The sequence below is a fragment of the Salvelinus alpinus genome, chromosome 21, assembly GCF_045679555.1.
Source record: "Salvelinus alpinus chromosome 21, SLU_Salpinus.1, whole genome shotgun sequence".
NCBI classification, from domain to species: Eukaryota; Metazoa; Chordata; class Actinopteri; order Salmoniformes; family Salmonidae; genus Salvelinus; species Salvelinus alpinus.
The window spans coordinates 36,709,788-36,853,966 of NC_092106.1; the positions used below are offsets into that span (position 1 = coordinate 36,709,788).

The following is a 144,179-nucleotide window of genomic DNA, read 5'->3' on the forward strand; positions in this document are numbered from 1 at the left end:
TTTAGTGACCATGATTTTAGAGCAGCAAGGCTATAGTTTAATGAAGCACAATTCATTTATTCAATACACATGAGGTTATGGGTTATTGCCCATTAATGGCACAAGGTAATGTGCTGCTTTATGGCTGGCAATGGTATGGAACATTCACTGGTTCCGTCCAGTGAACTGATACACACCTAATGCTGCTAGATGCATATCACTGAATTATGAATGGCTACTTTCAATGCAATTCAGGTGAGTTGGATCAAAACTCCTTTGGGTCCCTGGAAGTCACAAGGTCAATATTAAACAGCTAAAGCCTACTAAAGAGACAAGATGCCTTTGTATAAAAATTATCTCTTTTCAAGAAACAAACGTTGCATTCAGAGCAATATACTTGCTATTTAACACTCCTGAGAAATTCATTGTACAAGTCAATTCAAATGGGTAGCGGGCAGTGCTTTAGTGTTGGTGTAAGTCTCTACTTCCCTCTCTCTCTCTCGCTCTCCTTGAATGATTTCAGAGTTCAATGCCTTTATTTTACGTGTGACTTCCTTCACCATGGATGAAGGTGCTTCGGAAAAGATCACAAAAAGGACAGCAGGCGTCTCGGCTCAGGCATACATTCATCACAGCGAAGTAATTACCCCTGTGGGTAGAATGTCGTGCCAGGCTCCTCGGAACAAAACGGGAGTGAATTTAATTACATTATCTAGCGGAGAGGGAAGGTTGTTCTGTTAGATCAGGTGATGAATGCATCGTGAGGTGTGACTGACATGCTTTCTCTCTGACCCTCAAACACTGCCTGATTGTAAAGCATGTGAAGGGAAGGCAAGGCAGGGCAAGGCATGCAGATTATGCACCAAACTCAATTACCTCCCCCTTTAGATGCAGAGGGCAGTGACATCAAAGTGATGCCTTGCCCGGAAAATAGCCCTCCAAGATACGAGAATGTTAATGCAAAGTCAATTTCACACTCTATTGGATTTCTGTGCACGTGTGTATGATTTCTTCCAAGGAGCGACAGCAGCAACACTATGAGGTCTTCTGGTCAGAGCAGTAACTCCTGGCCATGGAGCGACAGCAGCAACACTATGAGGTCTTCTGGTCAGAGCAGTAACTCCTGGCCATGGAGCGACAGCAGCAACACTATGAGGTCTTCCGGTCAGAGCAGTAACTCCTGGCCAGGGAGCGACAGCAGCAACACTAAGAGATCTTCCGGTCAGAGCAGTAACTCCTGGCCAGGGAGCGACAGCAGCAACACTAAGAGATCTTCCGGTCAGAGCAGTAACTCCTGGCCAGGGAGCGACAGCAGCAACACTAAGAGATCTTCTGTTCAGAGCAGTAACTCCTGGCCAGGGAGCGACAGCAGCAACACTAAGAGATATTCCGGTCAGAGCAGTAACTCCTGGCCAGGGAGCGACAGCAGCAACACTAAGAGATCTTCTGGTCAGAGCAGTAACTCCTGGCACTGTCATTTCCAGCCATAAGCTGTCATCATGGACTCCCCCAAGCCCATAAATAAGTGACCACACTAAGACACTTTAGTTACTAAAGAAAGCTCTAACTGGTACAGTACCACGCGTCACATCCCACTGGGCACACACTGGTTGAATCAAAGCTGTTTCCACATCATTTCAATGAACTAGGTCTGGGGAGGATGTCGGATTCTCTAGGACATTTTGAAAGGGGGAAAAAAATGTTTTGGGGGGAAGGTCGTCTTCAGACAGGCAACTTCCAAGAAGTCATGAGTTTGTGTAGGCGGGCTACGGCTGAAAAATTCAAACTCTTTCTGTAGCCTGTAGGCAGATATGCCAGAACCTCGAGTTTCAAAATTAAAGTTTGCAGGCAAAATCTTTGCAGTGGTTTTAGTGAAAGTAGAGGATGCAAACTAGCCACTTCTGAAATGCACTTGTAACCTCTGTGTTCTCCATCTTGCTAGCTAGCTACGACTTTGTGTCTGGCAGGGATGTTTTCACTAGGACAACAAGCGGATCCATCCCTGACGTCACCGATGACACGCTGCCCATTTCTGACACCTTCTCTCTATCCCAACTGACTCTGGAACTTCCACAGAACGTGTATGCACGAACATTGGTACATTGTGGAAAGCAACTCGTCTGTCTAGAGAGGCTATACATAAGATATAGGCTGCACTGTGTGTTTGGAGATCCAAATACTTTCCAGCTTTCCCCGCTTCCCCGGGGCATAAATAGAAAGCTGAAATAACAGGTTTTCCACATACAGCAGCTGGCCGGAGGCTAGAAGGAAGGCTAGACAGACAGAGTAGTGGTACTGAGATGCCTCCAGGTGGCTTCGCTATAGTGACAGAGGGATAGCAGGCTGTTTCAGCCTCCAAAAGACTCTCTGTGATCACACCAGGCCTGCGCTGCACCGCGCCATGCTCAGCCAGCTGGTGTCCTTTCAATCAGGGCAATTATGTTTTCATTACCTGGAACAGGTTCTCAAAACAATGGTGGAAATTGCATCGTCCTCGTGGCATTTTTGTCAAGGGTGGCAAGAGGGCATATGAGAGGGACATGTGAGAGAGGACGCCAGGATTGTGAGCTCGATACCCAGGGCCATCCATATGTAAAATGTATGCATGCATGACTAAGTCACTTTGGACAAAAGCATCTGCTAAATTAAGGGGTTGGTTCCATGGCTGGTTGAGTCTGGACGTTGGGACTGACAGTTGTGGTGCTACCTTGACCTTTTAGTGACCTTTGTATCGACACGGTCTGGGGCTTGTTAGACCTGATCAAGCGGTTATGATCATCAGCAGTAGATGGGTTCATATCTTCATCCCGTTGAGAATCTCCCTCTGACTTACATCTCCTCTAATCTATACTGTAAACTTTACTTTATGCAACACTGTATCCCCATGCTGGAGATAATTGACATTTTCATCATTACTTGAGAGCTCAGATATTGGCTTCCTGTCTGATCTGTCTATATCAATATGACAGGCCCGGTTTACATGTTCATAAGGAAACAACATTTGAATCTTCTCACGTTGCATTAACACACGGCACGTGCAGCCATGGAGAGTGTTTTGTTCCCTGCCTGTCGGCCTGGCTCTAGGTGTAATTTTCTGAGGAGAGAGAGAGAGAAAGAGAGACAGAGAGTGAGAGAGAGAGAATGAGAGGGGGCGGCACAGAGTGAGAGGGAAAGGAAAAGTGCTCCTCATAACGTTGTAGAAAAGAGGACATGATGCAGGATTAGCAGGGGATCAAAACTAGCTCGGTGAAATGGTGTGAAGGAGAGGAACAGGGCTCACACTCCTCTCACCTCTCCTTTAACCCCCCTCCTTCAATCAGAAGGCTTTGGCTTCTTTGTCCTGTAGAGTCTCCTCCTCTCAGTCACCAGCAGGGAAGGTCTGGCTTCTTCAATCTACCAAATTCTTTCTCCATATATTATTCATCCTCAAAATATATAATTTCAAACACTATTATATCCAGACAGACTACACCTCCGGGCTAGCTGTTGGATCCACTAAAAACAGAATAAAATAAAGGATTTAAGTTACAGCAGCAGCTGTCCATTCCGCTCACTCACCTGTGGTCATCCATACACAGAACCTTGGAAAATGTGTCCTGCGGTGAGCACTGATTGAATCTAGCTGCTTCCTGTAACTGCCATGGCATCCGTTCTACAGCCCTGCTATTACTCAAACAGTGGTTGGAGGGGCAACAAGCGCCGAAGGGCAGCTTATTTGTTCAACCAATGAGTTGTGTTTGAATTGCACACAAAAAAACATGAAGGAGCTTTGCAACCATCTCTGATGGGTACGAGGATCAAATGACTCCTGTGGAGAGTAATCATTATGTAACCTCGTTGAGAGAACGAAGCACTGTGAGGATGGCATAATTGTGGTTTCCAGCTGTTGAAATGATAGACCACATTCCAACAGCCGTCTGAATACCCCCACAGAATTCCATATCCTGTCTGAGGACTAAATATTGATTTCCAGCTCAGTGTGGGAGAGAAAAGAGGGGGGGGGGGGGGGTTTTGAATCTATCATTTCTGCTTATTCAGTCTATATTATTCTAAATTCTTCTTCTTTGACATTGTCTGTTCCTGTCATAAAAAACAATGTTCTAGTGAGTGCCAATATATAAAGCTCCTGGCAGTGGAACTACATTTTATTTACTGGCAGCTTCCCCTCAGTCTCTCTCTCCAGAGGTCCTGTGAATTGGAACTGGCCACTTAACTAAAGCATTCTGATTCCTATGACCTTGTCTCTCCCACTCTGGCACAGAGTGACATCTGCCATCAATGTCATTTAATCACCACAATAAAAGTCCATGAACAGGGGATTGTGCAGTTCAATGTCAGCAGTTAATTTGCTCCTTATCCTTACTGGAGCTGGGAGTTGGGCATTTGAAGTGTTGGCGTGATATGGGGGACTACCTTGAAGCTGAAGAGAGATTACCTTGAAGGTTCTCTGAGACACTGAGAGGGGGTAGCTAGCTGCTAGAGAAGTCTCCTGAGAGGTGGTAGCTAGCTGCTAATGAAGTCCCCTGGGAGGGGTGACCTAGAGAAAGCCTTTTTGGAGCTCTCCAGGGCTGTGTGAGAGAAGCATCAGGGGACACAAAAGAGAGAAAGTGGCGCCAAACCACACAACTAATATTGGACACTTCATGGAACACAAAGCCTTCACTTTCATCCTGGAATATCCAAAGCCTGAGGTCATCAGCTTCTCCATCCTGGGGGGGGAAAGCAATCATTTCCAGGCCCAGGGACATGTACTGGTCTGTGGCGACCTAAATGCCAGAAGGGCACAAGAACCTGACACCCTCAGCACACAGGGGCACAAACACATACCTGGAGGTGACAGCATTCCCTCCCGCATATGACCCACTGAAATTGGTCACAACTCCTGCAACTCTGTCGCATGCTGGGTATGTACATAGTCAATGGTAGGCGTCGAGGGGACTCCTATGGTAGGTACACTTATAGCTCATCTATTGGCAGTAGAACTGTAGACTACTTTATCACTGACTTCAACCCAGAGTCTCTCAGAGCATTCACAGTCAGCCCACTGACACCCCTATCAGATCACAGCTGTAACGGCTTTCTTCTGTGGACGAAGGAGAGGAACAAAGCGCAGCGTAGCCAATGTTCATCATGTTTAATGAAGACCATAAACTTGAACACTACAAAAATACATAAACAACAAAACGTGAAAACCGAAACAGTCCTATCTGGTGCATAGAACACAAAGACAGAAGACAACCACCCACAAAACCCAACACAAAACAGGCTACCTAAATATGGCTCCCAATCAGAGACAAACGACTAACACCTGCCTCTGATTGGGAACCATATCAGGCCAAACACAGAAACAGGAAAACTAGACACACAATATAGAATGCCCACTCAGCTCACGTCCTGACCAACACTAAAACAAAGAATACACAAAAGAACTATGGTCAGAACGTGACAACAGCAAAAGAAAAACAGATCACAGCAACAACAAAAACAATCAGTCTACTTGAACAGAGGCATCAAAGCTAAAGGAACTGAATAATATTAAGAAACGCTACAGATGGAAAGAAAGTAGTGTGGAAAGCTACCAAAAAACAATTAGGCAAAAACAAATTCAATCCCCTTTAGACAACTTCTTGGACAAAAATGTCCACTGTAATCTTGGCAGAAAACCTAAACAGTATACAGTATACAGTTGAAGTCGGAAGCTTACATACACTTAGGTTGGAGTCATTAAAACTCGGCTTTCAACCACTCCACAAATTTCTTGTTAACAAACTATAGTTTTGGCAAGTCGGTTAGGACATCTAGTTTGTGCATGACACAAGTAATTTTTCCAACAATTGTTTACAGACAGATTATTTCACTTATAATTCACTGTATCACATTTCCAGTGGGTCAGAAGTTTACATACACTAAGTTGACTGTGCCTTTAAACAGCTTGGAAAATTCCAGAAAATGTCGTCATTGCTTTAGAAGCTTCTGATATGCTAATTGACATCATTTGTGTACCTGTGGATGTATTTTATACCCTGATGAAGACAGCTTGGCTGTCGAAACGTTGATAATTACATTTTTGCATCTGAGCTCCTAGAGTGTGCGGCTCTCCTTTATTTTTAAGTTTTCTACTCCGCTAGCCAGCACCTCGCCTCAATAGGTGTGCGTTTCTTTTTCTTCTAGAGTATTTCAAGGCCTACCTTCAAACTCAGTGTCTCTTTGCTTGACATCATGGGAAAATCAGAAGAAATCAGCCAAGACCTCAGAAAAAAATGTGTAGACCTCCACAAGTCTGGTTCATTCTTGCGAGCAATTCCCAAACGCCTGAAGGTACTACGTTCATCTGGACAAACAATAGTACGCAAGTATAAACAACATGGGACCACGCAGCCGTCATACCGCTCAGGAAGGAGACACGTTCTGTCTCCTAGAGATGAATGTACTTTTGTGCGAAAGTGCAAATCAATCCCAGAACAACAGCAAAGGACCATGTGAAGATGCTAGAGGAACCAGGTACAAAAGTATCTATATCCACAGTAAAACGAGTCCTATTTTGACATACCCTGAAAGGCCGCTCAGCAAGGAAGAAGCCACTGCTCCAAAACCGCCATTAAAAAGCCAGACTACGGTTTGCAACTGCACATGGGGACAAAGGTTGTACTTTTTGGAGAAATGTCCTCTGGTCTGATGAAACAAAAATAGAACTGTTTGGCCATAATGACCATTGTTATATTTGGAGGAAAAAGGGGGATGCTTGCAAGCCGAAGAACACCATCCCAACCGTGAAGCATGGGGTTGGCAGCATCATGTTGTGGGGGTCTTTTGCTGCAGGAAGGACTGGTGCACTTCACAAAATAGATGGCATCATGAGGCAGGAAAATTATGTGAATTTTTTGAAGCAACATCTCAAGACATCAGTCAGGAAGTTAAAGCTTGGTCGCAAAAGGGTCTTCCAAATGGACAATGACCCAAGCATACTTCCAAAGTTGTGGCAAAATGGCTTAAGGACAACAAAGTCAAGGTATTGGAGTGGCCATCACAAAGCCCCGACCTCCATCCTATATAAAATTTGTGGGCAGAAATTAACGAGCGTGTGCGAGCAAAGAGGCCTACATACCTGACTCAGTTACACCAGCTCTGACAGGAGGAATGGGCCAAAATTCACCCAACTTATTGTGGGAAGCTTGTGTAAGGCTACCCAAAACGTTTGACCCAAATTAAACAATTTAAAGGCAATGCTACCAAATACTAATTGAGTGTATGTAAACTTCTGACCCACTGGGAATGTGATGACAGAAATAAAACACTCTACTATTATTCTGACATTACATTCTTAAAATAAAGTGGTGATCCTAACTGACCTAAGACAGGGAATTTTTACTAGGAATAAATGTCAGGAATTGTGTAAAACTGAGTTTAAATGTATTTGGCTGAGGTGTATGTAAACTGTATTCGACCGCTCAGCTTCCCTATCAAATCAAAAAATGTAAAACAGAAAACGAACAATGACAAATGGTTTGACGAAGAATGCAAAAACCTAAGAAAGAAATTGAGAAACCCATCCAGCCAAAAACATAAACACCCAGAAAACCTTTGCCTACTGTACGTCTTCACCATGGTGAATCACTAAAACATTTCAGAAACACACTATGCAAAAAGGAACAGCATGTTCCAAATCAGCTCAGTGCAATTGAAGAATCCAAAGACTAACCACTACTGGGAAAAATTGGAAAACATTAAACAAACTTTCAACAAAGAGTTATATTGAAAACTGAGATGTATGGGTACACCACTTCTATCTTTTTGGTCTTATAACAGCAAAAACATATGATCAAAAATACATCTTAGTCAACTATTAAAGACTTTGAGAACCTGGTGGATGCTTCAACTACATTGAATGAACTACAGGACAAAATACAAACCCCTCAACCCAAAAAGGCCTGTGGTGTTGATGGTATCCTAAATGAGAAAATATACAGACAACAAATTCCAATTGTATAAGGCACAAGGCAAGACCCAGATGCAGACACGGGAGGCAGATGGTTAGAGTCCAAGATGTTTATTAACAATCCAAAAGGGGTTGGCAAGAGAATGGTCGGGGACAGGCAAAATGTCAAAACCAGTTCAGAGTTCCAGAGGTACAGAATGGCAGGCAGGCTCGAGGTCAGGGTAGGCAGAATGGTCAGGCAGGTGGGAATGGAGTCCAGAAAAACAGGCAAAGGTCAAAACCAGGAGGACTAGTTAAAGAGAATAGAAAAGCAGGCGCACAGGAAAACCACGCTAGTTGACTTGAACATACAAGACAAACTGGCACAGAGAGGCAGGAAACACAGGGATAAATACACCAGGGAAAATAAGCGACACCTGGAGGGAGTGGAGGCAATCACAAGGATAGGTGAAACAGATCAGGGATGGACAAATTGGCTATACTTACTCTATAACATCTAATTTGGAACCAAGGACTGATCACCCCATTCCACAAAAGTGGAGACAAATTTTACCCCAATAACTACTGTGGGATATGCGTCAACAGCAACCTTGGGGAAATCCTTTGCATTATCATTAACAGCAGACTCGTACATTTCATCAATGAAGGCAATGTACTGAGCAAATGTCAAATGGGCTTTTACCAAATTCCCACCCTGCACACCCTAATTGACAAACAAACAATCTAAAACAAAGGCAATGTCTTCTCATGCTTTGTTGATTTCAAAAAAGCTTTTGACTCAATTTGGGAAGATGGTTTTATATACAAATTGATGAAAAGTGGTGTTGGGGGAAAAACATCCGGCATGATCAAATCCATGTACACAAACAACAAGTGTGTGGTTAAAATTGGCTAAAAATACACATATTTCTTTCCACAGGGCCGTGGGGTGAGACACGAATGCAGCTTAAGCACCACCCTCTTCAACATATATTTCAATGAATTGGCGAGGCCACTAGAACAGTCTGCAGCACCTGGACTCACCCTACTAGAATCTGAAGTCAAATGTCTACTGTTTGCAGATGATCTGATGCTTCTGTCCCCAACCAAGCAGTGCCTACAGCAGCACCTTGATATTTTGCACAGATTCTGTAAGACCTGGGCCCTAACAGTAAATCTCTTCTTTTTTTATATAATGTTGTTCCAAAAATACAAGTTCCAGCTAGACACCATTGCCCTAGAGCACACAAAAAATGATACATAACTCGGCCTAAATATTAGTGGCAGGTAACTTCCACAAAGCTGTGAACGAGCTGAGAGACAAGGCAAGAAGGGCCTTCTATGCCATCAAAAGGAACATAAAATTCGACATACCAATTAGGATCTGGCTAAAAATATTTGAATCAGTTATAGAGCCCATTGCCCTTTATGGTTGTGATGTCTGGGGTCCGCTCACCAACCAAGAATTCACAACATGTGACAAACACCAAATTGAGACTCTGTATGCAGAATTCTGCAAAGATATCCTCTGTGTACAACGTAGAACACCAAATAATGCATGTAGAGTAGAATTAGGCCGATACCCAGTAATGATCAAGATCCAGGAAAGAGCTTTTAAATTCTACAACCACCTAAAAGGAAGAAATTCCCAAACCTTCCATAACAAAGCCATCACCTACAGAGAGATGAACCTGGAGAAGAGTCCCCTAAGCAAGCTGGTCCTGGGGCTCTGTTCACAAACACAAACAGACCCCACAGAGCCCCAGGACAGCAACACAATTAGACCCAACCAATTCATGAGAAAACAAAAAGATAATTACTTGACACATTGGAAAGAATTAACAAAAAAACTGAGCAAACTAGAATGCTATTTGGCCCTAAACAGAGAGTACACAGTGACAGAATACCTGACCACTGTGACTGACCCAAACTTAAGGAAAGCTTTGACTATGTACAGACTCAGTGAGCATAGCCTTGCTATTGAGAAAGGTTGCCGTAGGCATACCTGGCTCTCAAGAGAAGACAGGCTATGTGCACACTGCCCACAAAATGAGGTGGAAACTGAACTGCACTTCCTAACCTCCTGCCAAATGTATGACCATATTAGAGACACATATTTCCCTCAGATTAAACAGAAACACAAAGAATTCAAAAAACAAACTCCCATATCTTTTGGGTGAAATACCAGTGTGCAATCACAGCAGCAAGATCCAGTGAAGAACCAACACCATTGTAAGTACAACCCATATTTATATTGATTTATTTTCCATTTTGTACTTTAACTATTTGCACATAACTTGATATTTGTAATGTCTTTATTATTTTGGAACTTTTGTTAGTGTAATGTTTACTGTACATTTTTATTGTTTATTTCACTTTTGTTAATTATCTTGTTCACTTGCTTTGGCAATGTTAACATATGTTTCCCATTACAATTGTCACGGCTGTTGAATGAAGTGGACCAAGGTGCAGCGTGGTGACCGTACATTTTCTTTTTATTAGAAATGACACCAACAAAACAATAAACAATACAAAACAAACCGTGAAACTTAAGGCTATGTGCCACAACAAAGTCAACCTCCCACAAACACAGGTGGGAAAAAGGGATACCTAAGTATGGTTCTCAATCAGAGACAACGATAGACAGCTGTCCCTGATTGAGAACCCTACCCGGCGTAGAATTACAAATAATAGAACTAAAGAACATAGAATACCCACCCCAAATCACCCCCTGACCAAACCAAATAGAGACATAAAAAGGATCTCTAAGGTCAGGGCGTAACGCCAATAAAGCCCTTAAATTGAAATTGAATTGCGAGAGAGAGAGGTAGAGAGCAATGGAGCACTGGAGCAAGGAATAGGCAGAAGAGAGACCATGCTGTAAAGGGGATTTTCCAAATGAGTCGCTGGCATTTTTCCGGAGCAAAGTGACCTAGGGAGCTCTGAGGTACAGGTCTCCCCCCTGCCAGAACCCCCCCCCCCCCCCCCCCTTCTAATTTCCTTAATTTTGTGGCCAGAGTCAAATACTTTCTGTGACACACATCAGAGTCAAATACTTTCTATAGAACAAACTTCACGTCAGGATAGACAACCGAAATTAATAATAAATGTATGTGTGTTATATTAAACATGTTGGCAAGCAATAAAGCAATAAAGCAATAAGCAATAAATGTTGGCAAGCAATAAACATTTCAGAACAACTATGGCTGAATTATTATATTTACACTTTCAAAAATACGAGTCGAATAAGACATGGGAGAGATTATGAATTTTGGCAAAGAAATGTATTTATAGACTAATACAAAACCAGGAGCGGATTTAGGTACGGGCGACATGGGCGGGCTGCACGGGGCGCCCCGGCGCTGAAGGGGGATTTGCCCAGGGCGCCATACAAGCTAGAATCGCCACATACACTTGAAACAAGTAGCCAAACCGAAAACTGCAAACAAAAATGCTTTCTGCTACTAAGATCGGTGAAATGTAGGTTAAACTGACAACAGAGTGAAGAGCAGAAATCTCAACTAGCAAGCAAGTCGCAACAATGAAGAACGCGAGGAGGGGGGATTCTGGCAGGGGGGAGATTTTCGGCACAACACCGGAACGCATGAGAAAACAAAATCACCTTTATAGTGCAACTGACGGAAGTTGCACACAAGGAGAACATTTTTAGTGGCCTAAGGTCCGGGAAAATGTGGCCTTTGATGAATCCATTTCATGCAATTCTACAAAATTTTACATGACTGGAGACTTTTATGCCGTGTTAAAAACATGGGAACTCGGAACTGGGGAATATCTGACTTCCGACTTCAGTACGTTCAAGACCACTGGGAACTGGGGGAACAAATCATCCAACTCGGAATTCCAAGTCGGGAACTCAGACCTCTTTCTAGAGCTCTGACTTTCCCACCTGAAAATTACTGACGTCATGATTCAACATCGTTCCCAGTTGTCATGAAAGCACCATAATAGCAAAGAAATGATCGAAATTACAGGCTACGTTGACACTGATAAACTGAGAATCTGAGATCAACAAAAAACGACCTTAAATCCATCAATAGCATATGCCGATGTGTGTGCAGACACATATAGTAGGCTACAATATGAGGAGGGAATTAAAGTCCTAAAAACACTTTCTAGCTTCACTGACTCACTCACACAATGATGCGCAGCTGACTCGCTGGTGATGGCGAATGTGCTCGTGCCAAAAACCTTTCTCTCACTTGTTTTACTTTGTAAAACAATATACCTGTTTGAAAATGTATCAAATATTTCGATAGCCTACAGCAGACAGATTAGAGTCTTCTCTTTTCAGATGGAGCCATTTGCTGAGCCATACTTGTGTTTTCCAGCAATTGTATTTGAAGTCTTGCCAAAGGCCAGTTATGTCTGCATGCTGTTTGTTCACTGACAGATTTGCCACACGTTCCCGACTGCAGGCTATGCCTTGTTTTTGGGCTACACTCCACACCTACAGGCAAAACATTTTTAAAGAAGCTGATCGATCCTCTGTGGTTAAATGGTATGCTTTCTCATGGTGTAGTAGGTTATTCTGAATTATTTAATTTCTTTCTGTACAGACAGCAGCAACTCTATAACTTTGGCAAATGTATTTAAATCTATCAGGGGTGCTGCAGCTCCTCCTCCATTCTATAAGGAAATACATGATGAAGTCCAACGCTGGAGAGATGAGAGTTGTAGGCTTTTTCATGTATATCAGACAGTGGCAGTTCTAGCTTGTATGGCTCCCTGGGCGAACACAGGCAGTTAGGAAAGCTAAGGCTAGCTTTTCAAGCAGAAAATAGCATCCTGTAGCACAAACTCAAAAAAGTTCTGGGACACTGTAAAGTCCATAGAGAATAAGAGCACCTCTTCCCAGCTGCCCACTGCACTGAGGCTAGGAAACACTGTCACCACTGATAAATCCACCAAAATTGAGAATGTCAATAAGCATTTTTCTACGGCTGGCCATGCTTTCCACCTGGCTACCCCTACCCCGATAAACAGCCCTCCACCCCCCACAGCAACTCGCCCAAGCCTCCCCCATTTCTCCTTTAATTTCCAGGAGTCTGGCTTGGACACCTTTGTTTTTGCCTCTCATGTTGGCCCCATTATCATAAGACTGTCCTCTGTAGTCCTCAAAAGGAATGTTTAGCTCCTCTAATCTGTTGACAGGGATGCCAAATGTTGGCCCGTGGACTTCACTGCCTCCAAAAACCCCATAAAATGTTCCTTTATGTGGGGCTCAATCACAACTGACAACTGTTCAGTGTGGCTGATATCTGAGGTGCAATCTAGAATGATAGAGAATCGTTTTTACAGCTTGATGTCACTCACCATTATTGAAATAAACTTGCTGCTCAACAAATCAATGAGTTCATTCTGTATTTGGTGGCCAAGGTAGCTGGTGGTGTGACTCGAGGTCCCTTTTGGGACATGGTTAAGGTGCTCTTTCATGACTGGATCAAAGTGTGCCATCAGTTCAACCTCTTTGAGGACATTTCCATTTGATGGAGAGTACAGTGTTTCTGTGTGGCCCCTTAGTGCCAGATTTCTAATTGCCAGAGACTGCACAATAGCAGTCAGACGTGTCAACACCTCTCTCCATCTTATCCTCTCAGCCTCCATAAGTGCCATCTCTTATCCGGCATAAATTAACCACTACAGATTACGCAATAGAAATACAACGTTTATTTTTGTTTGAGCCAGTATATGCATTGTTTACCGTGAATGCAGTCTCTGCTAACCCGAGAACTTTGCCTTTAAATTTAAATCACACAGTAACGCTGAACTTCCACGATACGGATTAAATAGAGTCCTTAATTCCTGAAATCTTCCCGTCTTTATCCTATTGGGAGGAAGTCAACCCGCCAGACTGACACTGACATTTTGATTGAATCCTTTTACTTAGTCACATTTTGATGAAAGATTGGAAGTCTAACAAATCCCTTAAAAATTGCTCAAAAGAACTGAAATCTTTGGTCAATGTGTTATTGAACGTCATTGAATGACATCATGATATGGACTAGGCTCAATGTCCTAATGTCAGTCCATTGACTAGGCTCAATGTCTTGATGTCAGTCCAGTGACTAGGCTCAATGTCCTGATGTCAGTCCAGTGACTAGGCTCAATGTCCTGATGTCAGTCTGGTGACTAGGCTCAATGTCCTGATGTCAGTCCAGTGACTAGGCTCAATGTCCTAATGGCAGTCTGGTGACTAGGCTCAATGTTCTGATGTCAGTCCAGTGACTAGGCTCAATGTCCTGATGTCAGTCCAGTGACTAGGCTCAATGTCCTAATGTCAGTCCAGTGACTAGGCTCAATGTCCTAATGTCAGTCCGGTGACTAGGTTCAATGCCCTGATGTCAGTCCAGTGACTAGGCTCAATGTCCTGATGTCAGTCCAGTGACTAGGCTCAATGTCCTAATGTCAGTCCAGGGACTAGGCTCAATGCCCTAATGTCAGTCCAGGGACTAGGCTCAATGTCCTGATGTCAGTCCAGTGACTAGGCTCAATGTCCTAATGTCAGTCCAGTGACTAGGCTCAATGTCCTGATGTCAGTCTGGTGACTAGGCTCAATGTTCTGATGTCAGTCCAGTGACTGCTGTTGAACAGGTAATAGAGCATGTATGTCTAATTTGGTCCTTCATCAACTGTTTCCTTTCCTTCTCTGTTAGAAACGCACACTAACAATTACATCATGTGCCCACCGACACACTCGGGGAAATCAGCTGTTGAGATGAATAATTTGCATTTAGATCACATATTAAAATGTACGTTGAACGTATGAACAGAAGACAATAAATAAATAGTCTGGCTTGTACAGTAACATGTCAGAATTAGACATGTTTCTCAAATGTCCAATTTCGAAGTTGTTCCAAACGTCACATTTTGAACTGTTTAAAGTTAAGTTTAGGCATTAACTCTGAATTTTTAAGGGTAGGGTTAAGTTTAGACATTGACATTTAGAAATCTTAAGGATAGTCATTAACTCTGAATGGTTAAGGTAAGGGTTAAGGTTTGGGATAGGCTTGAAACAAAAATATCAAAAGTAATTGCATATCTCTGGATTCAAACATGCAACCTTTGGTTCCAGGGGCAGATTGCCAGCAGCATACCACCCAGCACCCCACTGCTGTCTTGCCTCTGAAGCTATGCAGGTTTGGTCCTGGTCACTTCCTGGATTGGAGACCATGTGCTGCTGGAAGTGGTGTTGGAGGGCCAGTAGGAGGCACTCTTCCCTCTGGCCTAAAAATAAATATCCCAGGGCAGTGATTGGGGACATTTCCCTGTGTAGGGTGCAGTCTTTCGGGTTGGGACGTTAAATGGGTGTCCTGACTCTCCGTGGCCACTTAAGATCCCATGACACTTATAGTAGGAGTAATGGTGTTAACCCTGGTGTCCTGGTTAAATTCCCAATATGGCCCTCATACCATCATGGCCACCTAATCATCCCCAGCTTCTAATTGGCTTATTCCTCTCCCCTGTAACTATTCCCCAGGTCGCTGCTGTAAATGAGAGTGTGTTCTCAGTCAACTTACCTGGTAAAATAAAATATGCTTATGCAAATCTGCCATCCCCAATGTCTTAGCTAAACTGAAACCTATTTGAAGGTAACAGTGCTCACAGTGGCCAGATTCCATGTTTTCCTCAGACATGATTGGGTGTTGAATAATGACTTCTATGACGGGTGACCTTTCTGCGTATTGTCACATTTCCATTAAGTCTGGGATTTCTTCCATATAAATAACTAACCTGTTTCTCTTTAACTTTGCAGAGGACATTTGTAGCTGAAGGTGAATGGCTCCTGAGACTTTGAATCGTCCAATGATGATTTCCCTCTCTGCCTCTCCTGTCTGTATGTACTGCCTGTTGGCCTGCTAGCATAGGGGGGAATTCCGACCCGAGGTAGCCTTTTCCTGCAATCAAATGACCAAATCGTGCTCTAGTAGCCTCATGGGTGGAATGTTCTTCATATTTTTCCTAATTAATAAACATGAATATTTTTTAAACACCAAAAATCTGGTGTTTCTATGTCAAACGGTTGTATTGTATTTCAGTCTTCTGTGATGTATATAAAGTGTAATATTGGGATGAAAACTTAAAATTGAATATATTTCAACTCTATATCTGACATGGTACGTGTCTTCTTTTTTTTAAGACCATAACCATGTGTGTGAGGTGTATACTTTTTGATTTAGCCCTTTAGTAAAAGATTATAGTCTACCCCAACTTTCTCTGTTTCCTATTTCTATCATGTTAAATATTAGCCACTATCAATATTGACCAGAAGGCCTAATAATTAAGTGATCATGCCTTCGAAGCTGGTGTTTGGAGGATATATTGGGCCAACATATCCTCCAAACACTGGCTTCGAGGGCATTATCACTTTTATACAAAGAGTTACCAACATATTGAAATAATGGTTGACATATTTTCATTAAAAACGCTATTTTGATGAATTTATTCATACTATTTCATCCTTCCACAAGATATAGTCCTGACACAAATCTAGCTGCCTGCCTGTCTATCTCATTCCGATTCTCGAAACGTCATTACTATGAGACAGATGGATATTTTATTTGAATATTGAAACAATGTTCCAAATGTCGGCGAGACAGACAGCAAGGGTTATACAAATCTCCGCTGTTGAAAACTAAATCTTAGTCCATGTGAGATAATGTCTAGATGCTTTTTATAGTGGAGATCAAGTTTGTTAGTTACCTGGCTGGGCTGATGAGACAGTGGATTGCGCAGTCAGATGGGACAGAGTAAATAGGTATTTTAACGTCATAGATTTAGCCGGTGGTACTTGTGGAATAGACACTGCTGGAATGCGGTTTAAACCAATCAGCATCCAGGATTAGACCCACTCGTTGTATAACAACACATATTCAACTGATAATTTACTGTTAGTTCCCTTCAGTTGGTATAGCCTACATTATCATTACATTTAATTACATTGTTTCGTTTACCTTAATTTGCTTCCTGTCTAAACACTGTCACGTCCGTGTTGCTTAGGATAATTTGTATTCATTATGGATCCCCATTAGTTCCTGCCAAGGCAGCAGCTACTTTTCCTGGGGTCCAGCAAAATTAAGGCAGTTATACCATTTTTAAAACATGAGAATGCATTCACAACACATTAATTGTGTGCCTCAGGCCACTACCACATATCTACAAAACAAAATCCATATGTACGTGTGTGTATTGTGTGTATGTTATCATGTGTGTATGCATGTGTCTGTGCCTGTGTCTCTTCACAGTCCCCGCTGTTCCATAAGGTGTATTTTATCTGTTTTTTAAATCGGATTCTTCTACTTGCATCAGTTACCTGATGTGGAATAGAGTTCCCTGTAGTCATGGCTCTATGTAATATTGTGTGCCTCCCATTGTCTGAACTGGACTTTGGGATTGAAGTTATTTAAAATATGATGAAAAAAACATGACTGTTAAGAAGTCATTACAACAACAACAACTGGACTTCAGAAACAAACTTTCAAACCAATGGAAACTTCTTGGCAGGGAAAAAAACACATTTGAATAAATGTGAGTTTTGACACTCATATGTAGGTGTCATAACCAGCCATAAAATAATGCAATATACAGTGCATTCAGAAAGTATTCAGACCACTTAACTTTTTCTACATCTTATTACGTTACAGCCTTATTCTAAAATTGATGAAATTGTTTTTTTTTACCTCATCAATATACACACAATACCCCATAATGTCAAAGCAAAAACAGGTTTTAGAACTTTTTGGAATTGTATGAAAAATAAAAAACTGAAAAATTGAATTTACATAAGTATTCAGAACCTTTACTCAATACTTTATTGAAGCACCTTTGGAAGTGATTACAGCCTCGAGTTTTCTTGGGTATGATGCTACAAGCTTGGCACACCTGTATTTGGGGAGTTTTCTCCCATTCTTCTCTGCAGATTCTCTCAAGCTCTGTCAGGTTGGATGGGGAGTGTCACTGCACAGCTACTTTCAGTTCTCTCCAGAGCTGTTCAATCGGGTTCAAGTCCGGGCTCTGGCTGGGCCACTCTAAGACACCAAGAGACTTGTCCCGGAGCCACTCCCGCGTTGTCTTGGCTGTGTGCTTAGGGTCGTTGTCCTGTTGGAAGGTGAACCTTCGCACCAGTCTGAGGTCCTGAGCCCTCTGGAGCAGGTTTTCATCAAGGGTCTCTCTGTACATTACTCCATTCATCTTTCCCTCGATCCTGACTAGTCTCCCAGTCCCTTCCGCTGAAAAACATCCCCACAGTTCAATCTTTGCCTTTTGGCAAACTCCAAGCGGGCGGTCATGTTTCTTTTACTGAGGAGACGCTTCCTTCTGGCCAATCTACCATAAAGGCTTGATTGGTGGAGTGCTGCAGAGATGGATTGTCCTTCTGTAAGGTTCTCCCATCTCCACAGAGGAACTCTGGAGCTCTGTCAGAGTGACTATCGGGTTAATGGTTACCTCCCTGACCAAGGCCCCCAAATGCTGAGTTTGGTCGTGAGGGCAGTCCTAGGAAGAACCTTGGTGGTTCCAAACTTCTTCCATTTAAGAATGATGGAGGCCACTTTGTTCTTGGGGACCTTCAATGATGCAGAAATATTTTGGTACCCTTCCCCAGATCTGTGCCTCGACACAATCCTGTCTCTGAGCTGTATGGACAATTCCTTCGACCTCATGGCTTGGTTTTTGCTCTGACATGCACTGTCAACTGTGGGACCTTATATAGACAGGTGTGTCATGTTCAATCAATTGAGTTTGCCACAGGTGGACTCCAATCAAGTTGTAGAAACATCTAAAGGATGATCAATGGAAACAGGACGCACCTGAGCTCAATTTCGAGTCTCATAGTAAAGGGTCTGAATACTTATGTAAATAAGGAATTTCAGTTTTTTTAATTTTTATACATTTGCAAAATAAATCTAAAAACCTCTTTTCGCTTTGTCATTATGGGGTATTGTGTGTAGATTGAGGTGGGAAAAAAATATTTAATCAATTTTAGAATAAGGCTGTAACTTTACGAATGCCCTGTATGTCACAACTGGTGTAAATATATTCACCATATTATGAAAGGTTATGACAAGTTATGTCAGCTGTTATAGCATATTATGACATGGTTATGACACTGGGTGTCAAGTAAAGTGTTACCAATGAATCAAACAACCGTTTTCTTTCGTGCATAAAGACTCTCCTAACCTTTTTTTATGATTACTAAATCATTTCCTAAACCTAAATAATCTACAAGATCAGAGTATTTTTAAATCTACCAATTATAATAATAATTACCAATATTCTGAACCCGTTCTCTCAATATATTTTAGTTAGTCTGTTGACAAAATTCGAACTAAAAGGTACACTGTATTTAAAAAGATGGCTTAAGATAAATGTACTGAAACCCCTATTGAATGAAAACCACGAGAAAATCTATTGGCCAGCAAGTGGGAGCGTTTTCAGCTGTTTAATTACATTTATTCAGAGCGTGCAAGGTAGCCACACCTGCAGATTGGTTTATGCAACTGAATAAGGTAAGTCTGATTACCAAATGCTGATAAGTGTGTAGAAAAGGCGTAAATTCTCCTTAGTGAATAATAATATGTTCTTTGTGCTGCTTTGCAGTTGGCCCCAGCTCTCTTAAATACTGAATGAATATATCTGTTGCCACTGCTGTGCCAGCAACATACACCAGCTAGCTGTGGATTATACATCAGATGTTCTATTCAAGAGCATTATCAAAGCAAATAGAAGAGGGTAGAATGAAGTCTAGACAAAGGGCACTACTGTAAACATACAGTGAAGATTTACCACACCAAATAGAAACCTGTATTTATAAAAAATCTCAGAAAACTTGAAGACCACATTATTCTCTGCTGCTCATAGTTTTAGCGTGTGTAGTCTGTGTGTGTGTGTGTGTGGCATTTGTGTCTGCCTGACCCTTTCTATGGTAACTGACAAAAAGTAGTTGGCAGGGATGACATGTTAGGTCTCAATTCTGGACTGGAAACATACCAGAGGACTGTGAACGTACTGTGCCTCTGCTAGAGAAGCAGGGTGAAAACAGAAGGCAAAGCCAAAGCACCACCAGACAGAACAGTGATAGCAGCTCAATTATTCATAACTGAACTGTGAGAGGAAGCATCACTGGGGTTTTACGCCCCAATTAGACTGGTTAGTCACATAGAGAAAACAGGAAGTGAGCAGTCACATCACAAAGACAATAGAAAGTAGTCATAACCCATAGAGATGGAAAGAGGTATTAACTCTGTATATATGCCATTACGGCGTCTGTGAAGCATGAGCAGCTCCATAACCCCATTGAGGCTATATCTCCATTTTAAATTAGTCATTTTTCTTCTTCTATTGTGTTTGAAAAAAGTGTAAGCTAATATTTGTGATTTACCGCCACCAGCAGTGCTAAAGCCATTTTGAAGATGAATACAATGATATGATCATTGACTGATTGCTCTCAACCAATATGAATCCCCATCCAGTTGACTACTTTAAAATGGTGGAAGCACTCAATGGCAATGTCCATGCAAAAACAGGTTATAGCCAAGTTGAGTCCTCTAACTATGTCTATGCCCAAACCTTGCTTCATGTCCGCAACCCAGTTCAACCCTAACCCTCAAACACAACCATAACCCTCAACCACAAACCTAACCCCTAACAACAAACCTAACCCTAGCTTCATGTCCACATCCCGGTTCAACCCTTAACCTTAACCTAGCCTCCACCACAACCCTAATCATAGCTTCATGTCCAAATCCAGGTTCAACCCTATTCCTAGCCTCAACCATAACCCTTAACACCCACCCTAACCCTAACCCTGGCCTTAACCACAATCATTACCCTAACTCTAGCCCTGTGGCCCTCCAATACCAGAAGTGAATAACACTGCTTTAGGGTACAAAAAAGCTTTATATCGGAAATGGTGAATCTGAAAAAATATATACTGCAACATACTTGACCAGAAATGTGATTTCCCAGACCTGGATCCTTTGTTTGAACTGCAAGAGGCAGCCCCACTCATCCCGGGTGATATTCCAAAACGTCGCCGGAGGAGAAAAAAGGTGGGTCCTAGTCAGACTCAGGTGGCGAGCAAACCATTCCAAGTATATTACTTGCTAACGTTCAGTTCCTGGACAAAAAAGTAGATACACTCAGGGTAAGGATCTCCTTCCAGAGAGACATAAAGGACCATAACATACTCTGTTTTATGGAATCGTGGCTCTCTCCTGATATATTGTCCCCGTCCATACAGCCAGCGGGGTTTTCCGTTCATCGCGTGGACAGGAAAAAATAACTCCTTGAATCTCCCGATCTTGAATACCTCACCATCAAATGCCAACCGCATCAAGTGCTGCTGCTCATGAGGACTTTATGCTCCCGATCTCCGTGGCCGACGTGAGTATTACATTTAAGCGTGTTAACCCTAGCAAGGCTGCCGGCCCAGAAGGCATCTCAAGCTGCATCCTCAGAACATGCGCAGACCAGCTGGCTGGAGTGTTCACGGACATATTCAATCTCTCATTATCCCAGTCTGTTGTCCCCACTTGCTTCACAATGTCCACCATCGTTCCTGTATCCAAGAAAGCGAAGGTAACTGAACTAAATGATTATTGCCCTGTAGCACTCACTTCTGTCATCATGGTGTTTTGAGAGGCTAGTTAAGAACCATATCACCTTCACCTTACCTGACACCCTTGACCCACTACAATTTGCATACCGCCCCAACAGATCCATGGACAAGGCATATTGCACTGCACACTGCCCTATCCCAACTGGACAAGAGGAATACCTATATAAGAATGCTGTTCGCTATTCTTCGACTACAGCTCAGCCTTCAACACCATAGTGCCCTCCAACCTCAGCACTAAGCTCAGAACCCTGGGTCTGAACCCCTCCCTGTGCAACTAGGTCTTGGACTTCCTGACGGGCTCACCCCAGGTGGTGAAGGTAGGCAACAACAACTCCGCCACACTGATCCACAACATGGGGCCCCACAGGGGTGCGTGCACAGCCCCCTCTTGTACACCGTGTTCACCCATGACTGTATGGCTGCGCACGTCTCCAACTCAATCATCAAGTTTGTTGACGACACAACAATGGTTGGCCTGATTACCAACAACGATGCGACAGCCTACAGGGAGGATGCGAGTGCCTTTGTGGAAAAATAACCTCTCCCTCAACGTCAACAAAAAAAGAGAGAGATGATCGTGGACTACGGGGCCGTAGTGGAGAGGGTCAAAAGCAGCGTGCACATCACTGATGACCTGAAATGGTCCTATTGAGCGCCTTCTGTTGGGCTGTATCATCGCCTTGTATGGCAACTACACTGTCCGCAACCGCAGGACTCTCCAAAGTGTGATGCGGTCAGCCCAATACACCATCGGGAGCACACTGCCTTCCTACAGCACCCGGTGTCACAGGAAGGCCAATAAATCAAAATGTATTTATAAAGCCCTTTTTATATCAGCAGTTGTCACTAAGTGCTTACACAGAAACCGAGACTAAAACCCCAGGGAGCAAGCAATGCAGATGTAGATAAGAGTACATGGCCATTAAGGCCAGATCGTTCTTCAAGATGTTCAAACGTTCATAGATGACCAGCAGGGTCAAATAATAATCACAGTGGTTATAGAGGGTGCAACAGGTCAGCACCTCAGGAATAAATGTCAGTTGGCTTTTCATAGCCAAGCATTCAGAGGTTGAGACAGCAGGTGTGAGATAGAGAGATAGAGAGAGGGAGGGTCAAAACAGAAGGTACGGGACAAGGAAATACAACCGGTGAACAGGTCAGAGTTCCATAGCCGCAGGCAGAACAGCAGAAATTGGACCAGCAGCACGACCAGGTGGACTGGGGACGGGGACCGCCAGGAGTTGTCAGGCTAGGTAATCCTGAGGCATGGTACTAGGGCTCAGGTCCTCCGGGAGGGGTAGACAGAGAAGAATTAGAGAGAGCATACCTAAGAGCACCAGATAAGACAGGAGAATTACAGATACAGATACAGTATGCCAGACTCCGGGCACATAGATTATTGCAGCATAGATACTGGAGACTGAGACAAGGGTAGTCAGGGGGCACTATAGCCCTGTCCAAAGTTACCCCCAGACAGGGCAAACCAGGCAGGATATAACCCAACCCACTTTGCCAAAGCACAGCCCCCACACCACCAAAGAGTTATCAACACTAACTTACTACCCTGAGACAAGGCTGAGTATAGCCCACAAAGATCTCCCCCACCGCACAAGCCTGAGGACAGGAAGGAAGATCACATCAGTGACTCAACCCACTCAGGTCGAGTATAGCATGATGCACCCCTCCTAGGGACGGCATGGGAGAGCCTGAACAAACCAGTGACTCAGCCCCCGTAATAGGGTCAGCGGCAGAGAATCCCAGTAGAGAGAGGGGAGCCAGCCAGGCAGACAGCAAGGGTGTTTTGTCACTCCAGTGCCTTGCCGTTCACCTTCGCACCTCTGGGCAAAACTACACTTAATCATAGGACGTACTGAATTGATGAGTCTTCAGTAAAGACTTAAATGTTGAGTCTGAGTCGGCATCTCTAACATAGATTGGCAGACCATTCCATAAAAATTGAGCTCTATAGGAGAAAGCCCTGCCTCCAGCTGTTTGCTTGGAAATTGTATGAACAATAAGGCCTGTTGTATTTAGAACTAACTGAAGTTTATTTAGTGCCTTATCTGGGTAGCCGGAGAATAGAGCATTGCAGTAGTCTAATCTTGAAGTGACAATAGCATTTTTCGACAAAAAGTTTCAGTTTTTTGCAATGTTACGAAGATCGAAAAAGGCTGGTCAAAGTGAGAGATCAAGGTCCAGAGTAACTTCAGGTCCTTATTTGAGATAACAAACATCGTGCAATATTCGAGATTCATTGTCAGATTCGACAGCAGATCTCTTTGTTTCTTGGGACCTAAAACTAGCATCTCTGTTTTGTCAAGGACCTCATCCACCTGAGCCGCGGCCTATTCACCCCACTATCATCTAGAAGGCGGAGACGGTACAGGTGCATAAAGCTGGGACCGAGAGACTGAAAAACACCTTCTATCCCCAGGCCATCAGACTGTTAAAGAGCCACCACTAGACTGCCTCTGCCCTGTAGCCTGCCCTCCGCCCAGTACCCTACTCCGCCCAGTACCCTACTCTGCCTTTCAGTCACTAGCTGGTTGTACTCTACCATGCACCTTAGGGACTGCTGCCCTATGTACATAGTCATTGAACACGGGTCACTTTAATAATGTTTGCATACTATTTATTTATCTACTGCTGTACAACATTTGGGATTTATTTAAAGATTTTGGATTATTCTGTGCTTGTTGACATTTACTGCATTGAGTGATAGGAACTAGGAACAAAAGCATTTTGCTACACCCGTCATAACATCTGCTAAACTGTGTACACAAATGTTTTTATTTCATTTGATTTGATACTCCAATGGCTTACTCTATGCCATCCTACCGTCCTCGCTTTCTCTTTATCCCCTAGCTACCTTACCACCCACCCTTCCATGGTCCATGCCAGGTCGGACGTAACTGTCAGAGAAATGTAATCCTGCCATTGTTAAGTCTGTTCCTGTTCTGATGCGTCAAGACGTAAATCTCAGGCTGCTGTCATGCAGGCAGGCCCACATCTCTTCACTCAGAGACATACACACACACACACAGGCTCAGGGTGGGAGAGGGGAGGAGGGGGGCTGTGCGATGACAATCCCCCCTGACAAGCTTTTTTCCAGGCTGTTCAGACGCTTTATCTCACCGCAATGACTTTGTCATTTGCCTTTCAGCGATGGCAATCTGCCAGCCTCTCGTTGAGAGATCAATTAAACGCCTCTGTTGTGCACTACCCTCTGTGAAACATGTGTCTCTGTCTGTCCGTCTGTGTCTGTGTGTCTGTCTCTGTGTATGTCTGCCTCTGTGTCTGTCTGTCTCTGTGTCTGTCTGTCTCTGTCTCTGTCTCTGTGTGTGTGTGTGTGTGTGTGTGTGTGTGTGTGTGTGTGTGTGTGTGTGTGTGTGTGTGTGTGTGTGTGTGTGTGTGTGTGTGTGTGTGTGTGTGTGTGTGTGTGTGTGTGTGTGTGTGTGTGTGTGTGTGTGTGTGTGTGTGTGTGGAATAACTAAGATGGAAGAGACTTTGCCTGGAGATATGTGTGTTAACACGATGTCATATGTGAACAAACCAAATAAAGGTGACAAGTGTGCACCTTGGAAAAAAAACAAAAATATCCACACTATCTGGGCCAGTGCAGCAGTACTGTCTGTCAGAACTTGTGTGGTCTCACCCAATGTGAGATGTTCCAGGAGAAAGTGCAGAGTTGACCTGGTTATGGCAGAATGAACAGGTTTCTCACACACACACGCACCGCACCCCCCCCCCCCCCACACACACACACGCACTGCCCCCCCCCCCCCCCCCACACACACACACGCACTGCCCCCCCCCCCACCCCCCACACACACACTGGACCCCAGGAAAAGTAGCTGCTGCTTCTGCAAAAGCTAATGGGGATGTAAATAAACAAATAAATAAATAAATCAGGGAGATGAAGGGTGCTCTGGAACTTCAGCAATGTTTGGGCTGACAGAGGCAATTTGTATGCATTAATCTCCCATCCAACCCTAAGCAGTGCTCACAGAGGGCGGCCTCAAGTACTGCGCATGTGCAGAATCATGGGGCAAGCAGTGGAGTGAACGGAGAAGGAATAGCTAAGAGCAGACAGGAAATAATGAGAGAAAGAGTGGGAGAAAGGCGAGAGAAAGATGGAGGAGGAGATAGTGTGAGGGGAATGAAAAAAAAGAATGAAAAACAGTGCTTAAAGAATAGAGCGAGAAAGAGAGAGCAAGGAGAAAGAGAGGGAGAGGAAGCGGGAGAGAGACTTCTCACCAGCAGCTGTAGTTTTCACATCACTTCACAGAAAAACATGTAAGTGTATTTTTCAAACCCAGCAATTTCCAAAAGTGAATCTGCATCCTCTAAATTAATTGTCTTGGCCATCTCAGTTATTATTTACACTCTTATCAATGTGTCTGAAAAGCAGTAATAATAACTAAGAAAAGTTATTAAAAGTAAACGTTTTTATTAACATCTAAACTTTTACATTGACAACCCTTCAAAAGCATATTCTTCATCAGTTTTATACGTAAATCACAGCAATAAATACAATGTATTTCGCTTAATTAAAAAATAAAAGATCTTATAGCTTGACCACTGCGCTCCTTCTCCCTGTGCATCCACATGCATACATGCCAATTAAGAATGATCTTCCTCTTACCATCATCATATAATCTTTGTCAACATCATCGATATCTTCAGCAGCAGTTTTCACAAGGTCATCAATAGAAATGTGAAGGTCATTTCCGATTGAACTAACATATGCAGTGTGTACAGTGAATGTAGTCTCTGCTAACGTGGGAACATTGCTTTTAAATTTCAATCACGCTGTAACGCTGAACTTCCGCGATACGGATTGAATAGAGACCCTAGTTTTTTCAAAGCAAAACAAAAATAAAAAACAAACAAACAACCAAAGCAATACACAAAGCATCAAAGTTTATCATGCACATTCTTCATCATTATGGAACACAGCATCACAACAACGGTATTCAGCGTCATTACGGCCTGAATTCATTCACTTGATTTGTACTAAGATTAACTTCTTCATAAAAACAGTATTGTCCTTATTCACATATAGTATTGAGTAAGTTGGTTTGCTGTAGTGTTTTAAGGTAATGACATGAAGTGTAAAATGCATAGAATAGGTCACATGTCTTCATGCATTACTAAGAGTACAGTTGAAACCTGTAAACTGCATAAGTACAATGTCGTCCGAGTTAAAACAGCTTTATTGTGCTTATAATGTACCAGCGAGGGTTTTTCAGGACACTCCGTCGAGGGGCATCACAGCACCCCATTCCTGACTCAACAGAAATGACCAAATCTGCTGATGTATCTAATGTAGTTGTCTATTCAGTCTTATATCCTTGTGTAACTCTAAGCCTAACGCTATATGCTGACTCCAACCCTAACGAGTTAACCCATACTAACTGGGTTAAATTGTAAAGGGGTTGTTTTTGGTAAATCTCCTGTTTGAGACCATGAGCATAAAATCAGGCACCTTTTGACAATCCAATTGCCTAGTTTAGTAGCAGGACCTTGTGAGCTCCTACCGTTGGCATGCTCCATCGCTTATTTGTTATTTACAACTAATAGGGTTTTTACAAATTGTTTTCTACGCTAATGTACGCTGGCCATAATGATTGTCATAATGATATAGATATTTCGATATAGAAAATATAATAAACTGTGTGATAAATACTTTTACAGAGGAAACTGTGAAGATAACAAATGTGTCTTTAAATACCCTGTCTTATACAAAAATGTCATGGACTTAATGGTGTAAAAAAAATGTAATAATACTTTTGGGGCTTACACTTTGAAATGCATAATGCTACAGCAGCAAAGAGGAGGCAGGCAGCCTGAGGTGTATACTTAAGGACATGATACATAATAAGATAGAACATATATGCTTCATGAATGGCACTCTTCGAATTGTGAATAACACAGTCAGTTAGCATCAGTCAACACCTTTGTGTATGTCTCTCTCTCTCTTTAATACGCACCATTCCGAGAGTTCTTTGAGGCTTCGGTAACAGCACAACTGTGCAGTCAGTGAGATACAGGAGAGAAATGGAACTCCATGACTGAAAAAAGAGAGAGAGAGAGAAGAAAAAAGAAACAAGTCCAACAACACCATAGGGGAGGAGTGGAGGAGAGAAGTGGAGGAGAGAAGTGGAGGAGAGGAGTGGAGGCGAGAAGAACCTTGGAGTCAGCGTCACAAAGCCTCTCCCTTGACGTGATCGTTGTTGTTGAGTCCCAGTCTGGGCGAGTGCTTGCTCCTTATACCCTCTGTACCCCCCTGTGACGCCTCCTGGAAGAACAGACCAGGCATCCACATGGACATGATAATCCGTTTGTATTCCTTACGGAAGTTCTGGTTGAGCAGGCCATAGATGATGGCGTTAAGGCAACTGTTGAAGTACGCCATGAAGTAGCTGACCACAAACAGCCACTCGGGGATCCGTGGCGCCACCGTCTCTGGGTCGATGGCCACGGCCAGACCGATGAAGTTGAGCGGCGCCCAGCAGATGGCAAAGAGCACGAACACCACGAACATGGTGATGAAGTTGCGCATGTCGCTGGGTTTGAGGCGGGGCTTCACCTCTGACTTCACCTTCCTCCTCACCTGGATGACCAGGATCCAGATCCTCAGGTAGCAGAAGGTAACCACGGCTATGGGCACAAAGAAATGAATCACCACCACGGTGATGGTGTACGATGTACTGACGGCCTGGGCAAAGGTACACGAATACACCCTGGGGTCGTACTGGAGCGACCCTACGAAGAAGTTTGGTATGATGGCCAGGATGGTGAGAAGCCAGATGAGCCCCACCAGGAAGAGGGTGTTGCGGTAGCTGTAGAGCCTGTCGTAGGCAAAGCTGTGGCAGATGTAACAGTAGCGGTTGATGGCGATGCCGGTGATGTTGAAGATGGAGCCGATGACGCTCAGGCCCATCAGGAAACCACTGACCTAGAAAGAGAGAGAGAAAACAGAAGCCCTGTTTATACTTGGTTCTAACATTCAGCCTTTGTCCTAATCTTGTCCACATTCTGAATTTGCCCACATTTTCAGAAATATGTCTCCGCATTGTGACCATATTTCCTCATCCCTCCCTGTATGCAAATTATTTGACAGCTATTCTTTCAAAATAATATTTATTTATTTTAAGCCATATGGATGCCATAAGTCAATGGTGCCACCTGTAAATGATTTCAGAAGGCAGGATAATTATGATTTAAATGGTTTCATTGTCCAGATACGTCTATATTTGTAAGATATCCAGACACAATGAGTGCCTGACTACCTCCCGAGGTGGTCAGGAAGATCTAATCATTGTCTGATGACAATCTGTATTTTAATCATCTACACCTGTATAAAAATGTGGGCACAATAAGAATGTGGACAAGATCAAGACATATAACATGTTAGAACCAGGTATAAACAGGGCTAGAAAGGCAGAGAGACAGACAGACAGACAGGCAGGCACACAGACAGACAGGTCTTAGTCACTTTGCACTGTGTCTCTCCCAGCGACCAGCCGTCATGGAAGATGGCGTAGAGCACCAATGGGTAGGGGTAGAAGGCCACCACGAGGTCAGCAAAGGCCAGGCTCACCACAAACACGTTCCCTACAGAGGAGAGACCACAACACATTAGCTTATTGGTCCTTTATCAAGGGAAAGGGTTCGGGTTACAGGTAAGGATTAGGTTTGAGGCTAGGGTTAGGTTTAGGTTTGAGGCTAGGGTTAGGTTTAGGTTTGAGGCTAGGGATAGGATTAGGTTTGAGGCTAGGGTTAGGTTTAGGTTTGAGGCTAGGGTTAGGTTTAGGTTTGAGGCTAGGGTTAGGATTAGGTTTGAGGCTAGGGTTAGGTTTAGGTTTGAGGCTAGGGTTAGGTTTAGGTTTGAGGCTAGGGTTAGGTTTAGGTTTGAGGCTAGGGTTAGGTTTAGGTTTGAGGCTAGGGTTAGGTTTAGGTTTGAGGCTAGGGTTAGGTTTAGGTTTGAGGCTAGGGTTAGGTTTAGGTTTGAGGCTAGGGTTAGGTTTAGGTTTGAGGCTAGGGGTAGGGTTAGGTTTGAGGCTAGGGGTAGGGTTAGGTTTGAGGCTAGGGTTAGGTTTAGGTTTGAGGCTAGGGGTAGGGTTAGGTTTGAGGCTAGGGTTAGGTTTAGGTTTGAGGCTAGGGGTAGGGTTAGGCTTGAGGCTAGGGTTAGGTTTAGGTTTGAGGCTAGGGGTAGGGTTAGGTTTGAGGCTAGGGGTAGGGTTAGGTTTGAGGCTAGGGTTAGGTTTAGGTTTGAGGCTAGGGGTAGGGTTAGGTTTGAGGCTAGGGGTAGGGTTAGGTTTGAGGCTAGGGATAGGTTTGGGGTTAGGGTTGAACCGGGGTGTGCACATAAAGCTAGGGTTAGTGTGAAGGTAAAGGTTAGGGTTAGTGCTTAAAATTGCATTTGAGTTAAAAAGTGCTTGGCCGTGTCTCAATACCTGTATTTGTGTTCTAAATAGTAGACATTTTGGGTATGTGAAAAAATATAGTTTTATAGTATGTGAAATATAGAAAGTTTTGTACGCTTTAAATGCCAGGATGTCATATTAATTTAGGCTTTTGATCTAGTAGAATTCGCTGCACACAATTAAGGAAGAGAATCGTCTTTCGAGACCCACGTGTGTCTGACAACAGCTGATAATCAGCTGAGGCGATGCGCTGTACCAAAATGAACGCATGGCTGGAATCAACGCAATAGTGCATTAGATGACCCATTCTCAGTAGGATGAACCTAGTATGATGATATTTTTTGCTTACTGCATTCGTTATTACTAAACAGTACATTATAAATAGTATGTAGTACACTGTGGGTTAGTTGCACCTTAATTGGGGAGGACGGGCATGTGGCAATGGCTGGAGCGGAATAAGTGGAATGGTAGCAAATACATCAAACACGTGGTTTCCATTTGTTTGATACCATTCCATTAGCGCCGTTCCAGCCATTATTATGAGCCGTCCTCCCCTCAGCAGGCTCCATACATATACAGTGCATGGCATACTCTGCCACTTCACGATCAGGCTGGAAGTCAAGGGCCGTGACCAAAATCTGGTTTACCTACTACTTATTTAATCTGCATACTTAACATGCATACTGTGTACTATTCATACTTCATTGCATATCAATCACACAGACACAACCATCCACCGAGAAACAAACACCTGCTATCATTCAAATACATTTGCTCATTGAATCACATCTCATTACCTTTTTCCTGGGTCTAATTTCCTGTGTTATACTACACTATTCCCACCACACGGGTCAATCAAGATTAAAGGAGTCTTCTGCTCGGTAATGACTTGGAAGTCGAGAATGACTTGAGGACAAGTATGGAATATTAAGGGACTTAGAGACGGCGTAGAGAGAATAGAAAGAGGATTTATCTTTAGGAGAAGAATATATAACTAGAGTGATGTGAGCAGGATTTCTCAGACAGATCTGCTGTGTTGTTAGCACGCAGGATGCTAAGCCATGCGGTCTCAGAGCTGACTCACTCGATCGCTCGTCACCCAGCTAATTGAATGAGAAAAGGTACACGGCTCCTAATTGCCTTGTGAAAACAATCATTGTGTCAAGTCACTCCCACTTTGCCACGACAAAATAAAGTATGTGTACTGTGCAGTGGACACGGGGGAAAAGATTGTTAGCGTTAGCATATTAGCATGCACTATGTACTTTTCATTCCCCTAGATTCGCTCCTCATTTTGAATGGCAGTTAATTTCCACCTCAGCCTGCGTACTAATATTCATATTCGCCAGTCTAAATTGTTCCGATGCAAGGCCTTACCTCAGACCAGCCATTCTCCCTCTACAATGTACTGTATTATACTGAACTTTACTCTACTCAACAGTACTCCACTGAACTCTACTCTACTGTACTGTACTGTACTCCACTGAACTCTACTCTACTGTACAGTATTGTACAGTACTCCACTGAACTCTACTCTACTGTACAGTATTGTACTGTACTCCACTGAACTCTACTCTACTGTACAGTATTGTACTGTACTCCACTGAACTCTACTCTACTGTACAGTATTGTACTGTACTCCACTGAACTCTACTGTACAGTATTGTACTGCACTCCACTGAACTCTACTGTACAGTATTGTACTGCACTCCACTGAACTCTACTCTACTGTATTGTACTGTACTGTTCTGAACTCTACTGTACTGAACTCAACTCTACTGTGCCGTGCCATGCTGTACTCTATTGTACTCTACTGTACACTACTGCGCTCTACTGTGCTATACTTTGATGTCCAAACTTGTGAAGCATAGACGTTTATGATTGGTTTAGATTTGGTCTTGTTTTGGGGGCAGAGCTCATAAAAATAATAGCCAGTGTGTAGAATAATACACAAAATATGCAGAGGAGGATATTGGATATTTCTACCTTTGTGAACCTATTCAGGATACATCACTATGAAGAGAATGACATTCATATCCATAATTATGCATTTCTGTATAGTACAGATTAGGGACCAATGAGGAAATTCTGTTACCGCAATTCCGTTACCAGGTATAATTCCACTTCACTTAGTGTAGTTCAATAACCAAAATATGTTTTTTCAAAGTCAAGGATTCATGTCATAGCTGACACCTCATTCTTCTGCAGACATCTTTGATACAGAGTTTTTAGAAAACGTGTTCACATATAAAACTGAGGGAGATTTTACCTAAATTCTGTTTCCAAACTTTGCATCTGCACAGTTTTTCCAGTAAATTTGTTTTGTAACATTTTCAGTGTAAATTGTTACAAATATTCCTTGTGCATGGATTTGTATGGTTTGTTAAAATTTTAAATCAATCGTTTTTGTTTGGCATAAATTTTAGGTGAAAAAATTATGGCCAAACAGTTCTATTTTTGTTTCATCAGACCAGAGGACATTTCTCCAAAAAGTATGATCTTTGTCCCCATGTGCAAACCGTAGTCTGGCTTATTTATGACGGTTTTGGAGCAGTGGCTTCTTCCTTGCTCAGCGGCCTTTCAGGTTATGTCGATATAGGACTCGTTTTACTGTGGATATAGATACTTTTGTACCTGGTTCCTCCAGCATATTCACAAGGTCCTTTGCTGTTGTTCTGGGATTGATTTGCACTTTTTACACCAAAGTACTTTCATCTCTAGGAGACAGAACGTGTCTCCGTCCTGAGCGGTATGACGACTGTGTGGTCCCATGGTGTTCATACTTGTGTACTATTGTTTGTACAGATGAACGTGGTACCTTCAGGCATTTGGAAATTGCTCCCAAGGATGAACCAGACTTGTGGAGTTCTACAATTTTTTTTCTGAGGTCTTGGCTGATTTCTTTTGATTTTCCCATGATGTCAAGCAAAGAGGCAGGGAGTTGGAAGGTAGGCCTTGAAATACATCCACAGGTACACCTCCAATTGACTCAAATTATGTAAATTAGCCTATCAGACGCTTCTAAAGCCATGACAACATTTTCTGTAATTTTCCAAGCTGTTTGAAGGCACAGTCAACTTAGTGTATGTACATTTCTAACCCACTGGAATTGTGATACAGTGAATAATAAGTGAAATAATCTGTCTGTAAACAATTGTTGGAAAAATTACGTGTCATGCACAAAGTAGATGTCCTAACCGACTTGCCAAAACTATAGTTTGTTAACAATACATTTGTGGAGTGGTTGAAAAACGAGTTGTAATGACTCCAACCTAAGTGTATGTAAACTTCCGACTTCAACTGTACGTACACAATTAAGAAAATCAATTATGGGTCAACATCTAAATATTGCTCCCAGAATGCTTATATTCATGATCTGACTGAGTTCTAATCACATCTCTCCACTACCCTCTCTCCACTGGGATTCTCTGCCTCTAACCCTATTACAGGGGCTGAGTCACTGGCTTAATGGTGCTCTTCCATGCCGTCTCTAGGAGGGGTGCGTCACTTGAGTGGGTTGAGTCACTGACGTGATCTTCCTGTCTGGGTTGGCGCCCCCCCTTGGGTTGTGCCGTGGCGGAGATCTTTGTGGGCTATACTCGGCCTTGTCTCAGGATGGTAAGTTGGTGGTTGAAGATATCCCTCTAGTGGTGTGGGGGCTGTGCTTTGGCAAAGTGGGTGGGGTTATATCCTGCCTGTTTGGCCCTGTCCGGGGGTATCATCGGATGGGGCCACAGTGTCTCCTGACCCCTCCTGTCTCAGCCTCCAGTATTTATGCTGCAGTAGTTTATGTGTCGGGGGGCTAGGGTCAGTCTGTTATATCTGGAGTACTTCTCCTGTCTTATCCGGTGTCCTGTATGAATTTAAGTATGCTCTCTCTAATTCTCTCTTTCTCTCTTTCTTTCTCTCTCTCGGAGGACCTGAGCCCTAGGTCCATGCCTCAGGACTACCTGGCATGATGACTCCTTGCTGTCCCCAGTCCACCTGGCCGTGCTGCTGCTCCAGTTTCAACTGTTCTGCCTGCGGCTATGGAAACCTGACCTGTTCACCGGACGTGCTACCTGTCCCAGACCTGCTGTTTTCAACTCTCTAGAGACAGCAGGAGCGGTAGAGATACTCTTAATGATCGGCTATGAAAATCCAACTGACATTTACTCCTGAGGTGCTGACTTGCTGCACCCTCAACAACTACTGTGATTATTATTATTTGACCATGCTGGTCATTTATGAACATTTGAACATCTTGGCCATGTTCTGTAATAATCTCCACCCGGCACAACCAGAAGAGGACTGGCCACCACTCATAGCCTGGTTCCTCTCTAGGTTTCTTCCTAGGTTTTGGCTTTTCTAGGGAGTTTTTCCTAGCCACCGTGCTTCTACACCTGCATTGCTTGCTGTTTGGGGTTGTAGGCTGGGTTTCTGTACAGCACTTCTGTACAGAGATATCAGCTGATGTAAGAAGGGCTACATAAATACGTTTGATTTGATTTGATCTGCAAAAGATAGGCTACTAAGTTCTCATAATAACTTTGCTTTACATAGAGTAGGTTACTGAGACAGATAGTGATGTGGCGCTCAGTGGTGAGGCAGGCTGCAATGCATGCAGGAGAAGCAGAGCGAGAGAGAGAGCGAGCGAGCGAGAGAGAGCGAGAGAGAGCAAGCAAAAAGAGAGGTTAGTACAGTGGTTCCCAAACTTGGGGTCGGACCCCCATGCAGGGTTCCTGAGAAAATCTGTACTAATCTTATCAAACATGTTAGGAACTTAAAAAAGAAGAAGATATGTTTCAATTTGAACATCTCATACAGTAGCTCTCTTTACATAAATACTGTATCTATTTGTAGCCCCCCACCATGCCACCCCTCCCGGATGGACCTCACTAAAACTCAAATGCTGGTTACAGCCCCCTGATGCCAATGTGGGCATGTTTACTGGGTAGTTACAGTACTTGGCACCAATACAGTCTACTGGAGATTGGGAGATGTAAAAACCCACCAACAGACTCTTTGGAGAGTAAAGCTTCAGACCCCTGGGGCAGGAGCGAGGGAATATAAGAGATTATCCTGTTGAATACTGAGAGAGAGAGAGACAGAGAGAGAGAGAGAGAGAGAGACAGAGAGAGAAGAGAGAGAGAGAGACACAGAGAGAGAGAGAGAAGAGAGAGAGAGACCGAGACAGAGAGACAGAGAGAGAGAGAGAGAGAGAGAGAGAGAGAGAGAGAGAGAGAGAGAGAGAGAGAGAGAGAGAGAGAGAGAGAGAGAGAGAGAGAGAGAGAGAGAGAGAGAGAGAGAGACAGAGAGAGAAGAGAGAGATAGACAGAGAGAGACAGACAGCGAGAGAAGTGAGAGATACAGAGAAAGAGAGACAGACAGAGAGAGAGAGAAGAGAGAGAGAGAGAGAGAGAGAGAGAAAAGAGAGACAGAGAGAGAAGAGAGATAGAGAGAGAGACAGAGAGAGAGAGAGAAGAGGGCTGCTGTAGGCCTTTTTTAATTTCCCTCTCCACGCAAGCACAAACGGGGCCAAGGCTATGCACGATTTGAGAACTTTTCCTCTGGGAGCGAGACAGAGACAGAGACACACACGCACAAACACACGCACAAACACACACACGCACAAACACACGCACAAATACACACACGCACGCACGCACGCACACACGCACGCACAAACACACGCACAAACACACACACAAAGGCACAAACACACGCACGCACAAACACACGCACGCACAAACACACGCACAAACACAAGCGCGTCTTTGGAGTGTTCCATCAAACAGCAATTACACAATCCAGTTGCTAGGCACACACAAACACATTCGTTGTCTCAGTTGGCATAACCCACTTAGAATGCAATGTTAATTCAACATTTCCATTAACCGATGAGGAAAACTGTGCTTTGTTATTGATTTAACATGATCTAATACACCCTTCTCTGCCAATGCAATTTCATCCTACCACCCCCTTAGGCATTCCCCAACCACATTGGTACTGTGGTCCCTCTGGCACTGTTCTGCCTCTCACACTCTTTGCTTTATAAGTCTCTCTATATACACTACCGGTCAAAAGTTTTAGAACACCTACTCATTCAAGGGTTTTTCTTTATTTTTACTATTGTTTACATTGTAGAATAATAGTGATGACATCAAAACTATGAAATAACACATATGGAATCATGTAGTAACCAAAAAAGTGTTAAACAAATGGACGCAATCAGAGAAAGAGACAGACAGAGAGAGAGAGAAAGAGAGAGAGCCAGTTTCATCAGAGCACTTGATGGTTTTTGCGATTGCACTTGAAGAAACTTTTTATATTTGAGATTCTTCAAAGTAGCCACCCTTTGCCTTGATGACAGCTTTGCACACTCTTGGCATTCTCACAACCAGCTTTATGAGGTAGTCTGTACAGCACTTTGAGATATCAGCTGATGTACGAAGGGCTATATAAATTGATTTGATTTGATTTGATTTTGATTTAGTCACCTGGAGTGTGTTTCAATTAACAGGTGTGCCTTGTTAAAAGTTGATTTGTGGAATTTCTTTCCTTCTTAATGCGTTTGAGCCAATCAGTTGTGTTGTGACAAGGTAGGGTTGGTATACAGAAGATATTTGGTAAAAGACCAAATCCATATTATGGCAAGAACAGCTCAAATAAGAAAACAGTCCATCATTACTTTAAGACATGAAGGTCAGTCAATCTGGAAAATGTCAAGAACTTTGAAAGTTTCTTCAAGTGGCTTGGTTTTTCTAATGACTGCCTCGCCTGGTTCACCAACTACTTTGCAGACAGAGTTCAGTGTGTCAAATCGGAGGACGTGTTGTCCGGACCTCTGGCAGTCTCTATGGGGGTACCATTGGGTTCAATTCTCAGGCCGACTCTTTTCTCTGTATGTATCAATGATGTCGCTCTTGCTGCGGGCGATTCCCTGATCCACCTCTACGCAGACGACACCATTCTGTATACTTCTGGCCCTTCCTTGGACACTGTGCTAACTACCCTCCAAAAGAGCTTCAATGCCATACAACACTCCTTCCGTGGCCTCCAACTGCTCTTAAACGCTAATAAAACCAAATGCATGCTTTTCAACCGTTCGCTGCCCGCACCCGCCCGCCCGACTAGCATCACCACCCTGGACGGTTCCGACCTAGAATATGTGGACAACTATAAATATCTAGGTGTCTGGCTAGACTGTAAACTCTCCTTCCAGACTCATATTAAACATCTCCAATCCAAAATCAAATCTAGAATCGGCTTTCTATTTCACAACAAAGCCTCCTTCACTCACGCCGCCAAACTTACCCTAGTAAAACTGACTATCCTACTGATCCTCGACTTTGGCGATGTCATCTACAAAATAGCTTCCAACACTCTACTCAGCAAACTGGATGCAGTCTATCACAGTGCCATCAGTTTTGTTACCAAATCACCTTATACCACCCACCACTGCGACCTGTATGCTCTAGTCGGCTGGCCCTCGCTACATACTCGTCGCCAGACCCACTGGCTCCAGGTCATCTATAAGTCTATGCTAGGTAAAGCTCCGCCTTATCTCAGTTCACTGGTCACGATAACAACACCCACCCGTAGCACACGTTACAGCAGGTATATCTCACTGATCATCCCCAAAGCCAACAACTAATTTGGCCGCCTTTCCTTCCAGTTCTCTGCTGCCAGTGACTGGAACGAATTGCAAAAATTGCTGAAGTTGGAGACTTTTATTTCCCTCACCAACTTTAAACATCAACTATCTGAGCAGCTAACCGATCGCTGCAGCTGTACATAGTCCATCTGTAAATAGCCCACCCAATCTACCTACCTCATCCCCATACAGTTTTTATTTTATTTACTTTTCTGCTCTTTTGCACACCAGTATCTCTACTTGCACATCATCATCTGCTCATTTATCACTCCAGTGTTAATCTGCTAAATTGTAATTATTCGCTCCTATGGCCTATTTATTGCCTACCTCCTCATGCCTTTTGCACAGACTGTATATAGACTTTCTTTTTTCTACTGTGTCATTGACTTGTTTATTGTGTTATTGGCTTGTTCATTGTTTATTCCATGTGTAACTCTGTGTTGTTGTCTGTCACACTGCTTTGCTTTATCTTGGCCAGGTCGCAGTTGCAAATGAGAACTTGTTCTCAACTAGCCTACCTGGTTAAATAAAGGTGAACTAAAAAATAAAAATAAAGTGCAGTCACAAAAACCACCAAGCGGTATGATGAAACTGTCTCTCTCTCTCTTTCTCTCTCTCTCTGTCTGTCTATTTCTCTCATTTGTTTAACACTTTTTAGGTTACTACATGATTCCAGATGTGTTATTTAATAGTTTTGATATCTTCACTATTATTCTACCAAAAAAATAAAGAAAAACCCTTCAATGCCTAGGTTTGTCCAAACTTTTGACAAGATACCCATCCCAACTGCTCTGCTAGATCCTCTAAAGCAGTCTCCAGTATCTCTGGCACGTAACTCATCTATACATTTTTAAGGGGAGTGGCAATCGATATCCTTTTATCGATGTACAGGTGCTGATTCTGTCATTCATCACACCTTGTTTTGTGGTTAGGCAAGGCCAGACCAAACTAATCTAGCACCCTACTTGCCCCCGCTACAGTTTCCAATTCTCCTAGGATTTTCACTGGAAAATATGGCCATAGAAGAGCCTGTTCACACACTAACCTTCCTCATCCATCACTCTTACGGTCAGACAAGGCCAAGGTCAGTCCTAACTGCCTGCCAAGCAATTCACCACTTTTCTGTCTCAGTGTCCCCTAGGCTGGCCTAGTGGTTTTTAATGGAGAAAAGGTGGCCATAGTGGTGTCCATTCCTATACTATTTTCCTTATCCATCTCTCCTTCATTTGATGTTGGGCAATGCCCATGCAAGACAGGACAGGACAGCCCCAACAGCCACCCTCCAGCAGCCTCCATCCCACTCCCCTCCACTGGCATGGCAGGGTCCTTGGCTGGCCATAACTGTGCCTGATCATCTCTACCCAGCAGGAGCTCTGAGTGTCAACCAGAGTCCATCCTGTGCCTGCCGTGAGGTCAACGCCACTCTTGTCAGCCCTATAGTCACGTGGAGAATTGTCATCTTTATCAGAAAATTGCCATCAATATCAGAAACTTTGAATATCCCACGGAGCACAATTAAATACATTATTAAAAAATTTAAAGAATATGGCACCACAACAAACCTGCAAAAAGAGGGCCGCCCACCAAAACTCACAGATTAGGCAAGGAGGTCATTGATCAGAGAGGCAACAAAGAGACCAAAGAAGGAGCTGCAAAGCTCCACAGCGGAGACTGGAGTATCTGTCCATAGGACCACTTTAAGCCGTACACTCCACAGAGCTGGGCTTTACAGAAGAGTGGCCAGAAAAAAGCCATTGCATGAAGAAAAAATAAGCAAACACGTTTGGTATTCGCCAAAAGGCATGTGGGAGACTCCCCAAACATATAGAAGAAGGTATTCTGGTCAGATTAGACAAAAATTTAGCTTTTTGGCCATCAAGGAAAATGGTATGTCTGGCGCAAACCCAACACCTCCCATCACCCCGAGAACACCATCCCCACAGTGAAGCATGGTGGTGGCAGCATCATGCTGTGGGGATGTTTTTCATCGGTAGGCACAGGGAAACTGGTCAGAACTGAAGGATTGATGGATGGCGCTAAATAGAGGAAATTCTTGAGGGAAATCTATTTCAGTCTTCCAAAGATTTGAGACTGGGACGGAGGTTCACTTTCCAGCTGGACATTGACCCTAAGCATACTGCTAAAGCAACACTTGAGTGGTTTAAGGGGAAACATTTAAATGTCTTGGAATGGCCTAGTCAAAGCCCAGACCTCAATCCAATTGAGAATCTGTGGTATGACTTAAAGATTGCTGTACACCAGCGGAACCCATCCAACTTGAAGGAACTGGAGCGGTTTTGCCTTGAATAATGGGCAAAAATCCCAGTGGCTAGATGTGCCAAGCTTATAGAGACATACCCCAAGAGACTTGCAGCTGTAATTGCTGCAAAAGGTGGCTCTACAAAGTGTTGGCTTTGGGGGGGTGAATAGTTATGCAGCTCAAGTTTTCATTTTTTTGTCTTATTTCTTGTTTGTTTCACAATAAAAAATATTTTGTATTTTCAAAGTGGTAGGCATGTTGTGTAAATCAGATGATACAACCCCCCCAAAAAAATATATTTTAATTCCAGGTTGTAAGGCAACAAAATAGGAAAAATTCCAAGGGGGGTGAATACTTTCGCAAGCCACTATACATCATCGTGCATGGATGTGTCTCCCTGTCAGGAATGCCATGCCACGGTTGCCCTTAGTTTGAAGATGTAATCCGAAGACAGGTGTTTCCTGTAGCTATCATACTCAAAATCTGCTCCTCCAGAAAGTGGAGAGCAACACTTATGCAGCTCCACTACACAATATTTTTTTTTTTACATGCAGCGTTCGACAGGATTACCAACACAGACTGACAAGCTTCTATGGCAGACCAATCTGAACTGTCCCGCCCACTCATTATCTCAGCCAATCATGGCTAGTGCGAAGGTTGCTCCCTTTTTCTGTGGCTTAACCAACAAGGCTCGTAATTTAACAATTGTATTTGTATTTACAGATGGCATACAAGTTTGTTATTAAAGCGCATGAACGTTCACATGTTCAAGATGGCATTTCAGCCAAAAAAACACATTTTGAAGTGGTGACTTGCGACACACACCTAGTTTCCTGAATCGGGTCACATTTTACATCAAACAATTTTACTTTATTCCTAGTTTAATCACTCTCTCACACACACAGACACACAGACAGACAGACAGACAGACAGACAGACAGACAGACAGACAGACAGACAGACAGACAGACAGACAGACAGACAGACAGACACACACACACACACACACACACACACACACACACACACACACACACACACACACACACACACACACACACTGCTAAATGATGACCTCTGGGTCATGGTTAATATTTTCCCTTGCAGCCCAGTGGTGTGATACGTTTGACTCTGTGTCACCTTACGCATCTTCTCTAATGGCATCATCAGACACCTGAACTTTAACCCTTCACAGGACTCTGCCTGGAGAAACCCCCAGGGTGTGTCTGGAACCCTATTGACTACATTCTTAGAAAAATGCTACTATCTAGAACCTAGAAGGGTTCTTCGGCTGTCCCCATAGGAGAACCGTTTGAAGAACCCTTATTGGTTCCAGGTAGATCTATTTGGCTTTCCACAGACGGTTCTACATGGAACCCAAAAGGGTTCTAACTGAAACCAAAAAGGGTTCTACCTGGAACCAGAAATTGCTTTCCTATGGGGACAGCTGAAAAACCCTTTTGGAACCCTTTTTTCTAAGAATGTATATAGTGCCCTACTTTTGATCAGAGCAGGGTTCACTATATAGGGAATAGGGTGTGTCGTGACGTTGTTATCGTTAATGTGATGACATGCTATTTATCGAAAAAGAAACTATGTTTATTATTACGTGATTAATTTAATCATGTAACAATTAACTCAGTAACCTGGGGCACCACAGAAAAAAAAAAAAAACATCAATCCCTCTATACCTCTCCCCCTTTGCGGGAGGGAGCGATATCTCTGTAGAACTATGATCCACTGTAACCTGATTCTTACAGGCCAGTTATGACAGGTGCCATTTCTGATTTACATACATTTAGTATTTATTGACACTTCAGAGTGTTTCATCGTTATAACTACCACAATGTGGTGTATCACTCGTATACTAACTATGTTGATAAGTACACACAGACATAGCAACACACAATGGATGCAATGAGAGTGAGAGAGAGAGAGAGTGAGAGAGAGAGAGAGAGAGAGAGAGAGAGAGAGAGAGAGAGAGAGAGAGAGAGAGAGAGAGAGAGAGAGAGAGAGAGAACAGACCCACAAAGAATTAAAAAACAAGTCCAATTTTGATAAAGTCCCATATCTATTGGGTGAAATACCACAGTGTGCCATCACAGCAGCAAGATTTGTGACCTGTTGCCACAAGAAAAGGGCAACCAGTGAATAACAAACACCATTGTAAAAAAAAACCCATATTTATTTATTTTCCCTTCTGTAGTTTAACTATTTGCACATCGTTACAGCACTGTATATAGACATAATATGACATGTAATGTTTACTGTTTACTGTTCAGTTTTCATTGTTTATTTCACTTTTGTTTACTATCTATTTCACTTGATTTGGCAATGTAAACATATGTTTCCCATGCCAATAAAGCCCCTTGAATTGAATTGAATTGAAAGAGATAGAGACAGAGAAAGAGATAGAGAGAGACAGACAGACAGACAGCGAGATAAACCGACAGTCTGAACTACAGTGTCAGACCTTAACCTAAACATTAACCCCTACACTCATGTAAAATAAAAAGCATGTCTATTTTATTTACCACATTTAGAACACAGTTTTGTAATTGCTTACATCAATAAGTAAGTCCATAGGGCAGTGCAGAGCCTCAAGGTCTTACCAGGCTTAGCACTACACGCCTGTGTATAATTCCCCAAGATGGACCTAGCTATGGAAAGAAACAACCACCACCACTACAGAGGCAAGAACTGACCTACCGAAGGCAATCTCGGTTGAGCTTTTTGTGCTAATCCCAAATTGTTAAGATTTTCAGGAAATATCTTGTACTTTTTCTATTTTCTCTGTTGTTATGTAAAAATGTTTGTTCAGTCATTCATAGCTTCCTATATTTATATTCAAATTCCGTATCACATTCTGCTCTTGTTCCCAGTAAATATGAATAAGGAACTGTGAAGAAAACCTCTGTTTTGAATGATGAATGCATTTATCCCTTCTTTCCTCATTAGACAAACAGCTGTTCCCAGTTTCTCCTAGCTTCCTGTGAGTTAGCGATTTACTAGAGCCCTAACTGTGACCCCGTTATACAACCCTGACCCCGGGCCAGCTCTTACTCATCACGATCATCACAGCTTAGCTGGAGAAAGCCGGAGGGTAGAGGAGAGAGTGTGAAGTGGGTGGCAGGATGGGGGTATTTGGGTCAGCCTGGAGAGAGCAGAGAGCGGGTAGCACAGCACTGGTGGCAGGATGGGGTGTGTTGGGGTCAGCCTGGAGAGAGCAGAGAGCGGGTAGCGCAGCACTGGTGGCAGGATGGGGGTGTTGGGGTCAGCCTGGAGAGAGCAGAGAGCGGGTAGCGCAGCACTGGTGGCAGGATGGGGGTGTTGGGGTCAGCCTGGAGAGAGCAGAGAGCGGGTAGCACAGCACTGGTGGCAGGATGGGGGTGTTGGGGTCAGCCTGGAGAGAGCAGAGAGCGGGTAGCACAGCACTGGTGGCAGGATGGGGGTGTTGGGGTCAGCCTGGAGAGAGCAGAGAGCGGGTAGCACAGCACTGGTGGCAGGATGGGGGTGTTGGGGTCAGCCTGGAGAGAGCAGAGAGCGGGTAGCGCAGCACTGGTGGCAGGATGGGGGTGTTGGGGTCAGCCTGGAGAGAGCAGAGAGCGGGTAGCACAGCACTGGTGGCAGGATGGGGGTGTTTGGGTCAGCCTGGAGAGAGCAGAGAGCGGGTAGCACAGCACTGGTGGCAGGATGGGGTGTGTTGGGGTCAGTGCTAACAACAGCTAGGTTAATCAGGGTAACTAAGGATCTAGAAAGAGAGGCTGAGGGGGAGTGAATCTCATCGTCCTGCAGGGTGCCTCAGCTACAATAGCTACACCTGGTTGGTTTATAATTACAGGTTGGAGGGGAGGAGACAGCACCATTTGTCCAGATACTAACACTGAGGGGGAACAAAAGCCACGGCTGGTTCTGTAGAATAAAACTAAGGCTGGTTTGGCAGACATACACTGAGGCAGACGATGTCAGGGCAAGTTAAGAAATAAAAGAACAGCAAGAGGGAAATAAAGCTAGTCTAGAAAAAGAAAGAGCCTCCATCAGGTATCACTTTGCATTGAGGGGTTTAAGCCATGTTAGAGGTGTCTCATTCTAGTACCAGCTCTGCTCTCTCTTTCTAAACGGTGCAGAGACAATCGACAAGCCAATGTGCTGCTAAACAACAGAAACCATAAGTAGGTAAAGTGATAACAAGATGAACAGAACAAATGGATCTCACTATTCTGCCGTAACTAATAAAATAACCAGTGGTGGAAAAAGTACTAAATTGTCATACTTGAGTAAAAGTAAAGATACCTTAATAGAACATGACTCAAGTAAAGGTCACCCAAAAAATGTATGGGGGTAAAAAAAAGACATAATAGGTCCTGAGGATAATGAAAGGGAAAGAAAAAAACAGAATGAGGGTTGGAGAAAAAAGAGAGAGGAGGGAAAAGGTTTTTGCATCCTAAATATGCCATTAGTGCTCGTTTGGCCATTTGAAAAATGTCCTCCATTCATACATTTCCAATTAGCTAATGAGCCAATTACACCCTTGGAGCTCTTTAATTGGTGTATAATTGATGGATGGGGGTGTTGTGGACATGCTAATGTGCTCCTCCACACAAACAGACAGGGGGAACAGAGCATTGTTAGGGATAGAACAAGTGTTGGGCTACATCTGGCCTCTTATTCCCTATATAGTGGCCTACTTATGACCCAAGCCCTATGGACCCTTGTAAAAGTAGTGCACTATATAGCGAATAGGGTGGGTAAAGCCAGTGGAGGCTGCTGAGGGGAGGATGGCTCATAATAATGTCCGGAACGGAGTAAATGTGTCTGATGTATTTGATACCATTCCACCTATTCCACTCCAGCCATTACAACGAGCCCGTCCTCCCAAATTAAGGTGCAACCAACCTCCTGTGGTAAAAGCTACACCGCATAGCATCCTAGTATGAACACATCAGAAGGTGATTCCACATAGCCCTGGAATCTTAATGAGATATAATCTAACCTCTGGTGCTGTTAATGCTATTTATTCCCTCTCTCTAATCCCCTGCGGAACTCATGTATTGAGGCAGCACTAACTGAGACACAACCATTAAGGGAGTATAAAGACATCTACTTTTAAAAGCTAGCCACGTCTGACTGCAATTACATCAGGGTGATGAACGTCAGGATTCTGACTACTATGCAAAATGTGGTACTCGTTGCCACACACACCCACATTCTTTTTACATCACAGTGCCGGTGGACGATCTGAAACCAGAAACACGACATCAATTGAATTGGAGAGTAAGAGAAAGCGAGAGCTTTTGTACTTCAACCATTTGTACATCGTTACAACACTGTATACATACATAATATGACATTTGTAATGTTTTTATTCTTTTGGAACTTCTGTGAGTGTAATGTTTACTGTTCATTTTTATTGTTTATTTCACTTTTGTATATTATCTACTTCACTTGCTTTGGCAATGTTAAAACGTTTGTTAAAATGTTAACACGTTTCCCATGCCAATAAAGCCCTTGAATTGAATAGAGAGAGAGTGACCGAGAGAGAGAGCGACAGCGAGGCAAAACCACCACGACAGTGCGGTAGGTTTCACTATGAAATGGTCTAAACCAGGGATCATCAACTAGATTTTTTCTTGAGTAAGTGGGTGGAACATAATTACAAATAATTTGTAGATGCCAAATTGACAGCAAGAAAACCAAACAAATATAATATGTGACTAGAACATAATCAAACCTTGCTTACATTTGTATATGATCATATATACAGTAGGCTACCTCTCTATTATGCGTGAGAATACTTTGGAACAGATTTCAAAAATGTAAATCACATGGAGCTGATTGCTGGAGTTTTTATAGTCTTTTACGTTCCAACAATAAACATTTAAAAAAGTTTATTTATTTGCTCAGAAAACCTGGGGGGAGAAATAAAATCACCCGCGGACCACCATTTGGGGAACCCTGGTCAAAACTGAGGATTCACTTTTGATCAAAGTGCTAAATGATCATGATCCCTGCTCAGTGTGCTGTGTCTGTAAAGTGATCTTTAGTCTGGTGTGCCTGACTTCTGATTGAAGACACCAGTCTGGGCGATAAATAATAACATTTCTCTCCAAGACAGAGCTAAGTATCAAGATATATATAGCTGCATATTACACATTGATGAATGGTGAGAGCCATAGGTCATTAATTCTCCACCCCAGTCCGCTGCTCTAGCTAGCGTCACAGCCTCACCCTTTCTCTACTCTCCTTCACGAGTCCTGTTTTGACTGTTGTCTGTTGAGCACTCTAAAGGGAGTTCCTCACCCTCCGACTATTCAGACACACTTCAGAGAAGACATGGCCAGTACAAACGTTGGGCAGAAACCTACTCTGCTCCTATTATACCTGCATTTATCAACCTGGCATCTCATTAGTTGTACCGGATGTGCTCTTTAACGTCTGACACCCATCCTGACAAGTAACAAAGATATCTGACAATCACGACAATCATATAACTATGTAACACAGAGATATATATATATATATAACATGTATACACTTACAACCATCTCAGCTATTTCCCACAGTGCCCCCGGTCATATTTGGTGGCTCAGGTGGCTCCCAACTTGGACAAATCGTCCAGAGAAGGGCTGCATCATCGCCTGGTTACGGAAACTGCACCGTCCATAACTGCAGGGCTCTCCAGATGGTGGTGCGGTCTGCAAAACGCAGACCGGGGGGCAAACTACCTGCCCTCCAGGACACCTACAGCACCCGATGTCACAGGAAGGCCAAAAAGATCATCAAGGACAACAACCACCCGAGCCACTGCCTGTTCACTCCGCTACTATCCAGAAGGCGAGGTCAGTACAGGTGCATCAAAGCTGGGACCGAGAGACTGAAAAATAGTTTCTATTTCATACCCATCAGACTGTTAAACAGCCATCACTAACACAGTGAGGCTGCTGCCTACATACAGACTAGTCACTTTAATAATGCCACTTTAATAATGTTACATGTCTTGCATTACTCTCATATGTATATACTGTATTTTATACCATCTAATGCATCTTGCCTATGCCGCTCGGTCATTGCTCATCCATATATTTATATGCATATATTCATATTCCATTCCTTTACTTAGATTTGTGTGTATTAGGTAGTTGATGTGGAATTGTTAGATTACTTGTTAGATATTGCTGCACTGTCGAAACTAAAAGCACAAGAATTTCGCTACACCCGCAATAACATCTGCTAACCATGTGTATGTGACCAATAAAATGTGATTTGATTTGAAACAGCTCTGCCAGTAATTCCATTCACCTGTCTATCTGTTTACCAGATTCAGTCACAGCTGTACAGCGAGGATCCATTAACAGCCAGCGTTGGGGGAGTAACGGATTATATGTAATCCGTTACATGTAAGGGATTACAAAAAACGGTAACTGTAATCTGTTACATTACCAGCAAAAATATTGTAATCAGATTACATATACTTTTGAAAAACTAGATGATTACTTTGAGGATTACTTTTAAATTCAGAAAGGATGTATGCGAAAAAATCTTTGACACTCCTCAGTTTTCTCAATGACATTCAAATCAGCATTGAAAAAAGGCACAAATAAAAATGTGTTCAACGTGAGCGAATCTGACCACAAGTCAGAGACCACTATGATGACACACCGAATGTGTTTGATGATTCGCGGGAAAAGAGCAGGAACAGGCTTTTTTAGGCTACAGTTCAAGCTATGTCTTCCAATGGTGTGACTGCGGCAAAGATAATCCAACTTGAATAAACACTTTGAGGTGAAGATGACAGCAATGGTGAAGTCTACGGCGATACGGATATCACTTATTATTGATATCTACATAACGCATTGATGTGAATCACACTGCTGCTCTCTTATTTAGCTATTTGCGCCTTACGGATTGTGGTTGTTGTGGATGGCTCCCAAGTGGCGCAAACGCTTTAAGGCACTCAGTGCTTGAGGCTTCACTACAGACACCCTGGTTCGATCCAAGCTGTATTACAACTGGCCGTGATTGGGAGTCCCATAGGGCGACGCACATTTGGCCCAGCATCGTCCGGCTTTGGCAATGTACTGTAGGCCGTCATTGTAAGTAAGAATTTGTTCTTAACTGACGTGCCTAGTTAAATAAAGTTTCAATTTAAAAAAAATATCAATGTAATGTTGGCTGCCTATCAATCATTGTTTTTGAAACCAGTGGACAGCCAGTGAAAAATGAGCTCTTGCAACAGCTGCATAGTGCGGCCTATGGAATAGAAGTAGTGCTTTTATTGCTCAATATAATTAATGCTGATAAAAAATAAATCCATAGGCTGAATAGACACATATTCAAACTAGTACACTTTTGATAGACTTAAAGGGGCAATCTGTAGTTGCTTCATCCATTTTTGGATTTATAAATGATATATACACTACCGTTCAAAAGATTGAGGTCACTTAGAAATGTCCTTGTTTTTTAAAGACAAGTACATTAGAGTGTCTAGTTTGAGATACAGACACCTCACAAGTCCTCAACTGGCAGCTTCATTAAATAGTACCCGAAAAAACACCAGTCTCAACGTCAACAGTGAAGAGGCGACTCCGGGATGCTGGCCTTCTAGGCAGAGGTCCTCTGTCCAGTGTCTGTGTTCTTTTGCCCATCTTAATCTTTTCTTTTTATTGGCCAGTCTGAGATATGGCTTTTTCTTTGCAACTCCGCCTAGAAGGCCAGCATCCTGGAGTCGCCTCTTCGCTGTTGACGTTGAGACTGGTGTTTTGCGGGTACTATTTAATGAATCTGCCAGTTGAGAACACTCTAATGTACTTGTCCTCTTGCTCAGTTGTGCACCGGGGCCTCCCACTCCTCTTTCTATTCGGGTTAGAGACAGTTTGCGCAGTTCTGTGAAGGGAAAAGTACACAGTGTTGTACAAGATCTTCAGTTTCTTGGCAATTTCTCGCATGGAATAGCCTTCATTTCTCAGAACATGAATAGACTGACGAGTTTCAGTAGAAAGTTCTTTGTTTCTGGCCATTTTGAGCCTGTAATCGAACCCACAAATGCTGATGCTCCAGATACTCAACTAGTCTAAAGAAGGCCAGTTTTATTGCTTCTTTAATCAGGACTACAGTTTTCAACTGTGCTAACATAATTGCACAAGGGTTTTCTATTAGCCTTTTAAAATGATAAACTTGGATTAGCTAACACAACGTGCCATTGGAACAAAGGAGTGATGGTTGCTAATAATGGGCCTCTGTACACCTACGTAGATATTTCATAAAAAATCAGCCTTTCCAGCTACAATAGTCATTTACAACATTAACAATGTCTACACTGTATTTCTGATCAATTTCATGTTATTTTAATGGACAGAAAATGTGTTATTCTCTCAAAACAAGGACATTTCTAAGTGACATCTGTAAGTCTTTGCTTGGTAAAGCTCTCTTATCTCAGCTCACTGGTCACCATAGCAACACCACCCGTAGCACGCGCTCCAGCAGGTATATTTCACTGGTCATACCCAAAGCTAACACCTCCTTTGGACGCATTTCCTTCCAGTTCTCTGCTGCTAATGACTTGAACAATTTGCAAAAATCACTGAAGTTGGAGACTCATATCTCCCTCACTAACTTTAACTTTTTGGCAGAGCAGCTTACCGATTGCTGCAGCTGTACACAGCCCATCTGTAAATAGCCCATCCAAACAACTCCCTACCTCATTCCCATATTTGTTTTTGTTCTTCTGCTCTTTTGCACACCAATATTTCTACTTGCACATCCTCATCTGCACATATATCACTCCAGTGTACATTGCTAAATTGTAATTACTTCGCCACTATTGGTGTAACGGCTGTCGTCTTCCTCTTCCTCGGACGAGGAGAGGAGAGAAGGATCGGTGGACCAATACGCAGCGAGGTATGTAGACATAAATTAATTTATTTGAAATACAAAGACGAATACGAAAACACTTGGAAAATTACAAAATAAGAAAACGACGTAGACGAAACCTGAACATGAACTTACATAACTACACGCAGAACTCACGGACAGGAACAGACTACATCAAACGAATGAACAGCCAAAACAGTCCCGTGTGGTGCACATACACAGACACGAAAGACACAGGAGACAATCACCCACAAACAAACAGTGTGAACAGCCAACCTATATATGGTTCTCAATCAGAGGAAAACGTCAAACACCTGTCTCTGATTGAGAACCATATAAGGCTGATTACAAGACCTAAACATAGAAACACAAAACATAGAAATGCCCACCCACACTCACGCCCTGACCGACTAACACATACAAAACAACAGAAAATAGGTCAGGAACGTGACATAACCCCCCCCTCAAGGTGCATACTCCGGACGCACTACCAAAAGTCTAGGGGAGGGTCTGGGTGGGCATCTGACCACGGTGGTGGCTCAGGCTCTGGACGAGGTCCCCACCCCACCATAGTCAATCCCAGCTTCCGTAGCCTCCTCAAAATGACCACCCTCCAAATAACCCCACCTAAATTAAGGGGCAACACCAGAATGACTGGCGGATCCTGGCTGGCTGGCTCTGGTGGATCCTGGCTGGCTGGCTCTGGCTGGTCATGGCTCGCTGACGGCTCTGGACGGTCATGGCTGGCTGACTCTGGCGGATCCTGGCTGGCTGGCTCTGGCGGATCCTGGCTGGCTGGCTCTGGCTGGTCCTGGCTGGCTGGCTCTGGCTGGTCCTGGCTGAACGGCTCTGGCTGGTCCTGGCTGGACGGCTCTGGCTGGTCCTGGCTGGACGGCTCTGGCTGGTCCTGGCTGGACGGCTCTGGCTGGTCCTGGCTGGACGGCTCTGGCTGGTCCTGGCTGGACGGCTCTGGCTGGTCCTGGCTGGCTGGCTCTGGCAGCTCCTGGCTGGACGGCTCTGGCTGGTCCTGGCTGGACGGCTCTGGCTGGTCCTGGCTGGACGGCTCTGGCTGGTCCTGGCTGGACGGCTCTGGCAGGTCCTGTCTGGATGGCGGCTCTGGCTGGTCCTGTCTGGTTGGCGGCTCTGGCAGATCCTGTCTGGTTGGCGGCTCTGGCAGATCCTGTCTGGTTGGCGGCTCTGGCAGATCCTGTCTGGTTGGCGGCTCTGGCAGATCCTGTCTGGTTGGCGGCTCTGGCAGATCCTGTCTGGTTGGCGGCTCTGGCAGATCCTGTCTGGTTGGCGGCTCTGGCAGATCCTGTCTGACGAATGGCTCTAGCGGCTCCTGACTGACTATCGGCTCTGACGGCTCGGGACAGACGGGCGGCTCTAATGGCTCGGGACAGACGGATGGCTCAGACGGCACTGGGCAGACGGATGGCTCAGATGGCGCTGGGGAGACGGATGGCTCAGATGGCGCTGGGGAGACGGATGGCTCAGATGGCGCTGGGGAGACGGATGGCTCAGATGGCGCTGGGGAGACGGATGGCTCCGATGGTGCTGGGGAGACGGATGGCTCAGATGGCGCTGGGGAGACGGATGGCTCTGGCCGGATAAGGCGCACTGTAGACCTGGTGCGTGGTGCCGGAACTGGAGGCACCGGGCTAAGGACACGCACCTTCATGCTAGTGCGGGGAGCAGGGACAGGGCACACTGGACTCTCAAAGCGTACTCTGTGCCTGGTGCGTGGTACCGGCACTGGTGGCACCGGGCTGAGTGCACGCACATCAGGACTAGTACGGGGAGAAGTAACAGTGTGTACAGGACTCAGGAGACGCACAGGTGGCTTAGTGCGTGGTGCCGAAACTGGAGGCACTGGGCTGGAGACACGCACCACAGGGAGAGTGCGTGGAGGAGGAACAGGGCTCTGAAAACGCACTGGAAGCCTGGTGCGTGGTGTAGGCACTGTTGGTACTAGGCTGGGGCGGGGAGGTGGCGCCGGAAATACCGGACCGTGCAGGCGTACTGGCTCTCTTGAGCATTGAGCCTGCCCAACCTTACCTGGTTGAATACTCCCCGTCGCCCGACCAGTGCGGGGAGGTGGAATAACCCACACCGGGCTATGTAGGCGAACCGGGGACACCATGCGTAAGGCTGGTGCCATGAATGCCGGCCCGAGGAGACGCACTGGAGACCAGACGCGTTGAGCCGGCTTCATGGCACCTGGCTCAATGCCCAATCTAGCCCTACCAGTGCGGGGAGGTGGAATAACCCGCACCGGGCTATGCACACGTACAGGAGACACCGTGCGCTCTACTGCGTAACACGGTGTCCGCCCGTACTCCCGCTCTCCACGGTTAGCCTGGGAAGTGGGCGCAGGTCTCCTACCTGCCCTTGGCCCACTACCTCTTAGCCACCCCCCAATAATTTTTTGGGTAGTACTCACGGGCTTTTCAGGCTTCCAGCCACGTCTCCTTGCTGCCTCCTCATATCGCCGCCTCTCTGCTTTCGCTGCCTCCAGCTCAGCTTTGGGGCGGCGATATTCTCCTGGTTGAGCCCAAGGTCCTTTTCCATCCAGCTCGTCCTCCCATGTCCAGTAGTCCTGGTTGCTCTGTTGAGCTCTCCCCCGCCGCTTGGTCCTAGGTTGGTGGGTGATTCTGTAAACTTGAGTGCCTGTTAAATGCTTAATAAGGTCATAACTCTTTTCTGTGTCTATGTTTGCACCATACGGGACTGTTTCGTTCGTTCGTCGTTTTGTTTGTAGTAAGTACTTGTTCGTTCGTTCTTCGTGTTTCATGTAAGTTCGTGGTCCAAGTCTGTCTACATTCGGTTTGTTATTTTGTTTAGTTGTCAAGTATAGTTCGTTTTGTCTTGTTCAATAAATTCATTATGTCTTATTCCAACGCTGCATTTTGGTTCAATCCATGCTCCTCCTCTTCGGATGAAGAGGAGGAGGAACGCCGTTACAATTGGCCTATTTATTGACTTACCTCCTTACTTCATTTGCACACACTGTATACAGATTTTTCTACTGTGTTATTGACTGTACGTTTGTTTATCCCATGTGTAACTCTGTGTTGTTTTTGTCGCACTGCTTTGCTTTATCTTGGCCAGGTTGCAGTTGTAAATGAGAACTTGTTCTCAACTGGCCTACCTGGTTAAATAAAGGTGAAATAAATAAATACATTTAAAAAATTGAACGGTAGTATATATATCCATTGATTGTTAAAGAATATAACTTATAAATGCCTCATGAGCTTAGTTCAACTGTCACACTCCATGAGAACCCAAAATATAAGCTTGTTTTTGTAAACAAACACTGTATAGAATCATCACATGGTTAAAACAATAATTTTGATGGTCAGTCCTTGCATCCATAGCTCTGTCTATTAATCTGAGAGTGGTTACATTTCTCCAGGCCCATCCCTCAGCTTTTTACCAAAACAGAGGCAGAGCTTTTTGTTAATGTTTCATCTGTGGATTTGCCCTTTAAACAGCTGCATATTATCAAAATATGAAAGTATCACCAACAAAAAGGTAAACAATAGGCCTATAGCAAATGCAGCATATGGCATTCATTTTCCCCATGTAAATAGCACTTCTCAGTAGTACTCAAAGCATGCCATTCCATGAGCGCAGCATTTATGTTTAAACTCAAATCGATGAGCAAGAGAGGGATTGAGGAGGAGGAGGATGAGAGGATGCTGTACCCCTAATTCATCTCTCTCTTTCTCCTTTCCTTTCCTTCCTCTCTCTCTCCCACTTTTTATGCCTCCCCCCCCTCCCCCTCTCTCCATCTCGTTCTCATCCCTCATCTCCTGTCCTGTCTCTCCCTGGCTGTCCAGATAAAGACGGATCATTTCTGCTTGAGTGGCACTTCCATGGAGGGCTCCCTGATATATTCCCACTGTTCTCCTCATCCATCCATCCCTCCTTCCTTCTCCTCCCTCCTCTTTCCCTCCACCTCATTCACATTTTCTCTCAGTTCTGCCCTCTCCCTCTCTCCAGTTGTCAGTCGCTAGGAGCCAAGGCCCTGAGTAGAAGGCAGGTTTGTATATATTTGAGCAGTGACTGAGAACTGTGACACTAACTAAGACCATGAAGGAATTGTGTTTGAGCATTCACAGAGGAAGACTATGAGTGGACAGAGAGTGAGCCAGTTTAGATTGCAGGTTGCTATTCAGGCTCTCTCTCGGTCACACCAAAAAGGTCCCATATGTAGAAATGTGCAGTGAGCGTGTGCCGGTGTCTGTACAAATTGTTTTGAGGCTGTCATACAGAAAGATTTAAATTCCGTACACAACATGACCATGATGTCACAAATGACGTCAGCCAATTTTGCCCACTAGGTGTGTGGCTGTGGGCATGTTGAAGAGATAATATATTTGGTGATGTGGTGGCTGTGGGCATGTTGAAGAGATAATATATTTGTTGATGTGGTGGCTGTGGGCATGTTGAAGATATAATATATGTGGTGATGTGGTGGCTGTGGGCATGTTGAAGAGATAATATATGTGGTGATGTGGTGGCTGTGGGCATGTTGAAGAGATAATATATTTGGTGATGTGGTGGCTGTGGGCATGTTGAAGAGATAATATATTTGGTGATGTGGTGGTTGTGGGCATGTTGAAGAGATAATATATTTGGTGATGTGGTGGCTGTGGGCATGTTGAAGAGATAATATATTTGGTGATGTGGTGGCTGTGGGCATGTTGAAGAGATAATATATTTGGTGATGTGGTGGTTGTGGGCATGTTGAAGAGATAATATATTTGGTGATGTGGTGGCTGTGGGCATGTTGAAGAGATAATATATTTGGTGATGTGGTGTCTGTGGGCATGTTGAAGAGATAATATATTTGGTGATGTGGTGGCTGTGGGCATGTTGAAGAGATAATATATTTGGTGATGTGGTGGTTGTGGGCATGTTGAAGAGATAATATATTTGGTGATGTGGTGGCTGTGGGCATGTTGAAGAGATAATATATTTGGTGATGTGGTGTCTGTGGGCATGTTGAAGAGATAATATATTTGGTGATGTGGTGGCTGTGGGCATGTTGAAGAGATAATATATTTGGTGATGTGGTGGCTGTGGGCATGTTGAAGAGATAATATATTTGGTGATGTGGTGGCTGTGGGCATGTTGAAGAGATAATATATTTGGTGATGTGGTGGTTGTGGGCATGTTGAAGAGATAATATATTTGGTGATGTGGTGGCTGTGGGCATGTTGAAGAGATAATATATTTGGTGATGTGGTGTCTGTGGGCATGTTGAAGAGATAATATATTTGGTGATGTGGTGGCTGTGGGCATGTTGAAGAGATAATATATTTGGTGATGTGGTGGTTGTGGGCATGTTGAAGAGATAATATATTTGGTGATGTGGTGGCTGTGGGCATGTTGAAGAGATAATATATTTGGTGATGTGGTGTCTGTGGGCATGTTGAAGAGATAATATATTTGGTGATGTGGTGGCTGTGGGCATGTTGAAGAGATAATATATTTGGTGATGTGGTGGCTGTGGGCATGTTGAAGAGATAATATATTTGGTGATGTGGTGGCTGTGGGAATGTTGAAGATATAATATATTTGGTGATTTGGTGGCACCACCTATAGTAGCTTCTGCCACAGCCAGACAGAGAGAGAAAGAGATGGGGGAGGTTGGGATAGAGAGAGAGAGAGAGAGAGAGAGAGAGAGAGAGAGAGAGAGAGAGAGAGAGAGAGAGAGAGAGAGAGAGAGAGAGAGAGAGAGAGAGAGAGAGAGAGAGAGAGAGAGAGAGAGAGAGAGAGAGAGAGAGAGAGATCGGTTTAAAGTTAGATAAACTTGGATTTTTCGGCAAGGACATACAGTATACAGGATACTACCCTCCACAACATAACCTTCACTCCAAATCAAAACTCCAAACCTACAACCTGATTTTGGACAAAATTACCTGGAAAGGATTATTATTTTTCAAGATATACAGCAAATGCTCTGGCAAACAAACAACATAACCCTGAAAACACCATCCAACCTGGAAATGAATGAATAATGTTTAGTCTGAAACTATTTTTAAAGCCAAGAAGAAAAATACATTACAATGACATATTTTACTTTATAATGACTGAATGCAAAGTTAAGGCTACTAAGCTTGCTAGGACAGAACAGATACAACTTCAATTAACATTGAAGTGAGAGGTGTCCAATCCCTTGAGCCCAACACTGGCAGGAGAGTCTCACAGCCGACCCCACTCAAATGCAGAGGCATTTGAAGCCCCCTTCTGCTGTTCAAATGTAATTACAATACAGTAGTCTCTGGATGTAAAACATTACAAGGCACAAAAAGAGTACAAAAAGAAGCTCCTTATGGAAAATCAAGAGACACTTTTTGCTGACTATTATAAAAATGGGAACATAAGCAACTTAATCTTCCACCCAGACCATCCCCTGGCATGGCACAGTGCTCAATTAACACACTCTGTTAAGAGGGGTGGTCTTAGCGATGGGTGGAAACTCAGTATACTAGACAACGAAGACTCTGAGTCAGCCAATGTGAACCTGTACAAATCTGGAACAGTAATGGTACAGGGCAACCCCAAACAGTTTCAGCTGGACTTTCACATTATCAAAGAGATAGCTCCGCAGGATAAGCTCTCTCTTGAGAAAGATACCCCCACGCCAAGCGTGTCAGCAGAACAGTCCACCCCAGACCCTGACCATAGCTTCGACATCACAGCAGGACAGACAAATGAAGAACCCCAAGCCCAGGGGATCCCACCCCCTCTGAGCACCCCCCTGTCAGCCACCTTGATAGCCCTCCTGACAACTCCCCCACACCAACTGAGGACATACGCAAGCCACAGATTGTACTCCTTATGGACTCAAATGGGAAATATATAAAATTAATTTTACTTTTTCCCAAACACACAGTGTCTAAACTTTGCTGTCCAAACACCCAGCGTGCCCTAGACCTTCTGTCTGAGGACCAACTAGTGTCACCCAGCCACATAATAATACACACAGGCACAAACGACCTGAGATCACAGCAGGAAAGGGTGGCCACAGCACTCAAGGGAGTGATTGAAAAAGCTTATTCTACTTTCCCCAATGCACAAGTGGTTATCTCCACCCTGCTAACATGAAAATACTTCCACCTTGCTACCATACAGTGTGTAAACGCAAGTACTTCCTGTGACTGTGCCTCAAAACCAAATGTTTACCTGGCCCACCAATCCACCCTGGACTTGAACAGCCTTTACGACCAGGTCCACCATACAAGGCAGCAGTTCCCACCTTCGCCCGGACCCTAAAGGACATTGCCCTCAACCGCAGCCCCAACACCTCACACAGGAGCAACAGATCAATAGACACCCCATCCAGACCTGCGGGACCCCCTCCCCCCCCAGACCTACACATAGAGGACCCACGCCGAGAGGACCTACATCCAGACCACAGCACCACCAGCCACATCAACACCCCCACCCCAACCAATCAACACCCCCCCAAGTCAACCATGCACACACCCCATTTAGGCTGCCTCAGATCAGACCTATGCCCCTCATGCCCACCCAATGTCCTCCACTCCCGCAAAGAGGGCCTCAACATGAAACTCACACATACACCCAGGCTGTGAGCAGGCAAACAGGCCCAACCTCCAAACTTACACTAGCCCAAGCCAATGGCATGTACCAGATGCTCAGCAGGCTCTGCTCACACTTACTGGTCTGAGGCCAAACCACACGACTAACAACATTGGTCACTTTATGGAACACAAAGCCTTCACTATCGCATACTGGAATTTACAAGGCCTGAGGTTATCTGCCTTTGGCCTAAATTGTAGGAATCTGGACTTCACCAAAGAAATCGTAAATACAGACATTGTCATCGTACAAGAAACATGATATAGAGGAGATGGACCCACTGGTTGCCCTCTAGGTTTCAGAGAGCTGGTAGTCCACCAAACTACCAGGTGTGAAACAGGTAAGCGACTCAGGGTGTATGCTAATTTAGTATAGAGCAGACCTAACTCACTCTATTAAATTAATCAAAACATGAACATTTTACATTTGGCTAGAAATTCAAAAATAAAATTATTTTAACAGAAAATCTCCTTGTGTGCTACCTATATCCCCCCACTAGAATACCCATACTTTAATGAAGACAGCTTCTCAATCCTGGAGGGAGAAATCAATAATTTCCAGGCCCAGGGACATGTACTGGTCTGTTGTAACCTAAATGCCAGAACTGAACAAGAACCTGACACCCTCAGTACACAGGGGGACAGACACCTGCTTGGAGGTGACAGCATTCCTTCCCCCATATGCCCCCTTAGGCACAACTACGACAACATAACCAACAAAAACGGGTCACAACTCCTGCAGCTCTGTTGGACTATGTACATAGTCAATGGTAGGCTTTGAGGGTACTCCTATGGTAGGTACATCTATAGCTCATCTCTTGTAGGTAGTACTGAAGACTACTTTATCACTGACCTCAACCCAGAGTCTATCAGAGCGTTCACAGTCAGCCCACTATCAGATCACAGGAAAATCACAGTCTACTTGAACAGAGCAATACTCAATCATGAAGCATCAAAGCCAAAGGAACTGAATAATATTAAGAAATGGAAAGTAGTGTGGAAACCTACCAAAAAACAATTAGGCAACAACAAATTCTATCCCCTTTAGACAACTTCCTGGACAAAAATTTCCACTGTAATTGTGGCACAGTAATAGTGAAGGAGTAAACTTGACAGAAGAAAACCTAAACAGTATATTTGACCTCTCAGCTTCCCTATTTAGTCTAAAAATGTCAAACAGAAAACCGATGAAAATGAACAACAATGACAAATGGTTTGATGAAGAATGCTAAAACCTAAGAAAGAAATTGAGAAACCTATCAAACCAAAAACATAGAGACCCGGAAAACCTGAGCTTATGCCTTCACTATGGTGAATCACTCAAACAATACAGAAATACACTACGGAAAAAGAATGAACAGCACATCAGAAATCAGCTTAATATAATTGAAGAATCCATAGACTCTAACCACCTCTGGGAAAATTGGAAAACACTAAATAAACAACAACACGAAGAGTTCTCTATCAAAACGGAGATGCATAGGTAAACCACTTCTCCAATCTGTTTGGCATTATAAAAAGAACAAACAGCAGAAACATATATATATATATGATCAAATACATATCTTAAAATCAACTATTAAAGACTACCAGAACCCACTGGTTTCTCCAATTATGTTGAATGAACTACAGGACAAAATACAAACTCTCCAGCCCAAAAAGGCCTGTGGTGTTGATGGTATCATCAATGAAATTATACAATATACAGACCACAAATTCCAAATGGCTATACTTAAACTCTTTAACATCATCCTTAGCTCTGGCATCTTTCCCAAAATTTTGAATCAAGGACTGATCACCCCAATCCACAAAAGTGGAGACAAATTTGACCCCTATAACTACTGTGGGATATGCGTCAACAGCAACCTTGGGAAAATCCTCTGAATTATAATTAGCAGACTCGTACATTTCCTCAGTGAAAACAATATACTGAGCAAATGTCAAATTGGCTTTTTTACCAAATTACCATATGACAGAGCACGTATTCACCCTGCACACCCTAATTGACAAACAAACAAACCAAAACAAAGATAAACTATTCTCATTCTTTGTTGATTTCAAAAAAGCTTTTGACTCAATTTGGCATGAGGGTCTGCTATACAAATTGATGGAAAGTGGTGTTGGGGAAGAGCAGAATTAGGCTGATACCCACTAATTATCAAAATCCAGAAAAGAGCCGTTAAATTCTACATCCACTTAAAAGGACGCAATTCCAAAACCTTCAATAACAAAACCATCATCACCTACTGAGAAATTAACCTGGAGAAGAGGCTCCTAAGCAAGCTGGTCCTGTTCACAATCAGACCCCACAGAGCCCCAGGACAGCAAGACAATTAGACCCTACCAAATCATGAGAAAACAAAAGATAATTACTTGACACATTGGAAAGGATTTACAAAAAACAGAGCAAACTAGAATGCTATTTGTCCCTAAACATAGAGTACACAGTGGCAGAATACCTGACCACTGTGACTGACACAAAATTAAGGAAAGCTTTGACTATGTACAGACTCAGTGAACTTACCCTTGCTATTGAGAAAGGCTGCCGAAGGCAGACCTGGCTCTCAATAGAAGACAGGCTATGTGCACACTGCCCACAAAATGAGGTATGACCATATTAGAGACACATATTTCCGTCAGATTGCACAGACCCACAAAGAATTAGAAAACAAATCCAATTTTGATAAACTCCCACCTGTATTGGGTGAAATACCACAGTGTGCAATCACAGCAGCAACATCAACAAAAAAAGGGTCGACCAGTGAAGAACAAACACCATTGTAAATACAACCTATATTTATGTTTATTTATTTAGCCTTTTGTACTTTAACTATTTGCACATCGTTACAACACTGTATATAGACATAATTTGACATTTGAAATGTCTTTATTCTTTTGGAACTTCTGTAAGTGTAATGTTTACTGTTCATTTTTATTATTTATTTCACTTGTTTATTATCTACTTCACTTACTTTGGCAATGTTAACTTGTGTTTCCCACGCCAATAAAGCCCTTAAATGTAGAGGGAGAGAGCAATATACATAATATGACATTTGAAATGTCTTTATTATTTTGGAACTTGTGTGTGTGTACTGTTAATTCTTTATTGTTTATTTCACTTTTGCTTATCCTTTTCACTTGCTTTGGCAATGTAAACATATGTTTCCCATGCCAATAAAGCCCCTTGAATTGAGAGAGAGAGAGAGAGAGAGAGAGAGAGAGAGAGAGAGAGAGAGAGAGAGAGAGAGAGAGAGAGAGAGAGAGAGAGAGAGAGAGAGAGAGAGAGAGAGAGAGAGAGAGAGAGAGAGAGAGAGAGAGATGGCATTTGTGAGACATGGAGAGGGTTTGGTCCAAATCCACCAATTATAGTTGGAATGTTGGAGAGAGAGGGAGCTGCACTTTTTTTGGGGGGGGGCAAGGATCCAAACAGCTTTCTTTCTGCTTCGAAACCAAACAAAATATCAAATCGTTACCTCTTTTGAACCGTCCCACAATGAAGAACTCATGATGTCAGTGGTTTCAATAAAAAAGACAGTGATAGTATCAGTGATAAGAATACAGGTGTATTTTTCTTGAACAGAGCTTTTCCTGCTGATCAAATGTTATTGGTCACATACACATGGTTAGCAGATGTTATTGGTCACATACACATGGTTAGCAGATGTTATTGGTCATATACACATGGTTAGCAGATGTTATTGGTCACATACACATGGTTAGCAGATGTTATTGGTCACATACACATGGTTAGCAGATGTTATTGGTCACATACACATGGTTAGCAGATGTTATTGGTCACATACACATGGTTAGCAGATGTTATTGGTCATATACACATGGTTGGCAGATGTTATTGGTCACATACACATGGTTAGCATATGTTATTGGTCACATACACATGGTTAGCAGATGTTATTGGTCACATACACATGGTTAGCAGATGTTATTGATCACATACACATGGTTAGCAGATGTTATTGGTCACATACACATGGTTAGCAGATGTTATTGGTCACATACACATGGTTAGCAGATGTTATTGGTCACATACACATGGTTAGCAGATGTTATTGGTCACATACACATGGTTAGCAGATGTTATTTGTCACATACACATGGTTAGCAGATGTTATTGGTCACATACACATGGTTAGCAGATGTTATTGGTCACATACACATGGTTAGCAGATGTTATTTGTCACATACACATGGTTAGCAGATGTTATTGGTCACATACACATGGTTAGCAGATGTTATTGGTCACATACACATGGTTAGCAGATGTTATTTGTCACATACACATGGTTAGCAGATGTTATTGGTCACATACACATGGTTAGCAGATGTTATTGGTCACATACACATGGTTAGCAGATGTTATTGGTCACATACACATGGTTAGCAGATGTTATTGGTCACATACACATGGTTAGCAGATGTTATTGCGAGTGTAGCGAAGTGCTTCTGCTTCTAGTAGCAATATCTAACAAGTAATCTAACAATTCCACAACAACTACCTGATACATACAAATCTAAGTATGGAATGGAATTAAAATATATAAATATAAATATATGGATGAGCAATGTCAGAGTGGCATAGGCAAGATGCAATAGATGGTATAAAATACAGTATATAAATATGACATGAGTAATGCAAGATATGTAAACATTATTAAAGTGGCATTATTAAAGTGACTAGTGATCCATTTATTAAAGTGGCCAATGATTTCAAGTCCGTATGTAGGCAGCAGCCTCTCTGTGATAGTGATGGCTGTTTAACAGTCTGATGGCCTTGAGGTAGAAGCTGTTTTTCAGTCTCTCGGTCCCAGCTTTGATGCACCTGTACTGACCTCGCCTTCTGGATGGTAACGGGGTGAACAGCCAGTGGCTCAGGTGGTTGTTGTCCTTGATGATCTTTTTGGCCTTCCTGTGACATCGGGTGCTGTAGGTGTTGAATGCTGAGCTATAGTCAATGAGTTGCATTCTTACATAGGTATTCCTCTTGCCCAGATGGGATAGGGCAGTGTGCAGTGTTATGGAGATTGCATCGTCTGTGGACTTATTGGGGAGGTAAGCAAATTGAAATGGGTCTAGGGTGACAGGTAAGATGGAGGTGATATGATCCTTGACTAGTCTCTCAAAGCACTTCAGGATGACAGAAGTGAGTGCTACGGGGCAATAGTAATTTAGTTCAGTTACCTTTGCCTTCTTGGGTACAGGAGCAATGGTGGCCATCTTGAAGCATGTGGGACAGCAGACTAGTATAGGGAGAGATTGAATATGTCCGTAAACACACCAGCCAGCTGGTCTGCGCATGCTCTGAGGACGCGGTTAGGGATGCCGTCTGGGCCGGCAGCCTTGCGAGGGTTAACAAGTTTAAATGTATTACTCACGTCGGCCACGGAGAAGGAGAGCCCACATAATACAGTGCCACCGACGTGACATTGTTATCCTCAAATCGGGGAAAGAAGGTGTTTAGTTTGTCTGGAAGCAAGACGTCGGTGTTCGTGACGAGGCTGGTTTTTCTTTTGTAGTGATTGTCTGTAGACCCTGCAACATATGTCTCCTGTCTGAGCCGTTGAATTGCAATTACAACCGAAAGTACAATTAACTTCTGAAAAGTGCAAAGGTATTAGTAATTCAGTAAGAAAAGTTGGTTGGACTTTTTTCTTTGAATTTTGATCATGACCTGCATTCAAAAACAGAGTTTACACTTATCTCAAGATGACTGTACATTTAACTGGAAGGCTTGGGTACATTACTCCCAATCTCACACAAAAACACACACACACACACACACACACACACACACACACATACACACACACACACACACACGCACACGCACACGCACACGCACACGCACACGCACACGCACACACACACACACACAAACAGTTGCCTAGAGATCTGAGTGAGAGTGACAGGCAGAAGTTCCACTCCTGTCCCTCTCAAGGCGATGAATAAACAAACAAGCCATTTACTATGCAAATAATGAAATCCTGCCTTGGACTGTGGCAGGGCTTCCCAATCAATCATGCTGCGCTGAAGAGACAGAAACGTGTGTGTGTGTGTGTGTGTGTGTGTGTGTGTGTGTGTGTGTGTGTGTGTGTGTGTGTGTGTGTGTGTGTGTGTGTGTGTGTGTGTGTGTACAAATCAGTGTTTCAAATCAAATCAAATCAAATTTTATTTGCCACATGCGCCGAATACAACAGATGCAGTAGACCTTACAGTGAAATGCTTACTTACAAGCCCTTAACCAACAATGCAGTTTTAAGAAAAAAACTTTAAAAAGTAAGGGATAAGAATAACAAGTGATTAAAGAGCAGCAGTAAATAACAATAGCGGGGCTATATACAGGTGGTACCGGTACAGAGTCAATTTGCGGGGGGGGTTTGATTAGCTGTTCAGGAGTCTTATGGCTTGGGGGTAGAAGCTATTTAGGAGCCGCTCCGGTACCACTTGCCATGGGGTAGCAGAGAGAACAGCCTTTGACTAGGGTGGCTGGAGTCTTTGACAATTTGTAGGGCCTTCCTCTGACACCGCCTGGTATAGAGGTCCTGGAAGGCAGGAAGCTTGGCCCCGGCAGGAAGCTTGATGTACTGGTCCGTATGCACTACCCTCTGTAGTGCCTTGCGGTCGGAGGCCGAGCAGTTGCCATACCAGGCAGTGATGCAACCCGTCAGGATGCTCTCGATGGTGCAGCTATAAAACCTTTTGAGGATCTGAGGACCCATGCCAAAACTTTTCAGTCTCCTGAGGGGGAATAGATTTTGTTGAGCCCTCTTCACGACTGTCTTGGTGTTCTTGGACCATGTTAGGTTGTTAATGATGGTGTTGGAGTTGTGTCTGGCAATGCAGTCATGAGTTAACAGGAAGTACAGGAGGGGACTGAGCACGCATCCGGGCCCCCATGTTGTGGATCAGCGTGGCGGATGTGTTGTTACCTACCCTTACCATCTGGGGGCAGCCAATCAGGAAGTCTAGGATCCAGTTGCAGAGGGAGGTGTTTAGTCCCAGGGTCCTTAGCTTAGTGAAGTGCTTAGAGGGCACTATGGTGTTGAACGCTGAGCTGTAGTCAATGAATAGCATTTTCACATAGGTGTTCCTTTTGTCCAGGTGTGAAAGGGCAGTGTGGAGTGCAATAGTATTTTGCATCATCTGTGGATCTGTTGGTGCAGCATGCAAATTGGAGTGGGTCTAGGGTTTTTGGGATAACGGTGTTGTTTTAATTTTTTAAATATTTTTTATTTCACCTTTATTTAACCAGGTAGGCCAGTTGAGAACAAGTTCTCATTTACAACTGCAACCTGGCCAAGATAAAGCAAAGCAGTGTGACAAAAAACAACAACACAGAGTTACACATGGGATAAACAAAAGTACAGACAATAACACAATAGAAAAATCTATATACAGTATGTGCAAATGGAGTAAGGAGGTAAGCAATAAATTGGCCAATAGCAGCGAAGTAATTACAATTGAGCAAATTAACACTGGAGTGATAGATGTGCAGATGAGGATGTGGAAGTAGAAATACTGGTGTGCAAAAGAGCAAAAAAAGTAAATAAAAACAATATGGGGATGAGGTAGGTAGTTGGATGGGCTATCTACAGATGGGCTGAGTACAGCTGCAGCGATCGGTATGCTGCTCAGGTAGCTGATGCTTAAAGTTAGTGAGGGAGATATAAGTCTCCAACTTCAGTGATTTTTGCAATTCGTTCCAGTCATTGGCAGCAGAGAACTGGAAGGAAAGGCAGCCGAAGATTTGTGGGGTTTGGGGATGACCAGTGAGGTATACCTGCTGGAGTGCGTGCTATGTGAGACATGAACAGCCTTTCAAAGCATTTTATAGCTACAGACGTGAGTGCTACAGGTCGGTAGTCAATTAGGCAGGTTACCTTAGTGTTCTTGGGCACAGGGACTATGGTGGTCTGCTTGAAACATGTTGGTATTACAGACTCAGACAGGGAGAGTTTGAAAATGTCAATGAAGACACTTGCCAGTTGGTCAGCGCATGCTCGCAGTACACGTCCTGGTAATCCGTCTCGTCTCACTGGGCAGCTCTCGGCTGTGCTTCCCTTTGTACTCTGTAATAGTTTGTAGGCCCTGCCACATCCGACGAGCGTCGGAGCCGGTGTTGTACGATTTGATCTTAGTCCTGTGTTGATGCTTTGCTTGTTTGATGGTTCGTCGGAAGGCATAGCGGGATTTCTTATACGCTTCCGAGTCCCACTCCTTGAAAGCAGCAGCTCTACCCTTTAGCTCAGTGCAAATGTTGCCTGTAATCCATGGCTTCTGGTTGGGGTATGTACATACAGTCACTGTGGGGATGACGTCCTCGATGCACTTATTGATAAAGCCAGTGACTGATGTGGTGTACTCCTCAATGCCATCGGAAGAATCCCGGAACAAATTCCAGTCTGTGCTAGCAAAACAGTCCTGTAGTTTAGCATCTGCTTCATCTGACCAGTTTTTTATAGACCGAGTCACTGGTCACATGCTTAAATTTATCTCGAATGCAGGAATCAGGAGGATAGAACTATGGTCAAATTTGCCAAATGGAGAGTGAGGGAGAGCTTTGTACGCGTCTCTGTGGGTGGAGTAAAGGTGGTCTAGAATTTATTTCCCTCTGGTTGCACATTTAACATGCTGATAAAAATGAGGGAAAACTGATTTAAGTTTCCCTGCATTAAAGTCCCCGGCCATTAGTAGCATCGCCTCTGGATGAGAGTTTTCCTGTTTGCTTACGGCGGTATACAGCTCATTGAGTGCGGTTTTAGTGCCAGCGTCGGCCTGTGGTGGAATGTTGCCAGCTACGAAAAATACAGATGAAAACTCTCTAGGTAGATAATGTGGTTGTCATGGTCGTCGTAATAACATTCGGACCAAGACGCAGCGTGATATGGGTTCCACAACTTTTTATTCGTGAAACGCACAAAAACAATAAAGAGCAAATCACACGTGAAGCTATGGAGTGCTCACAGGCAACTACACATAAACAAGATCCCACAAAAAAACAGTGGGAAAATGGCTGCCTAAATATGATCCCCAATCAGAGACAACGCTAAACAACTGCCTCTGATTGGGAACCATACCAGGCCAACATAGAAATAAAACAACCTAGATTACCCACCCTAGTCACACCCTGACCTAACCAAAATAGAGAATAAAAAGGCTCTCTATGGTCAGGGCGTGACAGTACCCCCCCCCCAAAGGTGCAGACTCCGGCAGCAAAACCTGCCTCTATAGGGGAGGGTCCGGGTGGGCATCTAGCGTGGGTGGCGGCTCCGGTGCGGGGCGAAGTATCCACTCCACTCGCGGATCCGCCAGCATCGGTGGTGGCTCTGGTGAGGGACGAAGAACCCGCTCATCCTGCGGTTCCAGCATCGGTGGCGGCTCTGGTGCGGGACTTTGCCCCCGCCCAGACCACGAGTCCGGCCATGGAGCCGGGTATAACGCCGTGCCTGGACTGGGCCTCGGCGCAGAGGAGGACCACAGCCATGGTGCTGGGTTGAACGCCGCACCTGGACTGGGCACCGGCGCCGAGGAAGGCTCCTGCCCTGGAGCTGGACTGGACACTGTGCCTGGACTGGACACCGGCGCAGAGGGAGGCTCCTGCCCTGGAGCTGGACTGGACGCCTTGCCTGGAAGCGCCGGACCGTTGACCCTCGCTGGAGGTTCTGGAACGTGTACCGTCGCTGGTGGTTCCGGACCGTGAACCGTCGCAGGAGGTTCCGTACCGTGGACCGTCGCAGGAGGTTCCGGACTGTGGACCGTTGCAGGAGGTTTCCCGACCGTGGTCCGTCGTAGGAGGTTCCGGACCGTGGACCATTGTAGGAGGTTCCAGACCGTGGACCGTCATATGAGATTCCGGACTGTGGACCGTCGTAGGAGGTTTCCGGACTGTGGACGGTCGCAGGAGGTTCCGGACTGTGAACCATCGCCGGAAGCTCTGGACTGGGGACCGTCGCCGGAAGCTCTGGACTGGGAACCGTTGCCAGAAGCTCTGGACTGGGGACCGTCGCCGGAAGCTCTGGACTGGTGACACGCACTTCAGGGCGGTGTGCGAGGAGCAGGCACAGGATGTACCGGACTGCGGAGGCGCACTGGAGGCCTAGTGCGTGGAGCCGGCACAGGAGGTACCGGACTGGTGACACACACTTCAGGGCAAGTGCGAGGAGCTGACACAGGACGTACTGGGCTGTGGAGGCGCACTGGAGACCTGGTGCGTAGAGCCGGCACAAATTATACCGGAACGATGACACACTTCGCACGGTGAGTGCGGGGAGCTGGCACAGGACGTACTGGGCTGTGGAGGCGTACTGGCGACCTGGTGTGTGGAGCCGGCACACATGGTACCGGACAAATAACACGCTCCTCAAGGCGAGTGCGGAGAGCTGACTTAGGTGGAATCAGACTGATTACACGTTCCTTCGGGCGAATGTCGTGCATCATACACCAACACAACAACTCTATGTGGCCGCGAACCCCCGGCGTCGTCGCTGTGCTCCCTTCTCTCCTTGCGTCTGCTTCCAAGGAAGGCTTTCGTCTCCTGCCAAGATTTCCTCCCAAGTCCAGGATATCTTCTCCTCCTTGATCTCCTCCCAAGCCCAGGATACCTTCTCCTCCTGAGCACGCTGCTTGGTCCTGGTGTGGTGGGATCTTCTGTCACGGTCGTCGTAATAACATTCGGACCAAGGCGCAGCGTGATATGGGTTCCACAACTTTTTATTCGTGAAACGCACAAAAACAATAAAGAGCAAACGACACGTGAAGCTATGGAGTGCTCACAGGCAACTACACATAAACAAGATCCCACAAAAAAACTGTGGGGAAATGGCTGCCTAAATATGATCCCCAATCAGAGACAACGATAAACAGCTGCCTCTGATTGGGAACCATACCAGGCCAACATAGAAATAAAACAACCTAGATTACCCACCCTAGTCACACCCTGACCTAACCAAAATAGAGAATAAAAAGGCTCTCTATGGTCAGGGCGTGACAGTGGTCTACAGCTTATCATGAGATACTTTACCTCAGGCGAGCAAAACCTCAAGACTTCCTTAGATATCGTGCACCAGCTGTTGTTTACATAAATGTATGTCTTACCAGAGGCTGCTGTTCTGTCCTGCCAATAGAGTGTATAACCCGCCAGCTCTATGATCTTAATATCGTCGTTCAGCCACGACTCGAAGAAACATAAGGTATTACAGTTTTTAATGTCCCATTGGTAGGATAAACGTGCTTTCAGTTCGTACCATTTATTTTCCAGCGATTGAACGTTAGCTAGCAGGATGGAAGGCATGGGCATATTAGCCACTCGTTGCCTGATGCTCACAAGGCACCCTGATCTCTTTCCGCGAAGTCTCCGTTTCCTTCTCCAGCGAATAATGGGGATCTGGGCCTGGTCAGGTGTGTGTATTATATTCCTCCCGTCCAACTCATTGAAGAAGAGCTTTTTGTCCAGTTTGAGGTGAGCAGTCGCAGTTCTGATGTCCAGAAGCTCTTTTGGGTCATAAGAGACGGTAGCAGCAATATTATGTACAAAACAAGTTACGAACAAAGCAAAACATTTTTTTTTGCATGGCTGGTTAAGATCCCGGCGCCATTACTGCTGCCGTGTGTCCCGTTGGTAGGATAAATACACTCTGTGCATGTGTGTGTGGCTGTCTGTCTTCAGCCCCAGCAAAAGCAGAGAGGAGTGACTCTGTATGAAATTAGGGTTAGGATCAACATCTGACCTAATGTTGGCACCCTGACTACCTTCCACTGTATGGCTCTAACACACACACACACACGTACAAACATTGGAACACACCACAAGCACAGGACCATGGCCTTATGCCCAAGTTATGCACTGAGAGAGAGCGAGAAAGAGGGAAAGAACGAGAGAGAGAGGGATAGAGAGATAGGGAGAGATAGAGAGAGACACCTGAGGGAGAGAGAGAGGGAGACAGAGACATACAGACACAAACACTGAATAACAAAACTGCTGTGCAGTGCAGCACTCTGTAACCTGGCAATTTCCCCTTCATGAACACCTAATCAAATTACTGAGGTGTAAGTGCATACTGCATCGCTCTGCAAGGTGACACTGGCACACAGGACTATGGACCTTTTAAAAAACTGTTTTGCCTCCCATTTTCTCAGATCTTAGACCAATATAAACTTAAGCTTTCTCTCTCTCTCTCTCTCTCTCTCTCTCTCTCTCTCTCTCTCTCTCTCTCTCTCTCTCTCTCTCTCTCTCTCTCTCTCTCTCTCTCTCTCTCTCTCTCTCTCTCTCTCTCTCTCTCTCTCTCTCTCTCTCTCTCTCTCTCTCTCTCTCTCCTGGTGTGGTGCCAGGATAACAACCTCTTCCTCAACGTGATCAAGACAAATGAGATGATCGTGGACCACAGAAAAAGGAGGACTGAGCTCGCCCCCATTCTCATTGACGGGGCTGTAGTGGAGCAGGTTGAAAGCTTCAAGTTCCTTGGTGTCCACATCACCAACAACCTATCATGGTCCAAACACACCAAGACAGTCATGAAGAGGGCACGACAATGCCTATTCCCCCTCAGGAGACTGAAAATATTTGTCATGGGTCCTCAGATCCCCAAAAGGTTCTACTGCTGCACTATCGAGAGCATCTTGACCGGTTGCTTCACCGCCTGGTGGCAACTGCTCGGCATCCAGCTGCAAGGCACTACAGAGGGTAGTGCATACGGCCCGGTACATCACTGGGTCCAAGCTTCCTGCCATCCAGGACCCCTATACTAGGCGGTGTTAGAGGAAGGCCCCAAAAATTTGCCAAACATTCCAGCCACCCTAGTCAAAGACTGTTCTCTCTGCTATCAAGTCTAGGTCCAAAAGGCTTCTTAACAGCTGCTACCTCCAAACTATAAACTACTTGCATTGCCCCCCCACCCCCATTTTTACGCTGCTGCTACTCTCTGTTTATTATCTATGCATAGTCACTTTACCTCTACATACATGTACATATTACCTCAATTACTTTGACTAACCGGTGCCCCCGTACATTGACTCTGTACCGGTACCCCCTGTATATAGCCTCGCTACTGTTATTTTATTGTTGCTCCTTAATTATTTGTTATTTTTCCTATTTTTCTTATTTTGTTTATTTTTTCAATTATTTTATGATTATTTTTTTACTTCAATTTATTTTAGTAAGTACTTTCTTAAACCTTTTTTTATTAAAACTGCATTGTTGGTTAAGGGCTTGTATGGCGCATGGAACAAATAACATTTGATTTGATTTGATCTTAATCTGACCAGTTATTTACATCAGAAAAATAATCCCGTGCAATTGATTATTGCTTCGATTATAATTAATGGAGATTTTTGTAGGGTTTGATAAATTTTTAGTTAGTGGAAATCAAGTCTGGCATTTTAAAGTGGAAATTACAAACTTTAGAAGCCTCGAATACACTACAAGTTTGCATTTCCTGCTGTGCGGAACATTTCCTGCAACAACAGGTTGATAAAATACACTAGTCTAACACAATGGCTACAAAGGTCCAAGGACATGTCTTTACAGCCAGCCTGGCTCGATACAAACAGCACTTTGCCTGTCTCTATGAATGGATAATCAGTGAAATAGGAGTCGTGAAAGTAGGCCCTGAACAAAGGAATTGGCTAACACTGTTAGAATCCTTAAGACAGGGACACACACACACGCAGGAACGCATGTACGCATATACATGCGCAAAGGTGCACATAAATGCAGGCACACACACAAACACACACAAAGCGATATCTGACACCTAGCGGTTTCCCTGTGGCAGCAAAAAGACGCCCTCGCTACTCCTTTCATCCCTTTAGTTTCAGGTAGCCAATCAAAAGCCGTACCCCTGAGGCCAAGCATTGCGTTGGCATCGCTCTAAAATCCCTCAACTTTTGACCTCTTAGCTCTGCATGTTCTTCCCCTCATCATTCCTGCCAACGCTGTTAATCCTTAATAAGAAATGAAAAACAAATGTTCTGGATAAAAACACGGGGCCAAACTGCTGAATGCAGAGACGTCTCTAAATTAATCTCATGCCATGGAACGTGCTTCTTTCATTGGAATGGTGGGTCATTCTTAAAGAATTATTATTTATAGATTATGGGCTCTTTTCAATCCGTTTTAGCCGACATCTGCATAGCGGTTGTTTTGGCAGTGGCAGCTGTTTGGCAGAGGCAGCTGTTTATCGTTGTCTCTGATTGGGGACCATATTTAGGTAGCCATATTCCTTGGGTATTTTTGTGGGTTGTTATTCTATGTTTAGTTGCCTGTTCTGCACTAGCCATATAGCTTCACGTTCGTTTTGTTAGTTTGTTTAGTGTTTATTTTGTTTATTAAAGAAGAATGTATTCTAATCACGCTGCGCCTTGGTCTCATCGCTACGACGAACGTGACAATTTCACAGGAGCGCCATTTGAAAGTAAACTTGTTTTTTTTATCAAATGCATTTTTGGGCAGAAAATGTGAACTTTAATGTGCCTTAATAATAAACTTGTATGCCATCTGTAAATACGAATAAAATTGTTAAATTACGAGCCTAGTTGGTTGGAAAAAGTCAGCAACCTTCTGCTAGCCATGATTGGCTGAGATAATGAGTGGGCTGGACATGCTGAGAGATGAGTTTGGATTGGTCTGCCATGTAGCATGCTTCTGTCTATAATATGAGCTGGTCAGTATGTGTAGGTAGTTCTTTATAACACGGCTTTTTTTGACAGATATCACGTAGTAGAACTGCATAAGTGTTGATCTCCACTTTCTGGAGGACCAAGCTTTAAAATCAGTGGAATTAGAGTATGATAGCTAAAGAGATGGAGAAAATTCTGGCATTTGATTGCAAATATGCAGACAGAGTCGAAATGAGAAGTTGTATAAAACACCTGTCTCCGGATTACATCTTCAAACTAAGAGCAACCATGGCATCCATGACAGAGAGGTAGAAGCTTCCATCCATGTATCGGGTAAGAGATTCTAGCTAGCTACATTTTCAGATATAACACATTTTTAATTGAGTCAGAAAGTCATTTTTATTTCAAGTTAAGTTGTATTGTTAGCTAGCTAACTAACGTTAGCTGGCTGGCTAGATAGCTAACATTATGTGTATGACCTGTGTAGAAATATTCGTATCTCAGAGCCATTTGCATTGCTAGTTATTGACTTATGTTAGCTAGCTAACATTGAACCTGGTTGGTTAGCTACCTGCAGATTCATGCAGGGTAGTAACGTTATTAGTTGGGATTATGGTTCATTGTTTATCTAGCTAGCTACATGTCTAAACAAAAGACTCCACTCTACAAGTAACTATTTCAATAGAATGTTTATGGCAACAATTTAATTACAACTGATGATAGACATAGCTGGTAAATTTGCTCTGGCTATCTACTCAGATTTCAGAGCACTCTTGTCTGAGTGTGCCAGAGCGCAGAATAACTGATGAATTTACGTACGGTCAACACCTGTTGAATATGGCCGGTGTCAGTAAACATTGGCAAAATAATGTAATTAAATTGTTGCCAGCAGCACAGTTGCAGTCACCAACACTCTGGATAACATAAAAACATCCTAACCAGCTCTGCTAGGGCGAGTAAAATGGTCAGAGTCTGTCTGGAAGTAGCTAGCAAGCTAGCCAACGTTAGCCAGTTATCTTGGGTGTTTGACTGCTGTTAGGTCAGAACGCTCGGATCAACCATATTTTTTGGCCCGAGCGTCCAGCGTGGGCTCTGAAAGCTCCCAGAGAAAAAAGGCGGCTTAAGGTCGATAAATTAATATTAAATTATCTGGCAACAGCTCTGGTGGACATTCCTGCAGTCAGCATGCCAATTGCATGCTCCCCTCAAAACTTGAGATATCTGTGGCATTGTGTTCTGTGACAAAACTGTACATTTTAGAGTGGCCTTTATTGTCCCCAGCACAAGGTGCACCTGTGCAATGATCATGCTGTTTATTCAGCTTTTTGATATACCACACCTGTCGGGTTGATTATCTTGGCAAAGGATAAATTCTCACTAACAGGGATGTAAAAAAAAATCCACTGTATTTACAATATATACACTGAGTGTACAAAACATTAGGAACACCTTCCTAATATTGCGTTGCACCCCCTTTTGCTCTCAGAACAGCCTCAATTCGTTGGGGCATGGACTTTACAAGGTGTCAAAAGCGTTCCACAGGGATGCTGGCCGATGTTGATTCCAATGCTTCCCACGGTTGTGTCAAGTTAGCTGGATGCCCTTTGGGTGGTGGGCCATTCTTGGGAAACTGTTGGGAGTGAAAAACCCAACAGAAAAACCCAACAGCATTGCAGTAGCTTGGCACCTACTGACACCTACCACCATACCCCATTAAATATTTTTCCTTGCCTACTTTACCTTGCCTACTGAATGGCACACATCCACAATCAATGTCTTAATTGTCTCAAGGCTTAAAAATCCTTATGTAACCTGTGTAATCCCCTTCATCTACACTCCCCAATACCCTTCATCTACACTCATATAAGTGGATTTAACAGGTGACAACAGGTGACATCAACAGGTGACATCAATATGGGATTATATTTTTCACCTGGTTTCACCTGGTCAGTCTATGCCATGGAAAGAGAAGGTGTTCCTAATGTTTTGTACAATCAGTGTACATGCTGTGCCTGTGAGAACACAAGCCTATGGCAGTTATTATATTTTCATTGACATTACATAACATAGGTATCTATGTAACATTCCAGCGTTGACATCAGCACAGTGTTAAGGGTGGCATCACTGCTGTGAGTTAACGAGCTCGTCAGTTGCCAGGGTGATCCTGAAAATGACATGAAGACCAACCTGGCAGACTCAGGAAACTGTATATAGAGGAAAAGAGGCAGTTCACTCCCGGAGAGGAGGTGAACAGAATTATCTGAAGGACAATAAAAACATTGCCCATCAGTGACTACGCTACACCACCACCACCACCACGAATGAGAGAGAGAGAGAATGAGAGAACGAGAGAGAGCGAGAGAGAGAGAGAGAGAGAGAGAGAGAGAGAGAGAGAGAGAGAGAGGGAAGAGGTAGAGACAGAGCTGCATTTCCTATTACACTGTGAGAAATACTCAGACCTAAGAGAATATTTCTTTCCCAAAATTATAATTCAATACAAAGATTTTGAAACTATAAAAGATGACGAAAAAATCTAATATTTATTGGGTGAAAAGCCAAAATGTGCAGTTTTGGTAGCCAAATATGTGTCCTCCTGCCACAACCTGAGGGACAGCCAGTGAAAAGTGCAAAGCAATGTTGATAATATTTCCCATCTTGTTTTGTTTTGTCTTTCATACCAGGTCATGTGTCTTCTCAGTCATGTTGAGACTACTGTTGCTTTAATGTATTGTTGTTCTGATTAATATTGTTGTTGTAGTTGTTGTTAATGGTAATCCCATGTCCACTACTACTATTATTATTGCTGTTGGTCCCACCATTTTTATATTTTTTATTTTTTTGTTGTTGAATTTTATCCCCTTTTTTGTGGTATCCAATTGTTAGTAGTTACTATCTTGTCTCATCGCTACAACTCCCGTACGGGCTCGGGAGAGACGAAGGTCGAAAGCCATGCGTCCTCCGAAACACAACCCAACCAAGCCGCACTGCTTCTTAATACAGCGCGCATCCAACCCGGAAGCCAGCCGCACCAATGTGTCGGAGGAAACACCGTGCACCTGGCGACCTTGGTTAGCGCGCACTGCGCCCGGCCCGCCACAGGAGTCGCTGGTGCACGATGAGACAAGGATATCCCTACCGGCCAAACCCTCCCTAACCCGTACGACGCTAGGCCAATTGTGCGTCGCCCCACGGACCTTCCGGTCGCGGCCGGCTGCGACAGAGCCTGGGCGCGAACCCAGAATCTCTGGTGGCACAGCTAGCGCTGCGATGCAGTGCCCTAGACCACTGCGCCACCCGGGAGGCCCACCATTTATTTATATATAAATATATATATATTTTGTATATATAAACATATATATTTGATTTTGATTTTTCGATATGTATACTTTGACAATGTAAGTGATAATGAACTTGCCATGTCAATAAAGTCAATTGAGAGAGAGAGAGAGAGAGAGAGAGAGAGAGAGAGACTTCTCTATCTTCAGGAGAAACAGTGAGACACTTCATCCAGGAGTACGACACACACACACACACACACTGATGCTCTATAGTAGAGTGAAACAGAGCCGGTTGCTACATGTATGTGTCCAAGTGACAGAGAGTGAAAGAGACATACATGACTTCTTACAAAGATTGCAATCACGGCACAATCAAGCTCATCTCATAGGCCTTGGTATACCGTGGAAAATCTACATGTAATACGCACTTCCACATACCACAATGTATAGCACATTTCAAGGTTCCATGGAGTTAATCAATATAAATGTTTGAGCTGCTATGTCTGCATGTAACTGCCCCAGGTGAAATTGTATTTTGTAAGGTCAGAAAAAGATATTTGGAGAAAAAAACACATGAGTAGCTCCACTAGGTTTGGAGCTGGAGATAGTTAGAATGTTTAGAATGTGTTTTAATTGCTAAAGTTACCATTCACGTTGCATTTATTTTAGTGTGTAATTTAATAGTTAAAGTTAGCATTTTGTGTGTTTTAGAGTGTCTTTGAATGGTTAGAGTTAGCATTAGCAAAGTGTGCGTTTTAGAGTGTGTTTGAATGGTTAGAGTTAGCATTAGCAAAGCATGTGTTTTAGAGTGTGTTTGAATGGTTAGAGTTAGAATTAAATCATTTCTAATTGTATTGGTCACATACACATGGTTAGCAGATGTTATTGCGAGTGTAGCGAAAGGCTTGTGCTTCTAGTTCTAGTTCTGACAGTGCACCAATATCTAACAAGTAATATATAACAATTCCACAACAAATAACTACTACATACAAATCTAAGTAAGGAATGGAATAAGAATATATATATATATATGGATGAGCTATGTCAGAGTGGCATAGGCTAGATGCAATAGATAGTATAGAATACAGTATCTACATATGAGAAGAGTGATGCAAGATATGTAAACATGATTAAAGTGGCATTATTAAAGTGACTAGTGATCCATTTATTAAAGTGGCCAAAGATTTAAAGTCTGTATGCAGGCAGCAGCCTCTCTGTGATAGTGGCTGTTTAACAGTCCGATGGCCTTGAGGTAGAAGCTGTTTTTCAGTCTCTCGGTCCCAGCTTTGATGCACCTGTATTGACCCCGCCTTCTGGATAGTAGCGGGGTGAACAGGCAGTGGCTTGGGTGGTTGTTGTCCTTGATGATCTTTTTGGCCTTCCTGTGATATTGGATGCTGTAGGTGTCCTGGAGAGCAGGTAGTTTGCCTCCGGTGATGCATTGTGCAGACCACACCACCCTCTGGAGAGCCCTGCGGTTGTGGGCGGTGCAGTTGACGTACCAGGTGGTGATACAGCCCGACAGGATCCTCTCAATTGTGCATCTGTAAAAGTTTGTGAGGGTTTTAGGTGACAAGCCAAATTTCTTCAGCCTCCTGCGGTTGAAGAGGTGCTGTTCTTCTTCACCACGCTGTCTGTGTGGGTGGACCATTTCAGTTTGTCAGTGATATGTATGCCGAGGAACTTAAAACTTTCCACCTTCTCCACTGCTGTCCATCGATGTGGATAGGGTGCTGTTTCCTGAAGTCCATGATCATCTCCTTTGTTTTGTTGACGTTGAGTGAGAGGTTATTTTCCTGACACCACACTCCAAGAGCCCTCACCTCCTCCCTATAGGCTGTCTCGTCTTTGTTGGTAATCAAGCCTATTACAGTACTGTTTTGTTTCGTCTGTAAACTTGATGATTGAGTTGGAGGCGTGCATGGCCACGCAGTCCATTGGTGAACAGGGAGTACAGGAGGGGGCTCTGCACGCACCCTTGTGGGGCCCCAGTGATGAGGATCAGCAAAGTGGAGATGTTGTTTCCTACCTTCACAACCTGGGGGTGGCCCGTCAGGAAGTCCAGGACCAAAATGCACAGGGCGGGATTGAGACCCAGGGCCTCAAGCTTAATGATGAGTTTGGAGGGTACTATGGTGTTGAATGCTGAGCTATAGTCAAAAACAGCATTCATACATAGATATTCCTCTTGTACAGATGGGATAAGGCAGTGTGCAGTCTTACTCATGTCGGCAACAGAGAAGGAGAGCCCACACGCCTTGGTAGCGAACCGCGTCGGTGGCTCCGACTCCCTCTTCTCCGGCGGCGTTGTTTTGGGTCAGCCTCTGGAATCAGTTCAAATGCCCTGGGTGGTGCGGTACAAAGAATCCGCTTCGGGAAAGTCGTATTCCTGGTTGTAGTGCTGGTAAGTTGACGTGGCTCTGATATCCAATAGTTCTTCCCCGCTGTATGTAATAAACCTTAAGATTTTCTGGGCTAATGTAAGAAATAATACATAAAAAAACGAAATACTGCAAAGTTCCCTAAGGACTAGAAGTGAGGCAGCCCTCTCTGTCTGCGCCATTTTCCACCGTGTGTGTGTTTTAGTGTGTGTTAACTGGCTAGAGTTAGCATTAAGCATAGTCCCAGCAGGTTTAATTGAAATAATTTATCAGAGAGGATGGCCAAGGTGCCAAAGTCATTCAAATTAATCATACATCACTGGAAGCAAACACGATGTTGGAGCATTCTAGCATATGCTCCGGGCCATGGCTCCCTACCAAAATAGCACACAGGGGATTTGGAGGTACACACAGGAACGTGAACTGGGTTACTATCAGCTCACTATACCCCCTAGAGTCACTTGGTGTCAGTACGCACTCTGCTCTTTTCTCTACTCCGATGTCCTTTCCTCTCTTCTATCCCCCTTATCCTTCTCTCTTATTCCCTTCTCATCTCTTCACCCTCCTCCACTCCACTTTCCTCCCGTCTCTCCACTCTCCTCCCTTCCCTTCCTCTTCTCGCCACTCCTCCTCTCTGGTGTCCTATACTTCCCCTTGCTCCGTCCTCTTCATCTTCTCTCTGCTGTCCCCTTTCATTCCCTCTCCACGCTTCTTTTCCCCTGATCTCTCCTTTCCTTTCTCATCTTCTCTTGTCTATTCATAATTATCCCCATTCCCTCTCCTCTCCATTCTACCACCTCTACCTTTCTTCCCCCTCCTCCCCTCTCCATTCGGAGTGCATGGGTACAGAGGGATCATCTCTTTGAAATGGGAGCCAATTGTCTGGGAGAGACGCTCCTTCAGTTTTATACCATGCCATCAGGGAGGTTTAGCTGTGACAAAGCTCGCTGTTGAATAAAGATGACTGTTGAGGGAGAGTATGTGTGTGTGTGTGTGTGTGTGTGTCTGTGTTTGTGTGCGTACGTGTGTTTGTGTGTGTACCGTGGCTGGTGTAATGATTGCCGTTCTTTTTAAAGGCTCATGGAAACATTGGGTCCACCTCAAAGCCTAGCCCCCAACCACCCACCCTGACACACATACAGACACACACACACACACACACACACACACACACACACACACACACACACACACACACACACACACACACACACACACACACACACACACACACACACACACACACACACACACACACACACACACACACACACACACACAACAATAAATGGACTCTCTGGCATAACAAGAGTTGAGCATTTTGAGCCTCTGTTCAACTTGTTGACAAAGCATCCGCTCCACCCACAGAAAGGAGAGGGAGAGCCATCCAGTCCAGTCCAGTCATCCCCTTCAAAACAGCCAATGAGTCAGTTGGTCAAGCTCCCCAGCAGCCGACACACATCCCAATTTAGCTCAGCTCCGGATGCTAACACAGAGACGGCTGGGTTCTTACTTGGGCCTCACTGGGCCAGCCGTGTTCAACTCTGAGGGGGTGGATGAGAGGGTGGATGAGAGGCTTTGTGTTGGGTTACGCTTCACATCGTCATGTAATGAAAATGAAGCTGACATTTCAAAGTCACCTTGCACCCTTCACAGGCTTAGTGTGTGGCCCTTGGCACGCAAGTATAGTGTGTGTGTCCCTTGGCACGCAAGTATAGTGTGTGTGTCCCTTGGCACGCAAGTATAGTGTGTGTGTCCCTTGGCACGCGAGTATAGTGTGCGTGTAAGCTGTTTGCTGACAGCACGGAAAACGGAGGGGAGTGCTAGCAGAGGCGACAGAGCGTTGATGCCCCACACCCTTGGCCTGTTCCGTGTGTGTGTAGCTCTTAGCATGATGGCCACCGACGATACCCTCTCTGAATTCCCTTCCTCCCTCATCAGTTGTATTAGAAGTCACAAGACAACTTCCCCAACCCCTCGAGAGCCCCGCTTCAACAGCCTCATAGAATGACAGTGTGAATGACAGTATGATGGAAGGTGACCTCCAAGGGAAGCAGTTCCAAACACACACATACACACACAAACTCAGTTACCGTAGGGGGTAGAGGTGATAGTTGATATACCATCAGATAGCTGGTGCTAGGCCCGACAGCAAATCACAACAAATAACAATACTTGTTTTGATATGGTTCAAGAACGGCCAGGGCAAATCTTTTAAAGGCTTTTATGGCCAAATTCTCAGATCTCATCCTACCTAAATATTGAAAAAGAACATCCTGTCACGACTTCAGCCGAAGTCGGTCCCTCTCCTTGTTTGGGCGGCGTTCGGCGGTCGACGTCACCGTTCTTCTAGCCATCGCCGCTCCACCTTTCATTTTTCATTTGTTTTGTCTTGTCTTGCACACCTGGTTCACATTCCCTCATCAGACTAAATATATATTACCCTCTGTTTCCCCCATGTCTGTGTGTGGAATTGTTCTTTGTGTAGGGTGTTACGCTACAGGCTGGCTTGCGCTAGGTTTGTTTGTTTTGTTTAATCCGGTTCATGTTACCGTGGTTGTGCTTTGTGCTGCCTCGCCTGTGCCTTTGGGCCAGGGTGTATATTAAAGTTCTCCTGTTATCACCCATCTCTGCTCTCCTGCGCCTGACTTCCCGGCAACCAGTCACTCACCCCGTTACAGAATTCCACACCGATCACTGGAGTCAGCAGGATTGGGTGCCCCCGTTGTGGGGGTAGAGGAGCGCGTCTGGGAGCAAGTGGCGATGCTTCACCATCTCGGCGCTGTCATGGACCGCGTCGTCCAGACTATCGACCCCTGGGAGAGACAGGGAGTACCTCCAGCGCCCCCACCAGCACAACAAGGGTCTCCACTACTCGCCTCCCCTGCACCCGGTCCCAGTGGGATTCGTCTCGCCCTTCTCAGGGAGTTTGATGGGACGGCGGCACGCTGCCAGGGGTTCCTGCTGCAGCTGGACCTGTATCTGGGGACCGTCCAGCAGACGTCCCGTGCCTCTCGGGGAAAGCCCTGGAGTGGGCTAACGCCGTGTGGGTAGAAGGAGATGCGGCGCTGGACCACTTCGAGGAGTTCACCCGCCGCTCTACCCTCGGGCGGGTGGTCGAAGACTGCCCGGAAGCGGCGGGTGAACTCCTCGAAGTGGTCCAGCGCCGCATCTCCTTCTACCCACACGGCGTTAGCCCACTCCAGGGCTTTCCCCGAGAGGCACGGGACGTCTGCTGGACGGTCCCCAGTGAACGTCTCTTCCACCTGAGGCAGGGGACGAGGAGCGTCCAGGAGTTCGTCCTGGACTTCTGGACCCTGGCCGCCGGAGCGGGATGGAACGACAGGGCCCTGATCAACCACTATCGCTGCAGCTTGCGCGAGGATGTCTGTCGGGAGTTGGCCTGCAGGGACACCACTCTCACCTTTGACCAGCTGGTGGACCTGTCCATCCGGCTGGATAACCTGCTGGTCACCCGTGGACGTTCAAATGCGGCTCTGTCGGTTCCATCTCCTAGCACCACCGCTCCGGTGCCTATGGAGCTGGGGGGGTGCTGTGCTCAGGGAGGCCGGAGGGGGTCCTTCACGTGCACCATCTGTGGCCGCAGAGGTCACACTGCTGGTCGGTGTCGGGTTGGTTCCTCTGGGGGTCGAGGCAGCAGGCAGAGCGCTCTGGCGTCATCCCAGGTGAGCTTGCACCATTCTCACCCAGAGCCCTCTGTTGCCCACCTGTTTTTGCAAGCCAACTTTTTTGAGTTTTCCCCGCATTCCCAGCATAAGGCGCTTCTCGATTCAGGCGCAGCTGGGAATTTTATCGAAAGAGCATTCGCCCATAGTTTAGGGATCCCCATTGTTCCAGTGGTCACACGTTGGACAGTCGACCATTAGGGTCCGGCTTTATCATGGAGGCCACCACTCCTTTGGTCATGGTGACGCAGGGGGGTCACAGGGAGAGAATCAGTCTCTTCCTCATTGACTCTCCTGCGTGTCCGGTGGTGCTAGGCCTTCCCTGGTTAGCCTGTCATGACCCCACTGTTTCATGGCAACGGAGGGCTCTCACGGGGTGGTCGCGAGAGTGCTCGGGGAGGTGTTTTGGGGGTTTCCATTGGTGCTACTATGGTGGAAAGTCCAGACCAGGTCTCCACCGTGCGCATTCCCCCCGAATATTCCGATTTGGCTCTCGCCTTCTCAAAGAAGAAGGCGACTCAATTATCTCCCCATCGTCAGGGGGATTGTGCGATAAACCTTCAGGTAGACGCCGCACTTCCCAGGAGTCACGTGTATCCCCTGTCACAGGCGGAGAAGGCGGCTATGGAGACATATGTCTCCGAATCTCTGCGTCAGGGGTACATTTGGTCCTACACTTCACCCGCCTCCTCGAGTTTCTTTTTTGTGAAGATGAAGGAGGGAGGTCTGCGCCCGTGTATTGACTATCGAGCCCTTAATCAGATCACTGTGAAGTACAGTTACCCGCTACCTCTCATAGCCACATCGATTGAGTCAATGCACGGGGCGCGCTTCTTCACTGAACTGGATCTCAGGAGCGCTTACAACCTGGTGCGTATCCGGGAGGGAGACGAGTGGAAGACAGCGTTCAGTACCACCTCAGGGCATTATGCGTACCTCGTCATGCCGTACGGGTTGATGAATGCTCCGTCAGTCTTCCAAGCCTTTGTGGACGAGATTTTCAGGGACCTGCACGGGCAGGGTGTAGTGGTGTATATCGATGACATTCTGATATACGCCGCTGCACGTGCCGAGCATGTGTCCTTGGTGCGCAGGGTGCTTGGTCGACTGTTGGAGCAAGACCTGTATGTCAAGGCTGAGAAAAGCCTGTTCTTCCAGCGGTCCGTCTCCTTCCTAGGATACCGCATTTCCACGTCAGGGGTGGAGATGGAGAGTGACCGCATTTCAGCCGTGCGTAATTGGCTGACTCCTACCACGGTAAAGGAAATGCAGCATTTTTTAGGGTTTGCCAATTACTACCGGAGGTTTATCCGGGGTTTTGGTCAGGTAGCGGCTCCCATTAACTCACTGCTAAAGGGGGTTCCGGTGCGTTTGCAGTGGTCGCTGAGGCGGACAGGGCTTTTGGTCACCTAAGGGCTCTGTTTACCTCGGCTCCCGTGCTGGCGCATCCGGATCCCTCTTTGGCGTTCACGGTGGAGGTGGACGCGTCCGAGGCTGGGATAGGAGCCGTACTCTCTCAGCGCTCGAGTGCGCCACCGAAGCTCCGCCCCTGTGCCTTCTTCTCGAAGAAGCTCAGCCCGGCGGAGCGAAAGTATGATGTGGGGGACCGGGAGCTGTTGGCTGTGGTGAAGGCGTTGAAGGCGTGGAGACATTGGCTTGAGGGGGCTCAACACCCTTTTCTCATCTGGACTGACCACCAGTCTCCGCGAGGAGACTGAATCCTCATCAGGCAAGGTGGGCCATGTTTGTTACCCGTTTAGTCAGACCAGGTTCCCAGAATGTTAAGGCAGACGCACTGTCCCGGCTGTATGACACAGAGGAGCGGCCCATGGATCCTATCCCATACTCCTGGCCTCCTGCCTGGTAGCGCCGGTAGTATGGGAGCTGGACGCGGACATTGAGCGGGCGTTACGTGCAGAGCCCGCTCCCCTCCAGTGTCCTGTTGGGCGTCTGTACGTTCCGTCTGCTGTCCGTGACCGGTTAATCTATTGGGCCCACACGTCACCCTCCTCTGGTCATCCAGATATCGTCGGACGATGCTCTGTCTGAGTGGGAAGTACTGGTGGCCCACCTTGGCAAAGGACGTGAGGGTTTATGTTTCCTCCTGCTTGGTGTGCGCCCAGTATAAGGCTCCTAGACACCTGCCCAGAGGTAAGCTACACCCCTTACACGTTCCACAACGACCTTGGTCGCATCTGTCGGTCGATTTCCTCACCGATCTTCCTCCCTCACAGGGTAACACCACGATCCTGGTCGTTGTGGATCATTTTTCCAAGTCCTGCAATATCCTCCCTCTGCCCGGTCTCCCTACGACCCTCAAGACTGCGGAGGCCTTGTTTACACATGTCTTCCGGCACTACGGGGTGCCTGGGGATATAGTGTCTGATCGGGGTCCCCAGTTCACTTCGAGGGTCTTCGAGGGTTCGAGGGTTCATGGTTCGAGGGTTCATGGAACGTCTGGGGGCCTCGATCAGCCTTACCTAGGGTTTTCACCCAGAGAGTAATGGGCAGGTGGAGAGAGTGAACCAGGATGTGGGTAGGTTTCTGCGGTCTTATTGTCAGGACCGGCCGGGGGAGTGGGCGGTGTTCGTGCCCTGGGCCGAGATGGCTCAGAACTCGCTCCGCTACTCCTCCACTAACCTCTCGCCCTACCCCGTACTGGGATACCAGCCGGTTCTGGCGCCTTGGCATCAGAGTCAGACCTGGTTCAGGCGCGAGGAGGAGACCTGGGACGCCGCCAATGTTCACCTCCAGCGGGCCGTGCTGCGCCAGAAGGCCAGCGCAGATCGTCACCGCAGTGAGGCCCGGTGTTTGCACCGGAAGACCGGGTCTGGCTCTCGACCCGAAACGTGCCCCTCCGCCTGCCCTACCGTAAGCTGGGGCCGCGGTTTGTTGGGCCATTTAAAGTCCTGAGGAGACTGAACAAGGTTAGTTACCGGTTACAGCTTCCCCCCAAATACCGTATTAACCCCTTGTTCCATGTGTCTCTCCTCAGGCCGGTGGTGGCTGGCCCGCTCCAGGAGTCTGAGGTGCGGGAAGTTCCTCCACCCCCTTTGGACATCGAGGGGGCCCCGGCGAACTTCGTTCACTCCATACTGGATTTGAGGAGTCGGCCGCGGGGCTTTAGTACCTCATGCACTGGGAGGGGTACGGTCCGGAGGAGAGATGCTGGGTCCCGGTGGAGGACGTTTTGGACACTTCTATGCTGCGTGAGATCCACTGTCTTTGTCCGGATCGCCCTGCACCTCGCCCTCCGGGTTGTCCCCGAGGCCGGTATCGGCGCGCTGCTGCCACTAGTCCCATTACAGTGACTAGTCCCATTACAGTTACTAGTCCCATAACAGTCACAAGTCCCATTACTGTCACTAATCCCATTACAGTCACTAGTCCCATTACAGTCACTGGTCACATTACAGCCACTAGTCCCAATAAAGCACTAGTCCAATTATAGTCACAAGTCCCATTATTGTCAATAGTTCGATTACAGTCACAAGTCCCATTACAGTCACTAGTCCCAAAAGAGTCACTAGTCCCATTACAGTGACTAGTCCCATTACAGCACTAGTCCAATTACAGTCACTAGTCCCATTACAGCACTAGTCCCATTTCTGTCAATAGTCCCATTACAGTCACTATAACCATTACAGCACCAGTCCCCATTACAGTCCTTAGTCCCATTACAGTCACCAGTCCCATTACAGTAACTAATCCCATTACAGCAACTTGTCCTATTACAGACATTAAACCCATCACAGTCAGTAGTCCCATCACGGTCAGTAGTCCCATTACAGCCAATAGTCCTATTACAGTCACTAGTCCCATTACAGTCACTAGTCCCATTACAGTCACTAGTCCCAATACAGTCACTTGTTCCATTACTGTCACTAGTCCCATTACAACCACAAGTCCCAATACAGCCACTAGTCCCATTACATCCACTAGTCCCAATACAGTCACTAGTCCCATTACAGTCCTTAGTCCATTACAGTCACTAGTCCCATTACAGCCACTAGTACCATTAAAGGCACTAGTCCCATTATAGTCTCTAGTCCCATTACAGACAGTAGTCCCATTACAGTCACTAGTCCTATTGGAGTCACTAGTACCAATACAGCCACTAGTCCCATAACAATCACCAGTCCCATTACAGCGACTTGTCCTATTACAGACATTAGTCACATACTGTTACTAGTCCCATTACAGTCACTAGCCCAATTACAGACACTAGCCCCATTACAGACACTAGTCCCATTACAGTCACTAGTCCCAATACAGTCACTAGTCCTAATATAGTTACTAGTCCCAATACAGTCACTAGTCCCAATACAGCCACTAGTCCCATTACAGTGACTAGTCCCATTACAAGACTAGTCCCATTACTGTCAAAAGTACCATTACAGTCACTATACTCATTACAAACACTAGTCCCATTACAGTCCTTAGTCCCATTACAGTCACTAGTCCCATTACAGTCAGTAGCCCCAGTAGAGCTGCTAGTCCATTACAGTAACTTGTCCCACTAAAGTCACAAGTCCATTACAGCGACTTGTCCTAATAAAGACATTTGTTCCATTAGTAACCAATCGCATTACAGGCACTTGTCCCATTACAGGAACTTGTCCCATTACAGTCACTAGTCCCAATACAGCCACTAGTCCCATTACAGTCACTAGTCCCATTACATCCATTAGTCCAACAACATTCACTGGTCCAATTACAGCCACTAGTCCCATTACAAATACTTGTCCCATTACAGAAATTAGTCCCGTACAGTTACTAGTCCCATTACAGTCACTAGTCCAATTACAGTCACTAGCCCGATTACAATTACTAGTCCCATTACAGCCACTAGGTCCATTACAGGGACCTGTCCCATTACAGTTACCAGTCCCATACAGTCACTAGTCCATTATAGTTACTTTTCCAATTAGAGTCAATAGTCACATTACAGTCACTAATTCCATTACAGTGACTTGTCCTCTTACAGACATTAGTCCCATTACAGCCACTAGTACCATTACAGTCACTTGTCCCATTACAGTCACTAGTCCCATAGAAGCCACTAGTCCCATTACAGTTCCTAGTACCATTACAGCTACTAGTCCCATTACAGCCACTAGTCCCATTACAGTGACTTGTCCCATTACAGTCACTAGTCCAATTACAGTCACTAGTCCCATTACAGCCACTAGTCCCATTACAGTCAGTTGTCCCATTACAGGTACTTGTCCCATTACAGCCCCTAGTCCCATTACAGTCAGTTGTCCCATTACAGTCACTTGTCCCATTACAGTCACTAGTCCAATTACAGTCACCAGTCCCATTACAGTTACTCGTCCCATTACAGCCACTAGTCCCATTACAGTTACTCTATAATATTATATAATGCTCTCTATTACTCTCTCATTGTCTCATTTCTCTCTTTCACATAATTCTGGATTGGGAAGGATAGGGAGCGTTGCAGTCATCTTCATGGCCTCGTCACGCCTACCTTCTCTGGCTCTCTGTAGTGAGCTCTGGAGAGGTTCCATTGGGTACACTTCATGAATATAATCATGTAAATGGGGTCTGGAGTGGAGCAGCCAGAAGTCTTAGTGGCCCCGGCGTCTCTCCCTGGTTTGGCGAGGAGGAGGAGGAGGAGGAGGAGGCTTTTGGCGGAGCAGAGCCGCACACGCCTGTGAAGTGACGGAGCCTGCACTCTTTCAGATAAGTAAATGTCATGGGAATCCACCAAATCACGTTACATTAGTGAAGAGCGCAGCAGAGTGAGAGAGAGAGAAGAGAGCGAGAGAGCGAGAGAGAGGAGAGAGAGAGGAGAGAGAGAGAGACAGAGAGAGAGAGAGAGACAGAGAGAGAGAGAGAGAGAGAGAGAGAGAGAGAGAGAGAGAGAGAGAGAGAGAGAGAGAGAGAGAGAGAGAGAGAGAGAGAGAGAGAGAGAGAGAGAGAGAGAGAGAGAGCTACACCAGCAATGGCTCTGTTTCTGTCTCATCACACTCTTGCTCTCCGTACACAAGAAGACACTTATACGATCAGTCAAAACACACACACACAGTCTTGTATAACTAACCTTGTGGGGACACACAATTCAAACCCATTCAAAATCCTATTTTCCCTAACCCCTAACCCTAACCTTAACCTGAAAACTTAACCCTAAACCTTTGCTCCTAACCCTAAAACTAAACATAGCTACTAACCCTAAACCTGATTCTAACCCTAACACTAATTCTAACTTTAACCCTAAACTCCCTAGAAATAGCATTTGACCTTGTGGGGACTTATAGTTAAACATACAGTTAAATACATCCACACACACACACACACACACACACACACACACACACACACACACACACACACACACACACACACACACACACACACACACACACACACACACACACACACACACACACACACACACACACACACACACACACACACAACATCATGCACTCAGCACAGCGGGTAGAGCACAGCACAATGTAGAGCTACACTTAATAACATACAAGTCATACATCAGTGACAGTGCAGCACTGAAAGGATCCATTATCAGAGAAGAGATCCTATGGAGACATACTGACACAATGTCAAACACACACACACACACACACACACACACACACACACACACACACACACACACACACACACACACACACACACACACACACTATAGATAAAAGATATCCCCACACACAACATACACATCCACTGGGGATTCATTAAGAGACACAGCGAGCTGAAAGCTGAAAGCCTGCTTTGAGTGACTTCTTGGTGATACAGCACTTGAACCTGCTGTCTGAATCTTTCTGTCACTCTCTCCCGATGAAGCAATTTTTTTCTCTCTGTCTACAGTTCTGTCTTTTTACCAAGACAAACTATTGTATTTTTCTGAGTCGCACTCAGATATTCTCCCCCCCCCCCCCCCCCCCACACACACACACACACACACACCACACCACACACACACACACAAAATAAATTTATGAAAAGGTGGCATATTTTCTGAACTCAAACCCATGATAAAGATGACCAAGGAGAGAGTTTGTCGGTGGGTAGATTTGTGTGGACATGTACGCTGCTGTACGTGACAGCGTGTTCATCTTTACTCTACGACCATGAAAAAGACTCAAAATACCTTTTAATGAGACCAGTCTGCTTTAGTGCATTCAAAGAACCTGTGCCTAAGCATACTCAGGAAAATAGTAGTAGTGCACTCAGAAACCAATCAGAAAATAGTAGTAGTGTCACGCCCTGGCCTTAGTTATCTTTGTTTTCTTTATTATTTTGGTTAGGTCAGGGTGTGACATGGGGGATTTATGTGTTTTGTCTAGTCTAGGTTTTTTTTGTATGTTTATGGGGTGTTTTCTAGTCTAGGTGTTTGTATGTCCATGGTTGCCTAGATTGGTTCTCAATTAGAGGCAGCTGTTTATCATTGTCTCTGATTGGGAACCATATTTAGGCAGCCATAATCTTTAGGGATTTGGTGAGTTATTGTCTATGTATTGGTTGCTTGTGTCTGCACTTTATATATATAGCTTCACGTTCGTTTTGTTGTTTTGATTAGTTTGTTTAAGTGTTCTTCGTTTCGTTATTAATAAATAGAAGAATGTATTCGTATCACGCTGCGCCTTGGTCCTCCTCTCTTCCTCCATACAACGAACGTGACAAGTAGTGCACTGAGAAACCAATCAGAAAATAGCAGTAGTGCACTCAGAAACCAATCAGAAAATAGCAGTAGTGCACTCAGAAACCAATCAGAAAATAGTAATAGTACACTCAGAAACCAATCAGAAAATAGTAGTGGCGCACTCAGAAACCAGTCAGAAAATTGAGTTAGTGCACTCAGAAAACAGTCAGAAAATTGTAGTACACTCAGAAACCAATCAGAAAATAGTAGTAGTGCACTAAGAAACCAATCAGCTGTAGCCTCACTACAATCAAAGTAGCCTCGCTACTTTTATAGCCTCGCTACTGTATATAGCCTGTCTTTTTACTGTTTTATTTATTTACTTACCTATTGTTCACCTAATATATTTTTTGCACTATTGGTTAGTAAGCATTTCACTGTAAGTTCTACACCTGTTGTATTCGGCGCACGTGACAAATAAACTTTAATTTGATTTGATCAGAAAATAGTAGTAGTGCACTCAGAAACCAGTCAGAAAATAGTAATAGTGCACTCAGAAACCAGTCAGAAAATAGCAATAGTGCACTCAGAAACCAGTCAGAAAAGAGTAATAGTGCACTCAGAAACCAGTCAGAAAATTGAGGTAGTGCACTCAGAAAACAGTCAGAAAATAGTAGTACACTCAGAAACCAATCAGAAAATAGTAGTAGTGCACTCAGAAACCAATCAGAAAATAGTAGTAGTGCACTCAGAAACCAATCAGAAAAGATTAATAGTGCAGTCAGAAACCAGTCAGAAAACCAGCTTGTGCTTCAGAGCAGAGGAGATGCGCAAGTACAGATCAAAGCCCCCAACGGTTTTCTGGGAACGGTCAACCAACTTACAGCACTGGCCACACTCAAACCACATACTGTAATACGCAGAAACACAGACACACACAAGTGTGTACACACACATTTGCACAACATTTAACACCACACACGCATACTCACTCCCTCTTTCCCTATCTCTGTCTAACTCCTTGCACTTTACCATCCTCCCTCCCTCCCTCCCACTCTCTCTCTCTCTCTCTTTCTCTCTTTCTCTCTCCCTCTCTCTCTCTCTCTTTTTCCCTCCCTAACCTCCCTCCCTCTATTTTCTCCAACCAACTGGCATAAAACTAACCTCCAGACAGTGATCTAAACACATTGGGCTCTGGGTTGGACTATGGCCATGTCTTGAAGTTCTAAGGTCACACATAGAGGATAGCAGAAGATCCAGGGGGTCACATACAACAATCTATCAGCAGAAGCACCATACAGAGACCCTGTTAAGCAGCTAATCACTCCCACTGGATGGACAGAAAAATGTGGTTGAGGGAGGAAAGACACAGGGAGGGGTGGAGGGGAGGGAGAGAACGAGGGGAGGCACAGAGAGGGAGGAAAAGAGAGGAACAGAGAGGGTGTGAGGTAGAGAGGGAGGAGTGGAACAGAGAGAAAGAGGTAGAGGAGGGGAGGAAGACTGAGGTGTAATAGAGAGAGAATGTGATTATCGGTGCAGACTGATAATAAACTGAGGCATTATATCCGCAACCCAGATAATTACTTTTTAATGGAATCAATTCTAACTGAACTTTTACCAAACCAAAATAGTTTGAATATCTCTACCAATTAAATATTCAGACAGCAGGTGGCAAAAGGTATTAATAGACACATTTTAGGCAATATATCCGTAACCCTGATAAATACTTTTTAATGGAATCAATTCTAACTGAACTTTTACCAAACCAAAATAGTTTGAATATCTCTACCAATTAAATATTCAGACAGCAGGTGGCAAAAGGTATTAATAGACACATTTTAGGCAATATATCCGTAACCCTGATAAATACTTTTTAATGGAATCAATTCTAACGGAACTTTTTCCAAACCAAAATTGTTTGAATATCTCTACTGTCATGACATTGGCCTGGGGGTAGGTTTATGACAGTCATAAATACCTCTTCCCCCCCCATCCCCCGTTCCTCTCCCTACTCTACTGATGTGACATTAGAAAGCCCCTTTGGTTAACATAGAGATTCTGGGAATATCAGAAGTTGGGGGGAAATGAACTATATTCTGGTAATCCGACCAACTGAACATATGTGGTGGTACTTAAGGTATATTATGTCAGTTCGGTTGCCCTCTGACACATTCTAATTAATGATAGAATGACATAAACTCTACTGTGGAAAGTCTAAACATCAGAGGTATCGGATCCACATGGAATTGTTGTTTAATTCAAATGTTTGAATATGAAATTATTTGTGAAGAGATTAAATGTAATTTTAGCTTCCAAATGAGAGATTTGGGTTTTCATAAGTTTGGGCCTCTGCTCAACCAGTGGCCCGCCCCTGTGAAGAGACATGGGTTATAAACTTTTCAGACACACCCCTCTCCCTCCACTATATAAGCCATTGACGAAGATTTAACCTTCCGTTCCGAGGATATGAGGGTGACGATCCCATGTCAGAATGGTTCAGGTAATAACTACAGAACGAAACCAACATCAGCATGAGCTTTGGTTGCGACTGGTATGAACTTTGAAATCTTATTCACTACAGAAGTGATACCTCCTGGCCGTTGAGTTAGCAACAGCTGCTACAAACGCAGGTTAGGAAGGAACAGACAAAGTATCCCATCTACTACACAACGACGTTACTACAACGTATCCAGTGACCACCAGAGACATTCTTCAAAGGACAGAGGACTCGGTTTTGCAAGACGGTCTTCCATCTACCACCAACCTACTGAAGCGCAGCTCAGAGTAAATATTTATTGCATTTTCTTTTTCCAAATGGGCGGTAATTTAGAATGCATAAGATACTGTATTTACGATAGCACAGCTTCGGCCCTGTCCCAGTCTCCCGCTCTTTCACTCAAACCCAGCCCTTTTCCTTTTTGTAACAAGCTGTCATATCTGTTCCGCCCGCTATTGACGTTTTCCTTTATGACGGCAATTTGTAATCAAGTTATGATTTAATTGTGTATGTGTGATTCTGTGTGATTAGTTAGGTATTTAGTAAATAAATAATTAAACCCAATTTGTATTGCTGATTCAACTTGTTAGCCAGGGTTCGTGAAGATAACCAAGAATTTACAACTTTCAGATGAGACTGAAGTAATGTGACGATTAATATTGACTGCTATTGATGTAAAATATTATTAGGTCTTTAAGAGTTTATTCAGAAGATAACAGCTCTATAAATATTATTTTGTGATGCCCCTCCTCTCTAGTTAATTATATTTACATGATTAGTTCAATCAGGTAATATTAATTACGGAGAAAGTATTTTATAGAATAGCATGTCATAACACTTAATCCGGCATAGCAAAGACACGACACTACCAATTAAATATTCAGACAGCAGGTGGAAAAAGGTATTAATAGACAGATTTTCTGGTCGATGGTTATCGTAAAAGAGGTGCAGTTAGATGGAGGGAGCTGTAAATGGTGGCTGGCAGTCAGAAAATAGGATGTTAAAATGTTTATAAGTTTATGCTTATAAACTTGTTGCAATTCAGCATGGTGAGACATCTATCAGTTATCTTAGCCTCTAACCTTTAGTACCTGTGAAAATCACACAGGGGAAGGCAATTATGAGCACATAGAACAGACGTTCAAAAAGTTTTGGAGGGGAAAAAAGAGAAGCTGCAGGGGTAGAGTGCTGCCCACACACACACACACACACACACACACACACACACACACACACACACACACACACACACACACACACACACACACACACACACACACACACACACACACACACACACACACACACACACACACACACACACACACACACACACACTACCAACTCACCAGCTCTGGCACACTCCACAAGGGAGATAGAGAGAGGGAAATAAACAGAGGAGTGGGGGAAAGAGAGAGGAATGGGATAGATGATATGGAGAAAGAGGGGAGAGAGAGAGAGTGAGAGATAGAGAGAGAGAAATAGAGAGTAAGAGAGAAGACAGAGAGAGAGTGAGAGATAGAGAGAGAGAAATAGAGAGTAAGAGAGAAGACAGAGAGAGAGAGAGTGAGAGATAGAGAGAGAGCAATATAGAGTAAGAGAGAAGACAGAGAGAGAGAGAGTGAGAGATACAGAGAGAGAAATAGAGAGTAAGAGAGAAGACATAGAGAGAAGAGAGAGAGTGACAGAGAGAGAGAAATAGAGAGTAAGAGAGAAGAGAGAGAGAGAGAGAGAGAGAGAGAGAGAGAGAGAGAGAGAGAGAGAGAGAGAGAGAGAGAGAGAGAGAGAGAGAGAGACAGAGAGAGAGAGAGAGAGAGAGAGAGAGAGAGAGAGAGAGAGAGAGAGAGAGAAATAGAGAGTAAGAGAGAAGACAGAGAGAAGACAGAGAGAGAGCGAGAGAGAAATAGAGAGTAAGAGAGAAGACAGAGAGAAGACAGAGAGAGAGAGAGGGAGAGAGTGACAGAGAGAGAGCGAGAAATAGAGAGTAAGAGAGAAGACAGAGAGAGAAGAGAGAGAGAGAAATAGAGAGTAAGAGAGAAGACAGAGAGAGAAGAGAGAGAGAGTGACAGAGAGAAATAGAGAGTAAGAGAGAAGACAGAGAGAGAAGAGAGAGAGAGAAATAGAGAGTAAGAGAGAAGACAGAGAGAGAAGAGAGAGAGAGACAGAGAGAGAGAAATAGAGAGTAAGAGAGAAGACAGAGAGAGAGAATCTGGGGTGAGATAGAGTGCCATGTAGGCTTCAAAGGCAATGTCTGGCGACGTGCTGTCAATGGTCCCGGGCGCTGTGTCTGGGACGAGGTCTGGCTCTAGGAAGGTCTCCCCCCTGGCACATTTAGGATGAATACCTCTGTGCCTGCCTTTAATTGGCTCCTGCTCATTACGAGTGGGGGATAGGAGAGCTCTGGGACCTGTTAACAAGCCAGGCATATTAATAAGAGGGTCAATTAGATATTCACCCTCATATCCCCATTCAGCCACACTGACTATGGGGTTCTCAGGTAGCCTAGCAGTTAGAGCATTGGGTCAGTAACTGAAGGGTCGCTGCTTCGAATACCCGAGCAGACGAGGAGAAAAATCTTTTGATGTGCCCTTGAGCAAGGCACTTAACCCTAATTTGCTCCAGGAGCGCTGTACTACTATGGCTGACACAGTAAAACAACACATTTCACTGCACCTATTGTGTGTATGTGGGAATAAAACATGTAATTTTTTCTCCTATAGGTCAATACATGCACACACGCGTGCACAAACACACAACGCAAGCCTACTTGATGGTAATAGCGCTCACTCTCACCCCTAGTGGACGGTTTTGAAGGCATTTCCTGACGTCCTCAGGACATGGATAGACTTCCAATTTCGATGGCAATCTTGAACAATCTGGCTGCACCACGAGCCGCCAGAACAGCTTCAATGCGCCTTGGCATGGTTTCTACAAGTGTCTGGAACTCTATCAGAGGATGCCACAACATTCTTCCATGAGAAATTCCATCATTTGATGTTTTGTTGATGGTGGTGAAAAACGCTGTCTCAGGCACCGCTCCAGAATCTCCCAAAGTGTTTAATTAGTTTGAGATCTGGTGACTGAGTCACACACACAAAAAAGCACAAACTTTAAACCGCATGTGCTCCTTTGAAACCCCTCTTTCAAAGTCACTGAGGTCTCTTCATCTAGCCATGGTAACCCAAATAATATAGAGCAATAGTAATGACGTCTTTTTGTAGGCACTAACTCCGCCATAGCTCGTTGGCCAAAGCCAATGGGGAAATGAACAGAGTTTTTGGAGGGTTTTTGGATAAACTCTGAAAATAAGGTTTGTTGTAAAGACAGGATTAGGAGATAATGTATGTTTTTTTCTATGAGGTCATCTTCTTTAGCTAACTTCACTTTTTGTAAATTTGGAAGCATTTATGTAATAAAAGAAAGCACATAAAAGCTTATGAAGGCTTCATAATTAATGTTTAATGGGTGATATTATCTCATTGAACAAAACGTATAAGATCTCCAAAGCCTGTCTTAACCTCAGACCTTGTTTTCTGTGTTTATCCCAAAGCCCTATTCCTTCCCAATTCATTTCCGCCATATGAATGGCTGAACGAACCAGATGTAACTAATTTCATTTTTTAGGACTACAAGCTGGCGAGCTTTATGGGCGACTGGGCATGATGGGATGTTAATTGCTTAACTAACTCAGGAACCACATCAGTGTGGAAGCACCTGCTTTCAATACACTTTGTATTCCTTATTTACTCAAGTGTTTCCTTTATTTTGGAAGTTACCTGTATGTGTGCTGTTTGATCAAACTGAAAATGAACGTTCCCAAGGCAAAGTGCCAATATTTGCTTGCAATGGTACTTACAGTATTCTTCCTCTGGTTTACCAACAAGTACTCACTGGTTTAAGAGCTTTAGGATCATGTAGTTTGTTTGTGTGTGTGTGTGTGTGTGTGTGTGTGTGTGTGTGTGTGTGTGTGTGTGTGTGTGTGTGTGTGTGTGTGTGTGTGTGTGTGTGTGTGTGTGTGTGCAGTGATGCTGACAATTCTCTCGCTCTGTGTTACACAACACAATACAATGCACAATGAACTAGCTCTTTACAGTTTAGCACAGCCATTCCAATGAATTCTCTCTCCATTCCCAGACTACAGCAATTTCTCTCTTATTACAATAATGACATAAAAACCTATACTACCAACAAGTACTCAAGACATTTTATCAATAGATGTTGTTTTTGGAATGCAATATTTATGCAACTAGGAGGCGGCTAGGACACAGGCACTTATTTTTCTTTGTGTATTGGGGCTAGACGCGAACTGTCACATCTTGGCATCTTGACTGGCTGCACCCATGCGTTAGATCAGGGTAGAGGTGTCATGTCCATAGGGGGTACAGAGGCACGTGCCCCCTCACAGTGGCCCTCTTGGAGCTCTTTCCATGACATAAGCTGGCCAGGTGAATCCAGGTGAAAGCTATGACCCCTTATTGATGTCACCTGTTAAATCCAATTCAAATCAATGTAGATGAAGGGGAGGAGACAGGTTAAAGGAATTTTAAGCCTTGACACAATTGAGACATGGATTGTGTATGTGTGCCATTCAGAGAGTGAATGGGCAAGACAAAAGATTGAAGTGCCTTTGAATGTGGTATGGTAGTAACCGCAACGCTGCTGGGTTTTTCACGCTCAACAGTTTCCCATGTGTATCAAGAATGGTCCACCACCCAAAGGACATCCAGCCAACTGGACATACAGTAACTGTGGGAAGCATTCGAGTCCACATCGATCAGCACCCATGTGGAACACTTTTGACCACTTGTAGTCCATGCCCAATGAATTGAGGCTGTTCTGAGGGCAAAATTGTGTGAAACGCAACATTAGGAAGGTGTTCCTAATGTTTTGTCCACTCAATGTATGTATATACAGTACGAGTCAAAAGTTTGGACACACCTACTCATTCAAGGGTTTTTCTTTATTTTTACTATTTTCTAAATTGTAGAATAATAGTGAAGAAATCAAAACTATGACATAACACATATGGAATCATGTAGTAACCAAAAAAGTGTAAATCAAATCAAAATATATTTTAGATTTTAGATTCTTCAAAAAGCCACCCTTTGCCTTGATGACAACTTTGCACACTCTTGGCATTCTCTCAACCAGCTTCATGAGGTAGTCACCTGGAATGCATTTCAATTAACAGGTGTCCCTTGTTAACTTCTCTGCGCTACGGATCCCTTCTACGGGATCATTTTCCTAAACAACCGCTGAATTGCAGGGCGCAAAATATTACTAAAAATATTTATAATCATGCAATCACAAGTGAAATATACCAAAACACAGCTTAGCTTGTTGTTAATCCACCTATCGTGTCAGATTGTGAAAATATGCTTTGCAGCGAAAGCAATCCAAGCTTTTGTGAGTGTATCAATCAATGCTAGAACAGCTAGCCCCAAATTACCATGGTCACGAAAGTCAGAAAAGCAATAGAATTAATCGCTTACCTTTGATAATCTTCGGATGTTTGCACTCACGAGACTCCCAGTTACACAATAAATGTTATTTTTGTTCGATAAATATTACTTTTATAACAAAAAAACTCCATTTGGGTTGCGCGTTATGTTCAGAAAACTACAGCCTCGTTCCGGTCCTGAAAGGCAGAAGAAAATTCCCAAACGTATCAGATTCAAAAATATTACAAAAAATATTTATAATCATGCAATCACAAGTGAAATATACCAAAATACAGCTTAGCTTGTTGTTAATCCACCCATCGTGTCAGATTTTGAAAATATGCTTTGCAGCGAAAGCAATCCAAGCTTTTGTGAGTGTATCAATCAATGCTAGAACAGTTAGCCTTATATTAGCTTGGTTAGCTTGGTCACGAAAGTCAGAAAAGCAATAAAATGTATCGCTTACCTTTGATAATCTTCGGATGTTTGCACTCACGAGACTCCCAGTTACACAACGCCATTTAGGTTGCGCGTTATGTTCAGAAAACCAAAGCCTCGTTCCGTTCAACGAAAATTCCAAAAAGTATCCGTAATGGTCGTAGAAACATGTCAAATGTTTTTTATAATCAATCCTCAGGTTGTTTTTAACAAACATAATCGATAATATTTCAACCGGACCGTAACCTCTTCAATAAGAGAGAAAAAGAAAATGGAGAGCTACCCCTCTCACGCGCAGGAACTAATCAGAGGACACCTGACTAGTTTTGAAAATTCTCGCTCAATTTTCAAAATAAAAGCCTGAAACTATGTCTAAAGCCTGGTCACAGCCTGAGGAAGCCATTGGGAAAGGAATCTGGTTGATACCCCTTTAAATGGAAGAAAGACGGAACAGGAAACACAGATAAAAAATTAAAAAACACTTCCGGGTTAGATTTTCTCAGGTTTTCGCCTGCAGAATCAGTTTTGTTATACTCACAGACAATATTTTGACAGTTTTAGAAACTTTGGAGTGTTTTCTATCCTAATCTGTATATGCATATTCTAAGATCTGGACCTGAGAAATAGTCCATTTACCTTGGGAACGTTATTAAAAATATATATTAATAATCTGACCCCTAGCGTCAAGAGGTTAAAAGTTAATTGTGGAAAGTATTTCCTTCTTAATGTGTTTGAGCCAATCAGTTGTGTTGTGACAAGGTAGGGTTGGTATACAGAAGATAGTCCTATTTGGTAAAAGACCAAGTCCATATTATGGCAAGAACAGCACAAATGTGACTCATTTCAGGAAAGTAGGTGTATGTAGCGGGTCACTACTTCACACGAGAGCCATTTAAACGTAAACCTTTTTTTTTTATCAAAATGTTTTTTTTTGCAGAAATGCCTTCTGGAACATATGAATTTTCATGTGCCTTAATAGCAAACTTGTATGCCATCTGTAAATACAAAAAAATAAAAATAATGATGAGCTTGGTTGCTTTAGCCACAGAAAAAGTCAGCAACCTTCCCGCTAGCCATGATTGGCTGAGATAATGAGTGGGCTGGATATGCCGAGAGATGACTTCGGATTGGTCTGCCATATAGCACGCTTTTGCCTAATTGAGCTGGTCAGTATCTGTATGTAATCCTGTTTAAAAAAAATATATATAGTGTTATATCGCGTAGTAGAACTGCATACGTGTTTCTCTCCACTTTCTGGAGGACCGAATTTTGAAATCAGTGGAATTAGAGTATAATAGCTAAGGGAATAGAGAAAACAACTGACTCCGGATTACATATTCAAACTAAGGGCAACCATGGCATCCGTGACAGGGAGAAGCGTCCATCTATCCATGATGTATACGGGTAAGATAGTATAGCTAACGGCTAGCTACATTTTCAGATATTAAACGTTTCTAACTTCAACAGAAAGTTGATTTCATTTCAAGTTAAAGAGCACTGTTAGCTAGATAGCTAACGTTAACTGGCTGGCTCGCTAGCTAAAGTTACGTGTAAGATCTTATTATTTGTATCTCAGAGCCATTTGCTTTGCTAGTTATAGCCTAATGTTATCTAGCTAACATTGAACTTGATTGGTTACCTACCTGCAGATTCATGCAGGGTAGTAACGTCATGAGTTGAGATTATGGTACATTGTTTAGCTAGCTAGCTAGCTACATGTCTTAACAAAAGACATAACAAAAGACAAAATGCAAGTATCAATTTCAATAGAATGTCACTGCAACAACGGTTGATAGACGTAGCTGGTAAATTCACTCTGGCTATCCACTCTGATTTCAGAGCACCGTAAGATAGTCTAGCTTGTTGCATTTTCAGATATTACACATTTCTAATTTTGACAAAGTAATTTTCATTTCAAGTTAAACTGTACTGTTAGCTAGCTAGCTAACATTAGCTGGCTGGCTGGCTCGCTAGCTAACATTACATGTATGATCCGGTTATTCATATCTCAAGCTAGCCAATGTTAGCCAGTTAGCTTGGGTGCTTGACTGCTGTTGTTAAAACAGAACACTCGGATCAACCTTAAAGAGATGGGTGGAGCTAAAGCATAAGAGGGTGTGAATGGGTGTAGACAAAGAAGAGCTAGGCACCAAAACATTAAAAGGTCATTTTCTCAAAAGTGAGGTTTCAAGTTTATCAACTTTCAAAGCAGAATTACTTTCCCATTGTTCAAATGTAGTTTATGATAGACACTTTTGTAGCTCTGTGTCTCTGCATTAATCCAATGTAAAAAATCTAATTTCAAATTTTAATACATAAGATCAAATCTTCAAATGCAGTCGCAAAAACCATCAAGCGATATGATGAAACTGGCTCTCATAAGGACCGCCACAGGAAAGGAAGACCCAGAGTTACCTCTGCTGCAGAGGATAAGTTTATTAGAGATGTCAGCCTCAGAAATTGCAGCCCAAATAAACACTTGACAGAGTATAAGTAACAGACACATCTCAACATCAACTGTTTTTTAAACAGTCTGCAGTCTGCAGTGATGCAGTCTGGATTTGAACCAGACTGCAGTGCAGGAGGCATCACTGCAGTCCCTGGTTCAAATCCAGACTGCATCACATCCGGTTGTGATTTGGAGTCCCATAGGGCGGCGCACAATTGGCCCCGTGTCGTCTGGGTTTGGCTGGGGTAGGCCACCATTGTAAATAAGAATTTGTTCTTAAAACTTCTTGAGGATAGGGTGCAGAGTTTTCACTTAGGGAAAAATAGCGTGCGCAATTTCAACTTCGTGCTACTCATCCCCAGAATATAAGATATGCATATTATTAGTAGATTTGGATAGGAAACACTCTGAAGTTTCTAAAACTGTTTGAATCATATCTGTAAGTATAACAGAACTTATATAGCAGTCAAAACCCTGAGGACTAACTTTTTTCTTTTTAAGTTCCTGTATGTTCAATGGTTTGTTATGGGCAAACCAGAATTCTAATCAGTATACACGTAGTTCCTACTGCTTCCACTGGATGTCGCCATTGTATGGAAAAAGGTTAAGGTTTTTCCTTAGTTAACAGAGAAAGATATTGACCCGGAAGTGGAGTGACGTCGTTTGTTTATGTTTGAGAGTTGAGCAAGACTTGAAAAGTACCGTGAGTTTGTTGATATCCTGTATTGAAAACAGATTGACCAGTCTTCAATTTGATCGATTATTAACGTTTGCAAATAACTTAAGTTGTATTACAAAAGTACTTTGAAATGTTTTGGCAAAGTTTAGAGGTAATTTTTTTGATATTTTGTCGTGATTTTGCGCAAATTGAACGCTGTTTTTCCTGGTACAACGGCGCCAAATAAATGGACAATTTGGATATATATGGACGGAATTAATCGAACTAAAGGACCATTTGTGATGTTTATGGGACATATTGGAGTGCCAACAAAAGAATCTCGTCAAAGGTAATGCATGTTTTATATTTTATTTCTGCGTTTTGAGTAGCGCCGGCATGGTTGAAATTGTCAAAAAAGAGAGTGTAGCTTCTGTACTATCATCAGATAATAGCATCTTATGCTTTCGCCGAAAAGCCTTTTTGAAATCTGACATGTTGGCTGGATTCACAACGAGTGTAGCTTTAATTTGGTATCTTATATGTGTAATTTAATAAAGTTTGATTTTATAGATTTTTTTTTGAATCTGCCGCTCTACATTTTAACAGGCTGTTGGGACGCTAGCGTCCCGCTATCCCAGAGAGGTTAACTGACTTTCCTAGTTAAAGAAATAAAAAATATATTTTTAAAAACAGACTGCTGTGCCACTCGGGAGCCCTGCTGAGAGGAGACTGAGTGAATCAGGCCCTCATGGTCGAAGTGCTGCAAAGCTACCACTACTAAAGGACACCAATAATAATAAGAGACTTGCTTGGGCCAAGAAACATGACCAATGGACATTAGACTGGTGGAAATCTGTCCTTTGGTCTGATAAGTTCACACCTCCAGGCTGTGTAAGGGCTATTTGACCAAGAAGGGGAGTGATGGAGTGCTGCATCAGATGACCTGGCCTCCACAATCACCGAACTCAACACAATTAAAAGATGGCTTGGGATGAGTTGGACCACAGAGTGAAGGAAAAGCAGCCAATAAGTGCTCAGCATACGTGGGAACTTCTTCAAGACTGTTGGAAAAGCATTCCAGGTGAAGATGGTTGAGAGAATGCCAAGAGTGTGCCAAGCTTTCATCAAGGCAAAGGGTGGCTACTTTGAAGAATCTCAATTAACACTTTTTTGGTTACTACATAACTCCATATGTGTTATTTCATAGTTTTGATGTCTTCGCTATTATTCAACAATGTAGAAAATAGTAAAAATATAGAAACCCCTTGAATGAGTAGGTGTACCCAAACTTTTGACTGGTACTGTGTATATATATTTTGATGTATTATTATTATTTGTTGTTGATTCTTTGTAATACTCTTAGCCACTTTGCAATTTTATGATGTTGTTTTTTGAAGTTGTTCTGAATAAGACTCACATGCCTTTCAAATGTTTACCCAGATTTTAGAAAAGATGTAGAGAAGCATATTTAAGGAGTGTTAGTAAATTTACTCTTGCGGGCCAGAGGTCGCTCAGAGTGTGCTCTGGGCGTTCGTAAGTTCAGAGCATATGAAGAAAAATACATAGAATTAAGCCTAATAATTATTGCTCTAGATTCCCGGAATAAGCTGCCCCTCAGACTTTTAGGGTGCATGACACCCCTAGTAGATGATGCCTGAATAAAAGCAAGTGAACCGAGCACGATAAATCACGACTGTGACTGCTGTTAAAGTGCTACAGAGATTTGAGAGCTCAGTGTTGAGAACAACAGACTGGAATTGACCGACAGTACTACAACTAATCCCCGGCCCCTGCATTACATCCCCAAACCATCACAACTAAATTGTATTTCTGTCTTCAAACATATATTACAATATTAATCAGTAACCTAGATGACAGCTACCTAGCCCGTTCAGAAAACGCCAAACAAAATAAATATATTATAAATCACGCGAATGGGCACACAGCTGACGTGTGTTGGTATAATTGGTGCTCGTGCGCCTTTTTTCCGCGCTGGTGGATAATGGCGGGAATCCATCGGTTTATACTGTGGTACTTTTGCATTTTCTCTATGGACACGACAGGCCTATGAAAACAGTTCTAGTTTAAAAATGTTGTCAAAACCCAATTTGAAAAGAAAAAAAAAGTGTAGGCCTCTGTTTATACACAAACAAAAAAAACATGTATATTTGCTTATGTATTATTTAATAACAATACTTTTAAATAACAATTAAGGTCAATATTGATAGAACAATGGATTATGGCAACAATAAAGCAAGCTAAAAGAATCCCATGAGATTTAAATATGTTATCCAAATCATAATCTATGTATACTTTATGTGTACATTATTTGGTAGGAATCGAGCACCACAATAAGATCTGAGAACTCCCTGTAGCTCTTCACAAGTGACTCCCGAATGACTCTCAAAGCATTGCCATAGGTTAAAACACCTTACAGACAATAAGACATAACATTTTCCCATAACAATCGTCAACATTCGATACAATCATAATTTTTTATCTGTGCATAAAGTAAACTAAATGCATATGATGTTCACACCATCCGCATAGGAGGAATACATTCAGTATGTTCAGCAGTCTCATTCATATGGGGTCTTGACTGTAGGCTTATTGGTGTGAATGAGACCGTTCAGTGATTCAGATAAGGCACAAGACCGAAATCCTATTTTCAAACTCTCTCCTTGTCATTGCATTTATAATATATATTTTTTATTGGTCGATAAGTCAATGTTATGCCAAATAATTTCAACAATATTAAGGTAGGCTATAGGTAGGCTATAACCAGGGGTACCATCTTTCTCCGTCTCTCTCTCTCTCTCTCTCTCTCTCTCTCTCTCTCTCTCTCTCTCTCTCTCTCTCTCTCTCTCTCTCTCTCTCTCTCTCTCTCTCTCTCTCTCTCTCTCTCTCTCTCTCTCACACACACACACACACACACACACACACACACACACACACACACACACACACACTCTCTCTCTCTAATAACAATATAACAATAACAATAATTATCCACTTACCCGCATTCCTAAGTTTCCGGTTCCTAAGCACTGAAATGATAACCAGCAAGTTGCCCAAGACATCCACCACGGTGGTGAAGATCAGCACGCTGGCCAGTACCGTGATAGCCCATGCGGGACGCGCCCCCGGCCGCGCTTCCAGTTCCGTGCGGTTCCTGGAGAACGAAACATTCTCTGGCATTTCGAAAACCTTAGGGCTGCCAATTTATGTCCTCCCCGTCCGAGTCATTCAAACCCCGCTGTCCTTCTGACAAAACACTAACATGTTGTTGCAAAAGTAGACTTGTAGCCTATTTGATAGCTGAATATGTTAAACGTCGCGTTGGGTTTTGACAGTCTGTGATGCACACAGTTTCTCAACTTGCTCCGAGTGAGCGCGCCTTCATCGAGTTGTTTATAACTGCGCCCGCTCTGGCTAGCTGACCCTAATATCCCCTATCGATCAAATACTTGAGATTACTCGTGTGTGCTCCGTGCCCTCATTCTTGGCAGCTCATTTGCATATCCAGTCCAGCTGTTATCCCTGTGTGAACGCGCCTATCGCTTTCTCTCAATCCTTCTCTCTCCTGTTCCGGTCGGACCGAACCTTGCCCGCAGTGCTGTGAGCTGCCGTGTGTCTTGCCTCTGGCAAAGTCTGGCTGCGATCTGAATTATTTGTTTTAAAATTGTCTCGGAATTGCGAAACCACAGCGCAATCAGACTAGCGAGCGAGAGCCAGACGGTTGGTTTGTATTCAGAAAGAGGATATATCGGGGAAGCGGATTCATTAACTCGTGCTTCGAACCCGAGCTCAGTGAAGCGTGCGTTTGTTTCATTATTATTGTTTCGCTCAGCGCGGTGACAATATTTTGTTCATTAATTTGAAGATGTATGTCTGCCTGCGGTGCGCCGTCTGGAAACAACGTTGTATGACATCGAAATGACTATTATTCCACAACAGATTCCGGCTGTGACCGACCTTTTCACAACAAAAAGTGTCAAGTTCCCAGTATGAAGAGCGCACTGGCTACCACCACGGAGCGTGAATTGGGTATGAGGGACTGGAATGTCAGACCCACTGGAAAAAAATGGTTGAATCAATATTGTTTTAATGTCATTTCAATTAAAACATGTAAAGCGATGACGATGAATCAACGTGGAAAACTGACTGGATTGGCAAAAAGTAATCTATGAAAGGGAATTTCGTCTTTTCACGTAACCTTTAACCAACATCCAATGACATGGTGAATTTAGTTGATTTCACCTTGAATTCGCGTTAGTTGACAACTCAACCAAATGTAAATCAAAATTAGATGTTGAAATGATGTCTGTGCAGAGGGGGTATTGTGCACCTCCTCTCTGGGCTTCTGGGGAGCACCATCTCCTATGAGTTCCCTCAACCAGTTCCAGTGTGCTATATTCTCGCCCCAACAACTATATATATATATATATATATATATATATATATATATATATATATATATATATATATATATACAGTTGAAGTCGGAAGTTTACATACACCTTAGCCAAATACATTTAAACTCAGTTTTTCCCAATTTCTGACATTTAATCCTAGTAAAAATTCCCTGTCTTAGGTCAGTTAGGATCACCACTTTATTTTAAGAATGTGAAATGTCAGAATAATAATAGAGATAATTATTTATTTCAGCTTTTATTTCTTTCATCAAATTCCCAGTGGGTCAGAAGTTTACATACACCCAATTAGTATTTGGTAGCATTGCCTTTAAATTGTTTAACTTGGGTCAAAAGTTTCGGGTAGCCTTCCACAACCTTCCCACAAAAAGTTGAGTGAATTTTGTCCCATTCCTCCTGACAGAGCTGGTGTAACTGAGTGAGGTTTGTAGGCACCCTTGATTGCACAATCTTTTTCAGTTCTGCCCACACATTTTCTATAGGATTGAGGTCAGGGCTTTGTGATGGCCACTCCAATACCTTGACATTGTTGTCCTTAAGCTCATTGTCCATTTGGAAGACCTATTTGCGACCAAGCTTTAAATTCCTGACTGATGTCTTGAGATGTTACTTCAATATATCTACATAATTTTACTGCCTCATGATGCCATCTATTTGTGAAGTGCTCCAGTCCCTCCTGCAGCAAAGCTCCCCCACAACATGATGCTGCCACCCCCGTGCTTCACGGTTGGGATGGTGTTCCTCAGCTTGCAAGCTTCCCCCTTTTTCCTCCAAACATAATGATGGTCATTATGGCCAAACAGTTCTATTTTGTTTCATCAGACCAGAGGACATTTCTCCAAAAAGTGCGATCTTTGTCCCCATATTTGTGGAGTGGTTGAAAAACGAGTTTTAATGACTCCAACCTAAGTGTATGTAAACTTCCAACTTCAACTGTATACAGTACCAGTCAAAAGTTTGGACACACCTACTCATTCAAGGGCTTTTCTTTATTTTTACTATTTTCTACAAAGTAGAATAATAGCGAAGACATGAAAACTATGAAATAACACATATGGAATCATGAATGTCCATTTGATTTATACAACATGCCTACCTACCACTTTGAAGATGCAAAATATTTTTAATTGTGAAACAAACAAGAAATAAGACCCCAAAAAACTAAAAATTGAGCGTGCATAACTATTCATCTCCCTAAAGTCAATACTTTGTAGAGCCACCTTTTGCAGCAATTACAGCTGCAAGTCTCTTGGGGTATGTCTCTATAAGCTTGGCACATCTAGCCAATGGCATATTCTCAATTGGATTGAGGTCTGGGCTTTGACTAGGCCATTCCAAGACATTTAAATGTTTCCCCTTAAACCACTCAAGTGTTGCTTTTGCAGTATGATTAGGGTCATTGTCCTGCTGGAAGGACTGTCCCAGTCTCAAATCACTTGAAGACTGAAACAGGTTTCCCCCAAGAACGTCCCTGTATTTAGCGCCATCCATCATTCCTTCAATTCCGACCAGTTCCTCAGTCTCTGCAGATGAAAAACATCCCAACAGCATGATGCTGCCACCACCATGCTTCACTATGGGGATGCTGTTCTCAGGGTGATGAGATGTGTTGGGTTTGCGCCAGACAGTTGATGGCTAAAAAGCTCAAATTTAGTCCCATCTGACCAGAGTACCTTCCTCCATATGTTTGAGGAGTCTCCCACATGCCTCTTGGCAAACACCAAACGTGTTTGCTTATTTTTTTCTTCAAGCAAATGCTTTTTTCTGGCCACTCTTCCGTAAAGCCCAGCTCTGTGGAGTGTACGGCTTAATGTGGTCCTATGGACAAATATTCCAATCTCTGCTGTGGAGCTTTGCAGCTCCTTCAGGGTTAACTTTGGTCGCTTTGTTGCCTCTCTGATTAATGCCCTCATTGCCTGGTCCGTGAGTTTGGTGGGCGGCCCTCGCTTGGCAGGTTTGTTGTGGTGCCATATTCTTTCCATTTTTTAATAATGGATTTAACGGTGCTCTGTGGGATGTTCAAAGTTTCTGATATTTTTTCATAATCCAACCTTGATCTGTACTTCTCCACAACTTTGTCCCTGACCTGTTTGGAGAGCTCCTTGGGCTTCATGGTGTCGCTTGCTTGGTGGTGCCCCTTGCTTAGTGGTGTTGCAGACTCTGGGGCCATTCAGAACAGCTGTATATATAATGAGATTATGTGACAGATCATGTGACACTTAGATTGCACACAGGTGGACTTTATTGAACTAATTATGTGACTTCAGAAGGTAATTGGTTGCACCAGACCTTATTTAGGCGCCTCATAGCAAAGGGGGTGAATAAATATGCACGCACCACTTTTCCGTGAATAAAAAAATAATAATTTTGAAACAAGTTATTTTATTCATTTCTCTTCACCAATTTGGACTATTTTGTGTATGTCCATTACATGACATCCAAATAAAAATCCACTTAAATTACAGGTTGTTATGCAACAAAATAAGAAAAACTCCAAGGAGGATGAATACTTTTACAAGGCACTATATCTGTGAGTTATGAAAACTAAGTGTTTTGCAAATTTCGAACTTACAATATGGCTACTAATACTGGAAAAGCTAAATCAAAGTCCAGGTATACAGATTTTGGATGATATTCTAGCAGAAATCTACCGGGAAAGTTTCATAGACAACAGCTAAAGGAGAGGACGCTAACGTTACCTTAGACTGGTAAGTGAAATACCAGTCTTTATATTTATATCTTTTATATTATAAATCCGAAAGCCACAACATGTCAAAGTCAACATACAATACACATTGGGCTCCCGACTGGCGCAGTGATCTAACACACTGCAGTACCTGGTTCGAATCCAGGCCGTGATTGGGAATCCCATAGGGCGGCGCACAATTGGCACAGCGTCGTTCTGGTTTGGCCGGGGTAGGCGTCATTGTAAATAAGAATTTGTACTGACTTGCCTAGTTAAATAAAGGTTAATTTAAAAAATAAACAAATAATTGGTCCACACACTTCACCACAGTGTTCTCCACTCTATATAATATATGTTTATAGATGTGTTGTATATTTGATGTATTGCTAAAAAAGGTGTCATTGTAAATACGAATTTGTATTGACTTGCCTAGTTAAATAAAGGTTAATAAAAAATTATAATTGGTACAAACACTTCACCACAGTGTTCTCCACTCTATATAATATATGCTTATAGATGTGTTGTTTATTTGATGTATTGCTAAAATAAAGGTTCAAGAAAATAAGTAATAAACTTACTGAGTTCTTACTGGATTAAAAAAAAATCTTACTGGATAAAAAAATAACTTTAATAGTGGTAAAGACTGACTTCAAAGAGACCCCATTCAAGTCCTCCATCCCCCACTTACTCTGACTGCTGCTCTCTCTGGCTTCACAACAAACCCCCGCCCGGCCATCTAGAGGTGTGAAAACCCAGCCAGCCTACAAGTAGAGGATGGCAAGTGCTTTTCAGCAGAAAGAGACTTTGGACTTGGGACCAGCAGCAGAATCTTGTGTAGAGGGTGTTCTAAATAATGTTATTGTAAATAGTGTCTACATAAAAAAAAAAAAATCTTATTTAAAAAAAAACTTTGTGTCTGGTTTTTGGTGTGTTTGTTCACTTATGATATTAGATCAGTGTTGGCTGCTAACTTGGCCCTTATCTTAAATATTTCACTTCTGCGTTTGCAGACATTGGATCAGCATTCTTGTCGCGTCTTCTGTTAATACATTTTATGTAGGGAAGCTAATGATCCATAATGTATGACATTCCTGGGAGTGTGTAAACTTGTATTTTTTTAGCATAGCATTTTTGTATGTTTTCTATAGTTATGTTCTTGAAAATGTATCAATCTACCAATTCGGCCACTTGGAGGCCACTTGGGTACATTTGGGTAAATCGTGAAGGACACCTGGGAGACTTCATACTAAATGTAATGTAGCTTCCTCATTCTTGAAGTTATCAGTCTGAAACTTTGCACATACACTGTTGCCCTCTTGTGGACACCATCGAAATTACCTCCAGGTTCCTAGCTGAATGTGTGACTTTTCTCTTGCATTTCAAAGATGATGGTACAAAAAAAATACGTTGTTTTTTTTCTTTGTATTTTCTTTTACCAGATCTAATGTGCTATATTCTCCGACATTCATTTCACATTTCCACAAATGTCAAAGTGTTTCCTTTCAAATATGCATATCCTTGCTTCAGTGCCTGAGCTACAGGCAGTTAGATTTGGGTATGTTGAAAAAAAGGGGCTGATCCTTTTTGGCATTATCTCAACCAGCTTCATGAAGTAGTCACCTGGAATGCATTTCAATTAACAGGTGTGCCTTGTTAAAAGTTCATTTGTGGAATGTCTTTCCTTTTTATGTGTTTGAGCCAATCTGTTGTTTTGTGACAAGGTAAGGGTGGTATACAGAAGATAGGCCTATTTGGTGAAAGACCAAGTCCGTATTATGGCACGAACAGCTCAAATGAGCAAAGAGAAACGATATTCCATCATTACTTTAAGACATTAAGGTCAGTCAATCCAGAAAATGTTAACAACTTTGAAAGTATCTTCAAGTGCAGTCGCAAAAACCCTCAAGCACTATGATGAAACTGGCTCTCATGAGGACCGCCACAGGAAAGGAAGACCCAGAGTTACCTCTGCTGCAGAGGATAAGTTAATTCGAGTTACCAGCCTCAGAAATTGCAGCCCAAATAAATGCTTCACAGAGTTCAAGTACAGACACATCTCAATATCAACTGTTCAGAGAAGACTGCATCAATCAGGCTTTCATGGTCGAATTGCTGCAAAGAAACCACTACTAAAGAACAACAATAATAAGAAGAGACTTGCTTGGGCCAAGAAACATGAGCAATGGACATTAGACCGGTGGAAATCTGTCCTTTGCTCTGATGAGTCCAAATTTGAGATTTCTTGTTCCAACCGCCGTGTCTTTGTGAGACACAGAGTAGGTGACCAGATGATCTCCGCATGTGTGGTTCCCACAGTGAAGCATGGAGGAGGAGGTGTGATGTGTGGGGGTGCTTTGCTATTGATACTGTCAGTGATTTACTTAGAATTAAAGGCACACTTAACCAGCATGGCAACCACAGCATTCTGCAGTGATCCGCCATCCCATTTGGTTTGTGCTTAGTGGGACTATCATTTGTTTTTCAACAGGACAATGACCCAACACACCTCCAGGCTGTGCAAGGGCTATTTGACCAAGAAGGGGAGTGATGGAGTGCTGCATCAGATGACCTGGCCTCCACAATCACCCGACATCAACCAATCTGAGATGGTTTGGGATGAGTTGGACCGCAGAGTGAATGTTAAGCAGCCAACAGGTGCTCAGCATATGTGGGAACTCCTTCAAGACTTTTGGAATACCATTCCAGGTGAAGTTGGTTGAGAGAATACCAAGAGTGTGCAAAGCTGTCATCAAGGCAAAGGGTGGCTACTTTGAAGAATCTAAATTCTAAAATATATTTTGATTTGTTTAACACTTTTTTGGTTACTACAGATATGTGTTATTTCATATTTTGATGTCTTCACTATTATTCTACAATGTAAAAAATAGTAAAAATAAAGAAAACCCTTTAATGAGTAGGTTACTCCAAGCTTTTGACTGGCACTGTACAGAGAGACAGACAGACAGACAAAAAAGACAGACAGAGAGAGACCCGGCACCCGGCCACACCCTACTACATTTACATTTACATTTAAGTCATTTAGCAGACGCTCTTATCCAGAGCGACTTACAAGTTGGTGCATTCACCTTATGATGTCCAGTGGAACAACCACTTTACAATAGTGCATCTAACTCTAAGGGGGGGGGGGGGTTAGAAGGATTACTTTATCCTATCCTAGGTATTCCTTAAAGAGGTGGGGTTTCAGGTGTCTCCGGAAGGTGGTGATTGATTCCGCTGACCTGGGATCCGCTACTAGAATCCGCTACTAGAATCTAAAGTCATATGTCTACTGTTTGCTGATGATCTGGTGCTTCTGTCCCCAACCAAGAAGGGCCTACACCTCGACTATCCTGTATAGGCCTATCACAGCCAACATAGTGCACGCTCAGAAAAGAGTCAGAGATAATCTCTGCAATACCTTCCTCTGGGCACAGTCAAAACCGTGCTTCCAGATCGGAACCCTGGGTCCTTGGTTGGGACAGAGAGGACAAGTCGGAAATGGGAAGTGCATCACCAGTAACTTCACTTACGTATCCGCTTGTTGTGCTAGCTAAACATGAGCACATTTCAAGCTGGCATTTCAAAAGCCCAGCCTCCCCAAACTCGTGATTTGTTGGGAGAGTTGTCTGTCTGAAAAGGACCCTCCCCTGAACAATGTATTTCCCCTTTTCGAAATATCCGAAAACAATATCCTCCCCAGACTTCGTGCCGTTGCCTAGAATATGCTGCTCCAAAGTCTAGGATATCCGAGACTATATATTGTTCTATGACGATGTTAAAGGGACAAATGAAGTTGGAGAAAAGGTTGAGAGTCTCAAAAGCATTGTTTACAAGCTACAGCCCTCACACCATGAGGACACTTGATTTTAGAACCAGGCTACTTGACATCCTTTCAACTCTTCAAATAAGACCTGCCCACAAGTTATAGCCTAGCTGATCTTCTCTAAATGAAACTTGAACTGTGTGGAATTCAAGAGGGTTCTTTCCCCTATATGTAGGCTACAAAGGGTTTCTCCTGTCGGCACTGGCCGTACTGGCAGCCCTGCTGTGAGCTTCTGACTATCAGTAGGGCCACCTGGTATATCAGTGAGTTTGCTGTCTAGGGACACAAAGAGGTGAGCTAGTGTGACAGACACAAGTTTGACTGTGCTGGAAGACGGGTCATACATAATCTATACATTTCTTCGGTTATTTACCAGCGCCACCTACCACCCACTTTCCCGCCTTACTTCAGCCTGGAGGGAGCACAAAGCCTTGTGCTGTATGTTTACATTCCCTGTAGGCCTATCTATTCTCATGAATGTTAAGTAATCCTAAATCAACAGACCTGTTTGATGGATCATATGTAAATGTTGTATTTTTAAGGAGCAAAAAACTATTATCTTGTGGATACAGCATGCCCTCTTGATTTCGGAGAGTCACATTTGTCAGCTATATAAATTATACATTTAAAAATGTAGACTTGGCTTCAGCACACAGTTCGACAGCTGATAAGGAGATGACAAACCCTGCTGTCCGGACTTAAGCAGCCTCGCGGAGTGTGAAACACTTCCACCTCTAGAAATGAAACGGAACTACTATAATTATTTAGGCTAGGTTATTATTATGTTTTATCAGCATTAATAACTATAGGTAAAAACATGGCAGATTAAACATTTCCCTTGAGAAGAGATCACACAGCATTCAAGCACGAGTTGTTTTCTCAGTGCCTGCCTGGTGTTGGTGCGCACGCGGGGGCAGAGTTTGATTGTTCCAGCGCGTGTCTCGTTAAGAGCTCACAGGTTATGTAACTGCCTGTCTGTCTCTGAATGAACACCAAGGCATATCTGCTTTGATCTTGGCCTCACTGGCTCTACAAAGCAGAGGGACTGCGTATGCATGCATGTGTGCATGTGTGTGTGTGTGTGTGTGCGTGCGTGCGTGGGTGGGTGTGTGTGTGTGAGCGAGAGAGAGAGAGACACATGCAGAGGGATTAGGCCTACCCCCAAATATACCTGGGGGACTCCATACCCCCCTCTGTAAAAGTGTGTGTTTTTGCATACAGTGTGTTTGTTGTATACATTGTGTGTGTGTTTATCTGTGTGTTTGTGCGTGTTTATCTGTGTGTTTGTGTGTGTTTATCTGTGTGTTTGTTGTATGTATGCACATGCTCTCTCCTTGTCCTCCAAATGGTAATCTTCCCAATGCATATGTGCTCCGTGCAGCTGTGTCACTTGTGTAAATGTCAGATTGAGAGGGGTCATTTTTCCTGACTCCTCTCTCCTCTTGTGGCATACGCTCTGCTCTCTCCCTCTCCCTTTTTCACCACTGCAAAAGCCCAAGACACAATCGTCTGTAGAAATTGACCATGTTTAGCAGACCAAATCGGAGCATGGCAGACAAGCCTGTCCTAGCTCAGGACCCTCTGCCTTACCAACTGAAAGTCAGACTCAGCTAACAGTACAGAGGAGCAGATACAGTTGAAGTCGGAAGTTTACATACACTTAGGTTGGAGTCATTAAAACTAGTTTTTCAACCACTCCACAAATTTCTTGTTAACAAACTATAGTTTTGGCAAGTCGGTTAGGACATCTACTTTGTGCATGACACAAGTCATTTTCCAACAATTGTTTACAGACAGATTATTTCACTTATAATTCACTGTATCACAATTCCAGTGGGTCAGAAGTTTAAATACACTAAGTTAACTGTGCCTTTAAACAGCTTGGAAAATTCCAGAAAATTATGTCATGGCTTTAGAAGCTTCTGATAGGCTAATTGACATAATTTGAGTCAATTGGAGGTGTACCTGTGGATGTAATTCAAGGCCTACCTTCCAACTCACTGCCTCTTTGCTTGACATCATGGGAAAATCTAAAGAAATCAGCCAAGACCTCAGAAATTAAATTGTAGAACTCCACAAGTCTGGTTCATCCTTGGGAAAAATTTCCAAACGCCTGAAGGTACCACGTTCATCTGTACAAACAATAGTACGCAAGTATAAATATAATGGGACCATGCAGTTGTCATACCGCTCAGGAAGGAGACGCATTCTGTCTCCTAGAGATGAACGTACTTTGGTGCGAAAAGTGCAAATCAATCCCAGAACAACAGCAAAAGACCTTGTGAAGATGCTGGAGGAAACAGGTACAAAGGTATCTATATCCACAGTAAAACGAGTCCTATATCAACATAACCTGAAAGGCCGCTCAGCAAGGAAGAAGCCACTGCTCCAAAACCGCCATAAATAAGCCAGACTACGGTTTGCAACTGCACATGGAGACAAAGGTTGTACTTTTTGGAGAAATGTCCTCTGGTCTGATGAAACAAAAATAGAACTGTTTGGCCATAATGACCATCGTTATGTTTGGAGGTAAAAGGGGGAGGCTTGCAAGCCGAAGAACACCATCAGGTAATGGAGTGGCCATCACAAAGCCCTGACCTCAATCCCATAGAAAATTTGTGGGCAGAACTGAAAAAGCGTGTGTGAGCAAGGAGACCTACAAACCTGACTCAGTTACACCAGCTCTGTCAGGAGGAATGGGGCAAAATTCACCCAACTTATTGTTGGAAGCTTGTGGGAGGCAACCCAAAACATTTGAACCAAGTTAAACAGCTATAAGGCAATGCTACCAAATACTAATTGCGTGTATGCAAACTTCTGACCCACTGGGAATGTGATGAAATAAATAAAAGATGAAATAAATCATTCTCTCTACTATTATTCTGACATTTCACATTCTTAAAATAAAGTGGTGATCTTAACTGACCTAAGACAGGGAATTTTTACTAGGATTAAATGTCAGGAATTCTGAAAAACTGAGTGGAAATGTATTTGGCTCAGGTGTATGTACACTTCCTATTTCAACTGTATGTCTATTGGTCAAGTGATTCAGAGTTAAAACACGTGTCCATGTGGCAGCTTCCCAACACAGACCCAAAACTCTCTTTTTATTTTATTTTATTCACTTATTTTTAAAGATTTTTTAAAACAATAACAACCATATATAAACAAAAGCCAAAAGACACACAACTATCTATGCCGGGGAAAGAGCTTCTGTCTGTATGAGTCCCTCTCTAACTCACTGCTTGATGAATCACAGAGTGACAAAACACATAGTCTCTAAACTACTTTATAAATTGTTCTGGACAAGATGAGCCTGAGGGAAACGGGATTACACTGGGGGTGGGTAGAAAAAGGGGCATAAACAACCACTCTAATAAGGAGGAGGTGGAAAGCTGACAAGACTAAGGTTGTCAGACTGTCAGTGAAGTGTCAGTGTTATTGTGTGTGTTTGTTTGTCTCTTTTGCTGTATAAAACAACTTCAGTAGCATCCGATGGAGAAGTCTGGGTCCATGTTTACCCCCTGACTGCAATTATTTTCTGATTAACTCTTTAGAACCCAAAGCAGCCATTGAAGTCCTTTCTTTAAATTACTATAGCGGCCGCGAATGGCCTTGTTTTTCTAACAATAATATCTGTGTCAATATCACAAAGTTAACTTGCTAACAACCTGTTGTCATATTCGCGTGGCGGTTGTCATCAACCAGACTTTTCAAAGTTTTATGCACATAATTACTCAAAATGAGGGTGCCGAAGGGGACATGACTTTTCACTGTGAAAGAGGCGTTGGTTGAAGATACAAATCTACAAATCTCTACGTTGGTTGAAGATACAAATTTGGACACGTCTTTACACTTTGAAAAGCGATAATGTCGAGATGAGTGAAATAAGTAAACAGCAGATTAATGTTTGGTGTTGTTGATGTTTGATGTTTCATGATAACTTGGTTGGTACAGGCGAGCACATCAGCGGTGGAGCTCGAATGATTGCTCTCTGTCTGTCAGGGCTGTGGGTAACTGGTGAAAGGAGTCAGGCGCAGGAGAGCTGAGATGCATGGACAAGGTATTTAATACAAGATAACACCAGTATAAACACAATACTATGGTGCGCGAACAATACCGGTACCACAAAATAAATGGGCGTAATAACAAAACCCGGCAACAAAATACCAGCCGTCAGTAACAGCCTGAACAATAGAACAAACCCGCACACAAACATGGGGGAAACCAGAGGGTTAAATAATGAACATGTAATGGGGGAATTGAAACCAGGTGTGTAGAAAACAAAGACAAAACAAATGGAAAATGAAAAGTGGATCGGCGATGGCTAGAAGGCCGGTGACGTCGACCGCCGAACGCCGCTCGAGCAAGGAGAGGGACCTCCTCCTTAACTCCGGCGGAAGTCGTGACATTCTCATGGAAATAGTTGCAGTATTTAACTGTTTATAGTCAGCTAACTAGTTGGTTGTTTTGTGTTGTTTCTATGTAAATCATATGGAAACGACCCAAGCTGCTTGCTATAGCTAGCTACTGTAGCAAGCTTGTTAGCCTGTCAGGCAAGACATGTTGCATGTAGCTGTAAATTTGAGCTGCACTCACGAAGCATCAACCTCAGCTGTCACTTTTACTAGCCAGCCATACAGAAAACCAGCTAACTAGCCACCGAAATGAAGGCTAGAATAATTTGTGTTTATTTGTTGGGCTTAGGTTATTGTTTGTCATGTTTGCTAGGTGCAGATATTCATAGGCTATATATTGCCTCGTTTTCCTATTTGACAGCTTAGCTGGATATTTGTTTGGATATTTGTTTACATAGCCAGCTAACAAGTTACTTGTTTTGTCCTGTTTCTACCGATGCAATTCATTTGGAAACTGTCCCAGATTCGTAACTAATCAGCTAACATTGGCGAACTCAGTAGTTAGTCTTTCAGGCAAGAAAGTAAGAGTTGATTGGAGGAAAGAGAGAGAGAGTGTGTGTGTGTGTGTGTGTGTGTGTGTGTGTGTGTGTGTGTGTGTGTGTGTGTGTGTGTGTGTGTGTGTGTGTGTGTGTGTGTGTGTGTGTGTGTGTGTGTGTGTGTGTGTGTGTGTGTGTGTGTGTTGAATGGGAGGCTTGTAACTGTATAACACACTTTATTATGGAAACCCCTTATTAGGAAGTCAGTGTGTATGGTTGAGAAAAAGAAAGAGAGGGAGGAAGAGAGAGACAGTGTGAGGGAGAGAAGGGGGAAGAGAGAGACAGTGTGAGAGGGAGAGAGGGAGAGAGAGACAGTGTGAGAGGGAGAGAGAGACAGTGTGAGAGGGAGAGAGGGAGAGAGAGACAGTGTGAGAGGGGGAGAGAGACAGTGTGAGAGGGAGACAGGGAGAGAGAGAGATTATGTTCCTGACCACTATTGTATCCTATTTGTTGCTCCTCTCCTCTCCCTCTGTCACTCTGTTCCTCTAGGTCAGTGAAAGAGAAGGAAGTGATGCGGAGAGTCAGGGCTCAGCAGCAAAAGGCAGGGAGAAAGAGGAGTTAGAGATGACTGGAGGGATAGAGATGTGGAGCGAGAGGAGAGTGGAGGGAAAGAGGAAGAGGAGAGTGAAGGAGAGGAGATTGGAGGGAGAGGAACATGATGAGGAAGAGGATGAGGAGGAAGAGGAGGAAGAAGCAGTGGGTGAGGAGCCAGCAGAGGGAGAGGAGGAAGCAGAGAGAGGAGGAGGAGGAAGAGGGGAAGAGGGAGATCACACACGGGAGGGGAGCCTATGTTTCCATGCAGTGTTTCTGCCGCATGTCCCACCATTCACCCTTGTACCACACAGCCAGGGCCTAAAGTGACTTGTTTTGGAGGTGTTTTTAAAAGTGCTAGGAAGTTATATCTGCTCCAGAGCTTGTAATGGATTACAATAAGAAAATGGGCGGGGTTGACCATCTTGACCAACTGAAGAGCCATTAACATGTTGGAAGCACAGGCAGAAAATGGTGGAAGTATGTGTTTTGCGGGATGCTCAACATTGCCATCATAAATGCGTACATTGTGTGGGGGACCCTACAAAGGCCCCTTCCCAGAAACCGCAGGCGCTGGTCCCTGAAGGCATTCAAAATGCAGCTTGTGCAGTCATTTTGTGATATGGCTACAGCGGCAGGAAGAGGAGAGCCAAGAGTGTGGCACCAGGGCGTGTAGACCAAGTTGTAACTCATTTGAAAGCAGGTGAAGTTTGAAGGGCACAAGAGAGGGTGTGTGGTGTGCATCTGGAGTGGATGCAGGGTAAAGAGTGGCAGATGTGTAGAAACCTCCTTTGGGTGCTCTATGTGTTCTGAGCCACTTTGCATGATGGGGCCGTGCTTCCAGAAGTTCCATGACATGTTGTAGGCTAAATGCAAACACTAAAGTGACCGTGTGAAATATGAATTTGTCTTACAAATATTTTATTGTCTCTGAAGAGTTTTGTATCTTCTCTCTTTATCTGTCTCTATCTAATACATGTTGCATTCACTGAATTGTTGTCAAAGTAGCCTACTATTTCTACATTTTGTGTCAGGCCTGGTCTGTACTAAATCTTATTGAGAGAAGTTATCTACATTTTGTGTCAGGCCTGGTCTGTACTAAATCTTATTGAGAGAAGTTATCTACATTTTGTGTCAGGCCTGGTCTATACTAAATCTTATTGAGAGAAGTTATCTACATTTTGTGTCAGGCCTGGTCTGTACTAAATGTTATTGAGAGAAGTTATCTACATTTTGTGTCAGGCCTGGTCTGTACTAAATGTTATTGAGAGAAGTTATCTACATTTTGTGTCAGGCCTGGTCTGTACTAAATCTTATTGAGAGAAGTTATCTACATTTTGTGTCAGGCCTGGTCTGTACTAAATCTTATTGAGAGAGGTTATCTACATTTTGTGTCAGGCCTGGTCTGTACTAAATCTTATTGAGAGAAGTTATCTACATTTTGTGTCAGGCCTGGTCTGTACTAAATCTTATTGAGAGAAGTTATCTACATTTTGTGTCAGGCCTGGTCTGTACTAAATCTTATTGAGAGAAGTTATCTACATTTTGTGTCAGGCCTGGTCTGTACTAAATCTTATTGAGAGAAGTTATCTACATTTTGTGTCAGGCCTGGTCTGTACTAAATCTTATTGAGAGAAGTTATCTACATTTTGTGTCAGGCCTGGTCTGTACTAAATCTTATTGAGAGAAGTTATCTACATTTTGTGTCAGGCCTGGTCTGTACTAAATCTTATTGAGAGAAGTTATCTACATGTTGTGTCAGGCCTGGTCTGTACTAAATCTTATTGAGAGAAGTTATCTACATTTTGATATAGTCTCTGAATAGTTGTTTGCATTTGTACATTTGTTTGTGTTGATTGTTAATAGTTTTTTGATAGTGAGTGTCTTTACACAATGGAAGACAAAATGAGTGTTGTTCCTATTGACATGAATGTGGTGTCATATTAAAGAAGAGGTTGTGTTCTTTTAAACTAAGTGAACTTGTAATTCTCATTTGTTATTTGTTTTTGAGCTATGTTTGTTTGTTTGAAATGTGTGAGAAAATTAGCTTCATCATGAAAATTCTAAGTAATCTACAGCAGCATTCTAGAATTGTATTGCGGTCTGAAGGGTTAACAAATTGCCAGGGAAAATCAGGACCATTTTACATTTTAAAAAGCCTTTGCAACTCCATAAAGCTGACAGTTCGCTGACTCTCGCGTTTGATTGGGCTTCAGAGAGCCCTCGACAGGCACTTACCCTTAGCATCGCAAAAGAACAAACGAAGCAGTAAAGCGTTGAATTGCACTTCCATAAACATATAAAGAAAATGACAGTCAGCTCCTTGAAAAAGAGCCCTTGATGATAAACATGTGGCACTAAACTCTCTACTCATGGGTCTTGTACCATGTTTGTAATGCCTCTCACGGTCCTAACAAACCACTTTTCGCGGTTCTAACAAACCACTTTTCACGGTTCTAACAAACCACTTCTCACGGTTCTAACAAACCACTTCTCACGGTCCTAACAAACCACTTTTCATGGTTCTAACAAACCACTTCTCACAGTTCTAACAAACCACTTCTCACGGTTCTAACAAACCACTTCTCACGGTCCTAACAAACCACTTCTCACGGTTCTAACAAACCACTTCTCACGGTCCTAACAAACCACTTCTCACAGTCATAATAAACCACTTCTCACGGTTCTAACAAACCACTTCTCACGGTCCTAACAAACCACTTCTCACAGTCCTAATGAACCACTTTTCACGGTTCTAACAAACCACTTCTCACGGTCCTAACAAACCACTTCTCACGGTCCTAATGAACCACTTCTCACAGTTCTAACAAACCACTTCTCACAGTCCTAATGAACCACTTTTCACGGTTCTAACAAACCACTTCTCACGGTCCTAACAAACCACTTCTCACGGTCCTAACAAACCACTTCTCACAGTCCTAATGAACCACTTCTCACAGTTCTAACAAACCACTTTTCACGGTTCTAACAAACCACTTCTCACGGTCCTAACAAACCACTTCTCACGGTCCTAACAAACCACTTCTCACGGTCCTAACAAACCACTTTTCGCGGTTCTAACAAACCACTTCTCACGGTCCTAACAAACCACTTCTCACGGTTCTAACAAACCACTTCTCACAGTCCTAACAAACCACTTCTCACGGTTCTAACAAACCACTTTTCACGGTTCTAACAAACCACTTCTCACGGTCCTAACAAACCACTTCTCACAGTCCTAATGAACCACTTCTCACAGTTCTAACAAACCACTTTTCACGGTTCTAACAAACCACTTCCCATGGTCCTAACAAACCACGTATTGAAAAACAAGGCCAATTTCTCAAGAATCTCGCTAAGCAGCCAGCACATAGCGGTATAGCTCCCTCATCCCTCCTCATCCCTAAGTGGTCGTCCTGTTCTGAACATGTTTAATGTGAACTTTGACCTGTATCATATCTATTCTATTTTGATATACTCTCTGAGTAGTTGTTTGTATTTGTACATTTGTTTGTGTTGAGTGTTAATAGTTTTTTGATAGTGAGTGTCTTTACACAATGGAAGACAACATGAGTGTTGTTCATATTGACATGAATGTGGTGTCATATTAAATGAGAGGTTGTGTTATTTTAAACTAAGTGAACTTGTAATTCTCATTTGTTATTTTGTTTTTGAGCAATGTTTGTTTGTTTGAAATGTTTGAGAAAAGGAGCTTCATCATGAACATTCTCAGTAATCTACAGCAGCATTCCAGAATTGTATTGCGGTCTGAAGGGTTAACAAATTGCCGGGGAAAATCAGGACCATTTTACATTTTAAAAAGCTTTTGCAACTCCATAAAGCTGACAGTTCGCTGACTCTCGCGTTTGATTGGGCTTCAGAGAGCCCTCGACAGGCACTTACCCTTAGCATCGCAAAAGAACAAACGAAGCAGTAAAGCGTTGAATTGCACTTTTATAAATGTATAAAGGAAATGACAGTCAGCTCCTTGAAAAAGAGCCCTTGATGATAAACATGTGGCACTAAACTCTCTACTCATGGGTCTTGTACCATGTTTGTAATGCCTCTCACGGTCCTAACAAACCACTTTTCGCGGTTCTAACAAACCACTTTTCACGGTTCTAACAAACCACTTCTCACGGTTCTAACAAACCACTTCTCACGGTCCTAACAAACCACTTTTCACGGTTCTAACAAACCACTTCTCACAGTTCTAACAAACCACTTCTCACGGTTCTAACAAACCACTTCTCACGGTCCTAACAAACCACTTTTCACGGTTCTAACAAACCACTTCTCACGGTCCTAACAAACCACTTCTCACAGTCCTAATAAACCACTTCTCACGGTCCTAACAAACCACTTTTCACGGTCATAACAAACCACTTCTCACGGTTCTAACAAACCACTTCTCACGGTCCTAATAAACCACTTCTCACGGTCCTAACAAACCACTTTTCACGGTCATAACAAACCACTTCTCACGGTTCTAACAAACCACTTCTCACGGTCCTAATAAACCACTTCTCACGGTCCTAACAAACCACTTTTCACGGTCATAACAAACCACTTCTCACGGTCATAACAAACCACTTCTCACGGTCCTAATAAACCACTTCTCACGGTCCTAACAAACCACTTCTCACGGTCCTAACAAACCACTTCTCACGGTCCTAATGAACCACTTCTCACGGTCCTAACAAACCACTTCTCACGGTCCTAATAAACCACTTCTCACGGTCCTAATAAACCACTTCTCACGGTCCTAACAAACCACTTCTCACGGTCCTAATGAACCACTTCTCACGGTCATAACAAACCACTTTTCATGGTTCTAACAAACCACTTCTCACGGTCCTAATAAACCACTTCTCACGGTTCTAACAAACCACTTCTCACAGTTCTAATAAACCACTTCTCACAGTTCTAACAAACCACTTCTCACGGTTCTAACAAACCACTTCTCACGGTCCTAACAAACCACTTCTCACGGTCCTAATAAACCACTTCTCACAGTTCTAATAAACCACTTCTCACGGTTCTAACAAACCACTTCTCACGGTCCTAACAAACCACTTCTCACGGTCCTAACAAACCACTTCTCACAGTTCTAACAAACCACTTCTCACGGTCATAACAAACCACTTCTCACGGTCCTAACAAACCACTTCTCACGGTCCTAACAAACCACTTCTCACAGTCCTAACAAACCACTTCTCACGGTCCTAACAAACCACTTCTCACAGTTCTAATAAACCACTTCTCACGGTCCTAATAAACCCCTTCTCACGGTCCTAACAAACTACTTTTCACGGTTCTAACAAACCACTTCTCAAGGTCCTAATAAACCACTTCTCACGGTCCTAACAAACCACTTCTCACAGTCCTAACAAACCACTTCTCACGGTCCTAACAAACCACTTCTCACAGTTCTAACAAACCATTTCTCACGGTCCTAATAAACCACTTCTCACGGTCCTAACAAACCACTTCTCACGGTTCTAACAAACCACTTCTCACAGTCCTAATAAACCACTTCTCACGGTCCTAATAAACCACTTCTCACGGTCCTAATAAACCACTTCTCACGGTCCTAACAAACCACTTCTCACAGTCCTAATGAACCACTTCTCACAGTCCTAATAAACCACTTCTCACGGTCCTAACAAACCACTTCTCACAGTCCTAATGAACCACTTCTCACAGTTCTAACAAACCACTTCTCACGGTCCTAACAAACCACTTCTCACAGTCCTAATGAACCACTTCTCACAGTTCTAACAAACCACTTCTCACGGTCCTAACAAACCACTTCTCACGGTTCTAACAAACCACTTCTCACGGTCCTAACAAACCACTTCTCACAGTTCTAACAAACCACTTCTCACGGTTCTAACAAACCACTTCTCAGAGTCCTAATGAACCACTTCTCACAGTTCTAACAAACCACTTCTCACGGTCCTAACAAACCACTTCTCACAGTTCTAACAAACCACTTCTCACGGTTCTAACAAACCACTTCTCACGGTTTTAACAAACCACTTCTCACAGTTCTAACAAACCACTTCTCACAGTCCTAATGAACCACTTCTCACAGTTCTAACAAACCACTTCTCACGGTCCTAACAAACCACTTCTCACAGTTCTAACAAACCACTTCTCACGGTTCTAACAAACCACTTCTCACGGTCCTAACAAACCACTTCTCACGGTTCTAACAAACCACTTCTCACGGTTCTAACAAACCACTTCTCACGGTTCTAACAAACCACTTCTCACGGTTCTAACAAACCACTTCTCACGGTCCTAACAAACCACTTCTCACGGTCCTAACAAACCACTTCTCACAGTTCTAACAAACCACTTCTCACGGTCCTAACAAACCACTTCTCACAGTCCTAATGAACCACTTCTCACAGTTCTAACAAACCACTTCTCACAGTTCTAACAAACCACTTCTCACAGTTCTAACAAACCACTTCTCACGGTTCTAATAAACCACTTCTCACGGTCCTAACAAACCACTTCTCACGGTTCTAACAAACCACTTCTCACGGTCCTAACAAACCACTTCTCACAGTTCTAACAAACCACTTCTCACAGTTCTAACAAACCACTTCTCACGGTCCTAACAAACCACTTCTCACGGTCCTAACAAACCACTTCTCACAGTTCTAACAAACCACTTCTCACGGTTCTAACAAACCACTTCTCACGGTCCTAACAAACCACTTCTCACAGTTCAAACAAACCACTTCTCACGGTCCTAACAAAGCACTTCTCACAGTTCTAACAAACCACTTCTCACGGTCCTAACAAACCACTTCTCACGGTCCTAACAAACCACTTCTCACAGTTCTAACAAACCACTTCTCACGGTTCTAACAAACCACTTCTCACGGTCCTAACAAACCACTTCTCACAGTTCAAACAAACCACTTCTCACGGTCCTAACAAACCACTTCTCACAGTTCAAACAAACCACTTCTCACGGTCCTAATAAACCACTTCTCACAGTCCTAACAAACCACTTCTCACGGTTCTAACAAACCACTTCTCACGGTCCTAACAAACCACTTCTCACAGTTCTAACAAACCACTTCTCACGGTCCTAACAAACCACTTCTCACGGTCCTAATAAACCACTTCTCACAGTCCTAATGAACCACTTCTCACGGTCCTAATAAACCACTTCTCACAGTCCTAACAAACCACTTCTCACAGTCCTAATAAACCACTTCTCATGGTCCTAACAAACCACTTCTCATGGTCCTAACAAACCACTTCTCACGGTCCTAACAAACCACTTCTCACGGTCCTAATAAACCACTTCTCACCGTCCTAACAAACCACATCTCAAGGTCCTAATACTGTGTTCGATCTTGTATAGCCATCTTGTCTCAAGAGGACCACAATGGAAATAAGTCCCAGACGTTATTGTGTGTTATCCTCAATGATTTTATTCATGTGCATGTATGGCTTTTAAGTTTTATGTGTGCTTGTTTTTTTAAATGGTCGAATTAATAAACTAAACTAAAAAACTAAACTAAACCACTTCTCACGGTCCTAATCAACCACTTCTCACGGTCCTAATCAACCACTTCTCACGGTCCGAACAAATTACTTCTCACGGTCCTAATAAACCACTTCTCACGGTCCTAATCAACCAATTCTCACGGTCCTAATCAACCACTTCTCACGGTCCTAATCAACCACTTCTCACGGTCCGAACAAATTACTTCTCACGGTCCTAATAAACCACTTCTCACGGTCCTAATCAACCACTTCTCACGGTCCTAACAAACCACTTCTCACGGTTGTAACAAACCATTTCTCTGGCCTCCCGAGTGGCGCAGCCGTCTAAGGTACTGCATCGCAGTGCTTGAGGCATCACTACAGACCCGTGTTCGATCCCGAGCTTTGTCGCAGCCGGCCGCGACCGGTAGATCCATGAGGCGGTGCACAATTGGCCCAGCATCGTCCGGGTTAGGGGAGGGTTTGTCCGGCCGGGATGTTCTTGTCCCATCGTGTTCTTGCGACTCCTGTGGTGGGCCGGGCTCATCCACGCTGACATGGTCGCCAGTTGTACGGTGTTTCCTCTGACACATTGGTGCTTCTGGGTTAAGCGAGCAGTGTGTCGACCTTCGTCTCTCCTAAGTCCGTACAGGAGTTGCAGCAATGGGAAAAGACTGTAACTACCAATTGGGGAGGAAAACTGTAAAAAATACACTTCCCATGGTCCTAACAAACCACTTTTTGAAAAACAAGGCCAATTTCCCAAGAGTCTCGTTTAGCAGCCAGCACATAGCGGTATAGCTCCCTCATCCCTCCATCCCTCCTCTTCCCTAAGTGGTCGTCCTGTTCTATACATGTTTAATGTGAACTTTGACCTATATCATACCTATTCTATCCTCCTCCTGTTCCCTATTACCATTACCTCCATTATGTGACTTTGGGGAAACTGTTCTTCAAAGACCTCTCGGTCATCTGAGGGGAGGGTGTGTTACCAGTTAAAAACGAATTGGGTAATATACTGTAATGCTAAAATAATTGTCACAACTTCCGCCGAAATAGGCTCCTCTCCTTGTTCGGGCGGCATTCAGTGGTCGACGTCAACGGTCTTCTAGCCATCGCCGCTTCACTTTTCATTGTTCCATTTGTTTTGTCTTGTTTCCCCGCACACCTGATTTACATTCCCTAATCACACTACATATATATTCCCTCTGTTCCCTCCCATGTCTTTGTGTGGAATTGTTTTGTACATGTTTTGTGTGACGCGCCAGGCTGGTTTTTCCCCGGGTACCGTGTTTAACCCGAAGTATGTTTAATTATTAAACATTGGCATTATTGTGACTGTTGTCGTGCTTTTCACTTTTGCCATTGGCTGGAGGTTTTAGACGCAGTTGTGTCCGTCTGATGTTGCTTCTGCCAAATAAAGTGTGCGCCTGATCACAACTCTCTGCTCTCCTGCATCTGACTTCTATACCAGTAGCGCACAACCTGACAATAATAGTCATTAATATCCTCTGTTGTGTTCTATACAGCTTATGGTTCTTCCTCCTTGAGAGAGGTTTTTCCCCAGCCCACTGTTAACTGTGCAAGCTCTAGTCTACAAACCTTTTCTTTCCCTTACCTCTTCCACCCTGTACTGTAAGCCATTATAACACATTGAAAAGTACCTCCATTTTACTACACACATGCACACACTGTTGACGGATGGGAAACAAACAACCCCTCCATCCAATTAGCAACACTGTTGGGTGATGGCCCTGTTGGGTGTTCGTAGAATGTGTGTGTAGAACATACATGTTTTACACACAGGGATGTTCAGGTTTGTATATGTCTCCTGTGTTACATTCTAGTCTATTATTACCCTAATGAGAAGCGCTTACATTTTGCAACGTGGTCTAATGAAATGAACTGTTCATCAAAGCACACCTCTGTCGACACTCGTGGAAACTGGCGGTGCTGTAGTCAACCAACAGACCAAACCCCCTGAGCACTTAATGTGAAAGCAAACAAAGATGATGTAACTGAAACAACACACACACACACACAACCCACCACAGTATAATATCGCCAAGACAACACACACACAGCCCACCACAGTATAATATCACCAAGACAACACACACACACAGCCCACCACAGTATAATATCACCAAGACAACACACACACAGTCCACCACAGTAGAATATCACCAAGACAACACACACACAGCCCACCACAGTATAATATCACCAAGACAACACACACACAGCCCATCAACAGTATAATATTGCCAAGACAACACACACACAGCCCACCACAGTATAATATCACCAAGACAACACACACACACAGCCCACCACAGTATAATATCACCAAGACAACACACACACACACAGCCCACCACAGTATAATATCACCAAGACAACACACACACAGTCCACCACAGTAGAATATCACCAAGACAACACACACACAGCCCATCACAGTATAATATCACCAAGACAACACACACAGCCCACCACAGTATAATATCACCAAGACAACACACACACAGCCCATCACAGTATAATATCACCAAGACAACACACACACAGTCCACCACAGTATAATATCACCAAGACAACACACACACAGTCCACCACAGTAGAATATCACCAAGACAACACACACACAGTCCACCACAGTAGAATATCACCAAGACAACACACACACAGTCCACCACAGTAGAATATCACCAAGACAACACACACACAGCCCACCACAGTATAATATCACCAAGACAACACACACACAGTCCACCACAGTAGAATATCACCAAGACAACACACACACAGTTCACCACAGTATAATATCACCAAGACAACACACACACAGTTCACCACAGTATAATATCAACAAGACAACACAACCCACCTCACCAGCAGGACAATGACTAACCAGCAATGTGAAAGGGCTGAACAACACATATCGCCTCAGACTCAAAGTTTTATCTGCCCTGTCAGTCTGAATAAGTCTGTGAATATGATATCATCTCTACTGCCTGCCTTCAAAACTAAAGAGAGCAAAGTTGTTAGGGTTTCTGATTTTAGGAGAGAACTATTACATGTCATACTCTAGAGAGCATGCAGGAATTCAGGCAAGTCAAAGGTAGTCTGGCTAACTCAAACTTTGGGGTGGTTTATAGAGACACCGAGTCACCTAGGGCTGGTAGTACTTCACAAGCACAGCCAGAAAGGCTGAATGCAGCATTAAAACAGTACATTGAGGCATACATTCCTCTCAAACTTCTGAATGGTTATGATTTAGCATGCCAGTAAAGCTCTGTATTTCACCACCTGGCAGTTCTCAGAGTTTCTTTGATCCTCCACTAAATTGGGTACAAGCCTTGCTTTTCTACATATAATTATCCTATTTTAGGTACAAGCCTTGCTTTTCTTATCTACTATCCAATTATCCTATTTTGTCACTTGCTTCGGTCAGTTGATTTCTTTTGTTGTGGTTTGATTGGTTTCCTTTCCCTTCCTCACCCTGCTTTTAACAACCCCGCTTGTGTCTGAACGAGTCTATTTAACTGTTTCTCTTTCTGTGGAAGAATTCAATTAGAGACGTCATTCCACTGTTCACAGATCCACCATTAGGGAACCACTCAATGCTGTTTAAGTTGGCCATTTTCTCCCACAAACTACAATTAACAGAAGAGTCATTTAAATATTGATTGATTCTGTGGTTAATGTAAGAAGAGTCCCTGTAAGGCATTTGGCTTGACTAACTGTGCTCTTTCCCAATGTCTGTTTTTCTGCAACTAACTTCAAACTAGCCTTTGTGGAAAAAGAGTAGAAGCATTACACATTTACATTTCAGTCATTTAGCAGACGCTCTTATCCAGAGCCACTTCTCAAAGTCATAATCTATGAATACTGTATGTATAAACAACTTGTTTTCAAGAGCAGAACGGATATGCTTTCATGACCGTGAGCGGTTTATTTCAGAATGTATTCCCTTTCGTGTAGGTGCTACAGAGCACAGATGTGTGGTAGCATTATCAGCATACACCAATTTCACTGACAAGTTGTGATGCATTCTATTCTCTGTGGAACCTGGCAATGAAAAATCCCATCATAATATGTGCATGCCTGCAATGTAAACGTATTTCAATTAATGTCATGACTCATGCAGAGCCGAGGAGAATGCAGAGCTCGTTCTAATGTGAGGGAAGGATGGGGAAGACGGGGAGGGAAGGAGGAGGAGGGAGCCGGGAGGGCTGGTAGGGTGAGGGGGACACTTCATAGATACAGTTATGAGTCTGTGTGTCTAGATTAACTGGAAATAGTATAAATTATAGTACTCATTGTGTCCCTGTAAGGACAGGATAGATCCCACTCCAGTACCAATACATTTGGGTCATTTTTACCTTACATACACAAACCTCTGGATTTGCAATAACATACACACACACACACGCACGCACGCACGCACGCACGCACGCACGCACGCACGCACGCACGCACGCACGCACGCACGCACGCACGCACGCACGCACACACACACACACACACACACACACACACACACACACACACACACACACACACACACACACACACACACACACACACACAAACATATATGCTGTGAAAGCACATTGTAAGTCACTCGCAATCTCTCGATCTGTCTTTATTCATCTCTTTCTACCTCTCCTACACTTTTATATCTTTGCCTTCTATCTCTAACTTTGTCTGGGACAATAGGACACTATCACTCTCCTCCACTCCTTTAAATGACACTTCACTCTTGACTCATTATTTTTCACAGTTGCATTTGCTGTAGTACACACACCCAACAGATATAAAAGATGCAGGGTGTACCGAATAATAGAAAGGAGAATACCTGTGCACCGTTGAGACCAAAGTTTCTATGTATCAACGGTTTAGCCAATGAGAAGAGACACGTGCTATGTACAGTACCAGTCAAAAGTTTGGATTTTATATTTTATATTATTCAAAGTAGCCACCCTTTGCCTTGATGACAGCTTTGCACACTCTTGGTTTTTTCTCAACCAGGTTTCACCTGGAATGCTTTTCCAACAGTCTTGAAGGAGTTCCCACATATGGTGAGTGCTTGTTGGCTGCTTTTCCTTCACTCTGCGGTCCAACTCATCACAAACCATCTCAATTGGGTTGAGGTCGGGTGATTGTGGAGGCCAGGTCATCTGATGCAGCACTGATGCAGCACCATCACTCTCCTTCTTTTTCAAATAGCCCTTAGACAGCCTGGAGGTGTTTTTTGGGTAATTGCCCTGTTGAAATCAAATGATAGTCCCACTAAGCGCAAACCAGATGGGATGGCGTATCGCTGCAGAATGCTGGGCCTTGAATTCTAAATAAATCACTGACAGTGACACCCGCAAATCACCCCTACACCATCACACCTCCTCCATGCTTCACGGTGGGAACCACACATGCGGAGATCATCTGTTCACCTACTCTGTGTCTCACAAAGACAAAAATGGATCCAAAAACCTCAAACTTAGACTCATCAGACCAAATGACAGATTTCCACCTGTCTAATGTCCATTGCTCGTGTTTCTTGGCCCAAGAAAGCATTTTCTTATTATTGGTGTCCTTTAGTAGTGTTTTCTTTTGCAGCACTTAGACCATGAAGGCCTCATTCATGCAGTCTCCTCTGAACCGTTGATTTTGAGATGTGTCTGTTACTTGAACTCTGTGAACCATTTACTTGGGCTGCAATTTCTGAGGCTGGGACCTCTAAAGAACTTGGGTCTTCCTTTCCTGTGGCAGTCCTCATGAGAGCCAGTTTCATCATAGCGCTTTATGTTTTTTGCGACTGCACTTGAAGAAACTTTCAAAGTTCTTTAAATTTTCCAGATTTACTGACCTTCATGTCTTAAAGTAATGATGGACTGTCATTTCTCTTTGCTTTTTTGAGCTGTTCTTGTCATAATACATACTTGGTATTTTACCAAATAGGGCTGTCTTCTGTATACCACCCTACCTTGTCATAACACAACTGATTGGCTCAAACGCATTAAGATGGAAAGAAATCCAACAAATTAATATTTAACAAGGCACACCTGTTAATTGAAATGCATTCCAGGTGACTACCTCATAAAGCTGGTTGATATAATGCCAAGAGTGTGCAAAAGGTGGCTACTTTGAAGAATCTCAAATATAAAATATATAATTTGTTTAACACTTTCTTTGGTTACTACATGATTCCATGTGTTATTTCATAGTTTTATGTCTTCACTATTATTCTACAATGTAGAAAATAGTAAAAATAAAGAAAAACCCTGGAATGAGTAGCTGTGTCCAATCTTTTGACTGGTACTGTACAACTATTACTGATGAATAACTGTGTTTTTCTTTCTGCTTGCATTTTGTATTTTTAAGTTTTTATTTTCTGGAATTTCTGTATTTCAAGGTTTGTCTGTAAAGAGCGACCTTGTTCTCAGTATGACTCCCTGATAAAATAAAGGTCAAATATTTTTTTGATTAACTGCAGTAGCATCTCTACAGAGTACTTATATCTCCTCTTACCGCACCCCATGACTTTTCACCTCCAGCTCCTCCCTCCATCCCTCCGTCCCTCCTCCCAGCTGAGTGATAATTACAGTAGGCCAAGGCCAAAGCGTTCAGGGCCAAAGCCCTTGGCCTCCCATCGACGGGTCGTACTCTACGGATGTTGTAGAGCATGAACCTGCAGAAGCGAGTCACTGCTTTGATGGTTGCAGAGAACGACAGGGTGGTGTCCAGGGTCACGGCAAGGTTCTTTGCATTTTGGGAGGGGAACACAGTGGAGTTGTCAACCATGATGGAGAGGTCTTGGAGCGGGCAGGCCTTCCCCGGGAAGAAGAGCATCTCTGTCAAGGTTGATCTTGAGGTGGTGGGCTGACATCCAAGCTGAGATATCTGCCAGGCACGCAGAGTGCGTGTCGCAACCTGGGTGTCAGAAGAGGACAAGGACAAAAGTAGTTGAGCGTCATTACAGTGATAGGAGAGACCATGTGAGGATATGATGGAGCCGAGTGACTTGGTGTATGGAGACAAGATGAGAGGGCTTATAACCAAGCCCTGAGGGACACCAGTAGTGAGAGTACGTGTTGCAGACACCAATCCTCTCCACGTCACCTGATAGGAGCAGCCTGCCAGGATAGGCAGGCTGCAATCCAAGAGTGAGCAGAGCCTGGAGAGGGTGGAGAGGAGGATCTGTTGGTTCATGATGTTGAAAGCAGCGGATAGATCCAGGAGGATTAGAACAGAGAAGAGAGAGTCAGCTTTGGCAGTGCGGTGAGCCTCCGTGACACAGAGAAGAGCGGTCTCATTTGAGTGACCCATCTTGAAGGCCGACTGGTTAGGGTCAAGAAGATCGTTGTATGAGAGATAACGAGAAAGTTGATCGGAGACAGGGTGCTCAAGTGTTTTGGAAAGTAAAGAAAGAAGGGATACCGGTCTGTAGTTTTTGACATCAGAAGGGTCAAGTGTTGCTTTCCTGAGGAGGGGAGCAACTCTGGCCATTTGGAAGTCAGAGGGGAAGCAGCCTGTGGTCAAGGATGAGTTGATGAGGAAAGTGAGGAATGGGAGAAGGTCTCCAGAAATGGTCTGGAGAAGGGAGGAGGGGATGGGAGCGAGCGGGCAGGTTGTCGGGTGGCCGGACCTCACTGGTCGCAGGATTTCATTTGTAGAGTGAAGGGAAAAAGAGACCAAGGCGTAGGGTAGTTCTGTGTCAGTGGGTGAGTGAATGAGGAGCGAATGTCATCAACCTTCTTTTCAAAGACGTTGACAATGGTGGAGGATTAAAGAGGGAGGAGAAGGTGGAAAATAGTTTCCCAGGGTTAAAGGCATGAGCTTGAAATTTAGAGCGAAGGAAAGTGGCTTTAGCAGCAGAAACATGGAGGGGGGGGGTGAAAGGAGTTTAGTTTTCCTCCATTTTCGCTCAGTTGCCTGCAGCCCTGTTCTGTAAGCTCGCAATGAGTCACTCAGCGACGGAGATGGAGGGGAGGGCTGAGCCGGCCCGAGAGGAAAGGGAACAGTGCTAGTCATAGGATGCGGAAAGGGAGGAGAGTAGGGACGAAGAGGCAGAAACAGGAGATAGGATGGAGAAGGAAAGGAGATGATAGGATAGAAGAGGAGAGAGTAGTGGGAGAGAGAGAGCGATGATTGCAACAGTGCATGACCATCTGGGTAGCGGCTGAGAGGCTAGGGTTGGAGGAGAGACAGAGACAGAAAATAATTAGAGACCTGGAGGGGGGTTGCAGTGAGATTAGTAGGCGAACAGTCTCTAGTAAAGACGAAGTCAAACGTAATTGCCCTGACCTTTAATCCTGGTTGATGTGTCAACAGTCATCTGCAAGTTATGTCAGCTCATAACCTGGCCTCCCGAGTGGTGCAGCGGTCTAAGGCACTGCATTGCAATGCTAGAAGTGTCACTACTGACCCTGGTTCGTTCCCAGGCTGTGTCACAACCAGACGTGATTGGGAGTCCCATAGGGTGGCGCACAATTGGCCCAGCGTCGTGAGGGTTTGACCGAGAGGGTAGGCTGTCATTGTAAATAAGAATTTGTTCTTAACTGACTTGCCTAGGTTAATTTTGTATTTAAAAAAAAGCAGTTCACACACCAAGTATGCTACTGGGAAGACAGGCAGCACTAGCTGGCCCTAGCTTGAAAAAAGACAGTACTTGACAACAACAGATTAGGGCAAAAAGGGGAGGGAGAGGGTGAGGGTGAGAGAAAGTCTGAGCTGCAGTATTTTCACAGCCTACAGTGAGTTGAGTTGGCTCTCAAATGACTGCGGTCCATTATGCAAAACATCTATAAAAATTACACTCTGTAACAAACAGTCTTTTGGCGGCGATAACTAAAACCCCGGACATTACATGCCCTCTTCAGGCTAACCCTAGAAGCCCATTATAAAGGAAGTCATCTTCAGGATCCCCAGTGTCCATAGCGTCTACTCATCAGTTTTTCTCCCCTTATCCATGAACGTAGACCCAGAGATCAGGTAGGGGTGATGTGGTGATCCTCTCCCAGACTCACCTGACATCAGGCAGGGAGCGGGGACGTGCAGGGCAGGTGGATAAAAGCCTGCTGCTCTCCCGTAGGGGGTTCATGTCTCCATGCTCTTACTGAACTAACCACTGATGACAGGCGGCACAGTATTACCTCCCCCCTCTCCTCTCCCTTCCCCCTCTCTACTCCCTGCCTCCCCCTCCTCTCCCTTCCTCCCTCTCCGCCCTCCCCCGTCATCCATCTCATGGATCATGTTAATAAATGATGCCCCCGGACAGCGTTTAATAGAGTGAAACACTGCCGGCCAGAACCATGGAGAAGGTGTCTCCACTCTCCTTTCAAACCGCATGCTAAATTAATAATGAGGAAACCGTTTAAGTCAATGAGCCACCTCTCCTGTCTTCTGCACCTGCAATGACAGCTAACAGCCCTGGGAGAGATGGCCACAGAGGTGGCCACAGAAGGAGAAACACAGTACGGCTGCTTAGGTAGCATCTACATATGAAAGGTGCTTATCCAACCCTGACTGGTGTACTCAACATGCTACTACGTCGACAAGTTAACATGCAAACCTTTTTTCCCCCATTCTTTATACAATGGTCAGTAAGCATAGTCCAGATGAGCTACAGGCACAAACAGTTGATGAGAGTAATTTTCTGCCCACCGTTACTGTAATTGGGTGAGTTAGTGCTGGGCTGGAACAAAAGCCTGCAGACCCTGTAGCTACAATTATGAACGCATTTAACTGTAACACACACAGACACACACACACAGACACACACACACACACACAGACACACACACACACACACACACACACACACACACACACACACACACACACACACACACACACACACACACACACACACACACACACACACACACACACACACACACACACACACACACACACACACACACACACACACACACACACACACACACACACACACACACACACACACACACACACACACACACACACACACACACACACACACACACACACACACACACCAGGCTGGGGGATGGCAAGCCGCCAGTTTAATTTACTTGTGGTGGATCATCACTTTGCCCATACAGTAAAGTGAAGGACACCATTGAGTCGTTTGATTGGCTGACTCGACACGGACGGTCCAAAAGGGAGTAAAAGGGTCAGGGTGTAGGTAGTCTCTGGGACCGATCACATGCTTGTTCTAAGTAAAATCAAAATAAAGTTCTGTTTTCTTAGGCCTTTAAATTTGTCTATAAACTCTGTCCTCTGTATTTGTTTTTTGGAGGCAGTACAGATGTGAGAAATCCCTCTAAGAAGCTTACCGTCCGCTTTCCTTTTGCATATAGCTAGGCTCCGTCTGGACCGGCGATAACGCAGGGAGAGAGAGAGACTATTCATGTGGACACCAGCCTCTAATTCCACCCTCAATATAACACTCATCATGGGTTCATCTAGATGGGAAAGGAGTGTTTAAGACACTTTTACTGAGAGGGGAGTGAACTCAGTACCCGGAAAATACACTGCTGGGTTGATGATGAATAAACACTTGTTTTGTTTGTCTGGCAGAGAGAGAGACTCGGGCGAAACAAAAAGAGTCTCTCAGGTAATCACCTACGCCACAATGAATCTGCATGGAAAGTGGTAAGCACACTACTGTAATGCACATTCATTCTTAAGGCTAGGGGTTCCGCTCGACAACATCCGCTGAAATGGCAGAGCGCGAAATTCAAAATATATTTTTTAAATATTTAACTTTCATACATTCACAAGTGCAATACACCAAATTAAAGCTTAACTTCTTGTTAATCTAGCCATCGTGTTCGATTTCAAAAAGGCTTTACAGCGAAAGCATACTATATGATTATGTTAGGTCAGTGCCTAGTCACAAAAACATACAGCCATTTTACAGCCAAAGAGAGGAGTCACAAAAAGCAGAAATAAAGATAAAATGAATCACTAACCTTTGATGATCTTCATCAGATGGCACTCATAGGGCTTCATGTTACACACAACATGTATGTTTTGTTCGATAAAGTTCATATTTATATCCAAAAATCTCAGTTTACATTGGCGCGTTATGTTCAGTAATGTTGTGCCTCGAAAACATCCAGCGAATTTGCAGAGAGCCACATCAATTTACAAATACTCATCATAAACTTTGATAAAAGATTCCCCCTTTATAGTGGAAGCCTGAAACAAGGTTCTAAAGACTGTTGACATCTAGTGGAAGCCCTAGGAAGTGCAATATGACCCCATTTACACTGTATATTGGATAGGCAAAGACTTGAAAACCTACAAACCTCAGATTTTCCACTTCCTGGTTGGATTTTTCTCAGGTTTTTGCCTGCCATATGAGTTATGTTATACTCACAGATATCCTTCAAACTGTTTTAGAAACTTCAGAGTGTTTTCTATCCAAATCTACTAATAATATGCATATATTAGCTTCTGGGCCTGAGTAGCAGGCAGTTTACTCTGGGCAAGCTTTTCATCCGAACGTGAAAATACTGCCCCCTATCCCAAACAGGTTAAACATGTGCAAATGTAGTTCAGGTTTTCAAAAGCAATCCAATCATCTCTCTGCATCAGCGTTTCCTCTTCAAGAGCTCTCTTCAAACAGACAGAAATGAAGCGTCAAAATGTGGCCAGGAAATTGTTTTTCAATGAGAGCAGTTTGTGGACGAATATAATGCAATGGAGTCTGCAGAGATAATGCTATTGTCAAACAGAGAAATTGGAGAGAGTACGACTTTTGATAGAATACATCCTTAAATTGAAATCCGAGGAGTACTGCTCCAGCCCTTCGAGGGATGCAGTCCCTGCTGGTTTTAAGTTCCTCCTGTTATTTAATTGATCAATCATTGTTATTGATAGGCCATAGATTCTGTCTCATTCCAAGTCAAGGTTGAAGAAGTTTGGAGTTTTCCACAAATGGGTACTCTGTGGCCCTTGAGAACCAGAGTCAAACAACCCTAGTAGAGATCATTCAAATTGGCTACGAGCAGCAGCATTTCTTCCTCTTCAATTCCCTTTCACTCCTTCAACATGACCTCTAACTGCACTCTCTGGACATATCATGCATGCAACACATGCCATCGCAGGCTTCACACAAAGAGCCCTCAAACCAACATGTTTAATATAATATATATTCATATAATGAATCTGTGTGTTTCTAAGAAGAGAGGGGGAAAAACCCAAGGTTATTTGAGCTTAATCTAGGTGAACGTAACGAAGTGAGTTTATAAAAATAATCTGTGTAATGATGCTGGTGCTAATCTTAATCTCTTCTCCATAATTCATTCTAATTACATCACTTGTGAGTGCTTGTTTTATTTACGAGCAGAAATATGTGTATGTGATTAAGCTTCTCAATATTCTGGCAGTGTGAGGGGATTGGAATAGGGAATGGAATGGGAACGGTATGGGGCGGCATTCCCACACCGATCTCACACCTGGCGCTGGGAAATAGGGATGTACAGATGTAGGATCTTATTGTGATCACCCTGTTGCAGGATACATTTTATGCAATGTAGGAAATTAAAAACTTGTGTATTTGAGGTTTGAAAATGCTTCTGAAGTCTCCAATTTCCACATAGGAATTTCAGACTTGATGTTCCCTTCCGAAAAATGTATCGAACCCTACAAAAATGTCCATTAATTATAATTCACATAATAATTCACATTTCCTGTTGCTGCAGGATAATTTCACTGCTGTAGCAAACTGGCTCAAATTAACAACCTCCAACAGTGCTCACTTATCCTGTCCTAATGCACTTTAGTTTTAATTCCCACGGGAATGAATACAATACGTATAGTTTATAGGTGTTGTCAGACTACATTAAATCCCATTAGTTGTGGGCCGAGGTTGTATCATCTTCTTCTAGTCTTCTAGTAATAACCCACTCTGTTGCTTATTCTGCAAACACAGTCAGAAACAGATGGATAACAATCCACTCCATAGCATATCTGAGTAAAAGGTATTGTTCTCTTTCAGATTAGAAAAGGAATGTGTGTGAGTTACTGTAGAAATGATTGACAATGCCAGACCCCCTAAAGCACTCAGGAAGCTGTTCAAACATCATGCGTCATGTAAATCTAAAAATCTAAACATATCAAGATAGAGTAATTTACTGCTAGACCTTGACAGAGAGAGGAAGGGACACACACACACACACACGCACACACACACACACACACACACACACACGTGCTGAGTTACTGTAGAAATTATTGACATTGTCAGACCCCCAAAGCACTCAGCAAGCTGTTTAAACATCATGCGCCATGTAAATCTAAAAATCTAAACATAACAAACCAGAGTAAGCCACTGCTAGACGTTAACAGAGAGAGGAAGGGACACACACACAGACCCCCACACACACCAGGTCAACGTCATAAGATCATCCTCACACACCATGGCTTGTCAGTCAACATCATAAGGTAATCCTCACACACACATTTAACTGGAGTTACATTTAACTGGAACACCATGGAGTGTCAGTCAACATCATAAGGTCATCCTCACACACACCATGGAGTGTCAGTCAACATCATAAGATCATCCTCACACACACCATGGCTTGTCAGTCAACGTCATAAGGTCATCCTCACACACACCATGGCTTGTCAGTCAACGTCATAAGATCATCGACTTGCAAAGCGAGAAACCTTCTCCAACCTATCTCCTGATTCTGCCTCCTCAACCCTCCTCTCCTCCCTTTCTGCATCCTTTGACTCTCTATGTCCCCTATCCTCCAGGCCGGCTCGGTCCTCCCCTCCCGCTCCGTGGCTCGACGACTCATTGCGAGCTCACAGAACAGGGCTCCGGGCAGCCGAGCGGAAATGGAGGAAAACTCGCCTCCCTGCGGACCTGGCATCCTTTCACTCCCTCCTCTCTACATTTTCCTCTTCTGTCTCTGCTGCTAAAGCCACTTTCTACCACTCTAAATTCCAAGCATCTGCCTCTAACCCCAGGAAGCTCTTTGCCACCTTCTCCTCCCTCCTGAATCCTCCTCCCCCTCCCCCCCTCCTCCCTCTCTGCAGATGACTTCGTCAACCATTTTGAAAAGAAGGTCGACGACATCCGATCCTCGTTTGCTAAGTCAAACGACACCGCTGGTTCTGCTCACACTGCCCCACCCTGTGCTCTGACCTCTTTCTCCCCTCTCTCTCCAGATGAAATCTCGCGTCTTGTGACGGCCGGCCGCCCAACAACCTGCCTGCTTGACCCTATCCCCTCCTCTCTTCTCCAGACCATTTCCGGAGACCTTCTCCCTTACCTCACCTCGCTCATCAACTCATCCCTGACCGCTGGCTACGTCCCTTCCGTCTTCAAGAGAGCGAGAGTTGCACCCCTTCTGAAAAAACCTACACTCGATCCCTCCGATGTCAACAACTACAGACCAGTATCCCTTCTTTCTTTTCTCTCCAAAACTCTTGAACGTGCCGTCCTTGGCCAGCTCTCCCGCTATCTCTCTCAGAATGACCTTCTTGATCCAAATCAGTCAGGTTTCAAGACTAGTCATTCAACTGAGACTGCTCTTCTCTGTATCACGGAGGCGCTCCGCACTGCTAAAGCTAACTCTCTCTCCTCTGCTCTCATCCTTCTAGACCTATCGGCTGCCTTCGATACTGTGAACCATCAGATCCTCCTCTCCACCCTCTCCGAGTTGGGCATCTCCGGCGCGGCCCACGCTTGGATTGCGTCCTACCTGACAGGTCGCTCCTACCAGGTGGCGTGGCGAGAATCTGTCTCCTCACCACGTGCTCTCACCACTGGTGTCCCCCAGGGCTCTGTTCTAGGCCCTCTCCTATTCTCGCTATACACCAAGTCACTTGGCTCTGTCATAACCTCACATGGTCTCTCCTATCATTGCTATGCAGACGACACACAACTAATCTTCTCCTTTCCCTCTTCTGATGACCAGGTGGCGAATCGCATCTCTGCATGTCTGGCAGACATATCAGTGTGGATGACGGATCACCACCTCAAGCTGAACCTCGGCAAGACGGAGCTGCTCTTCCTCCCGGGGAAGGACTGCCCGTTCCATGATCTCGCCATCACGGTTGACAACTCCATTGTGTCCTCCTCCCAGAGCGCTAAGAACCTTGGCGTGATCCTGGACAACACCCTGTCGTTCTCAACCAACATCAAGGCGGTGGCCCGTTCCTGTAGGTTCATGCTCTACAACATCCGCAGAGTACGACCCTGCCTCACACAGGAAGCGGCGCAGGTCCTAATCCAGGCACTTGTCATCTCCCGTCTGGATTACTGCAACTCGCTGTTGGCTGGGCTCCCTGCCTGTGCCATTAAACCCCTACAACTCATCCAGAACGCCGCAGCCCGTCTGGTGTTCAACCTTCCCAAGTTCTCTCACGTCACCCCGCTCCTCCGCTCTCTCCACTGGCTTCCAGTTGAAGCTCGCATCCGCTACAAGACCATGGTGCTTGCCTACGGAGCTGTGAGGGGAACGGCACCTCAGTACCTCCAGGCTCTGATCAGGCCCTACACCCAAACAAGGGCACTGCGTTCATCCACCTCTGGCCTGCTCGCCTCCCTACCACTGAGGAAGTACAGTTCCCGCTCAGCCCAGTCAAAACTGTTCGCTGCTCTGGCCCCCCAATGGTGGAACAAACTCCCTCACGACGCCAGGACAGCGGAGTCAATCACCACCTTCCGGAGACACCTGAAACCCCACCTCTTTAAGGAATACCTAGGATAGGATAAAGTAATCCTTCTCACTCCCCCCCCCCTTAAAAGATTTAGATGCACTATTGTAAAGTGGCCGTTCCACTGGATGTCATAAGGTGAATGCACCAATTTGTAAGTCGCTCTGGATAAGAGCGTCTGCTAAATGACTTAAATGTAAATGTAAATGTAAAAGCCAAACACTGAAGCTGAGAAGAAACCCAATGACAACCCAGAGGGAGTCAGTCAGTTTTACACCTCAGTCAGTCCTCCACCTCAGTCAGTCCTCCACCTCAGTCAGTTCTTCACCTCAGTCAGTTCTTCACCTCAGTCAGTTTTACACCTCAGTCAGTCCTCCACCTCAGTCAGTCCTCCACCTCAGTCAGTTCTTCACCTCAGTCAGTTCTTCACCTCAGTCAGTTTTACACCTCAGTCAGTTCTTCACCTTAGTCAGTTCTTCACCTCAGTCAGTTCTTCACCTCAGTCAGTTCTTCACCTCAGTCAGTTTTACACCTCAGTCAGTCCTCCACCTCAGTCAGTTTTACACCTCAGTCAGTCCTCCACCTCAGTCAGTCCTCCACCTCAGTCAGTTCTTCACCTCAGTCAGTTTTACACCTCAGTCAGTTCTTCACCTCAGTCAGTTCTTCACCTCAGTCAGTTCTTCACCTTAGTCAGTCCTCCACCTCAGTCAGTCCTCCACCTCAGTCAGTTCTTCACCTCAGTCAGTCCTCCACCTCAGTCAGTCCTCCACCTCAGTCAGTTCTTCACCTCGGTCAGTTCTTCACCTCGGTCAGTTCTTCACCTCAGTCAGTTCTTCACCTCAGTCAGTCCTCCACCTCAGTCAGTTCTTCACCTCAGTCAGTCCTCCACCTCAGTCAGTCCTCCACCTCAGTCAGTTCTTCACCTCAGTCAGTTCTTCACCTCAGTCAGTTCTTCACCTCAGTCAGTTCTTCACCTCAGTCAGTCCTCCACCTCAGTCAGTCCTCCACCTCAGTCAGTTCTTCACCTCGGTCAGTCCTCCACCTCGGTCAGTCCTCCACCTCAGTCAGTTCTTCACCTCGGTCAGTCCTCCACCTCGGTCAGTCCTCCACCTCGGTCAGTCCTCCACCTCAGTCAGTCCTCCACCTCAGTCAGTGCTCTTTTGTGAGTCAGCAAAAGATAGTGAAACCCCTAGGTCTCTGAAGCTCAACAAAAAGGAGAAGAAAACTACTCTACTATGTGTGTGTCTCCATATTTGTTTACTTTAATTTCAAACAACAAAAACTCCAAACGATTGTTTCTGTAGGCTGATAATGCATCAGGAGTTTGTTCTGTGGTGACAGTGAACAAAGTGGAATAGTTTTTGGGTGAATAAAGGTGAATGAAAGTAAAAGGTAGATGGGAGGAGACTTCAGAGAGTGCAGCAGAGTGATTGAGAGCTGACCTCAGCTTAGAGGTCAAAGGTTGAAGGTCAAAGACAGGGCATTGAGGGTTTAGATAGGAAGTCCATAATCAAGGACATTTCCTCCTACTTGTTTCCCTGTATGCCTAGATGTACTGTACACATTGGAACTAATTCTAAAACCGATTGCAGCCCTGAAAAAGAGAAATGTAAGAGAAACTAGCATGACAAAGCTAAATAGCCTACAGAAAGAGAGAGGGATGAGGAGAGAGTTAACAGCTGAGAGACAAAGACAGAAAAAATTGAGAGAGATGGACAGACATACAGACAGAAAACATTTGAGAGAAAGAGAGGGATAGACATACAGACAGAAAACATTTGAGAGAGAGGGACAGAGGAAAAAGGTCTCTAGTGACTCTAAGCTATTAATATGAGATTGAGAAAACAACAGGCCTATCTGGTTTCCACTGCATTAATGTGCTATTAATAAACACAGACTCACTCACACAGACTCACTCACAAACACATACACACATGAGGTATGTAGGTATTTATATACTATAGTATTCACTGTAGTGTTTTTGCGGACTTTACAGTTTACAGTTTAAAATACAGTAGTATAAATACTATAGTATTACTATAGTTAAAAACACTATAGCATATACTATAGTAATTACTGTAGTGTTTTTGCAGACATTACGATAGTATTTACCATAGTGTTTTTGTTTTATTATCTTCAGCATAGAAGTGGGGGTTTTCTCCTTGAGGAAAACTACTGGACAAATATTAAAAGATCACATTTTCCATAACTTGTAGGTAGATAGATCTGGAATCTAAACAGATAGTGTAGAGCTTCTACTCTTTTCTATAACATTTAGGGAACATAATATGGTATATACTTGGCATGTAGGTTTCTCACTCATTGGACGAACAAACTGGTATATGGGGAATGGGTGGGATATATGCTAATGAAATACTGTAGTATTACTATAGTTAAAACAACGTTGTGTTTTGTTACAGTCTACGTAATTCTATAGTAAATACTACACATGATCAGGGGATACTAGTGTGCAATATAGTATTCTACAGTCTACAACTGTTGAAAAACCCACCGTCAATTGACAATCTTATGTGTATTGTGCAATCACCTTTTGCACACAGCCTTGCTCTCTCTCTCTCTCTCTCTCTCTCTCTCTCTCTCTCTCTCTCGTGGTTTCACGGACTTGAGTTATAAGTGCGTCATTCCACCTGATGCAAGCTGATGTGTGTGTGTGTGTGTGTGTGTGTGCGTGTGTGTCAGTCGGCAGCTCTATCTATTGGTTCCCACCGCGTATTATTGTATTGGTGTACACCAGTGTGCGTAACTTCCAAAAAGACCACACACACATGCTTGCTATACAACACTATGCCTTTGACAGTTTGCATGGATCTCCTGGAATTAGTAGTTTCCTTTGTTATACGCTTGTCAAGTTAGGCATCTAGTGTTCCACAACTACAACATTCTATAGTAAGCACTACAGTATTCTACAGTACTGTATACTACAACATTCTATAGTAAGCACTACATGATCGAGGTATACTACAGTGTGAAGTATAGTATTTTACAGGATAGTTTAGTTTATTACAGAATTATATAGCGCTTTGTACCACTGTTTACATGGTTTCTATAGCTACTCATAATGTAGTGCTGTGGTCCACTGGGTTGCTAAATGTTTTTTTGTTGTAGTGCTGGACTGTGTACCAATGTATCTCTGTGTAATGTTTTTATGGGTCTGCTTGATGACTTGTGTGGTACTTTAGAGCATTGTTTCCCATCTCCGGTCCTCCAGTACCCTCAACAGCACTCATTTTTGTTGTAGCCTCGGACAAAAACACCTGATTCAGCTTGTTAAGGACTTGATGATTAGTTGACAAGTAGAATCAGGTGTGCTTGTCCGGGGCCACAACATAAATATGTGCTGTTGGCGGTGCTTGAGGACCAGAGTTGGGAAACAATGCTTTAGAGCAGGGGTCTTCAACTCTTACCCTATGAGGTTTGGAGCCTGCTGGTTTTCTGTTCTACCTGATAATTCATTGCACCTGATTTCTTAGGTCTAAATCAGTCACTAATTAGAGGGGAACAATGAAAAAATGCAGTGGAATTGGCTTGGAGGTCAGAGTTGAGTTTAGAGCAATATGTGATACTTGCATATAAATCTGTAATTATATCAAGTTACCTTGGAAACAAGTTACCTCGCAAACCTTTTACAGTTAATCAAGTTTAGTCCATTCTGTAACATCATAGGCAAACTTTTTCCATTGCATTGAGGAAGAATTTAGACTTGGTTTGATCAAGAACCTTTTTATTTTCAGCATTGATTTAAAAAACAAAAAAGCAGTTAAAAATAACTAATTTTGTAAACTTAATTGCTGCAGTTAGATTAGATATATTTTAATACTACCTAAAATAATTCAAAAAGAACAGAAACCAGAGAAAGATATTAAACAAAAAAGAAAACCCCCAGGGATGTAATGTAATGCAGGTTTTGTACATGTAATACTGTGGAAGACCACCCAGTCTATTGAAAGGCTATTTATCTTTTAAAGCAAAGGTTCATAAAATAAAAAAAAGACTTTAGTTGAAATGCGACCGGAGGAGGGGAGCTGAGGTTAAATGATTGATTTATCATGGTCTCTTACAGTCCACATTCACATCAAACACAAGAAACTCAAAGAAAGTCAGTCAGAATTGC

At 43.9% G+C, this 144,179-nt stretch overlaps 2 protein-coding genes across 6 annotated transcripts in view; both read right to left on the bottom strand.

The window, feature by feature from the left end:
• Nucleotides 1-25,966: 25,966 nt before the first annotated feature.
• LOC139548295 (melatonin receptor type 1B-B-like) lies at nucleotides 25,967-104,518 on the bottom strand. The gene is made up of 3 exons (XM_071357885.1): nucleotides 103,451-104,518; nucleotides 29,032-29,150; nucleotides 25,967-28,491 (listed from the first exon to the last, which is right to left on the bottom strand). Exons 1-3 carry the CDS (start codon nucleotides 103,629-103,631, stop codon nucleotides 27,736-27,738), a joined length of 1,056 nt encoding a protein of 351 aa, XP_071213986.1. The 5' UTR covers nucleotides 103,632-104,518; the 3' UTR covers nucleotides 25,967-27,735.
• A 39,250-nt stretch (nucleotides 104,519-143,768) lies between these two features.
• Nucleotides 143,769-144,179, bottom strand: part of LOC139548310 (protocadherin Fat 3-like) — a 333,023-nt gene continuing 332,612 nt past the window's right edge. For all 5 annotated transcript variants that reach the window (XM_071357916.1, XM_071357913.1, XM_071357914.1 and 2 more), the window contains one exon: nucleotides 143,769-144,179. This exon is cut by the window's right edge and continues 2,685 nt beyond it. The gene's annotated coding sequence lies outside the window, so the exon portion shown is untranslated.

Bases quoted from the DNA above. Each gene is read 5' to 3' on its own strand.
- LOC139548295 (XM_071357885.1), bottom strand. From the start codon at position 103,631: ATGCCAGAGAATGTTTCGTTCTCCAGGAACCGCACGGAACTGGAAGCG. The intron at 29,151-103,450 runs GTAAGTGGATAA...TCTCCTCTGTAG, and splicing joins CCGGAAACTTAGGAATGCGG to GGAACGTGTTTGTGGTGAGC. The intron at 28,492-29,031 runs GTGACTAAGACC...CTCTCTTTCTAG, and splicing joins TGGGAGAGACACAGTGCAAA to GTCAGTGGTTTCCTGATGGG.